Source organism: Erpetoichthys calabaricus, chromosome 13, assembly GCF_900747795.2.
Source record: "Erpetoichthys calabaricus chromosome 13, fErpCal1.3, whole genome shotgun sequence".
Lineage (NCBI taxonomy): Eukaryota > Metazoa > Chordata > Cladistia > Polypteriformes > Polypteridae > Erpetoichthys > Erpetoichthys calabaricus.
This window is the reverse complement of record NC_041406.2, coordinates 51,942,940-52,087,118: the sequence shown is the minus strand read 5'-3', so window position 1 is coordinate 52,087,118 and position 144,179 is coordinate 51,942,940. Positions and strand designations below refer to the sequence as shown.

General features: G+C 37.6%; 2 protein-coding genes across 7 annotated transcripts; one reads left to right on the top strand and one right to left on the bottom strand.

The window, feature by feature from the left end:
- Positions 1–37,215: 37,215 nt before the first annotated feature.
- Positions 37,216–142,258, top strand: LOC114664227 (chromobox protein homolog 3-like). 6 transcript variants are annotated; one of them, XM_028818255.2, is made up of 8 exons: positions 37,216–37,370; positions 41,758–41,915; positions 58,654–58,794; positions 60,539–60,616; positions 136,108–136,250; positions 136,920–137,085; positions 138,335–138,429; positions 140,970–142,258. In XM_028818255.2, the coding sequence occupies exons 2-8, from the start codon at positions 41,844–41,846 to the stop codon at positions 141,094–141,096; spliced, it is 822 nt and encodes a 273-aa protein (XP_028674088.2). In that variant the 5' UTR covers positions 37,216–37,370; positions 41,758–41,843; the 3' UTR covers positions 141,097–142,258. The 6 variants fall into 6 exon arrangements, with proteins under 6 accessions (XP_028674088.2, XP_028674089.1, XP_051791730.1 ...); XM_028818256.2 differs by lacking the exon at positions 58,654–58,794 and having other exon boundaries at positions 37,220–37,370; XM_051935770.1 differs by lacking the exons at positions 58,654–58,794; positions 60,539–60,616 and having other exon boundaries at positions 37,224–37,370.
- Positions 76,656–108,417, bottom strand: LOC114664225 (endoplasmic reticulum membrane sensor NFE2L1-like). Its single transcript, XM_028818254.2, has 4 exons — positions 107,594–108,417; positions 93,211–93,396; positions 90,605–90,706; positions 76,656–78,261 (listed from the first exon to the last, which is right to left on the bottom strand). Exons 1-4 carry the CDS (start codon positions 108,044–108,046, stop codon positions 77,059–77,061), a joined length of 1,944 nt encoding a protein of 647 aa, XP_028674087.2. The 5' UTR covers positions 108,047–108,417; the 3' UTR covers positions 76,656–77,058.
- Positions 142,259–144,179: the final 1,921 nt, after the last annotated feature.

Sequence of the window (144,179 nt, the reverse complement as noted above, 5' to 3'; positions counted from 1 at the left end):
GTGGATTTCTGAATATTATTATTATCCATCATTTTCATCCTTGATGTAGTTCAGGATGCATTATTATTATGTAAAACTTAAGCATTGGTTTTATCTAGTCCGCAAATCATGCAATGGCAGGGAGCACTTAGTAAATATCCACCACATCCTCACAGAAAAATGTTTGACTTTATTGCCCCCAAGTGGAAATTGTTGGTATTGAGCGCGAATCGGATTTGTAATTTTTATTTTTCAAACCTACGGTATCTGTTGGCGTTTGTCTAGTCCCTAAAAATCGGTTGCGTCTGTGATTTAAATTGCCAATCATTTTGCTTTTTTCCACTTTTTAGATAATAAGTTTTCACTAGGTATGAATTTAAAATGACGCATTGTGTTTATAATGATTAAATATAAGCAGCTGGGATTTACGCCGGAGCTGTGCTACAAATTTTTTTAACTGGGGTATACCTTTCATTAAGTATTCATTTGAATTAATCTGGTTTTACACATTTTTATTAGCCTCTATTTTGAGTAGAATTACATTCTTTTAATGAGCATTGTGCATGTAAAAAAAGGCAAATTAGAGGTTGGTTACGAAGACGGAGTTATATTCATTGAGTTTCAAACATTAATTTTAATCATTACCAAATGAAGTGAATGTGCAGCATACACAGCGTGAAATGAAGCCCTTTTAATGTCACAACAATATCACAATGTTTAGTCAATATTGTTTTGTTTACTTTCTGCTATTAATCTTTCGAAAAATGAAAACATCAAGTAAAAGAGAACGGATTTTAAAAGCAACGTGTTGCTCGCATTTTTATAGATCCTAATAAAGGAGTGAAACACACAAGGTCTTTCCCAGTAGGATTTTCCTCTATAATATGTAATATTCACATTAACCACTTTATGGCGCAATAGAGTCCAGCCTGTCAACACAGACAGAAGTGTAGTATTTCATGATTTACATGCACATGCCGATTGGTCAACGTCAGAAAAGCTTTTTTTTCATACAGGACCAATTACATTCTAAAACGTCATCACGCGGGCGCTGATTGGACGCTGAGTAAATGTCAATCAAACCTTTGTTTCACTCTCTGACAGCTGTAGACGCATTTGGCGGCGAAAAAGTTTAGTGGAAGGAGCTGTGGATCCGATAAGCTCCCTGGGTGTGAATTGTTCACCTTCATACACCATAACCTATCACGCAAAGATTAAATGAAGGTCACTTTATAAAAAGAAATTATGCTCGAATTACACCCCTTCCCTACACATGCCGACGACTGTGTTGTTAGATAAAGACAAAAAGCCAATGACTACATTTAAAACTGTCACACTATTTTATACATACAGTGTACTATTTTATATTGCATAGTAATATTTTTTTATTTTAACTTACCGAGTGTATATAAAAGTAAAGTAGTCGTAACTACAGTATATTACTGTTTTCATTTTTATTATTTTATGCAGTTTAAATGATTCATGTGGCTTTCAAAAGATTCACGTTGATCTTATAAAGGCATTTCATTTTTGGTTCCCTTAATTCAAAACAAAAATAAATTTTACAGTAAAGCTACTGAAAATAAAATTGAAATGTGCATAAGATGAGGTAGTTCACGTTTGTAAGTACTAGCTTTGTTTCCTAAAAAAAACAGCAGTCATTGTGTCTGTATAGCTTAAAATATTCCAGTATTCTGCATTATTACAGTAAAACATTTTACAAATGTGTTATTTCCTTTTAAGTATATCCGATTTCAAAAATCGCAATGAAGATTTTTTGTAATTGGTTCCCATTGGGTAATCGGGCAATAAATGACCAACATTTAAATAACAATTAGTAATTCACATGTGAATAAAGATTACAACAGTGATAACGAAATGAAAGCAATCCTAAAACCCAAATATCTTAGCGTAAGAAACAAGAGGTGTCTTTTTTCGGGGGGGGGGGGGGGGGGGGGGGGTCTTAAAAAACTTTCCCAGGACATAAAATATGTGTAATCTTTTACTTATAAAGTAACAAGTACTGAAATGTCATTCTTTCTCCTAATATGTTTAAATTTTAATGCAAGTCCTATTTCAGTCTAAACAGAGGCCAATAATCCCTTTTACAGAAAGAAGACCGCAGCACAGCCTGACTGTGGTCTGGAAGCCAACTGTTAGCCAGTTTGATCGGCGGTTGCGCTTTGGCTTTAATGATGACCCACAATCCATCACTTCAGAGGGACAGAAACTAACGCATGCGCGTTTGAAGTTCGGGCGCGGTCCAAGCCGCTGCCACGCGTCACGCGTTTACTGACCAATAGCTCAAGGAGGGCTTCGTTAGGTTTTGGTAATGATTTAAGAGCTCCACAGCAATAAATCTGTCCCGAATGTCATGAATTTGATTTAAATGGTCTTTGAATCGTTATGAAAATACTTGTGGATTATTGCATGGTTCCTGGCTGCTTTAGATCTGCCTGTAAGGACTATTTGTTAAAGGGATTTCAAAGAACTGCTGGAAATCGACAAAACGAGGACTTTAAACATGATCATGTCTTACACCAGAATTCCAGTGCTTTTATGTGTGTATTTTGAAGGATGATTATGTTAATTATATTTGCCAATTACAAACGACAAAAGCATTTTTGTGGATTTTTTTTTCTTTCCAACAATGGTGACTTTTGGCTGGAATTATTCTTGGGAAATGACAATAATTTAACATTTGTTTAACTACTTATTAAATGTGTGTAATGAAAGGTGCGGATTAGCGTCTGTGGAGACTTCATGGCGTTTTATGAAGTGTATTACTTTATCAAAGATGCAATAAAGTTACAAGTCTGTCACAGCCTACAAGGTTAGGATTTACACAAATAAGATTAAACGTTTGCTATGAAGTATTATTTCATATGGTAATTAACGGTCTGGATTCCACGCTGCCAAAATATATTATTTTCCCTTTAAATCATCGTAAAGCATTCCTAAACAATAATTTAAAAGTGCTACTGTAACCAGAAAATATGTTCAAACACGCAATTCCTGAAATATAAAATGTCACTTTTCATGATTGGAGTCTAAGCAGGTCCTGCTTATTTATATATACCACTACCATGGCACTTACAGTTTAAAATGAGCAGAGTGACCAAAGGATCGAGCAACTGAGTTTTGATTGGCTAATAGATAGATAGATAGATAGATAGATAGATAGATAGATAGATAGATAGATAGATAGATAGATAGATAGATAGATAGATAGATAGATAGATATGCTGCTGTCGTGAACAGTTTAAAATGAGCAGAGTGACCAAAGGATCGAGCAACTGAGTTTTGATTGGCTAATAGATAGATAGATAGATAGATAGATAGATAGATAGATAGATAGATAGATAGATAGATAGATAGATAGATAGATAGATAGATAGATAGATAGATATGCTGCTGTCGTGAACATTGATAATATTTAAGATAAACTAAAGGGAAAACGTTGTAAGGACTTGCATTGTTAACTTGTCATCTAACTAAATAAAATCAACTTTTTTCCCGACTTTTATCTTGTCTTATAAATACAACAGAGCGAATCAGTTAGGCGTTCCCTTAAAAATCGGGACATTTATATACTCTGTTGTAATATAATAAACTGAATTTTTATTTTTTGAAGGATTCATAATGCAGTTATTTTTATGCTTGTGTGTTAATTGTTAACTTAAATGTAATGTTTATGTTATAATGCAGGTAAACATGGGAAATTTGTAATGCGTATCATCAGACATTCCGCCTCAACGAAGCAACGCAAAAAAAAACTTTTACATTTTAAGGCCACTTCTGTATTAAATGTTACATCTATAGAACACGTTTCCGAAGAGTTTTACTTACTGGAAAACCTATTATTATTATATAAAATGATTACACAATTTTTGTCCATAATGTATTTTTAATTCATATACTGCACTATATCAACGTCCATCCTAATTAGCTGTCAGTCTTGATAAATATCCATGAAACATATCCGTTTGTAAACGATAGCTATAACGTGTTTCCTATAAAGCTGGGGTGATAATTATCCTGTAGTCTCGTACAAATCCGATAGCTGAATGTTATTATCCAGGATATAAATCCTGTTACACCACCATAAATCTCCAGAAGCTGGCAATGTTGTTAAGTTATGGGATCATTGTTACTGTTGTTAAAGAAAATCTCTTCATGGTATTAATAACGAAACGGGAGAAATTAAATATAAGACAAATTTCACAAGTATATGGGACATCTAACCCCGGTAACTCATATAAGAAAAGAAATAAATAATGAAAGCTAAATATGTTTTTGATAAAAGTTTAATATTCGTGAAAAGCAAAGCGAGAAATTGTATTTCTCGAGGTGCATTAAACCGTCTAGGAAAATAACGTTAATAATTTAATATGTTTCAAATCTAGTATTACTTTTCTAGGCAAAGTTATGTGAATATTTTTGTAACTTTTTTAACTTTAAACCTGCTCTAGTCCGAAATGTTCTTAATTAAACTGAATCCTGCTTTGCGCCTGATGCTGTCAGAACAGCCCCCAACACCCTGATCTGGATTTAGGAGATTCAAAAAAGGATGGGATGAGTAGATGGCTGGATGGAAAAATCCTTAACTAATGTGCATAATTGTGTGCCTCCATTTCTCGTATCCACTTTTTCCAATTTACCGAAAGCAATGCTTTAAACAGACTTGGACAAGGCGCCAGTTTAAGGTATTTTTACACAATACGACCATTATAATCCCGTGGTCTATTGCTAGTTGGGGATCTTATAAATGTGAAATTATTCAGAGTTAGATATCTCATTTTTAAGTTTCAAGCCAGTTTGCGCTCTTAAATCATGTATGTATAAAATGCTGGAAATCTTACATAGGTTGATTAATAACTTGCTACTTAAAAGATTGTAAATTAATTTACAATGAAATTAGTTTGCAGTACTGTATTAAAGTGCTGACACGTAGCTTTTTTTTCCAGTCAGGCCTCCTCACCTGTGTAATTTACTAATGTCTTAATGCATCATGTTCAGGGTGTGCTGTATCAAAGCCTCACAATTTATCTACCTTTCTTTCCCTAAAGTCTTTGATCTAAGTCATTTATTTCCAGGAGACTGAAAGCGTCAAGTAATTAACTGAAATTTAAAACCAGCTGTTGCCCTGCTGTCTCCGCTACGTTTCAGCATTACAACCGATATATGAATTACAATGTGGCTTGTTTATGTTCCTATGAACTTCTTGACAACCCTATTAAAAAATATAACAAAAAACGGACACATGTGCATTTCGTATTGACGCGTTTTCCGTAGTGGAACTTTATCGCGTCGGAGTTAAGAAATTTTGGACTTATTAATAAAGCAAGTCGCAAAGAACCTCCAATAACAGAAAAATGTACGTTAGCGCGTGTACGTCTTAAACACATTGTTTTCCTTTTAGGTGCTAAAATATTACACGAAAATTGCCATTAACATGCTCTCTCCTTTTTTAATTTGTATTCGTTGACTATAGCATAATATTATAATATAATAAGATGAATGTAATTGTACAAAGAAAAGGCTATTCTCGATTAAAACGTTGAATTGATAACTTATAAAGTCATTTTTATAAAGAATAAAACTATTTTATAAATGATTAGTTATGACAAGCATTGTTTGGGAATCAAAATCATTATTCGTTTTAATAAGAATAGGCGTCGCTTAAATATTTAACTTGTAAATCGATCGTTGGTACAGAGTACATATAAATAAAGAAATGCTAAAAGAATTACATTAACATGAAACATTTTTCTTAACGTCCAATCAAAACAATGTGCAAAATTTATGCCAGCCGAGCATTTCTCGATTGGTGCTTTTCGTCCAACTTTGCATCGTTCCGCCTTTAGCAACGGACACGTGCTAACCCTAAGCCAATAAAAACTCGCAACAATCCACTACGTTAAAAAAATGGGGGCGTGTACGTAAAACCGGCCCCTCTTGCAAATTGAAGTCAGTCACGCGGTTTAAATTAACCAATTGGAGTTAAGAGCGTCATTTTTAAGAAGGTGGGGAAAGTGACGTAAAGGGGCGGCTCTTTAGTTTAATATTCATAACTCTTCCCACTTATTTAAATAAAAATGCCCCTAAATGCAAATACAGGACAGCCAAACGGAAATGGAAATACATTTAGGGGAGGCAAGAGAGGCGTGACTAAATCATGAAATTACTTATGCATACGCACCGTCCCACGCTGTTACCCTGCAATATGTTGTGCCTGTTAATTTTATAAGGTGACCGCAGTTTCGTTAATACACGTTATAAATCCAGTTTTCATTGAATACTAATGATCCTTATCGACTCTGAATGCGTGACAGGAATAAACTGGATTTATGACATAGTTTATTAATCTAAACCGTGGACACCTTACCAATATATTAAGATGAAAAATGCTCTCTTTTAATCCTTTCTATTTGAAATGCCAACTATGCATCATTTAAGGCTACCGTGAAATGCATTTTATGTAATTCAATTTCATGCTTGTATATTTTTGTTTTTTAAATTTATTCCTTAATTTTTCTTAGGAAGTATTAAAGCAATGTATGTCAACAAATTAATGTAAAATGGCTGAAATTTTCAAATGGTATATCATTTTTATTTTATTTCTTTTTTTAACTCAGTTGTGGAAAAGAGCGTATTTAAAGGTGTGTAACCTGAGGGCTAGTGCTTTAACTCTTGCAGTCTGGGGCTCTCGTGTAAGAATTTCGCTGTATTAACGCATTCCAGGACTTGAGCTGATACTCGAGCCTTTCGGTTTTGCTGACACATGTCTATCATCAGCATTCCTCTACCACTGCACCGCAGGGTAAACAACCCTAAAAACAAACATGTCTGAGCTAGGAGATCTCAAAGAAATTCCCTCCATTACTTTTATAAACATTTTCTTAAGTTGTGGTTAAGAAGCGCATAGTCCGTAGCTACAAAAATATATTGACGATTTGCCACTAAAATGATGCCCGCACAGGACTCAGATTTTAAGTACACATAGTCGTACACATTTTTAATTTAAAGTATCACCATCGCTATGTGGTTTGGTATGCGTTTCTTATACTTAATTAGTATAATTGTACGAAGAAAAAAATAGTATAAAAGCTATGGCTTTATAATATAAATTATTTTTATATTAATGATAAAAGGCCAATTACACGTGTTCTATCCATCTACCTATAGCATATTTTCGTATCTATCGGTGTAAACGTTTAAATTACATTAGTAGTATTATAGCTATTTATTTTCCGATTTCTGAACATATTCAAAATAAAGATGTGACACCGTTGTCTTAGAAATAATAAAACTTTTCAAGCCAACGGCATTCGAGTCACCTGGAATTGGTGTACCACCTGTGACTGCACTTAAGGGCATAATCTGCTATTGGCGGGGAGCAAACAAGAATTTAGCTGTTGTAATTTTGTCCGCCCCTCAGAAGTGTTGGATAGTCCAAATGTAATAAAATGTTCATCTTATAGGTCTAGTAGGCACCGGATAACCAAATGAGCGGCATTGACCACTCATTAAAATAAATCCATCCATCCATTTTCCAACCCGCTGAATCCGAACACAGGGTCACGGGGGTCTGCTGGAGCTATTTTAATTAATGAATTATTAAAATAAACCTATTTATTTTTATTATATATATTTTTTAGAATGTTTTAAATCCCTTCAGGGGCAATATTACCTTCGAGCAGGATTATTGTGGTTAGTTCATTTTGATTTGTTTAGTATACAGTGAGCATGAAGTTGGAGAATAATTTCAAACACTCAAGAAGAAACAAGTTTTGATTACAATAAATATTGTGCGTTCACTCTTCTGTTAAATTCTCAGAGGTACTCCAAAGATTTCGAGTACAAGCTCCCCAGCCTATACTGACAGCGGTAAAGTAATTATAGTGGGTGGCTGTTGGGTTCAGAAAAGTTTTGATCAATTGTTGAAGACTGTGAGTATCGTACATAAAGTTAAATTTAAAGTCTTTACCAGATTAAAGAAAGCAAATTCTTGATTTACGTGACTGTATCTCTTCAGCGTAAACACCACTGCATACATATATTTTTAAGGACATATTTAAATATTATTGATAAATATAAAATTCATACAACAGCAAGCAGTGTTTGCACACTCATACATTTTCTGATGATCCCCACAGTCACAGATTCTCTGTCCCGGTCGGCACTACTGGTAGTCCGGATCTCCCCCCATATTTCCTAACACGGGGATGACACGTTGGATTGGTGTCTCTAAACTGTCCCGGCAGGCGTGAGCCTGGGTGTGTGCGGTAAGGGTATCCCATGACGATCTTGCGCCCATCGAATACCCCGGGACATTGAACTAGATGAGCGCGTTAAAAGTTGGATGGAATTGACCTAATAATAATTTTTGACACTGCAGTTATAATTGCATTGCTTGGTCGGTGTTTAAATTTGAACTGTATGTATTATGTTCAGTGTTTTCCTCAAAACCTGACACTTCCTCTTGAAATTCTTCCAGAAAATAATTATTTTCTCACGATTTATTGTAAAATATACATGTATGACACATTAGTCATTCATCACTCCCCAGCCAGCGCCTCGGAGCGTGTTAATTTACAGGGGAAAGCGTCTGCATAATCACTGTCTGCTGTCAGGGAGGTGTTCTTACGCCATTTATTAAAATGAATGTGCCACATTACATTCAGTAATTTTATTTGACGAGGTAAGCATTATGAAGGTTGGCGCCCATGTTCATTTTTCTTTCCTCGCACGAAACAGTGAATAAGAAAGAACAACCACGCTGTGTACTGATTAAAATTAACAAATGTCTTTGAAGATAACGGCGATGTGGTCACAAACGCCCTTAGACTTCATGAAGCTAAATATTTTATCTTCTTAGCAGACTTTTGATCCCTCTGTGAAAGCGGAATAATTTAGCAATTACATAAATGATACTGAAGAGGAAAATAAAGTAAGGGTGTTTGAAAAGACACATGTCGAAAGAAGACACGACTGAAAACACTCCAGGTAAAATCAAACCTCATCCATCGTTCAGTGAGGTTTCTGCAAGATTTATATGTCTCCGCACTGCTCGAGTTCTTTACATGCTGTGCAACTTAATTCGTTAAACAACGCAGGGCTACATTGGATCGTACTATTGTGTGCAGGTTTTATTACCCTGAGTACTTTTAACTGTAATCCTACTAGGATTATTTATTAACCGACAATGAGTTAATGCAGAATGCACAACTCGCACTGGGTATGCGCAACAGCTGGAAGTAATGTTTTCGTTACAGAAGAGCTCATAAATAGTGCAGTTAACGAATTGGCATTCATGCAGAGTTCGCTACCAGGGAAAAGATAGAATAAATGAAAAGCACACTTTCACATTCACAACAATGTGGCCCAATGCGTTTATATTTTAGCGAAAATCCAAACGTTTTCATCTAGAGGTTCCATAAATCTGGTTGTGGAGAGCAGGACCCTTACCAACTGTAAAGGTCAAATAATGAACTGAATGCCCAAGAGATACAATTAATTAGAGTTTAATCGCAATTTTACATTAAAGCTTAAGGAAATAAGCTCTTAGATTGTGTACCATGTGGGAAAAGTGCTTTGTTAACTCGTACACTCCACAAACAAATACATTTTTAACATATGACCTATTTATAACACGAGAATATAAAGTAAAATAAAATAACCTAAACGTACTTTTGCTTAAAATGATACTCTTTAGTAAAACAACATTTTTAGACCCATTTAATAGAATTTGGGCACCCACAACTATGCCAAGTAGCACAAGGCAGAAAAGAACCCTGGATGCGGTGCCAGTCTATTACTGGGCACACTGTGGCACGCACCCACACACTTAGATCAGGTGGGTCAGCCTAACTAGCACATCTTTAGAATGAAATAACATGGAGATGTGAGGACAAGGGGAGAATATGAAAAGTTCACATAGCAAGCAGATATGTGACATGATCCCAGGATACGGAATCTATCAGGAAGTAGCATTATTATAATATTTGTAACATCCATATTAATTCACTACAAAGCATTCTATCATCAGTCATGCACAGTAAAACTTTGTGTTACAACAATTTATACACTTTTATGCATTAATATTAATAAGAATTCATTTATTATTGTTGATTTTGTGGTGTAGTAAAAATGCCTTCTAAATGTTTTAGGTTTTTTAATTTTTGGATTGTCCGGGCTCCTGAAGGGGAATGTTTAGAATGATAGCATAGAAATATTACTTTTATTACATTCAGTTTACAGTATGTAATCTAATTTAAGGGTGATGGCCTTAATGTCTTGCATACAAATCCCAGTCTGGGCACATGCTCTGTCGGTTGGCACATTTTCCAGGATATGGATGAGATTTCTCAAGGTACCCCTGCATTCTGGCTATCCAAAATGGTCTTGTGCCACGTAATCCACATGCATTATGTGCAGAGTTGATGTCTGTCCAGCCTTCAAAAACCACCAACCTGAACATTTGTTCAGCAATTATCAGGTTAACAGGTTTGGAAAATTAACTAACAATGCTTCCATCCTCCTAAGTGAGAAGTGGTTGGAAAATAACGGCTTAAAAGTGAACACATCACTTATACTGTATGATTAAATTACAAGGGTACTCACTTGCAAAGTGCTTTTGCTTTCTGGTGATATTATTCTGTGTTTCAACACCCTATATTATTAGCTTATTGTTACTTATTTTGCTTATTGTGAGACACAATTATATATCATATGTTAATCGTCAGAGCCCGACGCCTCATACTACATAAATAAGTTTTACAATTGCAATTTGTTTCACAGCCTCTGATACCTAGAAATAAATCTCAGGCCATGTCTGCGTAGATTTTGCATGTTCTCCTCACAAATGTGTTTTTCTTCCATTTCCTAGTAGTTTGGTAACTCTGAAATGGCCCTGTGAGTAAGTGCAGGGTGCTGTACTGTGTGAAGAAATGGCACCCCGTACAGAGTTGACCCCTGGCTTCCATATTACTGAGTAGCCTCCAATTTCATCAAAGATTGTGAAACCTGTGGGGTGCCATTTGAATTTTTCATCTTAGTTTGGTATTAGTCATTCCTCTAACTTCATATGTTGTTGATAACATATAAAGAATGTGTTTAACTTCACATCATAAAAACAGTGTATTGTTTATTCATTCTTCCATTGTATTGAACTAAATTCAGCAGAAAAGTGAACTTCATACCAGCCTTTTTGTGGGTAGAGATCTAGAGAATGGAGGGTCTCTTAATTGCATTTTTTAAATCGTGAATATTTAACTACAGGAAAAGGTAGAGCAGGTGACCTTCCATGTTCCTCTATTTACTTTATTTCACCTTCATTAAAAAGCTACATTGATTACAGTATACGTATTCTCTTTTCATTTCAAAGCTTAAATGAAAAATAAATAAAATCTTTTAAGAAAAGCACATTTTCTGAAATAAAAAAGAGACAAAATATCTGCAGCATGTTGATCATCACCTGGAGAAATACAAGCATCTAGAAATAAATATTACATGAGGGGCATAATTTAATTGCCATATACTTTGTATTTAACTCCATTAGTAACTGATGTTTAATGTTATATGGGTTGGAGACGGTGGCACTGACCAGAAAGCAGGAGACAGAGCTGGGGGTGGCAGAGTTAAAGATGCTAAGATTTGCACTGGGTGTGACAAGGATAGATAGGATTAGAAATGTGGACATTAGAGGGTCAGCTCAGGTTGGACGGTTGGGAGACAAAGTCAGAGAGGTGAGATTGCATTGGTTTGGACATGTACAGAGGAGAGATGCTGGGTATATTGGGAGAAGGATGCTATGGATAGAGCTGCCAGGGAAGAGGAAAAGAGGAAGGACTAAGCGAAGGTTTTTGGATGTGGTGAGAGAGGACATGCAGGTGACGGGTGTAACAGAACAAGATGCAGAGGACAGAAAGATATGGAAGAAGATAATCCGCTGTGGCAACCACTAACGGCAGCAGCCAAAAAAGAAGAAGAAGTAACCGAGGTTAATCACTAAATTGATTATATTAAAATACTTGTAGCCACCCACCCATTTAATCTATGCTGTGTTTTTGTTAAAGATCCCCTGTCATCTCTTCTTATATAGCCTATCAATGACTCTTATGTTGTGTACATTGGGGAAGTCATTTCTTGTTCTTTCTATAAGATGATTAGAATACAGATGTAAAGTATTTCAAGCACCCATAACACACTAATAATATTTTATACGAGGGCCAGGAGAACAGCACTTAATTGTTCTAATAAGCTTAAACCTGTGCTGTTTAATACTATTTGTACTTTTAAACTTGTGGGAGACATGACTTCTTTCATCTGGTGAAAACTCTGTAGATTCTCATGCCTGTTTGACAGCTTTAAATTTAGAAAGTTCAGACTTCAGTGTTGCTCAATTCACCAGAAATGCAGCTGTCCGTTTTGATTTAGCCCTTTCTTTGTATTTCATCATCAAGGATTTTCCTAATATGAACCCCTTTTCCACATCCATCTCCTACCAAAATATATATTATTCATTTTATTTTTCAGGCACTGCAAATCATTCTCTTTCATTTCTTCACTTACTCCAAAAGGTTCCTTCAAAGATCTTAACCAAAACTAACACACATCTCACTGTGCATTACTCGAGTTCTTAAGACCCTTCATTGACTGTCAGGTAAGTTTAGGACCAGGTTCCAAAGTCCTGCTTCATGAAGGCTTAGCTCCTTTTGATTTTGCTAAAAATTATTAACAGCTACGTACAAGATGGTAGTCTGTTACAATGAGTCTGACTGTCTGTAATTTCAAAGATAAACAAAGCTACTCTAGGTGGTAGTGTCTCTAATTATGAGACTTTAAACATTTTAATCTGTCAACCATTCTGAGGGAAACCCACAGACCTTAATATGTAAATCAAAACTAAAACACATTATGCATTATGTTAGCAAAGTTTACTCCTGTTAGAGCTGGTTTGGTAAGATGTATAATGTATTGTATATTATATATTTCACATCATTAAAGTTGTGGCTGCTGTATCCCTTAACTTTGAATATATCTATTTTTATTCTCTTTCTGATTTCTTCAACACGTGTTCAAACACTGGCTTAGAGATTTCTCCTAGCTGTTCAGTGTGGCCTCATATCAGCTGGGAAAGCTGATGTCATTGTTGATCTTAGAACTGGACCTTCACTTCACACATCATCACTTGATATGGAAACAGACATGGATTGTTTGTCTGTTTAACGTTGTAATGCGCAGGGACTGTTTAGTCCTCCATATGACTTATGCTTGTTGAATATTATTGTATGCAAGATCAGTAAGCCCACAAAGGTTTAATACTTTACTACAATTCATGTAATGCAGGTGTTTTGTATCCCTTATCTCCATCACCATTGAGCTGTTACAACGGGACATGTACTGTAACGACATGAAGAGGGCTATCTAAAATAGAAATATTGTTATTAAAGTAATCATTGCATCATAAACCATATCAGCAATGACTTAAGGGTTTATATTTTAACTTCTTTTTTAAATGTACTGACTTCAGAAATATACCAGTTTCTCCCAAAAGCCTGTTTATGGTGGACCTTAAACTAGATAGATAGATAGATAGATAGATAGATAGATAGATAGATAGATAGATAGATAGATAGATAGATAGATAGATAGATAGATAGATAGATGCAGACAAAATATGTTTTATCGCCAAAATTAATGTTAAAGGAAAGATGCCATAAATGATTATATTGTATAATTGGTAGATCTACATTGTCTCATTGTGAGTAAGTGTGCCTGAGTGTGTGTGAAATTGCCTTACAAAGGACTGGAAACGTCCAGGATTTATTCCTACCTTTTTCCTAGGACAACAATGATAGGCACTGGCTGCACATGGCCCTAACTTGCATAAACAGGTTAATAACTGGACAGATGGATCTTCTCTCTTGCACCTCAGTTAACTCAGTTTTAATTGTGTTATTATCCACTTTAATACCAACTGCAGCACCTTGATTCTACTGTACACTGGCTGCATATCTACTGCACTGTAATTTACTGTTGTCCTTGACTTACAAATGTAATACGTCATCTAAAGCTGCTGCATTTGCTACTTAGTCTGAAATCTACAATATTCTTGTTTGCTGTGTAAAGTGCCTTGTGAGTGTTTATTCTTTGAACTGGAGGGTATACAAAAAAAACTGTCAAATTCATATATTCATTAATTCATTGAAGAATAAATGGGTACATATGAGGCTGAAAATTACAGGCTTATATTTAAATCTATCACAAACACATTGAGTAAGCAGACATTTAATGTACTATGTACTAATTATACAATTAATTATTTATAACATACAAAATGTATAATTTTTTAATATTTATACAAGAAAAAAACAATATACATCCACTAAGTACAAATATTTAACATCTTACACAAATAATATATCTATATAGCAAATAAAAAAACAATTATAAATACAACATATCATATAACAACAGACATCTAACACCCAATACAGAAAAATCATATGTTTACATAAACCAGGGAAAAAGATGCAAATTCCATACCACTAAACGAAAACATGTTCAAAATCAAGACATATTAAACAAAACAGATGTGATCAAAAGGATCACCATACAAATAACATAAAATAAACATAAGATTAACAATATGAACCACACATATATCTAATAAGTCTATAATAATAAGGAGGTATTGATCCAGCTGACATGCTTTTCGAGGATTCACGTCTTCTTCAGGACCCAGCAACCAAGTAAGAAACCTGAAAAGAGTGATATAACCAACCACTAGCTATGTAACAATTCCATTATAAACCTCCAACCATGTACATTAAGAGGATAACTACCTAGTGTACATGTATTGTACATTTCTTGTATAAATATTAAAAAATTATTCATTCTGTATGTATGTTTATAACATGTGTTTATATGTTATAATTAATTAATTGTATAATTAGTATATAGTACATTAAGTGTCTGCTTACTGGATGTGTTTGTGATATTTATTGTTAGTAAGCAGCCGTATTTGATCCTTTTTTAGTTTATTGTAGTATTTATAGTTGATTTACACTTAAATGTATTCAGAAGCATCACAGTGGGTCAGTCTACATAGGGCCAGCTCTGCCAATTGGGTGAACTAGGCAGTGGCCGAGAGAGGCAAAACCTATGAACACTCAGACTCAATACAACTGTCCATTTATACAAATATACAGTAAATAGGAATTGTGAAGAAAGATTCTTATTTAAAGAAAATCATCATACTTCGATTTCATTCCATTTTAACATTGGTTAACTTTGCTCACGTATTGCATTGTATATGTTATGGAGCTGCCTTGATAAGATTTAATAGTTTAAATAGTAATATGATTATGTGATTTTTTTCTTTTTTCTATAGAAAAATGTTAAATGCCGTAAATTAATTCATTTACCAACTTCTCAAATTGTAAACTCACTGTTTTGTATCCAAACTGTCCATACTTTGCTGTTACCAGTCCTGGCTACAAGTGTCACTTTACTGGCAGTGATGACTCCACTCTAAGCGATGAGGGTGGCAGGGTGCCTACAACTTTGTCTAAGATGGCAAAAATACTAGAGCTGGCACTGAGTTTACAGTAAAACCACTGCTCCCTTCAATTGGGACACATACTGGCACTGCAGGCTTTAATTCTAACCAATTTCATAATAAGAAGAAAATTCTACCTGTTAGGGGAACTTGTTGTTTTTAAGTTAGATTGGCATGATACTCTATTCATTCTGTCATGACAGAAAGTTAGAGCGATATATGTTATGTTATAGACAAAAAAAGAAAATGTTTTTTTTTTAAAAAAAAGGAGATTAGTGCTCCTCGATTCTCATTTTTTTCTCAGATTTCTTTCTAAACTGTACATTAGTGTTGATTTAGTAAGATAAAACTTAAGGATATAACAGTGTAGTGGGGATGCAACTATAGGGTACATTGTCATCCACATCCCTTTGTAAAGTGGTAAACGCTACTAAAAATCCCCCCCCCCCCCCTTCTAAATTTCATAAAAAAATTAAACCCAAACTGTTGGTCGTTTCAGAGATGTATGCTGACCTGTGAGACAACCTGTCCAGTTAACTTCCAGAAATACTTACCACAAAGAACTTCATACATCCATCCATTTTCCAACCCGCTGAATACGAACACAGGGTCACGGGGGTCTGCTGGAGCCAATCTCAGCCAACACAGGGCACAAGGCAGGAACCAGTCCTGGGCAGGGTGCCAACCCACCGCAGGACACACACAAACACACCCACACACCAAGCACACACTAGGGCCAATTTAGAATCACCAATCCACCTAACCTGCATGTCTTTGGACTGTGGGAGGAAACCGGAGTGCCCGGAGGAAACCCACGCAGACACGGGGAGAACATGCAAACTCCACGCAGGGAGGACCCAGGAAGCGAACCCAGGTCCCCAGGTCTCCCAACTGCGAGGCAGCAGCGCTACCCACTGCGCCACCATGCCACCCCACAAAGAACTTGCTTAAAGGAAAACTAAACCTACTTCTGAGCTAAAAAAAAAAGGCATTTTGGGTGATCCGGGGTGACCAGGCTCTGTGCACAAAAGACTGAGTAAAAATCTACAGACTATCCTCCTTAGATCATCCAGGAAAGCATCAGATTGTAGGAGCAGGAAACTGCTGGAAGAAAAAGACTCTTCACTTAATCACTGAATTTTTTTGGAGAAATAAAACTTGAACATTTTTGACAAAAATAACTTAGGAGAATGGAAGCAATTGGCCTAAAGACCTGAGAAGAACACCTTCAGTGCTCACCAGATAGTGTATAACAAGTAACAATCTATGTGAATGATGACAATATCATAGACTTTGCATTTACTTCATGGTGGTCTTGACAGCCTCTATGTATGGGCAATGCCCTCCTAAGCTTGAATACACACCTTGGGGCAAGTCACAAAAAGTAAGGAAGGATAAAATCAGTGATAAGTAGCCAAATTAGAGGAGAATTCCTATAGCTCAATAAGATACAATCACTGCTTCTCAGTGTAAAGTAGTCACATCACTACACCAACCATTACAACCGATCCAATCTCTGTTACATTATAAGCTAAGAAAATCTCACTTAAGCCTTTGGCTTTTACTCAGCTCAATACTTTATTCATCCGTTATAACAAAGCAGAGCCTCTAGCCCCCGGTAACAGATAAAAATTCAAGTCTCATTTATAGATAGATAGATAGATAGATAGATAGATAGATAGATAGATAGATAGATAGATAGATAGATAGATAGATAGATAGATAGATAGATATGAAAAACAATAATTTCCTTGTTATTTTTTAATATATCTTGTTTATTTCAATACATTATGTGCAGTAACCATTCATGCATGGACTAGGGGTCAGTAGAATACTCGGATATGCTAAATAAGACAGAAACAGAGATCAGATGACTATTGAAAAGAAAAACAAAATAAGAGTTTACTAAGGCTAAAATATCTGCAAGCATCTAGACTGTGCTCACCACCACCACAACCGCTTTTATTTCTTAATTAGCTGTTTAAAAAATTTGAGGAATACTTCATCAGTTGTGCAGCAAAGGTTTTAAACAGAAATAAACATTTCTCTACAGATCTTTACAGGCCTCTGAAGCTGGGATAGCTTAATTTCTAAATTAAAGTTGAAGACCTAAGGGAAAACAAAAAAAACAAAAACAATTACATTTTTTGAAAAACAAAAAGGTTTTCATCTGCCCTGTATTCTCGTATTTAATTATTTTATTGTGGTGGATTTCATATAATAAATTTTTACTTCAAAGTTGCTAGTTTCTGAACAGTCAAATGTCAAATACGTTTAGTCTGATGTCTTTTATTAAGGAATAACTGAATCGTAGACCAATTCTAGTAGCAATAAGTAAATTAGACACATGAGGGCGCCTTAGCACAACTTTTCACGACTCAGCCCGCAGAATTTCATTTCAGCGGGTAGTTGAAAAGAGTAACAATTGACTTCTACAATAATTTGTAATCACTATAAAATATCAAAGATATTATGAATAATAATAATAACATATTACTAACAAACAAAGAATAGTACTCGAGTATAATTAATGTAATAATACTTTAACGGAAATTAATTTGATATATATTATTTTTACACACTTCATCCTTCCTTTGGAGGGTCATGAGAAGGCGAACCATATCACAGCAGAATCAAGACAAGTTTAAAAGAGACTTCAAAAGAAAATGTGTTAATGAAATTGTCCAGTAGTTTACCAACTAAAACTTATCTATACTCTTAAAGAAAGGAACATGATGCCATAGAAGACCGGTTTTGGTTTCTAAAATAATCATCCGCATGAAGGTTCCAAAAATTACTTTTATTTATTTAGACCCGTAACGGGTTTTAAAATTAACCATGATTAATGATAACGGATTTGTGAATTACCAACGGATTCATGATTTAAATAAAACTCTTGCGGCGAACAATAATAGGCTAGGTTCAGTTTTTTTGATCTGTTGTATCCTGCTAGGTAGCCCACTATACATTAAAGATCGGCACAGTAATGTGCCAGTTTAGAACATTTATTTATAAGAATGTACAGAGGTATGGGCCACGGTTTCTGTAAATACAGTATAAACGATGCATACGGTAAAATCCCTTTCTTTCTTTCTTTGGCTTAAAATAGAAATTATGTAGCAAATGTCACACTTACGTGGTAAATATTCAGTCTAAATGATACATTAAAACGACATGTCATACAGGGGCATTCCTCTAAAAGCAAAACAAATTCCAAATCTTATTTTATTAAAGTGCGCATAATTTAATTTACGAATTAATGTTCTTCATCCTTCCATCCATCAGTTTTCTTAATGTGCATTTTATTGTACAGGGTCGTAGGGATCCTAGTGGTCCAAAGCTGTGGCCAGCCCGCACAGAATAGTAGTCCACTGAGGGGCTCTTCGCCGTACACACCTGTGCAGTAAAAGCATCATAAATCTTTGGATGGGGTACCAGTGTATGAGCACCCTTTTTAGTATTAAATAAATAAATTAATATGTAGGCCAAATGTTAAGTGAGGAAAATATGCTGTGTGATTGAGATATGCAGCGGAAAAATGCTGTATTATACGTAAAGCTCATTGTATTCGTGCCATTATAAGCTTTATATTCAACGTTTCTTGAATGTAGTCCGTCAGAACCCATTATAAAGAAAGGGAAAGGGAAAGTCGTTATTATCCATTGCTTATACAAAAATATGCACTTGAATGACGTTAAATTACAATCTTCTCACTGTCATTCAAAATCAATATTTATCGTATATAGCATAGAAACATCTACTGCTACCTGATGACAGTGCAACAAAATTCAGAATTTGAAGGTCTTCACTGTTATATCGAATTATTTAAATCAGTTCAAAATTCAGTAATGTTCGTCTCATACCATTTGAAATTTAAGAGGCAAATGTTCTCTGTTCAATGTGGGCGTGTCACTAGGCAGTAACCAACCTATCCGGGGGCACGTTAGGGACCTGTCACTTACTTCCTGTGTTGACGACCAATAAAGAAACACGCTCCTTAGTCCGACCTCCTATGAATATGAAGAAGCGCCGCAGAAGGATGTTGCGTATGATAGACTAACAAGTAAAAAAGAGAACCTTTGTTTTTAAACCGCCTGTATTAAAAAAAGAGTTTTACGAATAAAAATAAAATTGAATATTTAAAAAAATATCTTTTGAGAATAGTTCATACACTTAATTACATGGAGTTTGGAGATATTAATATAAGCCCTACGACAAAGTAAATTCTGGGGGCAGTTATAAGCGACAACTGAGGTATTCTATATTTTATGTATTTATTGAGCCGTCAATGTATGCCGCACATACCATATTGTAAACATGGCGTTCTGGTATCAATTCACTGATTCAAACAGTCGGTGCTGATTCGAGAGACTTCGTTTAAAACGTAATCCAAACCAGAAAAGAACAAGTTAATATTGCGGACAAAATTCCGGACAGCATCGCTTGTTTTATGTATCCATATGAGACTGAAAGTAATGTGTAGTAAAACAATAATAATGACGATTAAATGAATAAATATAATTAACTTGTACATCTGTTTACGTGACGTAATGGCTAAGTGATTAGAATTAAAATTCCAAGGTCGCTGCTTCAGACTCTGTGATTGTCCGTGTGATTCTGAACGAGTCATCTGTGATCCATACATAATTTCAAAATTCTCAGACGTATGTAACTGAATTCAGAGTTGCAGTAGCCCATGGCCTATCCAAACAGTGTATTCGTAAAACTAATGTTTCAGGTCAGAAATTAAATAAATAAGTAAAGCAAGCAACTAGCTTTTTGAGCTATGCGAATTTCTGTCAAAATTAAGTACTGTACATCCAACACATTTCAATGAGTACGATTAATTACCTTTTTCTTTACATTTAAAAGCATTTTTAATTATCATGCACTTAATAATTACAAGTATTAGCAGCAAGTTTTTAATTTGGCCACAAATAAAAGTTCCAAAGTAATTTTTTTCTCAATATGTAAAGGTCTTTGAAGAATTTTCTGTCCTTCTTCTATCCATCCATTTTCAAAGCCCACTTATACAGGGTAGCTTAAGCATATCCCAGGAAGCACAGACACAGGTAGTAAGAAACCCCTGGAAAGGGAGTCAGCCCATCGGAGGTTGAACACACAGGGCCAGTTTAGGAACTTCAGTTCGCCTAACTAGCATATCTTTGGATTGTGGGAAGTAGCCCACAAAGACACAGGGACAACATGCAACAAGCACCTGGGTCTCAGACCCCGGTCTCCTTAGTGTATCATGTTCTTAATGTTCCTACTTACATTTACTAAGTTCTTAGGATGACAACATTTCAACATTTAAATTATTCCCAATAATTTTATCTCATTATTTGTTAGCGTTTGTAAGATAAATTGTAATGTCAACATAAAAACATAATTTGTTATATCACAAACCAAAGCCTGTATATAGACATCGCTTTCATCATGAGAATGAGTTTGTACATAAAGTAATCCTCATGCTAAGCGAGTGTTTCTGCACACCAGACAGTATTGCTCAGCAGACGGGTAACGTGCCATGAGCCTGTGCAGACATGCCAAGTGCATGGGCAGGAACTCAGATGTCCTTTTTCAAATGAAGATGGAGAGAAATAATGTTACCCATTAAGTTACCACAACATAATTTTTGATTCTTATCAGTAAATTAATAGACTGGAGTTGCTTGCAGTAGTAAGTTGAAGTAATTATTATTATTAATGTGTCAGCACAACTTATTAATTAATGCTTGCAATTCAGAAAGTTTAACAAAATCATTACATTTGAATTTTCACCTTGCAATCATGCATTTATTTAAGTATTGGCTAAATGTACCCTGAATTATTTTTTGGAATGTTAATTTGCTCGGGGCAGATATCAGACCTGTTTAGAGAATCTCCATCATAAGGCACACTCACTGGGACAGTACTGCAGTAGCACTAACCTTTACACCAGCATGCTGCTAACTTGGGATTCTATTGCAGACAAGTAATTGTTCTGAGCTATACCCATGAAATGTCTTGAGACAGTGTCCACGGTAGAAGATATTTAGAAACAATAAAATATAATAAAAGGTTACTCCTAAATGAAATATGATGGAGTGCTAGCGCTGTGTCTAAGGATCTGTGCTGATATCTGGAAGGTTGCAGGTTCAAATCCTGTTACTGCCAGAAGGGATCATACTCTGTTGGGGCCTTGAGCAAAGTCCTTAACCTGAAAATTGCTTCAGGGATGCTGTAGAATGGCTGCTCTGACCCCCAAAGGTCATGCAAAACGACAATTTCCCCTCAGGGATTAACAAATTATCAAATCCCAAAAAATAAAGTTTGATCAATCTTTAATGGGTTGAAGGGAAAATCATAATGTTGCAGTGGGTCTGCAGACCAAGCTGTAGAGTAGAGGGCTTGTAAAGAAAATAAGAAACCATTTATAAATGTTCACTACAATAAAAATAAAATAGCTGGCACATAAATTGGTCTTTATCCAGTGTAAACCTGACAACACTGAAAGTCTTTTATTTTGTACAGTTAGTCATTTTTTTTGTTATCAACATTTTAAGTAAAAGACAAATTGATGGGATATATCAGTAAATGGACAGAGCATACAAAGTAACCCAACCCACCCACTTCCACCTAGAAACAGATAAAGGCCAGTTGGTTCCATCGAGGATGAGATCATGAGATATGTAGTAAAGAGAATGGCTGGAGTGTGCTAAAGAAGGATTCAAGAAACAGAATGTGGGAGCTGAGGGGATAACCACAGGATGCACTAAGGCAGCAGTTTTCCAAAGCTGTGCAGAGGATATCCTGATGAGGAACTGAATTATCCTGTAAACAAATAGGTGATAAATGAGTTTCTAACTAAAAAAAAAAGTGTGAACTCCTAACCTCTAACCTGGGTTAAATGCTACATTATGTTTGTAGGTATCGTTAGTAAGAGTTGCAGAAAATATTCTTCAGGCAGTTAAATCAAAGTGTAGCGTCATCCATTTTGTGTCCCTTCATTTACTTGGGCCATTTGTTCAATTCAGAGTTGCATGGAATCAAAGTCTATCCTTAAATTCAGGAATCAACATTGGGCAGGGAACCAATCCATTTCAGAGAACACTTATATGCATATTCTCACAGCATGCCATTTAAAAGTCATCAATTAATTTAAAATGCACCTCTGCAGAATATGAGTAGAAATGTGAAGTTTTTGGATTTAAAATACCCTCAAGAACAGTAGCTCAGACACCAGCAGAACTTCCATTCTCCACCTTGATAGTTACTAGGCCGGAATTTGTACTTGTCACAGGTGCTGTGATGTGACAATGTTAAACAATTGCATAAAAGTGCCTTTATCAATAACATATATGTACAGGAAAAGTTTTGGAAATAACAACCAAATACACTCACTGTACTACTGTGCCTAAAGCCAAAAGGTTAACCAAGCACACATTTATTTTACGGAGCACTTTTTTCCATAGCACTTTACAGGTAGAGATACTGGTTAAATTAGTTTCTTTCCAGTCTGAGCAGGGGCACACCATCTTATGACTTTGAGTCCAGTTCCTCTGCCACCACTCCTCCATAATATATCAGTATATGTATAAGGATATTTTAAAAAGAATGACTCTGCTTTCACATTAGTTCCCTTTGCCTAGGCAACCTACAACCAAAATGACCCCTTTTATGATATCCTCATTACAGAACTCACTGAGCAGTCTTTTCTGAAACCTGCAGTTGTCAAAAGAAAAGAAGAGAAGGTGACAGGGATGAGTTAGCACACTAGGCCTACTAAGTTAATGATACAAGACCACTTCAATTGAAGACGGCCTGTCACCATTCTCACCCATTTCAAACACAGATGAATGCACAGTCCATTTTGCACTTTCAGGACACTGATGAACTGCACAGATTGTAAAAATCACCTGCTGTCTAACGAAATATAATAACCCTGGCCAGTTTTATAAAAGCCAATTTTCAGTTAATATCTTTAAATACCAAAATTCTTTATTACTATGATTTTGTGCAACAGCTTCATTCATTCATTGCATAATAATAAACATCCATGTTGTTTCCTTCATATGTCCACATGGTGGCACCATTTTCTCAATTATGGTAGTTTTGTACTAAAATCTTCCATAGAATAACTGTAGAACTACTGAAACTGGCCCCGTCGTGTTAGCACTATAGATATTTTGACCTAACTGGGTATTATAACCAGTTATGTATGTTTGTGGATTTTTTTTTTAAATCAGGCAGCAATTACAACTACAACCCATACTATTAAAAATAAAAGAGAATTTAAACTGTGTGTAATATGCAGCATAAAGAGTGTAAACTTGCATATTAACAAAACAAAATAACACCCTGGTGTGATGATTGACCTTAATACCTACAACTTTATTAAAATCAATCAGCTGATTTTGCTTCCCATCAGGTAGCAACCAGGACACTGAACTTTAAACCAAATGCAAGTGCTATACATTCCCTACTGACTACACTGAAGGTATCCATAATAATGTTGGCCATTTACTGTTCATCATCATGGATTGCATGGTATCTTCAGTAATGATTCTGTTGTTCCCCTGACTCTCATGAAAATAATTTTTACTTGAACAATGATGAAATCCTGACAAGAATGTAAAATATCAAACAGAGCAGCAAGTATTATGGTGTGGAGCTTGATCATGTTAAACAGCAGGTCCACTCACCCACTTTATATGACCAGTTTAAACATGACACAGAATATCAAGATTTGGTCACTCATTGCAACACCTTTCCTGGTAGGATTAGCTAGTGTCATTTTCCAGCAGGGACGATTTAATCCACAAGTGGGTGCAATTTCACAAGAAAAGTGTGAGATCAGCACCCAGGCTCAAATCCCTGTGAACTTGTTTGCAACATCACGAAAAACCTACACCAGCTTGCTCCAAGCACTGTGCATATCACAATCTCCACTGATGTGCAGTTACATAATAGTAGGTCAATAGTGCCACAGAGCATATTGGGCGCCATTATGTCCATATTCCACATTGTGTATCCACTTGCATCACTGTTAAGAACTATTCAAAGTGATATTAATGAACCACATTTTTTCTGTTCTCCAAAAATAAATTGTTTACTTTCCTTAGTTTAATAATGGTTTTGCATATTTTAATTAAAACAAGAATATTGTTTTCAGATGCAACCTTTGGCACTGTTAGGTATTTTAAGGGACAACAATACAATTTTATCCCATCTTTTCCTTTATTGATACTTTTTAAATGTTTCTATATTTTGTCTCCAAATTTGAAGTTTTGACTGGGAGCACTTCCTTTAATCAAGGTTTCACTCTGACAAAAAATTTTCAAGCTTTATTTTTATGTTGATATAGAAATGAAAATAATAAATATATTGAACATAATTTAACTGCATGGTACATTCTAAAACTTGACTTTAGTACAGCCAAGGCCACCACCCCTACTGAAGTATTAACAAAATTGCAACTAGACTCTCAATATTTTACAGTATACAAAAGTGCAAGTTTATCATGCTTCTCTATTAGATCTTAATTAGGGATGCTAAGATGAAAAGTCACATGCCACAGCAGAACATATTGATGGCTCATTAAATGGAACATAAAGTTAAAGATGGTGGGGGAGGATGCCGGTCAGGCGTGGTAGGCCCAAACGTGTTGTGAGGGTCTGCTGGGAACGTCTGGCAGAGCCCCCTGTCAGAAGTAGCTTCAACTCCCACCTCCGGCAGAACTTCGACCATGTCCCGAGGGAGGTGGGGGACATCGAGTCCGAATGGGCCATGTTCCGTGCCTCTATTGTTGAGGCGGCTGACCGGAGCTGTGGCCGTAAGGTGGTCGGTGCCTGTCGTGGCGGCAATCCCCGAACCCGTTGGTGGACACCGGTGGTGAAGGATGCCGTCAAGCTGAAGAAGGAGTCCTACAGGACCCTTTTGTCCTGTGGGACCCTGGAGGCAGCTGATAGGTACCGGCAGGCCAAGCGGAATGCGGCTTTGGTAGTTGCTGAGGCAAAAACTCGGGCGTGGGAGGAGTTTGGGGAGGCCATGGAGAACGACTTTCGGACGGCTTCGAGGAGATTCTGGTCCACCATCCGGCGTCTCAGGAAGGGGAAGCAGTGCAGTGTCAACACTGTATATGGTGGGGATGGTGCGCTGCTGACCTCGACTCGGGACGTTGTGGGTCGGTGGGGGGAGTACTTCGAAGACCTCCTCAATCCCATTAACATGCCTTCCAATGAGGAAGCAGAGCCTGGGGACTCAGAGGTGGGCTCCCCCATCTCTGGGACTGAGGTCACCGAGGTGGTCAAAAAACTCCTTGGTGGCAGGGCCCCGGGGGTGGATGAGATACGCCCGGAGTTCCTCAAGGCTCTGGATGTTGTAGGACTGTCTTGGTTGACACGCCTCTGCAACATCGCATGGACATCAGGGACAGTGCCTCTGGATTGGCAGACTGGGGTGGTGGTCCCCCTCTTTAAGAAGGGGGACCGGAGGGTGTGTTCCAACTACAGAGGGATCACACTCCTCAGCCTCCCTGGAAAAGTTTATTCAGGGGTCCTGGAGAGGAGGGTCCGTCGGATAGTCGAGCCTCGGATTCAGGAGGAACAGTGTGGTTTTCGTCCTGGTCGCGGAACAGTGGACCAGCTCTATACCCTTAGCAGGGTCCTGGAGGGTGCATGGGAGTTTGCCCAACCAGTCTACATGTGTTTTGTGGACTTGGAAAAGGCATTCGACCGTGTCCCTCGGGGAATCCTGTGGGGGGTACTCCGAGAGTATGGGGTACCGGCCCCCCTGATAAGGGCTGTTCGGTCCCTGTACGATCGGTGCCAGAGCTTGGTCCGCATTGCCGGCAGTAAGTCGAACCCGTTTCCAGTGAGAGTTGGACTCCGCCAGGGCTGCCCTTTGTCACCGATTCTGTTCATAACTTTTATGGACAGAATTTCTAGGCGCAGCCAGGGCGTTGAGGGGGTCCGGTTTGGTGGGCTCAGGATTGGGTCACTGCTTTTTGCAGATGATGTTGTCCTGTTTGCTTCATCAGGCCGTGATCTTCAGCTCTCTCTGGATCGGTTCGCAGCCGAGTGTGAAGCAGCTGGAATGAGAATCAGCACCTCCAAATCCGAGACCATGGTCCTCAGCCGGAATAGGGTGGAGTGCCCTCTCAGGGTTGGTAGCGAGATCCTGCTTCAAGTGGAGGAGTTCAAGTATCTCGGGATCTTGTTCACGAGTGAGGGAAGAATGGAGCGTGAGATCGACAGGCGGATCGGTGCGGCATCCGCAGTAATGCGGGCGCTGCATCGGTCTGTCGTGGTGAAAAAGGAGCTGAGCCGCAAGGCGAAGCTCTCAATTTACCAGTCGATCTATATTCCTACCCTCACCTATGGTCATGAACTATGGGTAGTGACCGAAAGAACGAGATCGCGAATACAAGCGGCTGAAATGAGTTTCCTCCGCAGGGTGTCTGGGCTTTCCCTTAAAGATAGGGTGAGAAGCTCAGTCATCCGGGAGGGGCTCAGAGTAGAGCCGCTGCTCCTCCGCATCGAGAGGAGTCAGATGAGGTGGCTCGGGCATCTGATCAGGATGCCTCCTGGACGCCTCCCTGGTGAGGTGTTCCGGGCACGTCCAACCGGGAGGAGGCCCCGGGGAAGACCCAGGACACGTTGGAGGGACTATGTCTCTCGACTGGCCTGGGAACGCCTTGGGATTCTCCCGGAAGAGCTAGAAGAAGTGGCCGGGGAGAGGGAAGTCTGGGCATCTCTGCTCAAGCTGCTGCCCCCGCGACCTGACCTCGGATAAGCGGGAGACAATGGATGGATGGATGGATAAAGTTAAAGACAAGAAGACAGGGCAAGATCCAACCTGCAAATGCTGCAATCAAGTTCCGGCCTCACTGGACCACATGTTTTGGAGGCGCACCAAATCAACAACATTCTGGACCAAAATCTTTAAAATGTCTTTCAGACAGCCATTGATGTCATAACCCCTCCTAATCCACTAACAGCTGTGTTTGGTGGACTCCCAGATGGGCTTAAAGTGAAGAAGGACAAACAAACTGTAATTGCCTTTACTACACTATTGGCACATAGACTTATCTTGCTCAATTGGAAGAATCCTAACTCTCCTATTCAAGGTCAGTGGGTAACTGATGTTATATACCATTTGAAACTGGAAAAAAACAAATTCTCATTTAGAGGATCTGTGCAGAACTTTTTCAAAACCTGGCAGGAGCAATAACATTTTAGAATAAGCATTTAAATTGAGGAAGTTGGTCCTCTCCCCTCTTTTAATCATTTATTAATTTATCTATTTACTTATTTTTACTAGCTTTAAGTTTTACTCTGCTGGCCTAGTTCTTTTTCTCAGGGCTGGGGGTTGATTTGTTTCAAACCTTTTTTTTTTTTTTTTTATAACTTGAGTTATTTGTATGGAATGCTATTTGATTTTAATAAAATCAATAAAATAAAAAAAAAAAAGACAAAAAGACACCACATCAGTCTTGCTCTGTTCATTGGTGATCTCCACTCAGGAAGGAAGGAAGAAAGGAAGGACATTCCAATAGTTTGCAATAAATGACTCAACTTTAGGAAGCCAGCATCCATTACATTTTCCCAGATGAAGCATGAAAAAGAGTAAAAAGCAAAGTTTACAAGTACTATGGTACTTTTTTCAGTTTATGTATGACACATCATGCCATTCTCATGTTCTCTACATCCTTTTACAGTTTCATTCAAGTAATAGCAGCCTTTTCAAATCCCTTGCTCATGCAACAAGGAAATTGCATCCTTTGCAAAATGTTCTTGAAGTGTGTCATTCCGACGTTCTTGGATCCTGCTCTTTGCTCCTTTAATATTTTTTTTGTTGACTACAACCGACAGGAGACATAGGTATATATTTACATATTTGTGTGTGTGTCTGTGTGTATATGTATAAAATTTGTGCTTTCTACTAATTAAACTTTACATAATTGCCTATAAAAAATCTCTCATGATTGGAGCTAGGTAAACAAGTTTAGAATAATCCGATCTTTATCATTTATAAACAGGTTTTATGAAATTACAATAATAAACATGTAAATAACCAAATTCTTTTGTGGCATTACAATTCCACATTTATAACCCATCTGGGATAAGTACACAGCAGTGCCCTGCCCCCTAAAGCTGCCAGTATAGACGCTGGCTCCAACCAACCCAGAATTGGCTTAAGTGGGAGTGAGAATGTTATCTTACTGTATATTACAATTAGTTGACCTTAATTATTGGAAATAAGCCAACAACATCATCAGCCAACAAAATCATCAATGAGACAACAGTTAAACTTCCTTAACAAATTCAAGCCTCATCATGTTTCTGGTAATGGCTTTACCTAGAATATTTGTAATCTCCTTTTTCTGATGACAGCAGTTGACACAAAGATGTCAAATTCTACATTCTCTTGTGCATTTTGTGGTATGCAGTAGTGTTGGGAGACTGCATGAAAGCAAGATCAAAACAAACAGGATCATAGTCCAAAAACGAACATGCATCCAATGTTCAAACAAACACAAGCACAAAGGAAGAATAGTATTGTTAATGAACAGAGCTAAAGCAACATATTTAACGAGAAGTGAAGTGAACCCATGGAGACACTTATTGAAAATGTCTAACAGAGTAAAAGTTAAATAAATAAAAAAATAAATGAAAAAATCACAAAACAGATTGACATGCATATACATCTGATCTAATTATTTATAGATTGTTTTTTTCTATAATTGAAAACAACTGTGTCAAACTGTACTTAGACAAGACATAAGTGTTCAAGAGAGTACCCCCTGCCTTATTCACACATCCCTACAAAATATCTTTAAGAAGTATACTCTAAGACAATGATTCTCAATCTTTATTCATCCAGGGTCCTCCAGTGTGCCACAAGAATATGCAAGGGGCCCTCCTACACAGGCCATGATATTTATGTTTTGGTACTTTGGCTGCAGTCTTGACTAAGGTTCTTGTTTTCAGACTTACATTTACTAACAAAACCATATTTGCTGATAGTGCTATTACTTTGTCTGTATTTTAAAGCATAATACAAAATTATTAGGCCATTTCAAGAACAGCATTTGTCACTGTGTATATTCTGATAACAGCAAAAGCTGCTCACTTCTCATTCATCTTAAGTACTACTTTTTAAATTAAGCATAAATGGTTACTATTTTCAAAAAAAAAAAAAAGTAATATTTAAAGTGCAAAATTAGTTGCTGCAAACATTCCTTCACAACTTTATTACAGAAGCTACTTCATTATCCTCTGGATTCAGCACCGGCGCTTCTATATCATCAATGGCCACATTTAACATGAGTCGAAATGCAAATGCATTTTCCTTCCAGGTAAAACAATCAAGTGAGCAGAAAATATAAGAGCATCATATAGGGCAGTGGCAGAAGTCGGGTAAGCCACAAGAGAGTGGCCAGTCCTGACACCCATAGAGCTTTAACATGTGAGCACAGTTACAGCAGCAGTTTGTGAAGCTGAGCTACCACTTTCTTCATGAGACTATCATTATCTTTGGCATCATGCTAAAACAATAAAGTTCTTTATGACACTGAAACATGTCACCTTGTTTTCTGTGTTTCTTGTTCTCATTCTAACTACAGGTTAATAGCTGGGGTGCACTGTGCTAGGCAGATAAATATGAGCAACCACTAAACCCTGAATTGCTGTGTGTATATACCGTTGTGCTTGAAAGTTTGTGAACCCTTTAGAATTTTTTATATTTCTGCATAAATATGACCTAAAACATCATCAGATTTTCACTCAAGTCCTAAAAGTAGATAAAGAGAAACCAGTTAAACAAATGAGACAAAAATATTATATTTGGCCATTTATTTATTGAGGAAAATGATCGAATATTACATATTTGTGAGTGGCAAAAGTATGTGAACCTCTAGGATTAGCAGGTAGTTTGAAGGTGACATTAGAGTCATGTGTTTCCAATCAATGGCATGACAATCAGGTTTGAGTGGGCACCCTGTGTTATTTAAAGAACAGGGATCTATCAAAGTCTGCTCTTCACAACACGTTTGTGGAAGTGTATCATGGCATGAACAAAGGAGATTTATGAGGAACTCAGAAAAAGAGTTGTGGATGCTCATCAGGCTGGAAAAGGTTACAAACCCATCTCTAAAGAGTTTGGACTCCACCAATCAACAGTCAGACAGATTGTGTACAAATGGAGGAAATTCAAGACCATTGTTATTCTCCCCAGGAATGGTCGACCAACAAAGATCACTCCAAGAGCAAGGCGTGTAATTGTCGTCGAGGTCACAAAGGACCCCAGGGTAACTTCTAGGCAACTGAAGACCTCTCTCATATTGGTGAATGTTCATGTTCATATTCATATTCATATTCATGAGTCCACCATCAGGAGAACACTGAACAACAATGGTGTGCATGGCAGGGTTGCAAGGAGAAAGCCACTGCTCTCCAAAAAAAACATTGCTGCTCATCTGCAGTTTGCTAAAGATCACGTGGACAAACCAGAAGGCTATTGGAAGAATGTTTTGTGGACAGACAAGACCAAAATAGAACTTTTTGGTTTAAATGAAAAGCGTTATGTTTGGAGAAATGAAAACACTGCATTCCAGCATAAGAACCTTATCCCATCTGTGAAACATGATGGTGGTAGTATCATGGTTTGGACCTGTTTTGCTGTATCTGGGCCAGGTCGGCTTGCCTTCATTGATGGAACAATGAATTCTGAATTATAGCAGAGAATTCTAAAGTAAAATGTCAGGACATCTGTCCATGAACTGAATCTCAAGAGAAGGTGGGTCATGCAGCAAGACAACGACCCTAAGCACACAAGTCGTTCTACCAAAGAATGGTTAAAGGAAGAATAAAGTTAATGTTTTGGAATGGCCAAGTCAAAGTACTGACCTTAATCCAATCGAAATGTTGTGGAAGGACCTGAAGCGAACAGTTAATGTGAGGAAACCCACCAACATCCCAGAGTTGAAGCTGTTCTGTACGGAGGAATGGGCTAAAATTCCTCCAAGCCAGTGTGCAGGACTGATCAACAGTTACCGGAAATGTTTAGTTGCAGTTATTGCTGCAAAAGGGGGGTCATACCAGATACTGAAAGCAAAGGTTCACATACTTTTGCCACTCACAAATATGTAATATTCGATCATTTTCTTTAATAAATAAATGACCCAGTATAATATTTTTGTCTCATTTGTTTAACTGGTTTCTCTTTATCTACTTTGAGGACTTGAGTGAAAATCTGATGATGTTTTAGGTCATATTTATGCAGAAATATAGAAAATTCTAAAGGGTTCACAAACTTTCAAGCACAACTGTAGGGAGCTCATCCAATTTTTTTCCGGATATGATGCAACAATGGAGACACATTTTAATGCCAGGTGTAAATGTAATCCAGCTAACTATATACAGATACAGTCTATACATGAAGCACGCTTTAAAGGAGGGCTCTTTCAGATATATATGCACTGTAAATAATATTTTGAATACTGATGAAGCAGCCAGCTTTAAAAAGATATGTTTGACACTCCTGCTGTAGTTTGATTTTTAAGTATGCTGTTGCTATTTTATAAGTATTATCAGTCATCTTGCAGCCCCCTTGGACTGAAAACTACCACTCTAAGACATGTCACTTGGGTCCCTGAAACATTTATTTGATGATGTTTCATTTGAACTAACTAACTTGGTAATTTTAATTTAAATCAGCAGCAGTTCCACTTTATAAATGATGTGTACTGTAATTATTCAATCAATATAGCAGTATTATTTTAGTTAGAGAGTTAGATACTTAAAGCAATATTAATCTGAATGAAAGTGTAATCTGGCACAATGTTATTTCTGTCCACATAAACAATCTAAAAATGAATAGATTGCCATCTACTTACTGCAATATGCTTTTCGACAATTATTCTATTTACTGGAATTGGCATCATAGAGCTTTTGTCTTGCCATAAACTTTCACAAGAACAACAAGTTTCATTATGACATACTTTACTGATTTTTAATCAGCCAGTAACTAAACTCATCTGTAATATTTTTTACCATTTCAGTACAATAAATAATTAATTATACGGTAGCTGTATTTTTTTTTACATGTACTTCCTCTAATTTTTAGCTAAGTCATATCTGATGTTAATTAAAATGGTCTTCCTGCTCAAAAACAGTCATTCCAAATCTATCTAAAATAAAATAGCAATATTATTCACACTACACACATTTGTCAAAATAGTTAAACTTAGTAATTAATGCATTATTGCTGGGTTTTGACACATTCACTAAAATGCTGAATGTTAATGGATAAACAGTATAACGTACAAACATAAGAACACAGTGAAACAAATATTGCCAATCTGAAAGCTATTTAAGGAAGGGTCACAGTATCATAACTGGAAATCAAATACATCAAATCAGGTACTTTCACAACAGAGACTACCTTCAGATGACAGTCTCAATTTTTTTAATTAAAAAAGATAAAAGGGAATATTAAAATAAGCACAAGTAAAACAACACTGAAGTCTAATCATTATATAGGTGATAAGACAAAAGTTAATATTTTCAGATTATGAAACAGACATTTTTGTTCAAATTAATTTTGGCAAACATTACAAAGATTTAACAAGAAAGTTACACAGAAGAAAAGAAAAAGGAAAATGTGAATGCCAGCTAGGAAAGAACATATGCCATACTGGGCAGTTCCAAAACAATTTTATGAAAGAAATCAATATATGTAGTTAATACTGTTTGTACCTTACAGAATTTTAAGTGAACTTTAAAATTCTTTAAAATTTTAAGAAGCCCAACATCCTAATTGGTAAATGAAGAGTGTTGATATTTTTCCTTTCCTGCAAGTTAACAACATCACTGATTTTTCAGCAGTACAGTAGAGTTAACCACAGTACCTATACGGTGTAAAAAATCCAAATAACAGCAATCCAATATGCCAACGAAATGCCTTCTTTTCCTTCGGTTGCTTGAAACCACTGGACAACATAACAGCAAGTGCACTACACATTCATTTAAAAAAATAAAGATATACACCAAAAGTTTCATTAATTTTAATATGTAGTACGCTATAAATTATCTGTACATTATCTCAGAAGACAATAAGAAAATTTGTGTTCATGCATCTTCCATTTAGTTTTTTTTAAAAATGATACTCTTAACCAATACAGCATCTGAAATATAAATAAACCAATCATTTTCAACTGTAGAAGCTTCCAAAAATAACATTAACACAAAAAACACATTATGTGTGCTTTTTATTTTAAGCAAACAAAAATATCAAATATTCTAATGGTTTTTATTAAAAAAAAAATCAAATACTTTAAAAGTGCTATTGTTTCTTGACTGTGCTACACACAGTGTGCAATATTTCATAATTTATTGTCAGCAATATTTTTTCATTTGCTAATACCCATAAATTATCTTAAATATAAGGATATTACTTGTATTTGACGTTTCCACGATAATATATTACAATATGTGTTATACTATTAAGAGAGATGAGGTACCACAAAAAAAACAAAAACAACCTGATTCAGAGCCAGAGGTTTTCCATTGCTTTAGATTAAACCAACAGCTGAAGGACACCGAGACGGCACAGTGGTTAACATGACTGCATCACAGCTTCATAGTTTTGAGTTGACATCTCAGCCCAGGCACTGTCTGTGTGGAGCATGCAAGTTCTCCCTGTTGCTCTATGCATTTTCCCCAGGTTTTCTGTTTTTACTCCCATATCCAAAAAGATATTAATGTTAGGTCAACTGGTGCCTCTAAATTTTAGTATGAATAGAGTGTAGCTTGCAATATGCTTGCACCCAGTCCAGGGTTTATTCTTGTCTAATGCCAAATGTTCCTGAGGCTGCAGGCCCTGTGACCCTGAACTACAGTGGGTACAAAAAAAGGAATAGATGGACCAACAGCTGCATTTACTTATCTAGGAGATAAAAGTTTAAAACACATTTAAAACAGCTCCAGCAACTCTGGCCACTGTAGACAAAAAAGAATGAACTAGTCCAAAAGAATTCATACCAAAAAGAAAAAACATCAAAGTCAGATGTGTGTGCTGCTGCAATCTCTGAACTAGACCAAGCACCTGTACAAAAAAAAAAAAAGAAAATCACACAGAAAAAAAAAATTAAGAATATGAGTATTAAGTGCATTAAAAGGAAATTACATTTTGAAAACTTCAGTTAATTTATTGAAGGTGTATTGCCCTGTACACACCAAATACTTCTTAAAATCTACTTTGCTTGCCAAACGTTTACGCACACTTCATTACCTGTCTCAGCAATTTAGAAAAGATGACGCATTGTATTCTCATGTTGGAAAGTGATGCTGTATTAATTCAATTTTTCAATTACTTGTAATAAGCATTTAAGAAACAACACACGTTGTAAAGGTAGCCAAGCAAATGATTTAGAAAGTTCATTAAACAGCAATCAAGTATGGCAGTTTATTTTTTTTAAATACACTTAACATTCACATTGGCTGTGCATGTTAATTTATTTCCTCCTGTGCACATTTTATCATCTTGTGCTTTATTCTCTCAAGTAAATACACAAAGGCAGACAGCCATTGTTTCTAAAGGGGAAATGTATCCATAGACTTTCAATTTCAATGGGTACACACAATGTTGATAACAGTAATTTTAATTTACCATTATTGAAAAGAGGAATAATTTACATGTGAACTCTCTAGTGTCTAAATTTTAAAACCATCCTAGCTTATTCTGCAGAATGCAAGACTAACTCTATCTCAAACAAAATACATTTGGTACCAGCTCATTGCTCAATACTACAGCCAATAAAAAGAATGCCATCTACTGTAAGAATAAATTTGACTGAACACTTAAACAAGACAATATATTTAGAGTAACAAATGACAGCTAACCCAGCTAAAATTACAACATGCAATTATACTTCCTGCATTGTCTTTAACGGTCCCATGTACTGGATTACACAGGATCAAAAATAATAAGATAGAATAAAAATACAGATCTTTTGAGCTTTATTTACAATAGTGTAAAAAAGGCTAAATGCTTGTTGATCATCATTAACAAAATCTGTATAGAGGCTAACTTAATTGTGATATGTGCAGAAACAGAGAAAACCCTAAAGCAAGCATCTCAAACTCTGTTCCTGGAGGTTCACAGTGGCATGAGAGCTTGGCAGTAGAATCACTACAATAAAACAGATATTTTTAATAAGGGTTCAGACAAGTTAATGTAGTCAAGACAATCAGACACATTGAGAACAAGTACATAGCTTTTATTTTGTAGTGTGTATTGGCACAGGAATTAATGTTGCTGGGTTCATATTTGCAGTGCACCATTTGTGAGAAAGCAAAATAAGTTATTACATCCTGATTCAAAATTTCTCACTATTAAGTACATACAAATTGTATTGTATTTTGCATTGGTAATGACAAATATGTTCTGATATTTTTCAGGTAAGACAGACAGAAATTTTGAGGTAAGGCAGTTATACTCACTAATTATGGCTCCATTGAGTTGTGATGAGATGCATGTTGACTGGCACATGCAAGTCAGAATTTCACTGTACTCTTTACACATGACAGTAAGGAACTTCCAAACCTACATAAACTACAATACTACTTATATTCTTTTTATGAAATCATTGTCCAAATGATTTGATCTGGCAAGTTCAGTTTGTATCGTTAAATGGCAACTGGTTAAGGAAGAAATAAGCAGTTCAGGTTTATAACATTTTTTAAAAAGTGACTAAAAGCTTTAAAATAGGCTAAACTGTTAGGGGTTACTGACTAGTAATTAAAAAGTAGCTGGAACAAAGAGCTACAGGTACCAATAGCCCTTTGTGAACTAAATATGAGAGCTCAACCCTTAAATTTAATTACTGACAGATTAGCTCTTGACTGAACAAAACAATAGAAGTCGCTCTTAAACTAAGATGTGGAGATTGTACCTGCCATCATTGCCAGCCCCTTAAAATGACCAGGCCACGCACTTCCTTTTGACAAACATTGTGGGAGCCAGTCTTTATTATTTACCAGTTAAATAACAATCTGTAATGTTCACTATATACAAAACATTTCCTAAGGGCCACCGCCCCATTTAACAGATAGTAGCACAAATTCCCTTCTCTCGGGTGCTTCCCAACAAATCCACTGTCTAACCATGGGTAACTGCTGTGCAACTGGCAATCCTGATTCACCCAATACCACGCGTTCAACCCTGCAGCACTTTTGAATCCAGATGCACAAACAATACTCTTGCTGCCTGTTGAACCCAACATCAAACAATTGTTACTACCAAGTATAACAGAATGCTGCAATCTGCTACTTCAGTGAAGAGGAACCTCATCTATCAAGTGACTCCCCAGTAACTAAACCCTCCTGTACATTATTACTGAAAACATTGATGTCAATATCGGAGAGGTGGACCCCATTGCCTTTGCCATGAACATCCATCTCCTCAATCTTTTCATAAATATGAGAGCTCGGCCATCAAAAGTTAAATGCTGACAAAGATTAGATCTTAACTGAACACTGGGTGAGACAGTGAATGGCATTAGGAGGCGCTCTTGGATAATGGTTGGAAAATAAAAGGAAGAGAGTGTAATATTAATTACGTAATGTTGTTTCTGGCAGTGCTGCGACAGGTGACGGTTTGTTCTGGGTGCCACCTAAAAGTTAAAACGGTGATCTGCCTTCTTCTCGCGATTTTTTACCGTAACTCCGATGGCCCGGTTAAGCGCACTGAGTTGATGGACTTCCTTCATGGCGCTGTATGAAGTAACGTTTAACTGAAATACCGACTGAAATTTACCAGAAATTGCTCATTTGTCACAGGTGAGTTGTAGAGAGATTTATTGGCTTATCATATTTCAAGTACGTAGATTCCTTGAAATAGGGATCAATCGTAAATATTGGGAATAAATAAATATTTAAAAGCAATTGTACTCAACGAAGATTTCTTTCTTCCCTCTCTGCCTGTGTATTAGTGGGTAAATACACAAAAACGAGACCCACTGTCATCACACAAGCCTTCCCCAGTCCCTGCAGGTCGATCGAGAAAACGTTCTCAAAATAATCAGACAGTTCAACCGGATTTGAATAAAAGTAATAATAATCACACAGACCACCTTGCCTTTAGACATCCGTCCACTATGTTTGTCCAGCGAAGAAGGCTCTTCCGCGTAGGATTCTGGTCTCTGAAAACAAAGTTCTGTAGTGCACTGACTTCTACAGTACTCAGAGTCGAAGTGTTAACAGAACTTTCCTTTCAAAAACTAGTATTCCCCTTAGCAATGCAACACTTTCTGCTCAGTTCGTGTTAAAGACATTTCCAGTGTCCTGTGTGTAGAGATGACTTTGTAACAGACACATGCAGGTTTCCAATAATGCCAGTTGTATAGTCGGGTAAAACAATCGCGAACAGCGAGTAAAGTGTACAAAAAAAGTGTCCGCAACTTGTCAAACGGAAGCTTGCAGAAGATCCCCACTTTGTCACAGTTCGCCTCTTAACCCTGCGTTTTGTGCCTGGACTCGCCACGAAGCGCTTTCCATTACGTGCGATGCAAAACCTACACACATGTTCCCCTTTAAATTTGAAGCCGGCAAGATTTTTAAAAGTCACTTTCAGGGTGCATTTAAAGAAGGTTAGACCCTGGCAACATGGTCTTATTATTTGTCATTGTTTTCCCGTAGTTTTGCTTTACCTGTTCAGATTAAGGTGTACTAGAACAGTTGCAGTTCTTTCTTCCATGTTGCATTTTTTTCTGCCGACGTGGAAATTTTGGGTCTATAGCCGACCCACTGTTTGATTGGATCTCACATACTGGGGTCGAAGGTCGCGGCGGATTCAGCAACAGTGAGTTGTGCGCAGCGTCTATAGAAACAGGAGCGGCAGGGCCGGGTTGGGTGGAGGACTGAACGGGCAGGTTTTCGTCTGCTTCACTAAAGCTGGATTATCTAACCGGTTAGTAAGTGACCTAAATGAATAGTCAAATTTCCCTGCTGCACATGCAAAAATGAAGAGGTTTTGCCTGAACGTTTAATTGCGCATAAACTTGTTTCTGTTTGAATTTCACAGGTAGTGAACTGAAAAAAATACACGCGCAAACCTTTGTATGCCTGTGAGCACTGCAAATTCACTACTAGCCAAAAGTATGAACTCACCCGGAAATGTTCATTTTTTATTTAAATTGATGCATTTTTTATAAATATGCAATTTAGTGTGTATAAAAATAGGGCCAATACATTACTGCTGTTGCCGGTGGTACCAGCCATACACCCAGAAATGTTTGTGTTTTTGATTGAAATCGACAGCTTTTTTATCAACATACCATTAAACTGATATAACAGTATAGCCAAACACAAACTAGTGTTACTGGTTAAAATGAATCATTTTTAATTAATTATTCGCATGTAACTGCAAAGTGTCATTTTCAACAGCCATTTTCTCAGTGTTGTAATGGTAAAATCCCTAAACACATCCTTAAATAGTCAGTTTAAATGCTAATTGGTTATTAGAGAAACCTTTGTAATTGCACTGGCACAGCTGAAACCTGTTATTCAGTCCACTTTTGTTGCAAGGTTTCTAATGTTCAGTCATGGGTTCAAGAATGGCCAAAATGAAACCATATTCTCAAGAATTTTTTTTTTGGACATTGAATGTGAAAAAGGTGTGTTTTAATGTTTTGAGATTAGAGATTATTTGTGATCCTTACCTATTTTTCAAAACCAAAGAAGGACATTCATTATTGGCAATTTTTCATTAGTACTGAGGACCAAGAAGCCTGCTTTGTTTCAATATTCTGTGTAATTTAGCCAAGCATTTGCCAAAATTACTATGCTAATCATTTCTTACTCTATGTGTAATTTGTCCCTATTTTTCAACACTTAAAAAAACTACGATGATGTCACAATTACTGATTGGCTTCAGCCCTTATCACATGCATAACATGCCTGTTTTTCAAACATTTTGGCATGCACACTAATTTTAAACACTTGCTTTAAAATAACATAATATTTGCAAACCTGCTTGGTTTCAGTGACTGCAGCCTATCTGTTCAGAATGGAACACAAAAGAAGAAAACAGTCTTGGATAAGGAGACACAAGATCGACTCTTGCACACATCCACATTCACACAGGGCCAGTTTGGAATTGCATATTAATTGACCTGGCATGCATGTCTGTGGGGTTTGTGAGGAAAACCAACACTTGTTTTATTTGTTAGTAATTATTTGTTTTGTGCAATTGATATGAACTAGCCTAAATAGAAAGTGTCCATTGTAAGTTGAAAACTTCACACTGTAATTAACTGCAATTTACAGGTGAATATCAAATAAGTAAGAAGGAACAAGCATCCATAAGGTAAAAAATTAAATTAAGCAAAAATAAACTTTAGTGTGACAGTAGTCTATATCTCATATGTTTGTATGTACATCAGTGCTTCAGCTGAAAAAAGAAATTTTGTGGAAATTCATTTCAGTGTAAAAGTGCTTACATAGGATCGTACTGGAAAATATTTCACTGTCTTCTTATATGTATTGTCAAAACCTATAAATGGAAATATGCAGATTGCAGATCCTGCATCAATCATCATTTGCCACTGTCATTTTTCAGTATTTGCTCATGTGCTCCTTTATGAAGTGCAGCAAAGTGGTCACTAGATGCTTCCCTGCACTTTAATCATTAATTGTTCTAATATGTCACCAGCAAAAGCAAGCTAGGGAAATTCACACAAAAAAACTGCATAAAATAGCATTAACTGCTGTTTTTGGGCCTTTCCTTTAAGCATGGGAGGTTTGTGTACACAGAGTTTCAGATTTAGCACCACTCTCTGAAGGTAGGGTGTTGTCTGAAGAGAATCGGAAAGCTGTAGGCTGTTTAATTGTGTTGCTGCAAACAAAAAGAGTCAAGAAATTAAGCCACTCTTGAAGAGACAAGAGGTAAAAACCAATAAAGTACGTCCTAGTGAATTGTAAAATCAAATCCAGAGTGTGTGTGCTGTGTTAATTGGTTAGAAGACTGAGATGGTGCTGGGACTTCTTGCACCCCTGACCAAAGCACAACTAATGAGACATTGTCTTAGATCCAAAATATATAAATATTTATATTGTTACACTGTACCACAATATAGATTATTTAAGTGCACAGGGACCTCTCCCTCATTTTCTATCCCATGATAGCCTTTGTCACTACTTCTCTCCTGACCCCAAATTCACCCAGCTGAGAAGGAGAGGCTTCTGTCAAAGCTGCACCTGGAAGTACTCCAGAAGCACTTCCCGGCCACACAAATGTGGGAAGGGAAGCTGCCTCCTGAGAGCTCCCTCCAGCAGGTTCCACTCCAAATACATTTCACATGTGGCCCTGTAGGATTCTAAACTTGAAAAATGTCAATGGTATGCTGCTAATCGGTGTAATGGGGGAATATATTGCCTTTGTAGACAGTCCTTCACTGCCCATCCCTTATGCTGGTTCACTTTCCAGGTTACTGTACAACGTCCTTCACAAGAAGTCATCTTCCTAAAAACTGCATCTAAATAATATAAATAAGCATTTACATTGTTTAGCGTTTCCCTGTCAGATTAAATCTAACTTGACTGTCCATCTGAAAATGGAGCTTGAGCTGACTTTTGTCTTCTATTCACAGCAAGACTTACAGATTATTCAACTCCTTGTACCGAATCTACATGTAAGTTAGCTTGGCATGCACCAATTTCAAGATGAAATCAACCTTTCACAAACTGTTGAAAGTTTGCGTTAGGGTGCCTACTCAGTTCACACCAGTCAGTTTGTTTTTGTCTGCACATGTTGCAGCCTGAGTACAGGGCTGATTCTTAAGCAGCACAGGCTGTAGATTCAAAAAGAAGGAACTATATGAAAATAGAGGAATGGCTGAAGCAGCAATTGACGAAGCACACCTTGGCCAGCCACCAAGTATTTATCTCAGCTTGGCTTTTGAAATGACACTAGCTCTAGATGTCCACCAATTAGTGCGCCTGGCTCTCCGAGTAATGCAGACCAGTGAATGGCTGCCACTATTCATTAATCAGTGTGCTGACTGTTTTTTCAGTAGAGTTTTACAAAATGAACCTATACAGCGGCCTCTGCTGAGCTTCAGTTTATGCCCTTTACAGTGTGGCCAGGATATTTGCACAAATGCAGTCAGACTTGTCACCTTTGTTTAGGTTTCTCTGTACTTTTAACTGTGGATTTATGCTCTCTTAGGTTCCATTGGTTCCTTATGAGGATTTGGGTTTCCTTCTCCATTGTAAAACCGTGCTGTTAAATCGAGTGTGTCCCAAGAAGATGACATGTCTATGACTGATTCCTGTCTTGACCTTCATGCTTCCAGGAAAGCCACCCTGCAATCATCTACTATACAAGTAAGAACAGGTTTAATAAAGTGATGAACAATTAACTGTTCTCATAATTCTTTGGTCATTTCTATTTTTACAGGTAAGGCAGAGTTTTTTTTACAGCATATTACACAGTGCAGTTGAAAAATACAGCATAGAAGTTGAAGTGAAAGGAACATTAATTATAAATACAAGATGGGAGATAGCAAAGGAGTAAACTTTTACAAAGACTTTGGTGTTATGTTAATACATGGTTGTCATTCTCCAGGTAGTGCTTGGAAGTATTTTAAGATTCTAATTAAATGTTAGGTTTCATAACTTTCTGCAGTCCAACCCGTTTTGTTGCTCTAGGAAAGAATACAGTTTCCCTCCCTAACCTGTCAACACTGCATAAGAAGCCATAATACAGGTTTGAACTTTGTTTAAACTAGGAATCGTTGTTTATAAAAAAGGTGTAAACACTGAAGAGAACTTTTAAAGCTTGAAAATAACTCACAGTTTCAATAAAAACTGTTGAATATAATGAAAAACAGAGATTAGACAAATACTAAACACCAAGTTGGTTTAGTGATTTAAGCCTCTTTCAAGCTGCTAGTCCTCGAGCATGGCATCAGAATTCTTGGTATTCATCTTTAGGTTGAAGTGGACTTACCAATGAAATTTGTAGTCGCAACTATTGCAGATAAAGGTGACCGTGGTTATGGCTTATGAAAATCAGATGTTGAAAATAGATTAATGTCCACCTAGGAAGAGACCTAAACCTAAAGAAAATGTTATAAATCTTGGATTAATATCCGATATTAACTAGAATTTCATTTTTTTTTGCTAGTTGTTTTTTCCAGTATTGTGGTGACCAAAGTACAATTTACCATTTGTTAAAGTTTGATTGTTGGTAATTGTCATAATTAGTTTAAATTGCTATCAAGACACAATAAAACCAGGAACCTAAATATTTATATATTGTGCCATGGTAAGATTCTGAGAAAGTAAAGCATTGCACTTAATATATTTTACAGTCAGTACAATTAGAAAAAAATGTACAAAACAAATTATTATGCAAAGTTAAGCAATATAACAAGGTTAAAACAAAGATTATTGGTGGGTGTTACAAACTAAACACTTAAACCAACTTTCTGTTTAAACAAGACTAAATATGATAAAGCCTCATTGAAGTCAGACAACATTACCTTGTAAGATAATACCTCTATTTCAATACGTAAATTAAAAACCAGATATGTCTTTAGCATGATCTATAAAATGTAAGTTTTAGTGACTGAACTTTGTTCATTAGCTGGACACAACCCATTTTTACTCACTGTCTCTTGAATGGTTTCCTTTTAATGAAAATGTGCTGCTGCTTACATGAAATTTAAGTCTGTGTGTTTCTTACATATCTGTAATTCTAATTTTCAAGCAAAGTGAAGTGTTTTTTTATAAATTTTAAAACTACCATGTCTGGTCTTGCAGCTTATAATCGAGCTGCAGGGTACCAACGTCCTTAGGTGAACGAAAAAAACATATAACTTGTCAAATACATCCATTTTGAAGCAGCATATGTTTAAGTTCAATAAAACATTTTTTCTGTGTTTGAGGCATCCTTGTGATAATGAAAGGAAAGTAGAAATAATTTTCACAGATGTTTGTAGCTATTTTTTTGAGGCAAAATACATTTCCTGTTTGCTTTTCTGCTCACAGTCATCAATGTGGTTGGAGTTATGAGAATCGAACAAGCTCCTGGTACCAAGCTATATTCTGCTTATAATCCTACTTTTGCTTCTGAAGTGCTGTTATTTCAGCGGTTATGTTCTGCCATAACTTGTAATAACAGACAGATGCACACTCAAACATTCATAACATTGAATCTGAAGTTAACTGATTACACTGTATTGTATTTTTAATATAAGCCTTAGATTTTTGAAACAGCCAGGCCACTTGCACATCGCAGATTCTGTGGTATGTTGTGCGCATGCATGAAAAATAAATACTCAAGAGAGCAGAGCAGTTTGAAGCACCACAAAACAATTATCAACTTTCTAAATACATGATGAATCATTCTTGCAGAAGCTGTGGTAATAAAAGGACAATATGTTTAAGAGTCTAAACTCACCAATACTCACTCATACCAATTAATGTGTAAAAACATGTGGAGAACATGTAAAATTTACGCAGACCCTGGTGCTGTGAGGCAGGAATGACAGCTCTCTGTGTTTCTTCTCTGCCTATGCCTGTCTGTACTAAACTTACTTTATTGCATACCACACGCCTGCTTAATGTTCTCTCTCACTAAAGTACACAAGTGCATTATCAGTTCAACAACAGCAGACAGTATCTTTGTGAAAGAAATAAGCTTCTTTAAACTGTAAAGAATATAAGCAATCGTAAGTGTGTCTTTTCCAGTTATTAATGTCAAATTGTCTACTGTACAGAGGGGGGCATCAGCATTCAGTAATGCCAATATCACTGCTTGGCGATGACTTTTTGAGATGAATCCATGCCCATGGGGTTGAAAGGGTGCAGCAAAGAAAGGTGAACAGGGTAGTTGTCAAAGTGAAATGCACAGCAAGTCTCCTTTTAATATGGCTAAATCTCACAACAGTGGTTTGCTTTTTTACCTTATTAAAACATCATGGTTAGTTTTCCTTTGCAATACGTGTGTAATCTCATGATGTGGTTCAATAAATAACATGTTTGACTTGAAAAATAGACATATTCAGTACATTTTATGGTTTTTCTTTGTAATGGAACCCTGGTTTCCATAAGATCTACAATACAAAAATGAAAGTGCAGGCTAGTTATTGTTTAAAATTTATAAAATATGCTTCACTTTAGCAAGCAAATTCATGTGAAAAACTAATATACACCATGATTGTGAAGAACTGTCTTTGACTTGAAAAATGCCAAACTTCTCTTTTAAATTAAACACATTTAGTCAAAATGGTAAATTCCATAACCATTATATTATTCTTTTACTGCCTGCTTACTACTAAGGTAACAATGTACTGTTTAAAAATGTTTTTAAAATAAAAAGGGCTATATTAAAACAGTTAATCTGCCTTACATTTTATAATACACTATAAGACACACAAAATTTTATGTGTATAATCAAAATAAAGAGTATTGAACATTAAATGCTGTTCTACAGTTACGCAGTGTGGTCTTCATTCAAAGTTATTGTACCACCAACTCAAGTTAACAGTGGGCGTTTCAGACTTAGACATTGCTAACTTTAAATGCAGGTTCCATGCTCAGAAGTAAACATTTAATTAGTTTTCAAAGTCAACCCTGTGCACATGACACTCAAAAGGAAGCTGTAATTAGGTGATAATTACTGGTAGATGCGCTGGAGTTACATCTTCACCCTTTCCAGACAACTAGAAAGCATATATGGTTTATTTTTAAATAAATTAGGTGGAAGTTATAAGGCACTAATGCTGTTGCAGAAAAAAGGGTTTGGCACATAATGATGTTTTGAATGTGTACTGAATATGTTTAGTAAAAGAAGAATCGCAGATCTAATACTAAAATATGAGGTTAACCATTTCCATTAAAGTCACCACTCATGGAACTGGTGGTTTTGAATCATCAAGTGATCCCAGGCTACATTAATGATGACGTGTACAAATGCATCAGTAAATACGTGCTTTTGCTTTTTCAGCCTGGCTATGCCACACATCATCCAAGCTACTCTACTAGGAGTGCTTTCTGTGCAATTTATCACCCACTCCTTCCTTAGAGATTTTATCTGTGCCTTTTTGTATCTTTAGGCCATGCAGTTTTTTTGCACACTTGCCACATGCACTCATTGTTAGTAGATTATTTGTGTGGGTGTCTGTTTGTCAGTTTAGCTTCATGGGTGCTTGTCCCCATATCTCTTTTGAAGGCTGCCAACTTCATTCCCAGGCAGAGAAACAGAACATTGATCTACCTAGTAAGGAGAAAGATTCTGGAAGTGACATTGAATGGTGATATGAACAGTTCAAGTCAATGAGTTGCTGTGGAAGGGTTTGATGTTAAAAGGAAGCAAACAACTAGAGCCTTCAATATGATGAACTACAGGACAGAGAAAAAACCGGGGTCCTTGAAGTGCTGGTTCAGGATGGCTAGAGGGGATGAAAGTAATGCCATGCTGTGGCTCTGTATGATAAAATAACACAAGAAGAGTAGGAAAGAATGTGGGCCAGAAATTGAGCTGCATTCATTACAAACTAATTTGGATTTACCTAGGAGTCACCTGAATAAGAGCGGAGTTGTTCTAAAGGGGTGTTTCACCAGCATCTTCACAACACTTTCAATGACACAGTGAGGGAGCAGAGTTTGAGATAGTGTGGAGCATTGATTAACCCACCAGGACAAGTCACAAGTTCAATAGTAAGGAGCTGAGGTGGAAAGGAAAGGAATGGAGTCCAGGATGTTGTCAAGTCTGCAAGGGCAAAATATGTACCTGGACCAGAGGAGCCCCCTGCATGGTGTATAAGAAGTAACCTAAACTGCCAAACTAGCTGTGGAAGAATTTTGAGGATCATTTAGGGAAGAAGGAAGACAAACCATTAGAGGAGATTTGTAAATTTCAAAGAGCATGATTTCAAGTAATATCAAGCAGTTTAGGATCAAAATCTTGCTCCTCAGCATAAAAGGAAAGATATTTTTAGTATTATTTTCTGACATATGACTTTGCATAAATGTCTTCTGACCATTAAGGTATTATAAGTTAAAGTGTTGGTTGGCATGAGTGGATATTCAAGGTATGAGAACAATTCAAAGCCAAAATTGACCCTTTGGGACTTAGATTTATGAAATTCCATTGCCAACTGTTGAAACCCTTAATAATAAATACATGCACAATAGTAAATACCTGTCCTCTGGTTTACCACAAATTCCATGGCGCAACAACAAGATGAAAATCCTAATTAACAGGACAAATGAAGGATTAAGAATGTTACAGCTATATTGGGAGTCCAGTGATCCCAAGGTCTCATAGACTGCCATAAAAGTTAGGTCTGCAAGGATGTTTAGGGAACAGCATGCTATCAAGGGTTGATGAACATTTGCAGAACAGTATGATTATGCAGCCAGTGGCACTAGAACACACTGGTCTTTAGCAGTTTCAAAACAACATGTCAAATTCATGGTAAGGAACTCTTTGAACTGGTTCAAGATGAACTGTGAGCAATTATGGAAGAAGTGTGCATCAGTTGGATGATAGGGGTATGGTAATAGGGGGCATGTAGTAGAAGGAAGCAAGCCATGGGCCATACATTTTAATGATTTAAACTCTTATCAGCTCAACCTTATTACTTTAAATTAATGATTGCATCAATCTATAATGTTCAGCTAAATCTAGCTAATCTTTTCTATGGGGCTAAGGCTGACATACTATTGTGCCACGAAAGGGAAACATCGGAACACAAAAGCATTTGAAGAAGGACACCACAACTGGCAACGTAAGCATGTGCAAGAAATATCAGCAGGCACCATTTGAAGTGTTTTGAATTACAGCAAGCAAGTTCATCCAGAAAGACAGGCAGAGCAGGGGAGAAGCTGCAGCTCCAGTTCAGAGTATCAGAAGGACTGCTTAGGATAAAACTAGCAGCTGAAGGTCCCAGATACTATTACATAGAAGACGGTCAGGAGGCATTATGCTGGTATCACAGACATCATAGAAGATGATTGTGTTATAGATGACTGAACAGAAAGAGGAATATGACAACTAGTGTTACAGACTAGGGTAGTGTGCATGGTATGGCATTGCCGATTGAGGTAAGCTCCAAAGATTTTATATTTCATTCTCTATGCCAAGCATATGTTTGTCTTAACATCACATGAGTCACTGTGGATCAAAGGGAAAGATCCTTGTCAATGCATGTTACTTAGATAAGGGTTTGATGAGGCCTGGTTGGGTCACCTGGGAGAAACAGCTAATAACTTTAGGTAACGTCACTGATGATGTGTCCAAGCCATCAGAAGATGTATGTTTTAATAATCATTTTCACCAGGCTAAGGTAACCTGGATCTAGGGGTGTTGAAGTGGTTAAAGAATTTCACTAAAACCAAGCTCTTAATCTGAGACTCACTGCTGTTTTTAATTGAACCCTTTGTTAAAGTCACTTGGAGTTTTACTGCTTTACACTCAAGTTTGCATATAGATAATATAAAAAATAATGGAACACTTAATCATCACAGTCTAACACCAAGTCAATTAAGTGTCAGGGATAACAATCTGTCCACTTTACCTGCTTAGGTGTAAATGAAAGTGTCAACAGATGCACTGGAGACACAACAGCAAGACACCCCCCAAAAGGGGAATGCTTTTTGGAGGTGGTGGCCACAGACAATTGCTCTCACCTTACTCTTCCTGACTGATTCTTCTGTAGTTTTATGTTTTGCTAGTTTCCTTGTCCTGCGGTGGGTTGGCGCCCTGCCTGGGATTGGTTCCCTGCCTTGCGCCCTGTGTTGGCTGGGATTGGCTCCAGCAGATCCCCGTGACCCTGTGTTCGGATTCAGCGGGTTGGAAAATGGATGGATGGATGGATAGTTTCCTTGTCACTACTGGTAGCATGAGGCAGTACCCTCTCCACCAGGATTGTATATCAATACAGTATATGCCTTTGCAAGATGATTTGCTGTGTCTCCCAGCACAGTCTCAAGAGAAGGAGATAACCAGGGGATGGGCCATTACACAAGACGCAAAGTCAGGGGAGAGGGCGAGACTGGTTTGAGCTGACAGAGAGGCTATGGTAACTCAGATAACCACTCTGTTTAACTGTGGTGAGCAGAAAAACATCTCAGAATGCACAACATGATGAACATTGATGCAGATGGGCCACAGCAGCAGACAATCATGTCTGGTTCCAGCAAAGAACAGAAAACTATGGCTGCAGAGGATACAGACTTGCGGAAAGTGGGCAGTTAAAGACTGGAAAAATGGTAGCCTGGTCTGATAAATCTCAGTTTCTGCTGTACTACACAGATGGTTGAGTAAGAATTTGGCACCAACTGTATGAATCCATGTACCCAACCTGCATTTTGTCAACAGTCTAGGCTGGAGGTGGTGTAACAAATGTTTTCTTGGCACACTTTAGGCCCAATAGTGCCAATTAAATATCACTTGAATAGCACAGTATATTTGAATATTGTTGCTGACCATGTCCATTACATTATGGCCACAATTTACTCCTCTTCCAGCATGACAATACACAATTTCACAAAGCAAAAGTCATGTCAAACTGTTTTCATGACCCTGACAATGAGTTCAGTGTTCTTCTTTGGCCATTCCACTGAATGGATGTGAATCCAACAGAATACTTTTGGGATGTGGTAGAACGAGAGATTTGCAGCATAAATGTGCAACTGACAAATCAGCAGAAATTGTGCGATGCAATCATGTCAACATGGACCACAATCTCAAAGGGATGCTGCCAACATTTTGTGGAATCCATGAAACCGAGGTGTTTTGAGAGCAAAAGAAGTATTTGTACTGTATAATGGTCCTAATAATTTGCTCCATGAGATTATATGAGCACACATACTGTATGTATAAACATTTTTGTATGTATGTATGTGTATATACATAGATATAAAATTGAAATATATAAAAATAATTTCCTTCACAATAACACATTTCTGTATGATATCAGCTTGCATGTATTAACAGCTTTTCTTTAGACTAGGTAAAACTAAAAACTAAGCAACATTATTTTCTTGATAAAAAAAAATATTTTTGCCAAGTTTGGATTATTTTTTGAAAGAAAGGTTAGCTAAACTCTAGCCATTTCAGCAATAAAATCATTTACTGTGTGACTGAGATAAACACCCCGAGCAACAAAAAAGGAATATTGGGGCACCAACCAAGTCACCATTTTAGATAGATACTTTATTAATCCCAGGGGGAAATTCACATACTCCAGCAGGAGCATACTGATAAAGAACAATATTAAATTAAAGAGTGAAAACAATGCAGATAACAATGTAGGTATACAGACAGACAATAACTTTGTATAATTGTAACATTTACCCCCCCCCGGGTGGAATTGAAGAGTCGCATAGTGTGGGGGTGGAACAATCTCCTCAGTCTGTCAGTGGAGCAGGACATTGACAGCAGTCTGTCGCTGAAGCTGCTTCTCTGTCTGGAGATGATACTATTTAGTGGATGCAGTGGATTCTCCATTATTGATAGGAGCCTGCTCAGCACCTGTCGCTCTGCCACAGATGTCAAACTGTCCAGCTCTGTGCCTACAATAGAGCCTGCCATCCTCACCAGTTTGTCCAGGTGTGAGGCGTCCCTCTTCATTATGCTGCTTCCCCAGCACACCACTGCGTATGAAGAGGGCGCTCGCCACAACCGCCTGATAGAACATCTGCAGCATCTTATTGCAGATGTTGAAGGACGCCAGCCTTCTAAGGAAGTATAGTCGGCTCTGTCCTTTCTTACACAGAGCATCAGTATTGGCAGTCCAGTCCAATTTATCATCCAGCTGCACTCCCAAGTATTTATAGGTTTGCACCCTCTGCACACAGTCACCTCTGATGATCACGGGGTCCATGAGGGGCCTGGTCCTCCTAAAATCCACCACCAGCTCCTTGGTTTTGCTGGTGTTCAGTTGTAGTTGGTTTGAGTCGCACCGTTTAACAAAGTCTTTGATTAAGTTCCTATACTCCTCTTCCTGCCCATTCCTGATGCAGCCCACGAGAGCAGTGTCGTCAGCGAACTTTTGCACGTGGCAGGACTCCGAGTTGTATTGGAAGTCCGATGTATATAGGCTGAACAGGACTGGAGAAAGTACAGTCCCCTGCGGCGCTCCTGTGTTGCTGACCACAATGTCAGACCTGCAGTTCCCGAGATGCACATACTGAGGTCTGTCTGTAAGATAGTCCACGATCCATGCCACCAGGTATGAATCTACTCCCATCTCTGTCAGCTTGTCCCTAAGGAGCATAGGTTGGATGGTGTTGAAGACGCTAGAGAAGTCTAGAAACATAATTCTTACAGCACCACTGCCTCTGTCCAAGTGGGAGAGGGATCGGTGTAGCATGTAGATGATGGCATCCTCCGCTCCCACCTTCTCCTGGTATGCGAACTGCAGAGGGTCGAGGGCGTGGCGGACCTGTGACCTTAGGTGGTGAAGCAGCAGCCGCTTCATGGTCTTCATAACATGTGACGTCAGAGCGACAGGCCGGAAGTCGTTCAGCTCACTAGGACGTGATATCTTTGGGACGGGGGTGATGCAAGATGTTTTCCAAAGCCTTGGGACTCTCCCCTGTTCCAGGCTCAGGTTGAAGATGCGCTGTAGAGGACTCCCCAGCTCCAACGCACAGGCCTTCAGCAGTCGTGGCGATACTCCATCAGGACCCGCTGCTTTGCTGGCACAAAGTCTCCTCAGCTCTCTGCTCACCTGCGCTGCTGTAATTGTGGGTTGGGGGAAACTCTCTCCTATGCTGGTATCAGCAGAAGGATGGTTGGAGGGAGCAGTACTCTGAGGTGAGAGTGGGTTAGGGTGGTCAAACCTGTTAAAAAAGTTGTTAATCTGGTTTGCTCTCTCCACATCTCTCTCGATGGTGGCACCCCGCTTCGAGCTGCAGCCAGTGATGATCTTCATCCCATCCCACACTTCCTTCATGCTGTTGTTCTGCAACTTCTGCTCCAGCTTTCTCCTGTACTGCTCCTGAGCTGGACTCAGAGTTCCTTCTGCATGCGCTTGAGCTCATGCTGATCACCGCCTTTAAAAGCCCTTTTCTTCTGGTTCAAAAGGCCCTTGATGTCACTTGTAATCCATGGTTTGTTGTTAGCATAGCATACTGTTCTTACTGGAACTACAATGTCCATACAGAAGTGGATGTAATCAGTAGTGCAGTCAACAACATTTTTACTAAGTGCATAAAAATAAACAAAAATGTGCACAAGAAAAAGGCTGTTTAGCTATTGCTCTCTGCTATAGGTAAACAAGGCTTTGTCAGGAGCTCTGTCCTCAGTAATGTTTGGTCGTATTCTGATGTCATTCTTCAGCTTGTGTCTGTTTTTATGTCGGCTGTGCCAGAAGGGATGTGGCAAGTCTAGGCAGAATATGAGGAGTGCTAGACAACCTCCTCAGACTTTGGATCTGGACATACAGTAGGTAAAAGAGAAGACATCGCTAGCGACAGCACCCTCTCTATGCCTAGAGTGGTAGTGCTTACCGTGCCGGAGCTAGGAAAATGGTCCACAGATGTGCATGCATGACAACTGAATATTAATAATGGCATCAGTGGCAGTTCTTATTCTTATCAACTTATTAGGGAGAATAAGTGCTTAATGTAATTTTTTCTAAATTGTATAAAACCTCTAACTTAGGAAAAACAAGATCGAACACCGGCATCCTTTGGGGAAGCATGCACCTTGATTACCTCCGTCTGTTTAGCACCCAACCTCTTTCTCTATATACAGTATATTAATTATGAAAGTCGTGTTTACTTTATCAGACTGAAAAATTTTAAACTTATTTGTAGATTACATTTAATAAGCATAGATAAATTTGAGTCATTTTTAATGTGAAGAATGTGTATTTTTCCCACATTACTTTCAGGAGTGTTCTTCCATTGACAGCTCATCAGTATAGTAACTCCTTAAAAGTTAATGGTTTATGTTTAAAAAGAATTGAGTAAGGAATCATTCTGGAACTGTTTCTTGGAAAACCAGTTTATTTCAGCATGTTTATTTACAAATAAAATTATTAGGAAGTACCATTAAAGATTAAAAGAATTCTCAGTGCTCTGGGAAACGTGAGCGGTTTGTATGTACAGATAAACAACGTTGTACTGCATTGCCAGTGAAAACATATCATCATCCGGTGTGGTTTATTCTCATTGTTCACTCTGAGAAAGTAAAGCCTTTCCAGGAAAGATAGACTAGATTATTATTAAAGTGAAAATCAATTGCAACATGATCATGCCCAAATTTGTCTAGAAGCATGCATTTGATATATAGCTACAGAAGTGGCATACATGCACATCACTGTCTTTTTGTGGAAATTAGAGCATGATTTTAATATCACAAAGCCAGGTATCCGACCACAGGCAATGTAAGTCAATCTGCACCCATACAGTGAGGTATTTCCCAAACAAAAGATCTGAGTGTCCCTGTTACCAGCCTCCAAACACACTCTTTCAGAATGAAAAAGTCCCATGAAATATTGAATCATTTCAAGGGGATCAAATGTCTCTTTATTTAAGTAGGTACTAGTGATAGGCAGCCCCAAAGAATGATATATGAGATGCACAGAAGAGTCAAATCTAAGTGAGTCACTATTTTCTTTGGCATTCGTTGAACCACATGGACACACTCACAAACTCAATAGGGAGGGAGGAACAAAGGGAGTAACCTGAGCACAATCAGAAAAAGCACAAACCAAATACTGAAGCCATCTCACTCAGATTTCCTAAGACAATGCATGGAGGTGTAGCTCATTTTCTTGTCCACCATAACACTGCCATAGGTTCTCAATTCTAAAAGAATACTCCACCCAAAAATATTTTTTTTAAATGTTATTTATTCCTTGTAGTTCGTAGTGATGGCCGAGGAAAACTTTTATTTTCACGTTTTCATGTAAAATGGAGATAACAAATATTGAAGTAGAATAGGTGTGTCTAAGGCAGGGGTTCTCAACGTCGGTCCTGGGGACCCCCTGTCGCTGCAGGTTTTTGTTCCAACCAGCTTCTGTTTTTAATTGAACTCCTGGGCTAATTAAGTGAACTGATATTTCCCAAGTTATGTGGTTAGGGAACAATATATTAATTAGAAAACTAAGTTTGCTAAAAAAAAAAATATTAAAATGTACCAAGCAGTTATATAGGAATAATGTATTTTTTTTCTTTTTAACAGTATTTTCATCTTGATTTTCATTCTACTTTTCAAGGTGTTCTAATTGTTTAATTAATCCATTATTTACTAATTAGTGGGTGTGACCCTAAAGTAGTTGCAGCCTTTGATTATTCAGTGTGTTGTTTGCCAGCGTGTCTGATCTGCTCATTTTAAGTTGTCATTGTTAAGATACAACGAAGGGGAAAAAACTGCACAGAGAAAGGGCAAAGTATAATGAAATCAACAAAAGAAAGTTAAGCATTTAAATCTATAGCAAAAGCAGACATTTTATAAATGTCTTATAAATGTAAAAAAACATGCTTTTCTGAATGTCGAATAAAAGAAAAAAAAATACCAGCTAATTAAATGAGCTCAGTGTTATCAGGTGTTGTCACTGATTAGGAATCTGGTTGGAACAAAAACCTGAAGCCACAGGGGGTCCCCAGGACCGAGTTTGAGAAACACTGGTCTAAGGTGACAAACGCTGGACAACGTCAAACAATTTCAAAAAGTCCAAGAAAAATCTCACCTTACTCATGTTGCAAAAGCCATAGGTCATGTCATCCAGTTGTATTCTCAAAATGTCCCAAACTCATGAATCTTTACGAAGTAATAAACGAATGCCAGAAAATGCTCAGTTGTGAACACGTTTCCCCTCAGTACATTTATATGTTTGTACATTATACAATACATTTATATTTGTATCCACAACTGGACTACTTTATTTAGCTGTGGTTTGTGAACCTGAATGCGTTGATTGACCTTCTGCTTTTTGAAGCATCTCAGATATGCTTAGACCAGAGACATATTCCCATTCTGATAAAAAATTAAATAAAACCGCCCTAAGCGGTTATATATTGTAAAAGAATGAGTCCACGCACATAAAGGTTTGGGGTTTCCGGCCCCATATACTGTAAAGAAATATAAGTTTTGTACAAATAAAGAATTCAAAACTGGCATTCAATATACAGTCCCATAATGGCGGAGAGGGGAACATTTATATGGAGGGACCGGAAGTAGGTGAACGGACTGCTGGGAAGGAACCGTGATGGATGCTGGGATTGTTGACGTCATCGGGGAGAGACAGAGGGAAGGCGGAAGTGTAGTATTGTTTTGATATGTTCAGGTTGATTCATGGCGGCGGTGCGTCCTTCTTTCTGCAGAGATAGAGAGAGAGAGGTTAGTACCCCGCCATTCCCGTCTGACATATGATTTCGCGTCACATTTTGAGTCATTCCGCGGCTCCGTAATCGCACGTGCATGACATGACCCCCCCCAGGCCCTGACCCATCAGGTCGGGCGGACCGAACCGAGAGGTCGTGAACCTGGGAGAGGGCATCAGCATTGGCTTGAAGGGGACCCCGGTGATAAGTGATGGTAAACTTATAGGGCTGCAGGTCCAAGAACCACCTGGTGACTCGGGGGTTCGACTCCCTGTGCAGGGCCATCTACTGGAGGGCAGCATGGTCCGTCACTAGGGTGAACTCTTGACCCAGCAGATAGTCCCGCAGATGAGTCACCGCCCACTTAATGGCCAAGGCCTCCCTCTCCACCGCTGCGTACCTGGTCTCCTGGTCCAACAGTTTCCGACTCAGGTATATTACGGGGTGTTCTGCACCATCGATGCTTTGGCTCAGCACGGCACCCAGGCCTGTGTCCGAAGCGTCGGTCTGGAGGATAAAGGGCAAAGAGAAGTCAGGAGTGTGTAATATAGGTGCCGATGTCAGGGCCTTCTTTAGGTCACTGAATGCTTGTTCCGCTTTATCGTTCCATACCACATACACAGGAGCCCCTTTCTTTGTGAGATTTGTCAAGGGTGCTGCCCTTTCAGAGAAGCGGGGAACAAACCAGCGGTAGTACCCCGCTAACTCCAAGAAGGCTTGCACCTGTTTCTTGGTACTCGGACAGGGCCATTCAAGGATGTCTTTTATTTTGGAACATTGTGGTTTCACCTGTCCCTGCCCCACTGGGTAGCCTAAATATTTGGCCTCCTTCAAGCCGAAGAAACACTTGCGGGGATTGATGCGGAGACCGGCCTTCGCTAGCGTTGCAAGGACGGCGTACACCTGCAGTATATGTTCCTCCCAGGTGCCGGAATAAATGACCACGTCATCCAAGTAGGCAGCACAGTAGGGCTGGTGGGGCCGGAGCACTCTGTCTACCAGACGTTGGAAGGTCGCGGGGGCCCCGTGCAGTCCAAATGGAAGGACCTTATACTGCCAGTGTCCACTAGGGGTACTAAACTCTGTTTTGTCCTTTGCGGATGCCGTTAAGGGAATTTGCCAGTACCCTTTAGTCATGTCCAATGTAGTCAAGTATTGTGTCTTACCCAAGCGCTCCAGTAGGTCATCCACCCTAGGCATGGGATAGGCATCGAATTTGGAGACCTGGTTCAGACATCTAAAGTCATTGCAGAATCTCCAGGAACCATCTGGTTTAGAAACGAGGACGATAGGACTGGACCAGGGACTATAACTCTCCTCAATGATATCCATGTCCAACATCCGCTGGATTTCAAGCTCCACCTCTGCACGTTTTGCCTCCGAGAGGCGATAGGGTCTCTCCCTGACTACCACCCCCGGCTCAGTAATGATGTCGTGCTCAATCAGTGAAGTACGGCCAGGTGACTCGTTAACCACTTTGGGGACGGCCCAGATCGCTTGTTCCAGCTCCTGCCGTTGGAGTGGTGTTAGGTCTGGACCGAGGTTAAGGGCTGGTTTTTCTGCGAAAAGGGAGAGGGCTGTACTGGAGGGCGGAGCCTCGTCCCGATCTCTCCACGGCTTTAATAAGTTCACATGATACACCTTCTTGCTCGGCAGACGATTCGGCTGTTTCACCAAATAATCCACCAGCCCCTTTCACTCCTTTACCTCATATGGGCCCTGCCAATGAGCCAGTACTTTGGAGTGGGACGTGGGCACGAGCACCATCACACGGTCCCCAGGGTGGAATTCCCTGAGGACAGCATTCCGATTGTAACACCAGGCTTGTGCTGTTTGAGCACGAACCATATGGTCTTTTAGGATGGGCCGAATCTTATTCATCCTATCATGCAGTTGCGCGATGTACTCCAAAACATTAGTGCTGGGCATAGCCTCCATTTCCCAGCCTTCCTTTAGAATATCCAAAAGTCCCCGGGGTTGGCGTCCATATAGGAGCTCAGAAGGGGAAAAACCCGTGGAGGCTTGTGCCACCTCCCGGTAAGCAAAGAGCACGAAAGGCAAAAGCTCGTCCCAGTTTCTACCGTCTGCGCTGACTACCTTGCGTAACATCTGCTTAAGCGTCTGATTAAAACGCTCTACCAATCCGTCGGTTTGCAGGTGGTAGACAGACGTTTTCAGATGTTTAATGCGGAGTAACTTAGCCACCTCCCAAGGCAAGCACGGAATGACCATTAACCAGAACCACTCCCGTATTAGGAATAGCCAGAGGGTTTGACAGAGCACAGTACCTCACAGAAGTGGCGCAAGTGCAGTCCATTGGCTCTTGCTGGTACAGAGGACAGGCAGGCAACAGGTGACCGCGGTCCCCACGGGGCTTCGCCGGAGCTTCTGCCGCGCAATGGGTGGGCTCGGGGTGGCTGGTCCGTCCCTGTCGGGCACCACGAGCCAGCTTTTCCGACCCCCCGGTTCAGTGGGCTGCGAGTTGACTCTCCAGGACTTCCAGGAGTCCTTTCATGTCCTTATAAGGATGTCTACGGACCTGCTGGGCGAGGTATCCCAGCATTGCATTCACTAACCCCTCGCACGCCACCTGCTCCACTACTCAGCAAGCCTGGGGACCTTCTGGCCTTAGCCAGCGACCCATCTTTCCCCAGAAATCAAAAGCCTGGGCTCGGGCAGGTTGTTCGGGGTCAAACTGCCAGGTTCGCCACTCACTCGCCTGCTGGTCCGTGGTGATGCCGTAGCAGCTAAGAATCTCTGGTTTTAGGAAGTCATAATTCGCGGCCTTCTCCTCGGGGAGGTCGTAATAGGCCCGTTGCATGGCACCCTTCAAGTAAGGAGCCAAAATGGACGCCCATTCCGCCCGCGGCCACTGGTTGCGAGAGGCTGTCTTCTCAAATATGCCCAAATATGACTCAATATCATCCGCGTCCGATAGCGGGACCATTGGAGGAGGTGGGGGTCAAGTGGGCTCCGGTCTTACCGATTCTGCTGCGGTTAATCGTGCCTTGGTTTCCTCCAGCTCCCGTTGTGTCGCAGCGTGTGCTAATTGTAAATTCTGGATCTGGGATGCCATCCCTGTCAAAACGTCATTCAGGTCCTGTCTTTCTGACATTTTTCGGACACTTTTCAATCCTGCCGACTACGCCACTGTAAAAGAACGAGTCCACGCACATAAAGGTTTGGGGTTTCCGGCCTCGTATACTGTAAAGAAATATAAGTTTTGTACAAATAAAGAATTCAAAACTGGCATTCAATATACAGCCCCATAATGGTGGAGAGGGGAACATTTATATGGAGGGACCGGAAGTAGGTGAACGGACTGCTGGGAAGGAACTGTGATGGATGCTGGGATTGTTGACATCATCGGGGAGAGACAGAGGGAAGGAGGAAGTGGTTGGTCAGCAAGTCGGCTATGATCTGCTTCTCGCAACTGAAAGAGGGCACCGTAGCGGATGTTACCAACCACAAGCGTTACCTGGTAAGTAACCACCCATACAATCAGATTGTGATTCAGACTACAAATGCCGTGAATGTAATTACCCCGATCTACATGCTGTCAAATGAACGAACCACACGCCATGGCGCAACGTTAGGGGCTTTGCCTCTAGCGCTGACGTCCGAGGTTCGATTCCCAAGAGGAAGTGCAGTGAGTGTGTAGGGCAAAACACGTGTCGCGTACTCTTTGCATTATTTGACAGTAAACTATTTCAACCATATATATATATATATATATATATATAATTTATATATATATATTTTTTTTTTGCAGGCTGTTCTTCATGGAATTTTCTTTGCATTTCTCTACTTGGTATTACAGAAGTGTCAAGCGCTGTCAGAAGGCAAAGGCGAACCTCTCTTATCATTTAGAATTTCAAATTGTTTACTTTTCATATTCGTAGTTTCATTTCTAGTAAGTAACATTCTATTTCAAATAGTTTTAACTAGGTGGAATATTTTCAGTTTTTTTTTTTTTTTTTTGAAAACAGTACACCTTGGTGTTGTAGTTCCATCCATCCATTTTCCAACCCGCTGAATCCGAACACAGGGTCACGGGGGTCTGCTGGAGCCAATCCCAGCCAACACAGGGCACAAGGCAGGAACCAATCCCGGGCAGGGTGCCAACCCACCGCAGGACACACACAAACACACCCACACACCAAGCACACACTAGGGCCAATTTAGAATCGCCAATCCACCTAACCTGCATGTCTTTGGACTGTGGGAGGAAACCGGAGCACCCGGAGGAGACCCACGCAGACACGGGGAGAACATGCAAACTCCACGCAGGGTGTTGTAGTTGCATCTTGTAATTTTAAACTTGTGTGTAGTCATGTGTAGTGTTGAGTTCAGCAACATTTTTATGATGTCAGATTCTGTTACAGTGCTTCTGCAGAGATGACCATCTAATAAGATTTTTCTTTATACTTTCCATCAAATTGACAAAATTGAATTTGCATAGATTTGTAAGTTTTTGTTACTGTACCTCCAAGGTATTTAAACTGTTCTGACACAGAATAAAGCTGATCCAGTTTAAGATAACATGCAAGATTGCTCACTTGGATATAAATATGCTCTTATTCTGGATACTCCTGAACCCAAATCAATCACATAATAAATTACAGACCCATCCTTAATTTGGATTTAAGTAAATGTTGATGAGGCATAGTCATGGACTTCCAGACCCACTGGGAAAAAGTCTGTGCTGCTGGCCAGCCAAGACCACTTTGCCCCATTTTTTGGTGGTAAATAACAGTTAATTAGTAGTTAATCGCTTTATTTTGTAACTACTCATTTAGCCCGTTACAATAACGGGCGCTAGAACAGTAGTGCATAAACATTAGTAGGAACAGTCTATATTAAATGGCAAGGGACTTTGACCTCATTCTTTTTGTTGGTCGTATTTTTCTTTCTTTTGTTGATGTTTACTTGCTGAGCTGACCGTTCTTCGTGGGCTGCCGCCGTGTATTGTGTGTCTTTAATTTTCTGTGACAGTAATACTGTCTTGTACGGCTCTATTCAATAAAGGCGCATAGGTAATTTAGTTCAAATGGCTCTGGAATATGTGAAGAGCAACAGGCGCAGATCTTTATTTACGTGCGCCTTTATTCGCTGTGCCCAATTGAGGTCGTCCTTTTGAGGCTCGCCTTTTTGTGCGCGCCCTTATTGAAGGATGCCTGTGCGCGCCCTTATTGAAGGATACCGTCTTGTACGTCCGCTGGCTTGTACGTCCGTAATATACGTCCGTAATATACCTTTAATTTTCTCTGGCGGTAATACAGGCGTGCGCGTCGGTAATATGTGTTTAATCTCCTCCGACAGTAATACTGGCTTGTATGTGGCTGTAATATGCGTCACTGTATTGTGTACCTTTAATTTCCTCTCGCAGTAATATTGGTTTGTATTTCCGTAAAACGCCTCTAACTTTCTCTGACAGTAATATCGCGCATCGCACCGTGCCCCGCGCATGCGCACTTCACCAGAAGACACCCACACACAGACACCTGGACGCACATAGGGATTTTATATATATAGATTATTTGCTAACACATGATGGATGTATTGCCTTATTTTTTTATATTACTTGCACATTTTTTATTCTTTGATTCATGACAATAAAATGATTCTTTTGATTTTATTCTTTCTCTTTCTTTTAGACCTATTCAATATGGGCAAGCAGCTGTAAAAATAAGACAGAGTGCATTGAACTACATCCTTATGTGTCTGTTGTACAGGTATTTCACATTTTGCTTTTTATATGCAATGGTATGTAATAATAAAAGAAGATTGTTAAAAAAAATACAGTAGTAAAAATGATTCAACTTGCAGCCAAGCTCAGAAGAATTCAGGACAGAGACATGAAAACACAATGTAGCAATGCAAAGATACAGACACATGCATGCATGCATGCATATATATATATATATATATATATATGTATATATATATATATATATATATATATATATACAGTGGAACCTCGAGATACAAGTTTAATTCGTTCCAGCACTGAGCTCGTATAGCGAATTTCTCATTTCTAGAACAAACTTCCCCATTGAAAATAATGGAAATCCAGTTAATCCGTTCCGCACCCCAAAAATATTAACATAAAAATAATTTTCCTAACAAATAACAGTGATAAATAATATATACTGTAGTCTACCTTTAATAAATAACACTGGTAAATAATATAACTGATTATTAAAAGAATCAAAACAGGTGTCCAAAGTGCAGTAGAGCATTCAATAAATCTTTAAATAAATAATCCTTAAAACAGTTGTGAAGTGGAGGTTTAAAATACACAAGAATAATAATCCTTTAACACGTGGTTAAAACGTCAACAGGAAGCAGTCATTAAAAAACAGATGACAATCCCCGGTTTTTCTTCTCTGTTAGCGTCAGCGTCTCACCTGCTTCTCCCATGCGAGCTCTGCAACAGGCGAGACACTCTTAATGCAGCTGACCTTCTCTACACCGTCCTGCTTCAGCTGTTTGGCTTGCCTGTTCAGCTCACTGTTCAGCTACACGCGAGCCTGCACTCGCTCGCTCTCCCGCACCGACTTTCTCCTACTGCTGCTGCCTGTCTGCCTGCTTGCCGCCTCCTCCTCCTCCTCCCTCCGTTCTCTCACCTCTCTTTTCTTTTATTTCTTCTCCCCCTTAACCGGCTCGCGCTTCTCTATATATGCGGGGAGGACATGGCAGCTGCAGCCCATCAGCCACAGGAACAATCATGGATGTGGGCAGTTTCCCACCTGTGCACTTAGGTGATAAACGCCCACACTGCAGATCGCCCTGCGGCTTGCTACAGCTACCACGCCCCCTCACTAAGCCGCGAGCTATACCCACAGCCTGGCTCGTTACGCGAACCAATGCTCGTATTTAGATCTGAATTTTTCGCTCACTTTCCTTGTATCTTGAATTTCTCGTATACAGAGCTGTTCGTATCTCGAGGTTCCACTGTATATATATACATACAGTGCATCCAGAAAGTATTCACAGCGCATCACTTTTTCCACATTTTGTTATGTTACAGCCTTATTCCAAAATGGATTAAATTTGTTTTTTTCCTCAGAATTCTACACACAACACCCCATAATGACAATGTGAAAAAAGTTTACTTGAGGTTTTTGCAAATTTATTAAAAATAAAAAAACTGAGAAAGCACATGTACATAAGTATTCACAGTCTTTGCCATGAAGCACAAAATTGAGCTCAAGTGCATCCTGTTTCCCCTGATCATCCTTGAGATGTTTCTGCAGCTTAATTGGAGTCCACCTGTGGTAAATTCAGTTGACTGGACATGATTTGGAAAGGCGCACACCTGTCTATATAAGGTCCCACAGTTGACAGTTCATGTCAGAGCACAAACCAAGCATGAAGTCAAAAGAATTGTCTGTAGACCTCCGAGACAGGATTGTCTCGTGGCACAAATCTGGGGAAGGTTACAGAAAAATATCTGTTGCTTTGAAGGTCCCAATGAGCACAGTGGCCTCCATCATCCATAAGTGGAAGAAGTTCGAAACCACCAGGACTCTTCCTAGAGCTGGCTAGCCATCTAAACTGAGCGATCGGGGGAGAAGGGCCTTAGTCATGGAGGTGACCAAGAACTTGATGGTCACTCTGTCAGAGCTCCAGAGGTCCTCTGTGGAGAGAGGAGAACCTTCCAGAAGGACAACCATCTCTACAGCAATCCACCAATCAGGCCTGTATGGTAGAGTGGCCAGACGGAAGCCACTCCTTAGTAAAAGGCACATGGCAGCCCGCCTGGAGTTTGCCAAAAGGCACCTGAAGGACTCTCAGACCATGAGAAAGAAAATTCTCTGGTCTGATGAGACAAATATTGAACTCTTTGGTGTGAATGCCAGGTGTCACGTTTGGAGGAAACCAGGCACCGCTCTTCACCAGGCCAGTACCATCCGTGGTGGCAGCATCATGCTGTGGGGATGTTTTTTCAGCGGCAGGGACTGGGAGACTAGTCAGGATAAAGGGAAAGATGACTGCAGCAATGTACAGAGACATCCTGGACGAAAACCTGCTCCAGAGCGCTCTTGACCTCAGACTGGGGCGACAGTTCATCTTTCAGCAGGACAACGACCCTAAGCACACAGTCAAGATATCAAAGGAGTGGCTTCAGGACAACTCTGTGAATGTCCTTGAGTGGTCCAGCCAGAGCCCAGTCTTGAATCCGATTGAACATCTCTGGAGAGATCTTAAAATGGCTGTGCACCGACGCTTCCCATCCAACCTGATTGGAGCTTGAGAGGTGCTGCAAAGAGGAATGGGCGAAACTGGTCAAGGATAGGTGTGCCAAGCTTGTGGCATCATATTCAAAAAGACTTGAGGCTGTAATTGCTGCCAAAGGTGCATCGACAAAGTATTGAGCAAAGGCTGTGAATACTTACGTACATGTGATTTCTCAGTTTTTTTATTTTTAATAAATTTGCAAAAACCTCAAGTAAACTTTTTTCATGTCATTATGGGATATTGTGTGTAGAATTCTGAGGAAAAAAATGAATTTAATCCATTTTGGAATAAGGCTGTAACATAAAAAAATGTGGAAAAAGTGATGCGCTGTGAATACTTTCCGGATGCACTGTACATCTGCTTTGGAATAAGTCCAACTTGGTATACGTCCTGTTTGGACGCAAAAAATTTTGCTTGGCATACGACCTTTGTTTGGAATATGACTTGCGTGCCAGAACACCGCTTGTGGTATAGCATGTCCGTGGCTTCAAAAAAAGAGCCAGGTTTTGACCCCGTATAGCTGTGTAGTTCTCCGTGGGTGCGATTGCACAACTGCGTGGAAGTTAATGAGGTAGTTGGAGCGAGTTGCACCTGCACAGGTGGGCTGTGATCGGAAAAGTGAGACTGCATTTTTAACCTCGGATTTTATCAGATTTATTTATTGTTGTTTTTATCCCCACAGAACACTTGTTTTTATTGGTATGTATTAAATAATTATCTATTGAAACCAGATGCACTGCACTTTTTGTTTGGACACTGATTTTTCTTTTAAATAAAAGCACTTGGCATTCTTGCACTACCCCTGGCTTCATTTGAGAATTGTTCTCATTTGTCAGCTCATCTCGGTGACATTACCGACATTGTCGGGTTCAGGGCTCCCCGTAAGGACGTATGGGAGCGTGGAGCGGACCTGCATTGTCACACTGCGCGCTACCGTATGCTGCCCACGTGCATCAGTACACCAGTTGCTAGCATTCAGTGAACATCCCGCGCTATAACTCTATGTGAATTTTCACATGATTTTGTATTTTTTCGAGTAAATTTGAATTGATTGTTGAAAAGTATGAAGGTGGCATGCATATCCGGGACATGGAGGCTGCATACCGTATGCCGATAACGACGGTATCTACGATTGTGAAAAACAAAGACGTTATTAAAAAGTAAAGTGAGGTTAAATTTTAATTTATTTCATCTAATTGCTTTTGTATTTATGTATTTTAGTATTAAGCAGTGTTTAAATTATTTTGTACAACCCCATCAATGTATAATATGCCAATAACAATAGGATTTTTTTTTCATGGGAATGGATTAATCATTTTCCCTTTATTTCTTATGGGGAAAAATTTGTTTGGTATAAGTCAAAGGATCTGGAACAGATTAAGGATGTATACCGAGGTACCAATGTGTATGTATATACAGTATATATATATATATATATATATATATAATATATATATATATGTATATTTATATATAGTAACCAGTAGGGGGCGCCAATGAGTCACTGGCACAATCACACTCCGATCAGTAATGGGTTAAAATATAGTCCCTCTTATTAATAAACTTTACCTTAACACACACGTTAAGACAATCAAAGTATAAACAGCACAGAAAATTATCCTCTTCCTTCACACTCCCATCAAACCTCATCCACCACCTCCCAGCTCTGACTGCCTGATCAAGGTGGAGTGGCTCTTTTTATCTCTGACCCAGGAGTATTTCTGGGGATAGGGCATGGTCTGTTAGAAGTACTTCTGGGTCAGATGGGAGTTCCATAAAATTGGCACCATATCCCCCTGCAGCACCCCCTGGTGGTACCCATAGAACCCAACAGGGCTGAATGCTGAAACTCCAACTCCCATGATGCCCTGTGGGTATCTGAAGGGGACCTGAATCGTAGGCATGGTGCTCTGTGGCATATTAGGGGATACAGTACCGAGATGCTTTTCTGTCCCATGGTCTTTCCAATCTACCGGCCTTCCCGTTGGATAAGGATTCTTGTTCTCATCTGGTCAGAGAGCCTGTCCTTCGTATCCTGGGACACTCATCCATTGACTGTGGCACTCACAATTACAATTACTAATATATATACACATACACACACACACACACACACACTCACTCACCGGCCACTGTAATAGGTACAGCTATTCAACTGCTTATTAATGCAAATATCTAATCAGCCAATCAAATGGCAGCAGATAGACCTTGTTAAGATGACCTGCTGAAGTTCAAATTGAACATCAGAAGGGGGAAGAAAGGTGATTTAAGTGACTTTGAATGTGGCATGGTTGTTAGTGGCAGACGGGCTGGTCAGAAACTGATGATCTACTGGGATTTTCACACGCAACCATCTCTAGCATTTACAGAGAATGGTCCGAAAAAAGGGAAAATATCCAACAAGCAGCAGTTCTCTGTTGTTGATGCCAGACGTCAGAAGAGAATGGCCAGACTGATTTGAACTGATAGAAAGGCAACAGTATCCCAAGTAACCACCCGTTACAACCCTAGGTATGCAGAAGAGTATTTCTGAACACACAACATGTCGAACTTTGAAGCAAATGAGCTACAGCAGCAGGAGACCAGAGACCACACTGGGTGCCACTCCTGTCAGCAAAGAACAACCAACTGAAGACTGGAAAAACGTTGACTGTTCCGAGGAGTCTTGCTTTCTGCTGTGACATCTGGATGGTAGGATCAGAATTTGGTGCCAGCAACATGAAGACATGGATCCATCCTTCCTTGCATCAACAGTTCAGGCTGGTGGTGGTGGGGTGTAATGGCGTGGGGAATATTTTCTAGGCACACTTTGGGCCCCTCAGTACCAGTTGAGCATTGTTTAAATGTCACAACCTACCTGAGTATTATTGCTGACCATGTCCATCCCTTTTATGACCGCAATGAACTCATCTTCTGATGTCTACATCCAGCAGGAAAATACCCCATCTCGCAAACCTCATATCATCTCAAACTGGTTTATTGATCATGACAATGAGTTCACTGTTCTCAAATGGCCACCACAGTCACCAGATCTCAATCAAATAGAGCAGCTTTGGGATGTCATGGAATTGGAGATTCACATCATGGATGTGCAGCCAACAAATCTGCAGCAACTGCATGATGCTACCACGTCAATATGGACCAAAATCCCTATTGAATGTTTCCAGCACCTTGTTGAATCTCTGCCACAAAGAATTATGGCAGTTCTGAAGGCAAAAGAGGGTCCAACCCAGTATTAGTAAGGTGTACTTATAAAAGTGTCCAGTGAGTGTATACATACACACCCACACACATACAGATATACAGAGAATTCACAAACACATCTGGCCAAGCAACCAATATCTATATTCCATTACATGTCAAGATACATCATAGATAAAGGTGCATTAGACACACTTGTGAGTTCCATATGGGTTGTAAATTTCTTGCAGTTTAAGTATACCATATTAAATCTTTTGAGGCAAAATCCAAATTTACAAATGCAGCTGAAATTGGGCTCCACATGTTACATGACACTTTTAATGCCAATATTTACTGTATAAGGATGCTTCCCCAGATGGCTAAACTGAGTTATTCTGTTCATGTAAATGAATACCAACCACTATGCACATCAGGCTAATGCATTTTTATTCAATTTTGTGAAGTTTTCATACTTTCTAATTATCCTTCATGCAATAAAACTAAATGCAAACAAATAAAATGTATTGTTCTTGTACCTTCATCTATCACACTTTTACCCTTGGGATTCACTTTTTGCTGAGCCCAGAAAGTAGTATCAGACTGAAGAGTATAAAAGGCACCTCCAGCAGGATTAACTTCTTGTCTGATCCAAACTATTTTTGTCAAATGCTAAACTTTAAATTAAATAACTGCATAAAGCTTAAAAACGAACCTAGATATTTTTTATTATAGCCTTTTCACAAAGAAAAAACATTCCTAAACTTTGGTATGAGCAAAATACACATTATTTTTTTAGTTTAATTTTCAGTCCAGGATCTGACTGAATAATTTCCCTCAAATTTTTATACAATAAAAGTGGCCAAATACACTAAAAGAAAACACCAATATGAAGTCACTTAACAGGGATTTGAGCCCCAAAATAACAGTTTGTGTGTTCAGTTATACAATTGACTAGCTTCAATGATTCTACAGTATGAATGTGCAATCCATTTTACATAACAATGTTGGGTAACATAGTAAGAGTAGAAAACTCTTGTCAAGCATTGTTCTGAGGGAAATGATGAAGAATTTAAAGTGTTGCCCTGGCCTCCAACATTCCCAGATTTCAATATAACTGAACATCAGGGAAACTTGTTAAATGGATGATAGGATTATGAGAATGGCACTGCATATGTAAGGTTTGTTATGCTCATCAAACCAGACTCTGTCCTGAACCTGGGTTTGATAAACCAGTTTGTATGTATGGCATCAAAGTATTAAGGATATGGTGAACAGTAGCATCCTCACCCAGGAGGTTTGTCATTTCTCTCAGGATGGATTCCAGGAAAATCACCAACTCTCCTCGACAGAATCACTGAAAAGTGGTTGGTAAGGATGGGATTATGTACATACAAGTCATATTTTTCAAAGTATCCCATATTAAAAATCTGATGAGGAAAAAAGAAATTCAGTTTCCAGACATTTTCCATCACCCATTCCCTAATCCATTTACAGTTAATGTCCTGAAGCATGATTCCTGACTACACTGATGAGCTAAAATAAACTGCTCAAAAGAAATTAAAATTAAGGGAAACATTAATCATCAGTCTAACACCAAGTCAGTGAAGCTTCAGGACATTGGGCCTTCATGCCACCCTCATGGAGTCTGTTTCAATTTGGTCAGAAACATGCACACCAGTAGCCAGTTGGAGGTTATTTTCTAGGGTTCCTCCTCCCACAAAGGAGCGGATACCGGTCCTGCTGCTAAGCTGATGCCCTTCTATGGCCCTGTCCAGCTCTCTTCATGTAAAGACTCATTTCCTAGTATCCACTCCCATGCTTTCATGACCTCCTAGCGATGGCAGATTATGAATGTGCCATCCAGGCGGAGCATGACTACCAGTGCAACCTGCAGTACCACCTTATGCTACCTGTAGTGACAAGGGCACTAATAAAATACAAATCTATGGAAGAATCAGTCAGGAAGGAGAGAGCAATTGTCTGTGGCCGCCCCCTGCAAAACCATTCCCTTTTTGGGGGTTGTCTTGCTGTTGCCTCATCAGTACACCTGTTGTTACTTTCATTTGCACCAAAGCAGGTGAAGTTGATTCAGAATCAGTTATGCTTCCTAACTGGACAGACTGATGTCCCTGAAGCTTAACTGACTTAGTGTTAGACTGTGATGATTAAGTGTTCCCTTAATTTTTTTCAGCAGTATATTATGATCACTTCCACTGAAGGACTCTGGCTATCTCATAACAGCAGCACAAGTCATGGTCAGGGATATGTTAGACAGTATGTTGAGGCTAGGTATGCGTAGGCAATATGTTAAATGCAGAAGATATGCCAGGTGTATAGACCTAAATGACTTAGATAAGGGCCAAATTGTTACGGAGATGACTGGGTCCAACTGTTTCCAAAATGGTAAGGTTTGTGCGGTGCTCATGATCAGCCATGGTGAGTACCTACCAACAGTGGTCCAAAGAGCGAAGAACCACTAACCAGCAACAAGGGGTTGAGTAGCCAAGTCTCATTGATGCAAGAGGTACAAACCAACTGATGGCAATCATTACAAGAACCAGAAAGAATGATGACATAATTTCTGTTCTCAAGTTGTTACACTGGCTTCCATCTAAGCTTAGGGTGGATTTCAAAATTCACTTTCACAAATCATTTATATATATATAAAGCCTTGAATGGCCAAGGGACTACCTATCTGAACTGTCATTAACCATAGCACACATTAAAATCACAATACCACCCTACTAAAGATTCCAAGGATTAACAAAATAACAGGTCAAGCTTTTAACTACAGTATACTAGACGAGTGGAAGAACCTGTCTACTTTTATGAAAGATGCCCCTTCAATCTAACATTTAAATCTAGACGGAAGACTCGATACTTTAGTCTAGCATACCCGGATTACAGCAGTTTAGCTGAACATACTACACCCATTTGTTAGTAGGTAAGATTATAAGTAATACAATAATTATGAACCATTACTAACCCTCCATTTTTATTAGTTTGTTCTAAGTGTCCTGCTGTTGGATATTTCTGAAAAATGTAATGTATTGAGATCAATTTAAGCACTCCATAAATTAAAAAAAAGTAGGTAAGCAACAGAAGAAACTCAAATCCAAAAGCCCCAGTGATGTTCATTTCAACTTAGAATGTCCCACTGGAGGATGATAAACTTTGAGTCCAAGGTGAACTGGTTGCTATGTGTGTGGCAAAAATTGCTGTTGTTACTCTTTTTTAGATTGAGAGCCCTTTATGTTGTTAACATCACAAAACTGAGTTTTGTAGAAATGTAGCCTTTTAGGTTTGAAATTCAAGCAGCATCAGTCATAAAACAAACCTGGATGGCATGCCAGTCCTAAACTGCACATACTAATAATTCACATGACAACATTTTATGAAGCATCACTTTTGTAAATATCATTACTGGAGATTAATGCAATGGACTATGGCAGACATATCCAGTATTCCAATACATGAACTCAAAAATACACGCCAATGCCAGGTCAGTTTAGACACTAATTAAATGGTTATATTTCTCCTGGAAATGTGGGGGGCCACCAGAATACTTCTAGAAAAACCCATGCAGCAACCAGGGCTTGGAAGCTGTGAGGCTGCACACCACAGCGTCACCTGCACAAAGTTTTATCATTATAATCATTCTAAGTAGTTGGTATGGAGCTCTCAGCACATAATTTTATTTATTGACAGCACATCTACTGTCAAGGATATTGGTTAGTCTATGAAGTAAAAGGCAGATGTCTGGGCATTGGGGTAAATAAAGCTTTAGCCTTATAAAAAAAAAAACTGTTGAATTGTATATAGGTGAAAGGCTCATACTGGGCCCTTAATTATTTATCACTTAAGGAGCAGAAAGCCTGAGTCAACAGTCACACTGTCACATTTGAAAAGCCCTCAATGGTTACATAGGACAGGACATTACTAGGGCTTCACTCCACAAGATGTAATGCAACTGTGTGCTGCAAGGGAAGTACATTGTGCATGTTGTATGAGCATGTAATAAAGGAAAATTCCCTTGAAAAATTAAATGTCCTGAAGAATTTTCTCCCTCGCCCCCAGGACTTATGGCTACTTTAATGGAATACTATATTAAACCACTAAAACGTGTTGTTCTTATGTCATAAGAAAGGGTTCTTAACTTCAAAGGAGAACAGTCACATGTTATCAGCACATTTTGGCATATTTGGTGGTAAAGTACAACACTACTAATATAAATTAGAATATAAAAGATCTTAGGATGGTGAATATGTTTAAAACAAAGATTATTGCATTATTCTACATTGCCCATAACTCACATGTCAGCAGGAATGCTGTGAAAATAACCATCAAGTTTATGGTTTTTAGCTACCATATGTGATATGAAAAAGTTAAGGGTTTCCCTTAACACTGAAGATGCCCTGTATTGCCTCCCTTTCCTCTGTTATAATTGCACCATAATACTCCAGTCTGCGTAGAGTACCATAACACAGCCTCCCTATGGTAAGAAGAGCTGTTCTTCGCCACAACTCAATCTTCTGTCACACATTCTTTTACATATGACCACTGGAGCATTTACTGTTCTTAACATCTAGTATTTGTGTATCCTCATCAACCACTGTTTTTGCAGTGGCCCAGATCTTATTATCACAGAATACTCAATTCTACTATTAGACACTGTCATATTACACAGCATCCTACCTTAATAAAAGGAATAGTATCTGTGTGTCTATTCAGTTGCCATGTCTGTCATTCCAACAGATGGCACATCACAAACATTAATACTCCTTTTACAAATTCCATACCAAATTGCATATAACAGAGATATATGCATTGTATTAATCATTCCAACAAATGCTGCATCAAAGCATTTACAGTAATGCATTTTGATACTATATACATTACAAAATACATTCCCGTAGATGGTGCTCTGCAAATGTTATAAAAGTGGCACTATGGATTCTCTACCTACTAAATTTTATGGGAAAATGTATATAAAGATGTTTGTTGCCATAACTTTATTTTGACAGTTAAAATCAAGCTGAACATTGAAAAGTGACTGTTAAATCACCATACACATTTTCAATAAAAATAAGAATACATATTTGTGGAAATTAGCTCTGAGTATACATAGGGCATGTATGAAAGTTTCATGTAATCAGTTTTTATAAACAGTAACTACTATAAAAGGTAGAAAAACAAACAGTCAATGTAATTTGTATTCAGAAATGCAATGTTTATCAAGGCATGTGATTAACAATGCATACACTAAAAGAAAGATTCTAACTGCAGAACAGAATCCCAAACAAAAGTATCATTAACATACACAAACCAATATTTGAAGAACAAAATGACAACTTAAATCAGCTTTGGAATTATGTGATAAATTACAACGAAGTATACTACTATAATTATGGAACGAAACTTCAAGTTGAACTGAAAAAGAAAAAATAGATTTTTTAAATCACCATTTTGCTTGAGATATTTAACACATTTAAAAATAACACATGCACTCAACAAAGCAAAAAAAAAAAAAAAATGACCAGTAATTTATTTCACATACGATAAAACCTCCTAGAGAAACTAAACCACAAATATTATTAGGGTAAATATGAATATTTAAGAGATAACACTTGTCTTGTTTATGCACTGGAGTGGTATAAAGAATGACATGTTGAAATATAAAAAAGCAACATTAAAAAAAAAATAGTTTAAGAGCAAAATTACATAAATATAGTTCAAATCATACCTTAAAACAAAAACACTATTTCACACTCTAAAAAAAGTACAGTATTTGCCCATTTCTTAGGTAATACAAATCTCATTACAGTGCAAGGGCATTCTGACTTTTCAGATTTTACAACCATTAGTGGTAAAGTGGTCCCACTGTAAAGCACTAAAACTTAATGGCTAAAATGACTTTCACAAAAAAGATGTTTGAACAGAAACAAGCTAATTTTTTCAGTTTAGTTCACAACGTTTATATGTTTTTCCAGTTGAAATCCAAACAAGGAACTGAATTTTTGGCATAAGAGGAAAATGGTGGCACAACATTTATAGAATCAAAACATTATTACAAACAAAATTTTTTTCTTGTTCAGAGCACACAGAAAAATACCAAACATTTTCATTCATTCTCAGAACCAATAATTCCAAACCAAAATACACAGAGGCCTGTTAATACTCCAAAAAGTGTATATAGCTTTTTCCATTTTTTTTTAAAGAAATTGCAAGCTCTTAGTTATTTCTTATTGAAAAATACAAGGAGGTATCCAAACATTATTGCCACAACACACGGCAGAAAGCAGTTTGTGATTCCACCAGTATAATAAGCAGTATAATAAGGAAACAATGTCTAAAAGAGTTAAGAAGTAATTTGATTATTAAGGCAGAAATTGTATTTCTCCCTATGTAGCTAGTGTGGAATACCAATACAGTGGTGCCTCACACAACGAACTTAATTCGTTCCAGGAGCAAGTTTGTTATGCGAAAAGTTCGTTATGTGAAACGCGTTTTCCCATAACAATACATGTTAAAAAAAATAATTCGTTCTGTAGCATAAAATATGCTAAGATGACATAAAAAAAGATAAATTTTTTGTTATTATTTTTATTTAGATACATCTAAAAACATAATTTTTTTTAAAAAAAACACATTTTTTTAATTTTAAGACAGACTAAGTAGAGTCTACCGAATCTTGCACATCTTCATCCATTTTCTGCTTTTTGGCCGATGGTTTCATGAAAAACCTGTCCAAAGTCGTTTGTTTTTCTCTTTTCTTCAACATCTGCCGGAAATAACGGACAAGAGTATCGGAGTAAAGATCGTTGATCCTGTTTGCTTCAGCTGAATCCGGTTAGTGGGCATTGGTAAACTCCTGAACTGCTTTCCATTTGACCAGGATGTTCTTGATGTCAGCAGTTGGGATTGGTTGATTGTTTGATTGTTGCTCCTCGTTATCAGATGACGCTTCCCTTTGAGCATTGTCCTGTTGCTGGACCAGAAGTGCTTGGAGCTCTTCAGTTGTCAGCTCTTCTTCGTGTTCCTCAATAAGCTCCTCTACATCCTCTTCCTCTACCTCTAATTCCAACCTTTGGGCCACTGTGATGATGTCCTTCACCACTTCTGTGTCATCAACTACTGCTTCTTCCTGGGTCCACGAAGGCACAAGCATCTTCCAAGCAGAAATGAGGGTCCTTTGTGACACTTCTTCCCAGGCCTTCTGTATAAGTCGTATTGCCATAAGGACATCAAATTTCTCCTTCCAAAACTTTCGGACAGTCATATTGTCTCCACCAAACTCGCATTCTTCAAACACCTTATTAAAGAGGGCTCTAGTGTAGAGTTTTTTAAAGTTCGCAATAACTTGCTAATCCATTGGCTGAAGAATGGATGTGGTGTTTGGTGGCAAATACTGCACCTTGATAAAAGGATAATTTTCCTGCAATATTTCCTCTAGGTCTTTTGAGTGAGAAGGGGCATTGTCAAGTATCAGAAGGGCTTTGAGCGGCAGTTCTTTTTCCAGCAAGAATTTCTTCACGGCAGGAGCAAAGGTTTCCAGAATCCATTCGTTGAAGATAACTTGGGTCACCCAGGCTTTTTGATTGGACTTCCAATGGACGGGCAGTTTGGACTTAATAACGTTATTTTTCTTGAAAATTCTGCGATTTTCAGAGTGATAAACCAATAGAGGTTTGATCTTGAGGTCTCCGCTGGCATTAGACGAAAACATAAGGGTAAGTCTGTCCTTCATGGCTTTGTGTCCTGGCAATTTCTTCTCCTCTTTTGTAATGAAGGTTCTGCTCGGCATTCTTTTCCAGAAAAGACCCGTTTCATCGGCATTGAACACTTGTTGTGGGCAGTATCCTTCATCCTTAATACATTTTTGAAAGTTAATAGAGAACTTTTCTGCTTCTTTCTTGTCAGCACTGCCAGCCTCACCATGCATAGTAACGCTGTGGATTCCACACCTTTTCTTAAATCTAAAAAACCACCCCCTGCTGGCTTTGAATTCTTCTTCATTATCTTGATTGCTGCTACTTCCAGGGACGTTTTTCTTTAGATCGTCATAAATTCTCTTGGCTTTGTGACAGATAATATCTTGGGTTGTTACGTCACCTTTCACCTGCCTGTCCTTAATCCAAATCGCTAATAGCCTCTCCATTTCCTCGTGGATTGAAAACCTATGTTTTTCATGAAATAGTTTTGATACTCCTTTGGCTACTTTGGCTGATTTGATTGCATCCTTATTTGTCAAAATGGTGAAAATGGTGGTCTTGCTGAGGCCAAACTCTTTGACGAGGTCACACTGTTTTACCCCACATTCACTCCTTCTAATTATTTCCTGTTTCATTTCAACAGAAATCACCTTCCTGCTTTTTTTAGAAGCCATGATATAAAAAAAATATTGAGTTTAACTTAAAAGGACGACTGCCGTGATACGTACGTGATTTAATTCGTAATGAAGAAAGATTGCCGCGATACGTGCTTAAGTTAAGCGCAGTGACTAACGACTGCCTGCAGTGCCTGCGCGGAAGGATGCAATACATCGGCAGCGATCGTGGAAGCTCGGGCAAAGCAGTCGTGGAAGCTCGGGCAAAGCGGTCATGGAAGCTCGGGCAAAGCGGTCATGGAAGCTCGGGCGACTTCGTTGTGTGAAACGAAGTTCGTTGTATGAATCATGAAATGAAGTTCGTTGTGTGCAGCGTTCGCTGTGCGAGGCGTTCTTTATGCGAGGCACCACTGTACATAATATTCAATGGTAAAAATGAAAGTATCAAGTCGAAAATAAATACAAATGCAGAAACACAACATTAAAGTTGCTATTAAGCTGATAAAACAGTACTTTGGCTGTTCAGACAAAACTTTTTTTTGTCAATGTGGGTTGTGGAATGAACTTTGATTAGTTATTTTCCTTATACTCTTAGCCAAAACATTAAGGCTGCCTTAAACTCATCAAAATGGTTCTGTCTAAGTAGGCAACTCACCACATTATTTGTAAATGGAATTCGTTTTGTTGTTCTGGTAAAAGCTTCTTTTTGAACTTACACAATTTACTTGTGCCAAGGCAAGCTGAATGCCTTCACATAGCAAATAAAGCAGAATCAAGATGCCCTACGCACACCTCCTCTCCATCTCCACCCCAGCAGGAAATTCAATACCAAGAAAAACAAATAGGGAAAAGCCTTGAAGGCCGTATGGTTAATAACCTATACCTATAACATTTTGGTCCTACTCAACAAACATTAAAGCTGCCCAAACTAATGCACCCATTTGGCCGAAATCAAAAATTAGACACAAAGTTTGTTGGTCTCTTATTTGTTCATATACAATGCACATGTCTGCTGTGTGTCTCAAACAATTTAGGACATTTTTGTACAATCTTTTACTTTGTACAATCAAGGATGCAGAAGTAAATATTTCTCTGAAATATAATAAACATTATCAATAAAGAAAAATATGATGAGCAGCTAGAGTGTAAAAGCTAATATTAGTATTATTTGGAAATATTTATTGCTAACAGTAACAGTGTTGTGGGAAACTACAGTGTGTGTTATACCTGAGCTTAAATAGAATGCTGCTATTAAAATATACGTGAATAAAAATCCAAGTCTTCTATTTACCCTGTTCAGCTGACAAAAACATAAACACGCTTGTCTGAAAATTAAGATTACTTAGAATGCTCAGGTGAAATTAACACTGGTTTTGTATGTTTAGCAAAATATGACCAAAAAACACACTCTCTTTGATTAAAGAGGTTTCCACTATTCTTTAAGCAAAATTACACATTTCATTGTATATATAGTATAAAAATAATCAGTAGTGCAGAAACAGACTCCCATAGAGACTTCCCTTTAAAATTGCCCGCTGTATTGTTTATACCCTAAAACTAAAGGCCACATAAAAAGCAGGCAAATATCATTAACATAATACATTCATTTTAATACTTCACCAATCTTATTGCATGAATTTGGCATCATTTGCCATCTACAAGGAGCAAATGATCACAAGGATTATCGAAAAAAAAAAAGTCTGTAATAATTTTCACATTACTGAGACCTAAATTCATTCAAAGAGAACTCAAGTAAAATTATGTTAAAAAAAGTTAGTCTTGTTTTAAAATGAAACGTTATTCTTCTATGCAAACTCCACTGAACTTGACTAACACTAACGTGTTATAATCAAAACCAAGTTGGCTGCATACAGCCAAACTTAAGCAACACTTTTGATCTGTTTTAACTGGTCACATCTAGCATAGGGCAATGGACAGTCTTATTCTTGTCAGGAAGATGATGACTGAAGATTTTGATGTGTACTTCGGACAAGGTGATTCAAATAAATAAATAAATAAATAAATAACTTTTTAAGCAACCGTTTGTTATTTTTATTAACAGTCATCCAGTGATTAGCAGCTTTTTTTCATAAGAAAATTATCAGACATTGATGCAGATTAGAAATTATTGCTTTAGGTGTATACTTTTCAGGATGTGCTCAGCAACAGCTGTCCTAAATGTCTCCTGGGTATTTTACTTTATAGGAGTGGACTGCAAAGTCTCAACACAGTAAGAGATTTTGTTTTCAATAAAAATTAACATGTTAATAAAAGTTGCAATATTTTAAAATCTTTAAAACATACAACCCCCCCCCCTTTAGCAATAACTTGACACCTCACCTCAGAGCTTTCAAAACAGACATAGGCAAACAAACAACTAAATCTCTCTTTTCAAGTGAAAAGTGGGGCGAATAAATAACTGCATTTTCAACGTTTCTTTTCCTTTTTTCTTTTGTCCGATTTCTGTTTCATTGCCAACAGTTTGTGAGGCATAACTATGACACTTCCATCACTATTACATTGAAGAGCATACTGGCTTGGGTTAACAGGCCTGCCCTCATCATCTCGCAGTCGACTAAATACATCTTTGTATAGGGCATTCAGCTTTTCCTTCATGGTACTGATAGATCTGCTCTGTTGACACCGTTCTTTCATAAGTTTGTCTTTCTGCATCCTAAGTTTTTCCACATCACTTTCCAGGTTTGTAATAATATCTATTTTTCGCTTACGGCAGTTTTGTGCGGCAACCTTGTTTTTCCCCCGACGTCTTATATCCCGTATTAGAGTAACTTGGGCATCTGTAAGATCATATTTAGAAACCAGATCCAAAAAGGCTTCAACAGGCATGTTGACTATTTCAGAGACTGAAAATGGAATTCTTAGAGCTCGTACTCGTCTTTCATCTTGAGTAAGATCAATATCCTCACTCCAATTAGTTTTAATATCCTCCTCTTCCCATTTGACATCTGATGGAGGAAAGGTGGAAATATTTTGATTTGAAGGAAGGTTGTAAGTGTGGTCATGATGCACACTATAGGCACAAACAGGGGAACGTTCATTGTATTGGGAGCAACAAACTTTTGAGCCTCCTGTAGCTCCCTCCACACCATCCCATGAAACATGTTCAGCTTTAATGCTGTATCCGACAGCTCCTTCATCTTCACAGAATGATCTACATGAAGACATATCTGAACTAATGGGAGATTCTGGACTATTAGAACTAGAATTTATTGACAGTCCAGAATCTGAATCATGTTCTTCAAGCATCTTATCAAGTCCTTCCATACAAAGGCCCATTAAATTAATTTGTTCAAACACAGCTTCATCAAGGAAACCAGATAACTGGTTATGATTTGATACATTCCTGGTACAATTTTCGATAAGTGGAAAAAACTCAGCTGTCAGATTAGAAACACTGAGAAGCATTTCAGAGTTGGACAAGTTGGAAGACTGTGATTGCAGAAGTTCTGAACTTTGCTCACTTCCCATTAGATCAAAATCTCTTCTTAGATCATGGTGGTTTCTGGAAGCCATTGCATCTTGTAAGCTCACATTATGACTAACAGCTTGTGAAATATTCATACCAGTGCTGGAATCACCATTTGCCTGAACAGAATTTATGCCCATGTCCTAAAAATAAAAAAAGAAAATATTACACATAGTTCAATAGACTCGTTAAGACTAAGGTGAAAAACATCTTTAAACTCTTTATTGTTCATGCATTTGTTTTAAATGATGGAAACATGTATACTAGTATACTGCTAAATTACTTTGTTTCAGTATTCAAATAATTACAAACAATGCCTACAATTTCTGATCAATCAACACCTATTTACAATATTTATTTAAAAATATATACTATGACCTAAAAACCTAATTACTGACCTCAAACAGAAAACATGAGTAAAGAAAAAAAAAAGCAATCTGTGTTGTATAAGTTCATTGAAAAAGAATTAGACATATTAGTCAGTACTGTCGATAACAAAACAAACATTCTGCAACCAAACAAATCCAATTTAGTGTCCAAGGAAACCTGAGTCTATATCAGCACCTTTTAGGGGCAAGGCAGGAACCCATCAACTCAATATGCATGTCTTTAGGAATGTAGCAGAAAATTGGAATATTTGAAGGGAAATGGGCATGAATGCAGTAAGAAGTTTCAAACTTCACTTGGAGAAAATAAAAGCACACAGTTCAAACCCAGAATGCTAGGACCATGAAGTAGCCCTTTGTGTCAAACTTATTCCACTTTAAAAATGCAAATATATACAGTGCATCCGGAAAGTATTCACAGCGCATCACTTTTTCCACATTTTGTTATGTTACAGCCTTATTCCAAAATGGATTAAATTCATTTTTTTCCTCAGAATTCTACACACAGCACCCCATAATAACAACATGAAAAAAGTTTGAGATTTTTGCAAATTTATTAAAAATAAAAAAATCGAGAAAGCACATGTACATAAGTATTCACAGCCTTTGCTGTGAAGCTCAAAATTGAGCCCAGGTGCATCCTGTTTCCCCTGATCATCCATGAGATATTCCTGCAGCTTCATTGGAGTCCACCTGTGGTAAATTCAGTTGACTGGACATGATTTGGAAAGGCACACACCTGTCTATATAAGATCAGTTGACAGTTCATGTCAGAGCACAAACCAAGCATGAAGTCAAAGGAATTGTCTGTAGACCTCCGAGACAGGATTGTCTCGAGGCACAAATCTGGGGAAGGTTACAGAAAAATGTCTGCTGCTTTGAAGGTCCCAATGAGCACAGTGGCCTCCATCGTCCATAAGTGGAAGAAGTTCGAAACCACCAGGGCTCTTCCTAGAGCTGGTCGGCCATCTAAACTGAGCGATTGGGGGAGAAAGGCCTTAGTCAGGGAGGTGACCAAGAACCTGATGGTCACTATGTCAGAGCTCCAGAGGTCCTCTGTGGAGAGAGGAGAACCTTCCAGAAGGTCAACCATCTCTGCTGCAATCCACCAATGAGGCCTGTATGGTAGAGTGGCCAGACGGAAGCCACTCCTTAGTAAAAGGCACATGGCAGCCCGCCTGGAGTTTGCCAAAAGGCACCTGAAGGACTCTCAGACCATGAGAAAGAAAATTCTCTGGTCTGATGAGACAAAGATTGAACTCTTTGGTGTGAATGCCAGGCGTCACGTTTGGAGGAAACCTGGCACCATCCCTACAGTGAAGCATGGTGGTGGCAGCATCATGCTGTGGGGATGTTTTTCAGCGGCAGGAACTGGGAGACTAGTCAGGATAAAGGGAAAGATGACTGCAGCAATGTACAGAGACATCCTGGATGAAAACCTGTTCCAGAGCACTCTTGACCTCAGACTGGGGCGACAGTTCATCTTACAGCAGGACAACGACCCTAAGCACACAGCCAAGATATCAAAGGAGTAGCTTCAGGACAACTCTGTGAATGTCCTTGAGTGGCCCAGCCAGAGCCCAGACTTGAATCCAATTGAACATCTCTGGAGAGATCTTAAAATGGCTGTGCACCGACGCTTCCCATCCAACCTGATGGAGCTTGAGAGGTGCTGCAAAGAGGAATGGGCGAAACTGGCCAAGGATAGGTGTGCCAAGATTGTGGCATCATATTCAAAAAGACTTGAGGCTGCAATTGCTGCCAAAGGTGCATCGACAAAGTATTGAGCAAAGGCTATGAATACCTATGTACATGTGATTTCTCAGTTTTTTTTATTTTTAATAAATTTGCAAAAACCTCAAGTAAACTTTTTTCACGTTGTCATTATGGGGTGTTATGTATAGAATTCTGTGGAAAAAAATGAATTTACAGTAATCCCTCCTCGATCCCGGAGGTTGCGTTCCAGAACCCCCCGCGAAAGGTGAAAATCCGCGAAGTAGAAACCATATGTTTATATGGTTATTTTTATATTGTCATGCTTGGGTCACAGATTTGCACAAACACAGAAAGTTGTAGAGAGACAGGAACTTTATTCAAACACTGCAAACAAACATTTGTCTCTTTTTCAAAAGTTTAAACTGTGCTCCATGACAAGACAGAGATGACAGTTCCATCTCACAATTAAAAGAATGCAAACATATATTCCTCTTCAAAGGAGTGTGCATCAGGAGCAGAGAATGTCAGAGAGAGAGAGAAAAGCAAACACATCAATAGTGCTGTTTGGCTTTTAAGTATGCAAAGCACCGCGGCACAAAGCAGTTGCAATGAAGGCAGCAGCTCACACCCCCTCCGTCAGGACAGAGAATGTCAGAGAGAGAGACAGATAAAAACAAACAATCAAAAATCAATACGTGCTTCGAGCCTTTAAGTATGTGAAGCACCGTGCAGCATGTCGCTTCACGAAGCAGCTGCACAGAAGGGAACAACGTGAAGGTAATCTTTCACCATTTTTAGATGAGTGTCCGTATGGTCTAGGTGTGCGAACAGCCCCCCTGCTCACACCCCCTCCGTCAGGAGCAGAGAATGTCAGAGCAAGAGAGAGAGAAAAGTAAGTTGGGTAGCTTCTCAGCCATCTGCCAATAGCGTCCCTTGTATGAAATCAACTGGGCAAACCAACTGAGGAAGCATGTACCAGAAATTAAAAGACCCATTGTCCGCAGAAATCCACGAACCAGCAAAAAATCCACGATATATATTTAAATATGCTTACATATAAAATCCGCGATAGAGTGAAGCCGCGAAAGTCGAAGTGCGATATAGCGAGGGATTACTGTAATCCATTTTGGAATAAGGCTGTAACATAACAAAAGGTGGAAAAAGTGATGCGCTGTGAATGCTTTCTGGATGCACTGTATATTGTTGTTTAGACAGTTCTGTAGTTCACACCTTATTTACTTGAAAATACCTTTATATTTGCTTTCCAAAGATATGATGAGGTGCCCATATGGCAAGAGATTGCCTGAGCAAGGATAGGGTTAAGGGATAAGGGTTATTCTTTGGGTAGGTTCAGGGTATGGGTAGGTCTTAGATCAAGCCTTCTAAAGACAAAGACTATGGCACATTTCTACAGGACATTTCCTGCAGCCAATCACCGAGGAAATGTAGGAGCAGCTGGGGATACTATGTCCTGCATGTATGCCCCAGAAAAGGCAAAGGCCTCTAGAACAGATCAGATAGAAATCACAAAGAAGCTAAGTACATATTATGCAAAAATTCACTCTAGGAAGATGGGTCTTTCGAGGAGGCTTGAATGTTAATGTTGATATGTTTTCACAGGGCCTATGAAATGTGGTATAGAATAGTAAGGAGGGCTACAACAGAACTCTCAAAAATGACAAGCATTCTTGGATGATTGATACATAGTTATAAATTCTGTTTTGACTATATCTCAGATCACTCATAAAGGTGAATGATGTCCTGCTATACTCTACAATTTATTCCATCCCACTATTTTTTTCCTGATATTTGTTTTTCTTTGAAGACAGTGCAGGACTGTGTGTAATGCCATAAAAGGTTTCTTTTTGGTCTTTACAGTTACATTCAATATGGAAACATCCATACATTCTCATCCACCACTTACTGAAAAAAGAAATAAACTTTCCCATCTTAAAAACCATGGACGCTGAAAATCAGGAAGGTAAACTGAAAGCAAGGTTTTAATTTGAACTCAGTTTGAATTTGGTCATCATTTGTACCTCACAGTTTGCAAATGTTATGTAATAGGGCCAGATTTTATTTAATTATTTTTATTTAAAATTGGTTGGTACTGTTCTCTTGTACTTATTGATTTTACTTAAAAAAAATCTTATCACAAAAAAAGCTTTCTAAGTCAGCAAATGAGTACTGAAAATAATACTGTATAGGGTAGTAGGCCAGTGTATTCAAACTATGGTTCTGGTCCAAATCAAAAGTGAAAGCATATGTAATAGTTAGCTTTTAAATTTTTATGAGGGATGACCATTTAAAAATAGTTTCTGTTTTCAAACAGATTCAATAAAGGTATAGCTGAGAATTTCTAGATCACAAAATGTTACTTTGGCTCAGACATAAGCAAAATATTGAAGGGTTTTAAAAAAAATATTGGAGTAAGCATTAAATGGATAGAATGATGAGAGAAGACTGCCAATTTAAGAGTACATGCAAAACCTCCCCCAGACTGTGATTGGAATCCAGTCTTCCAAGGCTGCAACACTGTAGTACAAACTATAGTGCTACCATACTTCTCACTGTTGTTTTACAGCCAGGGCTTCCTTCCCTGGCTTGTATTTTCTGTTTTGTTGTTTTAGTTATGTTGGAGTTACTTCTGTTAGATTTGCTCATTTATTATTCGTAAGATGTAAGTTTAATCTCCTGATCGTTAATCTCCCTTTCTAAAAATTGGCTTTTTATTTAAACATTTTGAAGAATCCAAACAGGTGCAAGCAAGACAAAATTAGCAAGCCACTGTTAGCTTTTTTTTTTAAGTAAGGAAAAAATGAAGCAATCAAAGTCTTAAAATTTTAAGCATGCACCTAAAAACATTTTTAAAAAACCTAGCTGCAAAAAGTATTACAGCACTCAAAGAGAAGTAAATGCTGCCCTATATGCAATTTCTAAGATTATGACATACAAGCCAAGGCAAACCATCTCTAACTTTACCAAATGTTCCCTAAGCAGCAGGGATTGACATCTTATTAATAAATTACTGGTCAGAAGGGGAGAGGAAAAAAATACTAGCCACTGCACCTCAACAAGAGCAGAATTTAGGAGAAGTTTGGCTTTTTGAAGTCAAAGTTACATTTTCATAATTTTGACATTTGTTTTGTCCTGTGTTTGTAAGTAAAGTGTTATTTACTCATATATTATACAGTATATACACACACACACACACACACACACACACACACACACACACACAGGGGCTCTGCCCCCTGCTTGCTTTGCTCGCCAACCCCCGTGCGGGCCCTACGCACTACTCATTTCCCGGATTTGCCGCTTGCGACAAATCGTGCTGTGCTTTTGGATAAACATGAACATCAACTCTGTCTTTGATATGTAGAATTTGTAATACGTCCGATCATTTAACTCTTTCAATTATATGTTGCATCACTTCTCCGTGATCATAAATATAAACCTGACCGAATTGTGGTTTCTTTGAAATTAAACTTGTAGTAGCTCTGTCATATCACCTATGTCCATATATTTGATCTCTTTTTGCTGTTCTGTTATTTCACTGAGTAATAATTTCCATTTATTAGCGCTAATGCAATCTTTACTATCAGTTTTTTGAGACTTTCGAATTTTAGTACTTTCATAATCTCTAACCTACTCTGCATGTGTATCACGCCAACGTTTATGACGTTATACTTCTAAATTCTACTGTCTTTTCTTCTTCTACTGTTTGTCTTTTATTTCCACCCCCGCTTGGACCTTTTAGGTTTTCAATTAATCTCTTGGCACAAAGTCTCATCTCACAGAATAGGAAATCATCTCTCTGAAAAAGTCTCGTCTCAAGATTATATATAATATAAGATTAGGTAAATCAAGCAACATTTTCATGCAACACTCATTTTCTTCCAAACCATATGTCACATAGTACACATCAATGTAGAATTTTTTCATCTTCATTAGGATAATACAACAATGATATTCTCCCTGTGTGAAGTATTGTTTAAAAGGTTTTTTTTTTTTTTTTTGCATTTAACAAAAAATTCCATCATGCTCAGATACTAAGCAAAGCGAGCTATTAACGGTGGGTTGGGCCACCAGGGAGGAACACCCCAAGTTTAAAATAAAAAAAAAATCTCCCCCAGTGTCAGTCTATGGGTGCCACAGTAAATATAAATTGTAAGCCTAAAACTTACAAAATACATTTTTGTTAAAGTGGTAAAAGGTTCCGTTTTCAGAAAGCAAGTGTTATGTATTTCAAAAATATGTTTATAACAACAAAATGTAGTACTAGGGTGTTGTACCTAACAACAAAATGAAATTGGAAATACAGTTGGAGTAATTCTGGAGCCTCACAAACTAAGTTATATTTTACAAAAACATTCTTTGCACACACATTTGAAAGATATGTATTATCTCGAGTTATTCAATACTTGTAAACATTCTTGGCTTTGAAGTTGATGCATTCAACCTTTCTCCTTGAGAAAGCTATTTTTACCCTAACTGAAACCCATCCAATTGAGGGTTTATTGGTCAAATATGAAACTGCAACTAATCACTACACATCCTGCAATGAACTATATTTTTCACTGTTTCACTGCACTAGAATACTGCATATACAGTCATATACTCAATCATTTCAGCTTTTTTAGTATTACTGCTTCTTTTTGGTATAAATGGTGAATTCTGCTGTGTCTTCCTTAAAACCTTGATTTTATCCTCATACTCTTTTTCCAAGTTTACAAAATTTTATTTATATTAATGTCTTTTGGCAAAAATATGATCACTAAAAAGCTACAATAAAGCCTTGTTTCCACAATGTACATTGCTATTTTCATGCAGTTGTAGATCAAAGTTTAAGCTTATAGATTGATTTAATTAAACCACAGCAAAATTGCCATTAAAGAATGTGGTAGCTGTAATTTACTTGGAGAAACAGCAAAACAGTATTTTCCTCATACTGCAAAAAAATAAATCACTATATAGTCCAACTGAATAAAGCCACATTTTGTTTTTGGTACATTATGTCATACAGGGAAGACATTTAATTATTGTTTACCTCTTTTAAATTAACTTTTTTTCTAAGTAATTTTTTCTCAGCATTGGAGTTATTCTTTAATTTTTATATATCCTACCATAACTTGCACTAAATATATTTCTGAACAATTAAGCAGTCTATAGTTTCTTCTAATTTTTGTTTCAAGATAAAAAAACAAATTAAGTGCTTTATTTCTATAATAAAAGAGTTTTCAATAGAAAATACAAGTCTGAGAAAACATGTGCTTTTCTGGTTGAAATGACAAATGTTTTATGTGAACTGTCTATGGCTCAGTGCCAAAATAAATTGTTTTAAGAAAGTAAACATGGCAGAAATAATCCTCAGATTACCTTCTTAAAGCAATACAGTTTAACACAGTAAAGTTTAGTTTTGGGTAGGTGTAACCTGCAGCTCTATGCACAATTGTAATTGATAATCAATTTTAATAATAAAAAAAACAAGCTTTAAATAAGGCAGATAGATGAACAAAACTGCATGCATAAATATGCCTCTTTTTAAGCACAGTTTAGAAAACAGACTATACAGTATATCATATAGTTAAAACAAATTTTTTTATTAAATGTGTAGCTATATGACTGGCAGTAAGTAGACCTTATGGATTACCAAAATATATTAATACTACCCTAAGCTGACACCTATTTTAATAAAAATAGCAGTTATTGGCAGTAATAGGATGTTTAATTCATTGATCCATTTATTTTAAGGCAGAATACCTTGACTTTTATGACTAATGATCTTTGTACACCAAAGGAACAACATAAATAATACTCAATTCAATCTCATAACATTCATTATTGAATTTAACAGATACAGTTATCTTGTTATAGTGTTGCACAGATCTGGTGCTTATCCCAGCAGTATCAAACATAACCTCAGGAGCCAACCACAGACAGGGTGCCACTCCACTGCAGGGCATACTCATGCACTGAGTGCCAATTTAAAGTGTCAAATGTATCTAACACTTGCATGTTTGTAATGTGGATGAAAAACTGAGTACCAGCAGGAAAGCCATACATACAGAAGAATGTTCAAACTCCATTAACAGAGTGATCAGGTTAGGATTCAAACCCAGGAGCAGCGATGCTAACACTAGGTTACTATACTGCCCAACTGATTGCATAATTTTAGAAATATCATTGAGAAAAATGGTTAATGATCTCCAGGATAAGGCATTAAAAATGTTAACTTGCAAAGTGTACAGTATAAAAATAGAGTACTTTTGTCTTGTTGCCCTTGGAAAGACAAATATTATATATGCCATAACTAACTGCTAATTCCTCACTCATGCTTAAATTGGATAATGGTGACAAATCTAACGACCTATTTGTCACTTTTGGTCGCACCATAGGTTTTCAGCTCAAAACACTTTGGCATGTTATTATTTTGTACATAAAAGAAGTAAGAACAGTTTTAAGTATGCAACAATCAATTTTATATTACATTTATAAGGGGGAAGGAGAGTGGTGGCACATCTGATGACCTACATCACTTTTGCTTCCCGTTTTATATTTTCAGTTGAAATGACAGTATATTTTCCTTTCTAATGAGAGAGAACAACAGTATTGTACACGTACCAGCAGATTGCATATTCTTCAGCTACTTAAATTACATAGGAACCCAAATCTGATAACATATTCAACCAAATGTAGTCCCCTGTTTATTGGATTTTTTTCATCTTGTATCCACTATCCTGCTTGCAAAAAACAATTTTCGATTCCACACTGCTACAAGAAATGACAGGAAGATCTTAATCTGATAATCCATACATCAGTGTTGGACCCAGTTATGTTTTTAACCAATCCTTGTAGGTGAGTGTATTTATTATTTGTGTTACCCTCAACAGGTCATTTCATTTGATACTACATTGATAATAGAATGTTCAACATTCATATTTGAGAAAAAAAATTGTTGGAATAAGTACTGAGATATAATTATTGTGAAACTAGCACAGCAAACAAACAATACAAGGGAATTTTTAAATAAAAATGAAAAGACTGCATGCCATACACCTGAAGTTGTAAAATGCATATACATGCAAACACACAAACCAATCATCCATAACAATAAAACCACTGACAGGAGAAGTGAGTAGCATTCCTCATTACAATAGCACCTGTCAAGGGGTGGGAAATATTAAAGTTAACAATAAGTTCTTGAATGCAATATGCTGGAAGCTGGAGAAATGGGAAAGCATAAGCATCTTAAAAATGTTGACAACTGCCAAATTGTAATGGTTAGATGAATGGGTAGACCATCTCCAAAACAGAAGCTCTTCCACAGTGTTCCCGATATGCAGTGGTTAGTACCTACCAAAAGTGGTTCAAAGAAAACTATCTGTGAACAGGCAACAGAATCGTGGAAGCTCAAAGCTCATTGATACGCATGAGGAGCAAAGACAAGCCTGTCTTATACAATCTCAATGATGGCCAAGAGAGAAAGTTGTCTAGCTATGCAGCAAGCAGCAATGCACTGTGTTCTCAGACCAGTCCCTCTCCAATGCTGAAAGCACATACAATGGTGATGTAAACATCACAACTGGAACATGGAGCAATGGAAGAGGGTGGCCTGACCTGATAAATCAAGTTATCTTTAAGATCATGTAGATAGCCAGGTGTGTTTGCGTCATTTAGTCTGGGAAGAGATGGCAGCAGGATGCACCATTGGAAGAAGGCAAGCTGGTGAAGGGAGTGTGATGCTCAGGGCAGTGTTCTGCTGGAATAACCCGGGTCCAGGTATTCATATGGATGTTATTTTGACAGATGTACTACCTAACTAAAGATTGCTGTAGACCATGTGAACCCCTTCACTGTAAACCCCTTCATACAGTAATTGTATTCCCTGATGGCAGTGGTTTGTTTTGGCAGAATGTGTGCTGCCAGGCTGAAAAAAAAAAAATCTTCAAGAATGTTGTTGACTTAGCCTCCAAATTCCCCAGATCTCAATCTGATTGAGCATCTGTGGGATGTGCTGGAAAAACAAGTCTGATCCATGGAGGCCACACCTCACAAATTATAGGACTTAAAGGATCTGCTGCCAACGGTCTTGTGCCAGGTAAATATCATAGGACACCTTCAAAGGTCTTGTGGAGTCCATGCCTTGACTAATCAGAGCTGTTTTGAAGGCACGAGTGGGAAATACAAAATATTAGGCACATGGCTTTGATGTTGCAGCTGACTGGTGTTTATATATACACATATATTATACATACACCTGCACATGCTTGCACTTTAGGTGTAAACGCACTCAATTTAAAACTGAACTCTTATATTCATTGCCGAGCATTTCTAAATAAAAGAAAAATCCTAAACACAAGCTGATTCTGAAGTGTGACCAGCCTCTGAATTGACTAACCTGTGTGGATAGGTTCTTGGGCAGGTATGCCGAATCAGTTACAGAATCTGTCATATTTCCAATTATTTGTAAATTTTCCCCAGCAGTGACAAGGTTGTACATCACATTGGAAATAATTTTGTCCTAGGTCTTTAATACTAAACTTCCTCAACTACACTGACCACCCAACTGTTATTTGTAAGGCTCTTTGTAAAACAGCCAGTTTATCACATGAAGGCCAATTAATTATTTTTGGCTTCTGCTAAGCTATAGCACAAGCCTGAAAGGCTTTGATTCACATAATAAAAGTAGCGTGTCATGTATAGCTACAATTGATGTTTCTTTATCTGGCTCATCTTAAGCTATCAAAGAAAGAAAGCAACAGAAGCCACTGACAATTTCCAAGCAAATGGAACACTTTCCCTATAATTTCCACTTCTGCTTTCTCTCTTCTTCCCACAAGATGGCTGTGGGTTTATTTCAGTGGGGATTGGAGGGGAGACCAGGCAATTGTTTCTGGTGCCAGTGCAACTAAACATGGGGGGTTGTGATATGACTGTGGTTCAGATCAGACCTTTTTTACCCCCACCTTTTTCACTGTCACTTAGCTTAATATATCCTATTTTATGTCAGTAGCTAACTTATTAGTCTGTTCATGGAACAAGCAAATTCTTGGGCTAAACAAGACAGATTGAGTGCCATTGGCCCTCTGTGATGTAAAGTAGTTGACATTTTTCCACACAGTATACCAGATTATTGGCCAACGACGTGCACCAATCTGGCAGTAAGAGTTACTTTATAGTTGTTCTGGTATCTTCCAGTTCCAAACAGCGTCGTTTGGCTATTTTCCTGCCATGCAATTTCCAGATGTGAAACACAAGGTAAAGAGTAGTTGTACTACTTGCTAGTGGAGATATGCAGTAAAAAGTCTGTTCTGTTTATTCACCAACCTTGTAACAGTCTTGTTTCCCATCCTAGAAACATCATCAGATTTTAAATGTGAAATGCTACAATATTTCTGTGTATGAATATGCAAATTACATAGTTTGTTACATAAACCACAACACCCCAACCTTGTTCCTCTTCTCCAGTATACCCCAAACTCTAGTCTCTCTCTCATTCTCTTTGTTAAAATTATTTAGGATTTAAAATTACTTCACTCTTTTCTGCTGCTTAATCCCTCTGGTAGAGACTTCTAATTTTTCTATCCTTGTCATCATTCTCATTCCAGACTCAATTATATTTTCATTTCCCTGTGGCTTGCTTTGCTTCTTCTCTAAAAATGATTTGTTCAACACACCTTCTCTCATGGACTAAATTTTTTTTACTTTGCTTGTTGCTCACTGGAATTTTAACTGTTCTTTGCTCTAGAACAATGATTTTTGGACAGCTTTCCTCTAATGTTCAAAAATGTATTCTTATTAATTCTGGCTTGGTAGATGTCCCCATACATGTGGTTGGCTATCAAAAGCTCCATTTGTGATTTCAACATTGACTGTGCTAGTGACTTGGCTCATTCTCACTGGCCATCCTTGAGTTACATTTCTTTTATCTTTTTGGGGATGTAATGGAACCAGAATAAGAGTTACTAATTGCTCCTATGAGATCTGAATGCAACTCATTTCTTCTGCAAAGGGATAAACTTGAGATCCATCCCACACAGTGTGATGTTATGTATCTGCAGCGAAGTCTAGTAAGTTGTTAGTACTGTGTGCATCTATTCCAACTATTAAAAATAAATTGAGGCTCCTTGCCAATAATTCCATGGAGATCAATAAGTGTTTTTTATTGGAAATTTTTAACTTCTTCCTCAGAACTGAAGTCCTTATTAAAAATGTGTTCCTCTCTATGCTTAACAAAGAGAGAGGTTTCTTATTTGACTTCCCAGTCATCCTCACTAAGGAAGGCTCTGAAATCTATGTATTCTAGATTACCCCCCAGGCTTCACTATTGAAAAAAAACATTTGCTTAAACATTTGCTTAACAATTAAATACTTTTCATACCTGCAACTCAGTTAAAGACAGAAAATCTCGCCATCTTTGCTCCAGATCATCTCTTAATAAAGCCCGTGGCTCCGGAGGTATTGACTGTACTTGCGGTACATTCTGAACAGGGATTTAAAACAATACATAACTATAAGTGAATGTTCAATGATTGATGTAAAGTCAATTAAAAAAAAAAGATACCATTAACTGATATTTTAGTCTAAGTGCAAAGACAAAAAAGTGTAGCCATGCACAAGTTTTGCAAGAGAAAAATAAAAAAATTGTTAAAAACTAAATATTTTTCAGAGATGGATAAATTTTATCTTTACTCAGATAAAACTGTCCAACAGCAGTTAGATTAATAAGCCAAATTAAGTAAAAGTAAAGTAACAAATAAAAGTATTTGCAAATAAACAAGATAAAAAGCAGAGTAATGTAGGCTCTATTCTTCCCAGAAGCACAGGTCTAGCTAGACACCACTATTATAACTAAGAATAATATTGTTATAAAAAAAGGACAGCAAAAGCCATTCTTTTACAATTACAACCCATCCTATTTGTATCTAACCTCTGATTTCAAACATGAAAGAAAGATAATAATATATAATAAGAAGAAGATCCTAGACAACTTGTGTTAATGATGCCAAAATTTTACAACAATTCTACCTTTAGACAAAGTAATACACATCTTATCACATACACTTTACCTTCCATTAATAAAATGTACATTTGCATAAATATAACAAAACATCTGATAGGTACTGTTATCATACTACTTTAAAAATACTGTAATAAAATAAAATAAACTGGACTCTCTGGTCCCTTGTAACTTAGCAAAAAAGGCATCTATTTGGTTCAAACCCGGTCTGAAAGTAATCACATATGGTATACTGGTTTTAGCACATACGGTAGATAATCAGCCAACAAAAATTGGAAAAACATACATATTGTTATTTATTAAAAAGACATTAGTTTTAGATCCTTATCACTGTAAACTTTACTTCAGTTACAGTTTCAAAACCTCAATACAAATATGTGAAACTTATCAGGCATAGACCAAGAGCAGGGACTTTCCATTCAAGCGTCCATTTTCTAACCTGCTCATCCAGTTTAGGATCATGAAGAGCTTATATTCTTATTCCATTGACAGTCAGTACAGACTAACAAACACCCCAATACAATTAAGAATATAGCACAACTCCCGTGTCTTCATAACAAATATTATTTAAAACATTTTTAATTAATTAATTAAAAAGTAATTTTGTTTAACAATTTAACAATGGAACAATTCAAATAAAATGACAGTTTTTTTTTTTTTTTTAAATGTTTGTTGGTATTTGTCATTCCAGAGATAACTACTGGCAGATTATACCCCCCACCACCCCCGTTTTAAGTTTAGGGTGAATAATTCAGAAATGTCTTATTTTTCTACACAATGTACTCTCTTGCTTATCAATATGTTTATACATTTCAGGCAGGTATGGCTTATATCAAAAGGTTTTTTGTACTGCTTCATTGATCATTAAATCTCTAGAGTAGAAGCATTCTGCAAATAAAATTAAGCTGTGACAATAAAACTAGTAATGCTCGCATTCTGACAAAAGGACAAAAAATAATTTGTATTTATTTGCAACAGTTACACATTCCAGCCCTAAGCCAGAAAAGAGACTGAAATATATCAAGTAGCAAATTGCAATTAGTTTATTTAATATAGGGCAGCACTGTGGCTCAACAATTAGCACTGCTGTCTTATGGATGACGTTTTCAGTCGTCTTCTGTGCGAAGTTTACACATCATGTATAGCAGTTTTTACCCACATCCCTAAAGACATGTACTGGGTTTAATTGGGGACTGTTTTTTTTTTCAATTGTAGGAATATAACATTCAATACAATCAAGTCAAGCTTAATAAAAAAAGAATTCAGCCCCCATAACTGGCGACTCTTAATTTGCTCCAGATGTTGCTGGATAGAATAGGACAAGACAGGACAGGCTAGACTAGGCTGAACTGACTAGTAACTCCAAATTGGTTCTTCAATGGACTGATGTCCTGTCCAGGGTTGGTTTACATTATTCATGAAGCTATCACGATAGGCCCCACCAGCCAATGATTCCATAGTGGAATGGGCAGTCATGGAATTAAAAAATGGTTTTAGTAATGTTCATTAATAATTATGTCCTCCCTGTACATGAGGTTAGATACAGTAGGTTTAACTGACAACTTGTACAAATCATCACAAAATTGTGTAAAGTGATGGTACATGAAGGTATGATTATACTATATGCAAATACAGAATTCTCTATCAAATCTGTAGGCAAAGAACAAAATAATGAGGAAATAATCGTTATTCTAAGGATCCTTCAAAGTATTCACAAACACTGTACATGTTAAAAAAGCATCACAATTCTGTACTTTTTACACTATTGAGAAGATTGGGTAACACTAAAAATTAGTCATCAAGGCTGTGTTCTCAGAAATAAATCTATAACCACAGGAATCTGTATGGTATGGTAAGTTACGTGGTATCTTTATTTATACAAGACTCATATTTAACAAACTCTAAGCCTCTGGCCACTTACTGATGTGGCTAATATAATGTCATATTAAACTATGTAAACATTTTACCTCATCAGAAGAGTGGAAACTCTGACCAAGCTGTTCTTGCAACTCATAAGTTTCATTTGACTCTGATTCCTTAACCTTTTTATCGTCTATGTGATTATCCTTCTCCAGTGAAATATTCTCCAATTCTCCAGACCCATCAGATATGCTTAAATCTTGCCTCCAAAGTTTTTCAATCAATTCTATATCCTAAATTATAATAAAAAAAAACACATATTAAAGAAGAATAAGTAACTATGACATTTACACCATTTAATCATTTGCTAAACAATAATTTAAAAGTAGCTTTTAACCTATAGTGTCACAAACATATTTCCCTTCCCAGTTACAAAACAAATGAATATTAACACAAACAAAGGTGATAATATAAACAATTTTATATTTACAAAAATATTTAGACATGCAAATGCAGAAGCAAAGCTATATACCTATTTTTTAAAGGAGGAGGAACAATGTGAAGAAAATAACAGGACATGAAATCATTAAGAAAATAAAAACAGAATTTGAGATATCAATTTCTTGGCTTCTCATACTCTGAACTCCTTCTCGTTTCTTACATCACACATCTTCTTTTGAAATATGAAAGATGTTGACAGTAAACTGAGTGTAACTTTAAATCTTCACAGGTCACTAGAATAATGTACATATCTATATCTATCTGTCTATACAGTATATAATTCTAAGTCTGTTTATCTGTCACATTATTATGGCCAGATGTGCTCTTGAATTTCACTGGCCAGAAAAGGTTATTGTAATAAAACCATGGTCACTGCAAGGCCATCTATTGATAATCCCTCAGAACATGGTAAATACATGTTCAGAATTCATTTAAGTATTTTGTTTATTGATCATCAAATTTTATTAAATGTCAATAAAGGACCACAAAGTGACCTGTGGTATGTTTACAGAAAGATGCTGCACTACAATGACAAACAAGAAATAATCCTGAATATAGACCAATTGAGTAGCGGACAAGCATAATGACTCCTAAGCATGCAAGACAAATATGAGGTTATATTGTTAATTACTCAAAACTTTCAGCTATATAAAGGTAATGTTTTTACATCCTTACATCAAGGTTTCTTTGGTGTATTTTTTCACATTGAAAACAAAAGAATCTGTTGACCAAGTATAAAAGTTACTTTTGCTCTAGATGAGCCACAGAAGTAATTAAAGGCATTATCACTTCTAGAGGAACCAATAGAAGTAACTAGAAAACATTAGAAGTTTCAACAGCACTTTATCTTTATTTATATTTTATTTTAGGAACATATGTCTTCAAGCTTCCACTAGTTACAACATAAACTAGGGTTGAGAAGAACAAGCATTTGAACTACTACAGTATCCAAATACAATTTTTACACCCAAATTAAAAAAAGATCTAGCTAACAGAATTACTCAAAAGAATTGCAAACGTAAAATATTAAATAAAACTATTGTCATTATACACATTAAGTGAGTTGTACAAGTTCTCAAATCTCACATATAAGCAGCTTACCTACTGTTTTTACTAAACAGTCATCTAGTGAAAATGATGCTTTTCTTTTGCATTCTCAATATTTCTGTTTGATTTATCCCCCAATTACGTTTCCATCATTAAACCCTAACCCTAAAATGATACCCAAAATTTGGTAAACAAAATATCTAATGAGTGTTGCAGTGCCACGTGTTTTGTCATTTTTTCAGATCATACACTATTTTTCATTTATTAACTTCTGTTAGCTCCATTTTATTATGTATTAGGCAGACTGGAATTTCACTTCATGTCTGAAGATGCCAAGCTATTCACTCCAGTCACTTTAAGTCAGTATTACTTTGTCAACATGTTGACTATCAAAGAAGGATTTGTGTCAGAGAGAGAAGCATGCTAATAAAATGAAATGATGTGTAAACATTTAACTGCTTTCTGCATGAATCAATGATGTCAAATACAGTCCTAACTTAGCCTCTCCAGCATTTGTGGCTTATACATCTTTGTTCTGTGTACAAACCACAAAGAAAAGCTGCCAGATCTAAATTTTGAGGATTTTTCAAAAGATGAGCATTAAAGGGAAAAAATGACCATATTATATGTGATATAGCAACTTATATGGGTATATGTTTATAAACCAGACTTCAAACATGCTAAGTATACTGAAGTCAATAATAGCCTAAGGACTGGTACCATCTGTGCTTTTGTGTGCAAAATCTTTTTGTTCATTTTTGTTAAATTATTAAAAAAAATCTTTCAAAAGTACTTTCAAAGTTCAGTTCAGTTACGTTGTTTAACATTAAAAATAAAAACCATTCCTGCCTTGGGACCTACGCTTGCTGGGATAGGCTCAGCCCTCCTCGACCCTTCTCAGGATTAATTGGTCTTAGAAAATGGTATGGTATGGGATCATACAATATGGTAGATAATGCCTGCAGGTTAAAGTGTGACAGGAGTTTATTTTACTAGCTACATCTGGTTTTTTTTTAAGGAACATGACAGTCCCATTGTGCCAGCTGTGAACAGGGAAGGTCTATAGGAGTGAATTCCAACAGAAGATTGTTAAATGCAAAAAAGCAGCTGTGAAAGGATTATAAACATAGAATAATTTCACTTTGATTACTTCTTAAGGCAATCAATCGCTTTTGTTATCCAATGTTTCTGTTTTAGTTCACTACAGTATAGGAAAAACTATGCTTGAACAAAGAACTACTCTTTACAAAATGATACTTAAAAATACCATTATTTTTTAACTCTCATGTTCATTACAGTGATCCCTTGTAGTAAGGGCTGTTTTAATTCACCTATGCATATGAATTAAGTTCATTTTTTTAAAGAAATATTTCTATCAACCATACCTGCTTGAAACATCTATCCATACTGGCATTACGTGTTGCACTCAAGTACATTCTTCATGCCTGCAAGGGTAACCAGCACTTCAATTTGTGCACTCAGAAACTTAAAGGTTTTAGTTAATGTGGTGATGGACTACTGCTGTCTGAAGTTCTAGAAATTATGAATAGGAGATCTCTTAGATGTAAGAAAGGTTGTGAAAGGTAAAGATGAGTGAGATTCCAGACCAAACAATCAATAGTAATACAGTCCATCTACCTTTTTTTAATCCAGTTAATCCACGTCAGAATCTAACAGCCAAAAAATACTCTTCCAGTATCAAATACCTGTACTAGGTATGAACCAGTCCTGGATGGCAGTCTGTCATGGGACATTCATTAATACATTCTAACTAATTCATTCTGGACCAAGTTCAAGTGATAAATTAGCCAAACATGCATGTCTTTGGGATTTGGAAGGAAAACTGACATTGTGGGCATGTGGAAAATGTGCAAACTACACACATGAACTTTAGATCTAGCTTCACAGAGCTGCAACAGACAGCACTAAGCGCTGTGCCAATGTAATGGTCTGCATTTTGAAAAGTTCTCTTAAACAGTAAGTTTTTAAAAGTAACATTTAAGAACATAGTACTCAACAAGGATGCCCCATATCACCTTTGCTCTTCGCAATCTCCATTGAACCTTTGGCTGTATACTTCTGAAATGCATCAGAGATAAAGGGGATTTTCAGAGAAGGACTTGAACAGAAAATATCACTATATGCAGATGATATGGTACTGTGTATATCGGACTCACAAAATTCTGTACCAACAGTCCTAAAAGCATTAGCAGATTTTCAAAAGATATCTGGACTTAAAATCCATTTGAATAAAAGCATGCTTTTCCAATTAATTCTCAGGCATGTAATATCAGACTGGACACCTTCCCATTATCTTAGCATATCAGTGTAAACATCTAGGGGTAAATATTACAAGTAAATATAAAGCTCTTTTTCAACAAAATTTTGCTGCATGGAAAAAATTAAACAAGTTGTGACTAGATGGTCTACCCTCCACCTTACATTAGATGGAAGAATCAATATTGTTAAGATGACCATCCTTCCTAAGCTATTTTTCCTATTTCTAAGCATCTCCATATGAGAGGTTCAGAGCATGCGCTGATACAGCACATTGCTGCACCCACCACATGACAAATCAACTCAGGATCCCAGATTAGGGCCAGAGTGCAGCCATGCAATGGGTGACACCTCAGCACCACACTAGTTCAGATGGAATGGAATAGTGTGAGTTTTTTTTTTTTATGGTGGCTGGAGTGCCAATTCTGCCACCAACCCCCAGGTTTTTACCTGCAAGTTGTAGGACCTACATGCAGGGCTGGATGCAGATTAACGTCATACTCAGGACGGAGCAATTGCAGGTTAAGGGCCTTCCTCAAGGGCCCAACAAAGTAGTCAGTTTTGGCGTTTACAAGATTTGAACCGGCAAGCTGCCGATTACCAGTGCAGAACCCTACCTCAGAGCCACCACTCCGCCTGTTAATTCCCATAGACATTTACAAATAATTTTTAAAATAAATTGCTCAATGATAACTTCATTTATTTGAAATTTGAAACATCCACGCCTCCAAAGAACAACACTACAATGACCTAAAGCAGAAGGGGGCATTACACTACCCAACTTTCAATTTTATTACTAGGTTGCATATATACAAGCTATAAAGACCTGAGGCCTCATGTATAAAAGGTGCGTACGCACAAAAATGTTGTGTAAACCCGTTTCCATGCTCAAATCATGATGTATAAAACCTAAACTTGGCGTAAAGTCACGCACATTTTCACGCTAGCTAAAACCCTGGCGTATGCAAGTTCTCCACTCGGTTTTCCAAACTGGCGGCACCCATTGTCAAAGCAGTGCTTTTGTTCCAGTGTGGTTTCCCTTTCTTTTTTAGATGCACATCCCCGACGCTGCTTTATAAATACACTGAAGTTAACCGCATATTGTTTATTAGTTTAAGGCATCTGATTGTAATTAACTTGTAACAATATAATGGTCCACGGAATGGCCAAACTATTCCAAATACCATAGCTGCTTTAGCATTGTTACTCTCACTGCACCTTCTTCTTCTTCTTTAAGCTGCTCCCGTTAGGGGTTGCCACAGCGGATCATCTTTTTGCATATTACTCTCACTGCACCACTCGGGAGTATTTATATCACTCACTGTATCTGAGTGTGGAATCACAACTCTACAGCAGCTGATTGGAAAAAGAATTATCGGTATACAGCATCAAGCACACGCTGCCTCAGCCATGCTGTCTATTGAACTGCTCTCATACGGTAAACGCTTCAGAGCCTTTCCTGTAGGGACATTGCGGTTCAGATACAGTCTCACCCCAAGAACTGTAAACGCACTCAATCAGTCCATCAAGTGCTCCTTGTAGAACGCTTTGTACTTATAAGTACAATTACCTCACTGTAAACTTGCGATAGATACAGTTGTGATATTGCACAACCTGCGCCTCTTTATAAAGCACTTATTTACATATGATGACAATATCACTTTTAAGATGAAATGCAGCAAAATATGTTTATTACATTATACAGATATAATGTTAACATCATTTAAATAATCTATTTTGTTAATAATTAAACATGTGAGGACACGGTGGCGCAGCGCTAGCTAGTTCAGGGATTGTTCCTGCCTCGCACTGTATTCTTGCTGGTGCTGGCGCGACACTGGAAGGATAGATGGATGGAATAATTAAACATGTACTATGAAGATATTTCAGTGTTCCTTACAAGTTTTGAAGGATCGGCGTTTTAAGCTTACAGATGGCTTAACATCTATTACAGAGCTGATTGAATGGCGATTGGTTACTTGGAGAAATAAAAGGAAGGACAGGAATTGGAGGTTAGTACGTTTGAAAGAGATAGTACTGCTGCAATAAGTTATTTCATCGAAGGTTGCGCACAGCGCAGCAAGCATCTTGCGGGAGGCATGAACAATCTATGGACAGGGCGCCAGCTCGTCACTATCACTGCGCTACTGTGTTCCCATGTTTAATAACATGCTTTAACTCCTATCATCATGAAAATTATATCACGTATACATCTCAGCATTTTAATTATTCAGAGAGCTGTAATATTACGAATGTAATGGATTCTGTGTCCTGTCGGAGGAAGAGAAAGCCCATTTAAGAAGCACATAGTGATTCACACACATAGAGCACATAGAAGAACACATACAAAACAAAACATTTAACGTGCTACTTTAGTTAGGATGGGATTTGAGAAACTAGTAAATTAAATGATTTAAAGATGAAGTTTATGATGTTCTACTTTAATGACAATATAAACTATGTGATTAAAGTGGAAATTTCAAGATTGAAGTTGACATTTCGAGTTTTTTCTCATTGTGTTCCTATTTTTTTCTTTTCTCTGTGCCCTAATAAGTTTTCATATGACACTCAGACGGTGGGCTACGAGTCGCCTTTTTACGGCGACTTTGATATCTGACAACTTTTTTATTTCGGGCACTTGTGCGACTTTGTGAACTTGAGCTTTCGAGTTTCTCCGACACTCTATGTCACTCGATCACCTTCCTTTTGTTGTTTATACCACTGTTTAAACCAACAAATAGTAAGTTACTCCTTGCCTCCACTTGGTATTTGCTGAAATTCTTCTATCCCCCCCATGCTTTTGCCATTCCCTTTTCACAGAACACTGAACTTAAGGGTTATTTATATTGAGTTTGCATATTCAAAGAGGTGTAATTCTGGGAGGAGTTTGGGTGGGGCAGCAGGCACATGCATATGCATTACTTTTCATGCTAACCAGGATTTATGGAGCAGAAGAATGTGGAAGTTGGCGAACGCACAGAATTATGCATCTGGATTTTTTTTGTGCGTACGCACATTTCCGCTTTTGTCCTTACACCATGTTTTAGTGTGAATTCTATGTACAGCGTTATGCATGAGGCCCCTGGACATCAACACAAATTAATGAATTTCTACAAGCCTGGTCTGCAATGGAAATAAAATCTTGCAGTACTTCTTTATATTCCTTGCTCTGTGCCCCAGTTAATACAAACTACCATCACTACTAAAAATGTAATTATCCTTAATTCTTTCAGAATATAGAACCAATGAAGGAAGTACTTTAGACAGAAAAGCTTTTATCTGTTGCTCCTCTACATAACAACCACATTTTTCCACCCTCTAGAACATATACACTATTCAATGTCTGGAAAATGTCCAGGATTAAAACACTTAAGAGACTTGTACATAGTTAATGTCTTTGCATCCTACAAACAATTACACTTCAAATACAACTTTTCATCAATACAATTCCTCCACTACTTTCAAGCTAGAAGCTTTGCTAAACAGAACCTGCCCAATTTTCCTCACCTTCCACCTTGTTCTATTCCAGAAGAATTATTGATCAGTCTTGAAGACTCATATAGCATTTCTACAATTTATAAAAATATTTTAAAGTCTCTTCCTTTCAAAGACCCCAGAGTACATTGGGGAAAGGATCTGTCACTCAATATTTCAGAAAAGGAGTGGAAGGCAGCCATGCAGAGATACACTCTAGCTCCATATGTTCAAAGCATTCAGTCACTCAACTTAAAATATTTTATCGAGTGCATTTATCTCATTTAAAATTGTTTCCAGGGCAACATTCAACCTGTACACGTTGCAGTCTAGCTCCAGCCTCACTGGGCCACATGTTCTGGGCCCAGTGAACAAAATTATCAACATTTTGGACAAATATCTTTGCATGTCTATCAAACAGCCTTGGTGTCACAATCACTCCTAACCCATTAACAGCTGTGTTTGGTGTACTCCCAGATGGCCTTAAAATGGAGAAGGTCAAACAAATTGTAATTTCCTTTACTACACTATTAGCACGTAGACTTATTTTGCTCAACTCGAAGAATCCCACTCCACCACTCTTAAGTCAGTGGGTAACCGATGTTCTATACTACTTGAAATTGCTGTTCCTGTTAACATTATTGTCAGAGTGTGGACTTAACTGAACTGAGTTTGAAAAATTAAGTTCAGCAATTGCTATTGATGCAGGCAACATGACACAAATTTTCAGCAATTGAAACAACATTGGAAACATTTGATTAAGCATCAAATCCTTGGATATATCTAGGACTGCTTGGGCACTATTATTTGGGCAAATGTAACCAGAATTAAGCACCTTAAGTTATTAGTCCCAACCCAAATAACCTTAAATTGTACCTCGCTTTTCTAGTCAGAGCAAGCGGTTGGTTACACATGCAGATATGGAGATGTACTGTCACAAATGTCCACGATTTTTCAGTGCTTTGTTTAACTCCAATACACTTGAGCTGATATGTAGGTAAAAAATGTAGAGTATTATGTAAAATGATTTTATGAATCTCTAGTAATTTTTAAAAGTGGGTATTGTCTGATAGACATAATAAGACAGCTAGAATATAAGAAAAGTATATATGTTTAGCATGTGCACAGACATTGCAACCAACTTTAGTGTAATACCAAACAACACTACCAGAACACAAATGTTATACAATTGGTAGTGAAATTAATAGTAGTTATCATAGACCAATTTACATTATTTCCACAGGCAATAGTAATCAGTAGCCTTTTACAGTCATGTAAATTATCACTACTTTCTCCCAAAATTCTAAGATATTCTTTTCAACCTTTGATCATCTATAAAATCCAGTATAGCCCTCACAGTGCATTATCCAGGCACTGGTAAACCACGACTGAAGCTTCTGAAAAGATGTTTGCACAGGGAATTCAATATATAACCAAGTATATTGCTGACCTAATGGAATCTGTTGTACAAATGTTCAGATCAGACTATCCACGTGCATCCTTTACCCAATCGCAAATGCATTCCTTAAACAAAGTCTGTCAATACTTAAATGACAGTGTATTGTCTGCCAAGTGTAAATGCTTATTAATCATTATAAAAGTTCCATTAAAAAAATCTTGACTGCTCAGTTTTAGAAAATATCAGACCTACTTCCAACCTACATCTTTAAGCCAAATTCTACAAAGAAGTTTTACTTTTTAAGCAATTAAATGGTTATTTGAATGAAAATTATATTCTAGAAAAGTTCCAGTCTGGTTGAAGAGCACTAATATTGCTTTATTTAAAGTGATAAACATCTGCTGCTTGTTACTGTATTCTTTTAGATCTAGGTAATGCTTCTTAAAGCAGAGAACATCACAGTATTCTTATTATTTCTCTGTAATACTGGTGTGGCTCCTCTGGCACTACTTTAAACTGGTTTCATACGCATACTGTATGTCCACATAAAACTTCTGTAAATTTAGGTGACTGTCATTCAGAAATAGAAGATACAGATTATGAATAGAATCATAACCAGTCATTTAAGAATATTTGGTGAGTTTTTAAAATTCTTCAATGCACAAATTCATTTTATTTTTCATTTTACTCAGTGTCCACTGTGAAAATATACAAACACGACTTTTGAAAATAATTTAGATTTTAATACAACTATTTTGTTAATACTTATGTTAATCTTCAAATGCATGGGACCCAGTCAAGACTGCTTGCCATTTTTTACGTTTTGCATAAGTGCATGAATGAATAAATTACTAAAAAATGCATTCTGTTGTATAAAAACATTTCAAACACCTCTTTAAGTTAATACCTGTTCTCCAAACCCAATATATATATATATATATATATATATATATATATACATACACTGTATATAAGTAAGTATTTATAAACTGGATTTATCTTCTATTGTTATTCACATAAAAGTCTTTTATAAACTTAACAATAGGAAAAAAGAAAGATACTGTTCACAACATACATGGCACTGCTTTGTTAAACACTGCTGACAATCCAATTCCTAAAATACCATATGAAAACAAAGAGAAGAGCAATATCCACTCAAAAGCAAAAGGGCTATATAGACTATGAATGCACAAGTAAAGTATGCTGTTTGGGATTTTCTTCTTTTACATCAGCTGTAACACTTTTTTAAAATGCAAATTTCACACTTTCAGTTGACTAAATTCTGCATGTCCATTCATTGTGAGGTACAGTAGACAAAAAGATACAATACAAATTCTCCTATATATTTTATATAAAGCCCAAGGTACTCGTACACCACAACACTAATCCCGTTTTCTTTATTCTCTCCACTTTTCTTGACCAAGGTCCTTGAGAGCCTATTATGCAGGCAGTAACAGATGCAGAACTGAAATAAGGTGTAGACAAAAAGCCAGTCTACAGATAAAAAAAATATTCACAAATAGGAGTGAAGACTCCATTCTCCTGGTACCATTATGTCAACTCCATTGTTTTGAAATATGGAAAGAAATATTTCCTGACACTTTCTAAGCATGTGATGTGACACTGTGACCAGCTGCACTACACCAACACTGGAGGTCAGACCAAATCCAACAAATCTGGTTTACTACCAAGACCTACTTAGATTAAGCATAAACAGCATGGCAGCAATATGATAGTTATTTTCCAAGTGATCAATGCTTGAGCTAGACATGAAATTCATTAATTTCTCCATCTAACCATCCATTATCAAATCCATCAACTCTAGCAGAACAAAGCACCAGCCTATGCCATTGTTCACATACACATATCGCCACCATTAATCACACTGGGTTAATTCATAGTCAGCAATGAACAGAACGTATCTTTTGGATGTGAAAAGAAAACCAGCATACTTGAAGAAAAACCTCACACAAACAAAGGGAGAGCATACAAACTCCACACAGATGGTGGCCAAGCCAGAATTTGAACCACTTGTTTGGGAAGTGAATGTGCCACCAATCCCTTACATTTTCTTTACTACAGTATACACACTCTTACATTTTAATGGCTTTTTCTTAATATAATAATACATTGTAAGTATTAAATTTGTGAGCTGGTCAATACATGTGTTAATAGTCCAACAAACCAGAAATGCACTGTTCATATCAGTCACATCCTAGTTGGTATATGAAAAATGTACAGTACTGTTTGTTAAGAATAAAGGTTTTTTTGTAAAATGCCTTTTTCCTGTTTTCTTCATTTAATCCATCAACTGCAAATGACAGCCAGGTCAAGTGACAACCTATTGCAGCTGGGGGATGTGTTAAAAAGAGCAAGTTAAAACTAGTCAAATGCTTTTACAACCAATCAATATGAGCTGTAAATGGCTAATTCATTATTCATTACTACACCATATTTCCTGCTGTATAGGTAGAATAAAAGTTAAATAAAATGTCCGATTCTCAGACAGAATTTGGTAATTGTTTTTGACAGTGCAAAGGAAAAAAGGGCATTGAATCTGACATAATTTAAGCCACAGATACGTGTAATACTTTATTTAAACAAACATTATGCAAAATGTAAACTAATTGAAATAACAGGGGTTAGATCATTTTAATTAAAATAGTGAAAATTGGACACATTTGCAAAAAACTTTGCATTTACAAATTTTAGATGCATAAATTCAGCAATAAATAACAAAACTCCAACTCAAATTTCAAAGTTTGAAAAAGTACATTAATAAATTAGTAATAAATACTGAATTAAGGATTATAAAAGTATTTGCAACTTTAACTGGACAATTGCAAGGATCTATGGGTAAATTATTTTGAATATTGTAAATTCATATCTTAGGCTGAAAGTTACAAGAGAAGGAGGAGTATCAATTACATACATGGTCTTTCTCTAGTAGAGGGTTGTAGAGAATTAATCCCTGAATTTGCCTGTCCATCATGGGCGCACTCAAACACCCATACTCAAACATTTGTCTCCAAAACATTTTGAAACTCACTGAATTCAATTATGAGGTTGATGCACACGGAACAAGACAAAGTGAAACCATGAATAAGGTGCTACTCTATCACACCAACGTACAATCAATTCAGGGCATAATTTGAGTGGCCAGTCAACCTAACCTATACATCTTGATTGTATGGAAGGAAACTGGAACAACAGCTGAAAAGCCCATGTTATCTAGAGGAAAAGGTGCAAATCCACACAAACAGCGGAATAGTTAGTATTTGAATACAAACTCCTATAACTTTAAGGAAGTAGTGCTGAACTATTTCCAAGAAAAAAATCATAAATGTGTAAGGCTAATGATGACCACATAGTTTGATCCGCATTTGCTACTTTAAGTTACAAATACAACAGAGGAGCAAACAGCCATATATTCAGGCTATGAAAAAGAGCATTTATACATTTGATTGATTTGAAGATCCTACAAGAATGGCAAAACTATTATGTCTAAGCACATAATTACACAACAGCACTGTGTTTAGATAATAAATATACCAGTACCCAATTGTATCACTTAACTAAGAGCATCAAAATTGCCAAAAACTAAAAAAATTATTTTCAGGACAATGGCAGCAAAGGTTTTAAGGATAAAAACCAGTATGTAGCACTACATTTATTCCTTTTCCCTAGCTTTCATTTATTTATTTTGAGATGTTATAAACCATTGACACAAGTTATTTCATAGGATATAAGATGTAGATGAACACTTTACTATATATATATTCCACCAATTATATTTTGATTAATAACTTCAAGGCCAATTGGATTGTGCCGGATCATTCTGCCATGTGAAAAAGCATCCTGTATAGGGTGTATATGTGTACCACAGCTGGCATCTTTGTTTATATAATGGTCCCAAGCCTGTACCTGTCCAAAGACCCTGTGTCATTACAATTATTTGCTTAATTGTAACCTAAAGTGCATTATGAAAATGGTTGAAGACATGCCCATTATGGAACGTTCCATAACAGGCATGTCAATGTACTGTACTATCTCTGTTATGCCAAAAGTCTAATTCTTCCTAGGACATTAGATTTGCTTTTGTTAACCTTAGTTAATGTGATTTCTGGATGAAAAATATTCCCACATATTTTCTGTACACACTTCCTCTAATTTTATTATTGCAGGAAGTCAAAGTTCATCCAGGCAACAGTTTGGCCAGGATTCATACCCACTCTCCTGCAGTAGTGGAAAGAGCACTTACCAATGATTCATCCATCTTCAAATCATGCATCATAAAAAAAAAAAAAAAATTAAGACATTATCAGATAAAACTTGGCAAACACCACTGCCTGCCTGCTATGGGCAACACTGCAATATTGTCAGTTATTAAAAGATTTATATCATCACCCAGAAAAAAAAAAAGTGTTAAAGAAACAAACTGTGCTATCTTCAAGAATGTTATGTTAAACACCTTGAGTAACTGCTTCTAGGTCACTGAGTCACCAAACTCAAAAAACTCGCCAGGCCCTATGGCAAAAAAATGTTTGGTTTGGTTTTTTTCTACTTTCAATGTATGCACGTGTCTTATGTAAGATACTCCTTATAAGTCAAAAATTTGCATTCCATTAATGCAGAACTTTAATCATACTGTGCATTGTTTGTTCAGTGCCTCAACAGTAGAATAAAATGATATGGCATCCCTGTTTTGGATAAGCAAGTCAGAAGATGGGTGGATGGAAGAATATATACATATGTGCATACCAGAACAAAGGTTAATTTGCCTTCCCACACAGCAACTAAGTAAACTATGCATTTTCTCTTTGTCCACATGGCTTCAGGGCCATCTTAACATATTGGCACAATGGGCATTGGGCCCACGATGTTTCTGATGCCTATGTAGGTTTCTGTTTTGCTATCAAAACAGGGGCCCAAGCATGTTACTTTCCCCGGGGGGGGGGGGGGGGGGCATATGGAGTTGTTAAGACGGCCATACAGGCTTGTCTCTGGGTACGCCAGTTTTACTGTAATTTTACTGGCAAGTATAAACTGGTCTAGTCTTGAAAGACTGCATCCTATATTTGACCAATATCAAGTTCGGAAATAGTCCCTGCCTTGCACCAATTGTTGCCACAATAGGGCTACCTGTGTCCCTATAACAGAAAATTAAGGTTCTGAAAATTGACAAAAGACTTCCCCAGCTGAATGTCATCTTTCAAGTTTGGCAACAGAATTTTGTGACACAGCTTTTATCATGCCTCTGTCTCATTGATACAAGAAATAAATAGAAATTTGATAGGATTGTAAAAAGTAAAGCATACAAGTAACTATACATACGTATAGAAGACACGCCTAAAACTAAATCGTTTAATTACACCACTCACAGCAAGAGCTTGCAACGCTTTCAAGACGCCCAAATCTTGCCAACAACGAGATTTAACACGTTTAATTATTCGGCCAAGCGTCGACTCGAGGGCACAGTGGTTAGCGAGGTAACATAGTAGCATTAGTCCGGTTGTTGTCTGTGCAGAACTTGGCAGTTTACTCAAATGTTTTATCTGCCACATTTGGAAAAGATATAATCTTAAAATTCGTTCAGTGTGAGCGTGTGCCCGAGTTGGCCTTGCAACGCACTCGTTTACGCCTTGCTCCCGATCATCCTCGGCTGGGATAAACTCCGGCCTCAAGTGACTCTGAATTGCATTAAGCGGGTTGGAAAATACTGTATTGTTTAGCCAACCCTAAGACATTATTAGAAAGTGAAAATGCTACTATAAATGAAGAAACGTTGTTACCTCTTTGCTAAGTTCATTTTCAGCTGAACCTCTGTCGTCTCCAGATTCAAGCGGACTCTCCTCCCCTTGGATGACCAAAGCTCCATGGCCAGTCTGCTGTCCCTGGGTCGCTGTACCCGAGCTGTCAGGCTCTCCGGATACCGCATGTAGCAGCCATGCGTTCACCTCCGTGATGGGGAAATGTGGTGTCCCTAATGCTTTCACCTCGTTCAGCAACCTCCTGCTTGTAAAGTAATAGTCCAAATCGGGACATTTAGGATGCAAATTGTAGCCCTCTAATGTGTCCCCGAAGTTATGAAATGGTGTTTGAACATAAGCTGAACTTGAACCCAGACTTGACTCTAAAAGTGGCGAAAAGTAATACGAGTCCAAATCAACGCGAAACCCCACTAAACTCCAAAGTACGACAAACCTTATCAACCTTTCTGTAATAAATTTCTTGGCGTATCGCATATTTCAAACGAAAATGTTAACCTTTTCGTTCAGATGTATAATCAATTAGTACAATTCGTGTTTTTTAAACAAAGAAAATGAAACTTCACACAAAAGAGCACGCGTCCCTTGAGCGGCGCTGTACAAACAAAGACACAATACCGGTAAACTGTTCCCTAAGTTGCCGGCTTCGTCCACTTGTAAAGAAACAGGTTATAGCCACATTGATATGTAGATAAATTCAATCGGACGATTCCAACACATAGGTATATCGTTAAATGAGCCGATTATTAACATCTGAATATTACAGTTTTTGTTCACAATCCTTTTCCATTATTGAAATAAAGAAAACCAAACCCAAAAACACAGAAACAAAAACATAATCCCCTCTCACAGAAACATGAGGAGGAGACTGAGCAGGAGGATTTGCATTATGTACATGGGAGTAACCAACCGGCCTCTTTCAATTCTTTCGGGCGTAACCTTTCGGCTTTATTAGTCTCTTTTTTAGGGATATCATGGGAATTGTAGTTTCTTCATTGACGAGCGACCTTTAAAACATAGTGTTAGCAGCATCGCGTAAAACTACAATGTCTATTGTACATTGCGTTTTTTCAGTTGCAGATACTTGCACCCTCTCTTCGCGTTAAAATTAACGTGGTTGTAGTTTACAACAAAGACAATTTTTTGTGACCTATAACTGTGATATTTTTCTTCTTTTTCGAAGTTCTTTTGACTGGTATATTTTTCGACACTTTAATGAACAATGACGTTGGTGTCTCACTTTCTCTTGACCCAAAAAGTGAACAAAAGGAAAGTAAAAGTGTGATTTTAATATGTTATGTCTCGTGTGTACAAATGGCAGAGGAAAATCAAAACTTAATACATTTATTCAGTTTTCTTCAGTCCAGCTGTCGTAACATTAAACATGATCCTGTTCTCATTAGAAAACCAAACGGGGACTTTTTTTTCTACTGTGAGTTTAAAAAGTTAACATTTTTACTTTTCAAATGTAGCAACAAAAACACAAGTTAATCTTCTCTACGTGTGATACTGTAAGCATAGTTAAACATGAACAAATACACAGTCACGTGAAAAAGTAAGTACTCCCGATGCAATGTTTTTTCTTTAACGTGAATATGTCAAGGTTGGACTTTTAGTTAAAGGGCCTCTCCCGATAAAGGTGATGTAATTGAAAAAACGATATTCCATTTCTGTTGGTGGAAAAAATAAGTGCACTCTTCGTTGTAATTGCCCGTGTTATACCTTTTTATCAGAAACAATCTAAAGTAGACATTTCTTATAATTTTCCACCAGTCTCTGACATCAACTGGGAATTATTTCAGCCGTGTGATATTTGCATTTTGTCTTTTGTGAATAATCCGTTTCAAATCCGCCCCACACCATCTCGATGGTATTGCGATTCAGGCTTTGACTCGGCCATTCCATAACCAAACTTTTTTTTTTTTTTTTACTTTTTAGCGATTACTTGACTAATTTACTGGTATGTTTACTGTCATTGTCAAGTTACAAGGTTCACTTTTGGTTGACTATTAATTTTCTGACAGCTGGCTTCATATTATTCTTAAGCACCCTCTGGTACAGTGAGGTATTTACAGTATAGTGGATTCTGTGTTAGCAAGCTGCTGAGACTGATGCAGCAAAGCAGACCCAAACCATAACATTTCCGCTACCACGCTTTACTGTTGGCATCAGGTTCTTCTGGTCAAATACTGTCATTGATTTTCACCAGACATGTCTTTTGGTACTGTAGTCAAATAATTCTGTCTTTGCCTCTTCCGTCTAGAGCAGTGATTTTCAAAACTTGGTCCCAGGGGCCCACTGTGGCTTCAGGTTTTTGTTTCAACCAATTTCATAACCAGTGACAACATCTCATAACGCTGATGTCATTAATTAGCCGTTTCTTTTTTTCTGTCTTTTCTTAATCTACTTTCAGAAAAGCACAGCATAATGATTTTTACACTTTTGAGGCATTTAGAAATATTTATATTTTTGCTATTGCTTTAAATGCTTAACTCTCTTTTTTGTTGATTTCATAATATTTTGCTCTTTATCTGTTCCGTTTTGCACCCTTCCTTCTGTCTTAATAATGATACTTAAAAACGAGCAGAACAGACAGCCAGACAAACAACACAGAATCATGAAAGTATGCAACTACTTTAGCATCAGACCCACTAATTAGTAAATAATGGATTAAACAATTAGAAGACCTGGAAAAGTAGAATGAAAATCAATATGTTAAAATGAATACATTATTCCTACATAACTGCTTAGTACATTTTAATCTTTTTTTTTTTTACCAAATTTAGTTTTCTAATTTTTATATTGTTATCAAAACACAGAATCTGGGAAATAACAGTTCACTCAATTAGCCCAGGAGCCCAAATAAAAACAGAAGCTGGTTGGAACAAAAGCCTGCAACCACAGGGTCCCCAGGACCGAGTTTGAGAACACCCTGGTCTAGAGCACATTGTTCCAGAAGTCAGGCACTTTGCGTAGGTGTTCGTTTGCAAACATTAGTCTTGCCATGATGTTATTTCTGGATAACAAATGTTTCCTCCTGACACATCTCCTATTGGATCTAATTTTTACAGCCTTTTTCTAATGGTAGATTTGTTCACTTTGACATCAGCAATGGCAAGAGCTACCTGTAGGTCAAGTGATGAAATTCTGAGGTTCTTAGAGACTTCTGTCAGCATCTTATCTTCTGCTCGCAGGCTGAACTTGCTGGAATGGCCTGACTTTGACAAGTTGGCAGTTGTTTGGAATCTTGTCCATTTATAGATGTTCTTCCAGACAGAGGAATTGTTGATTCCCAATAGTTTGGAGATCTTTTTAAATACATTCCCAGACTCACAGGTATCTATAACCTTCTTTCTGAAGCCCCTAATGATGTTCTAATCATTTGCACCTGATCTGGTGCACCTAATTCTTATTTTAGGTATTTGTGGTAGTAATAAATGTAGGGGTGTATTTACTTTGTGCACATGTAAAATCTGTATTCATTTATTTAAATTATACAATGAACTACAAAATGTAATTGTGTCATATTTGTTATCTCACTTTTATTTATAGATACTGTTTAAATGAAGATTGAAGCTTGATATGTTCACAAAAAAAATGGTAAAAAAGAAAAAAAAAATACGTACACATACTATCAGTGCATGCTCCCAACCTTTCTCCTCTCCCTCTCCTGTGTACAGTATACATAGTATACACATAATAATGAAAACAAGAATTACTGCCTCATTGTTTGACCAAAATTTCAACATTCATTGCAGAAATAACAATAAAGAAATTAGAATAATAACAAAACAAAATAACACAACAACAAAAAAGATAAGAACAGTAACAACTGTAAACATTGAAACAGCCATCTTGTAGTGTCAGTATCTTGTGCGACCACCTCTTGCAGCCACCACCGTTTGATACCTCTAGTGCATAGATCCATTGAGCCACTGAATTCCACAGTTGTGGAATTATATTGCAGGCCTGTGGAAGTACCTAATACTTTTCTTGAAGTTGCACCTGAGAGCATCTCGATGATGCTCTGTGTTGTTAAAGGCACAAGAGAAGGCAGGCCAAGGTAATGTCAGCACATTAAATGATGTGTGGCTTGTCATTGTCCTGATGTACAGGTAGAAGGTGTGAGCAGAAGGCTTTTGACAAGTCACCCTTCTTTAAGACAAGCAGCATGGGGCCTGTCCCTTACTGTCCTGTCACTGATGTGGACCTTGTTCAGGCCTATAATTATAGCAATTGATGTGAAAAGATCCCTCAAATAGATCATTCTAATGTGCAAATCCTGCTCTGATGTTTCCAGTGTTTGCAGAATTTGTTAAACAAATGGCAGGTTATTGTTGTGGTTTATATCATTCCCTCAAATTAATAACACATCTGTCATTTCTGTTTTCAAAAACAGCTATCATACATTGACTCATTTAACTCACTGACATAAATAATTAAGGAAGCGGTTAAAGAAATGTCATTTTGTCTCAAAGAAAAGCATAGATGAGTATAATCTGCATACAGATAAAGTGAACATTGTCTTTTAAAGGAACTAGGGGGCTTTGCCACCTGCTCATTTCGTTCACCAACCCCCGGGCCTGCACTATGCGCTGCCTCTTTGCGGTTCTGCTGCTTGCATATGGGGATGCAGATATACAATTTAAACAGATTGTTATTTTCATGGGAATTGTTACATATGCATAATAAAACTAACTATTTTACATTACAGTGAGCAATCAACCATATTAAAAAATAGTAAAATGTAATAATTTGAAAGTAAATTATGTTTCATGTTGCATTACAGTTATTCGTTGCATAATATGATTTCATTCTGTTTGGCTTTGAAATTAACATGCAAATACTTTTTAAACTTACACTTTTACTGTAAAACTTCAGTAAAAACATCCATCCATCCATCCATTGTCTCCCGCTTATCCGAGGTCGGGTCGCGGGGGCAGCAGCTTGAGCAGAGATGCCCAGACTTCCCTCTCCCCGGCCACTTCTTCTAGCTCTTCCGGGAGAATCCCAAGGCGTTCCCAGGCCAGTCGAGAGACATAGTCCCTCCAGCGTGTCCTGGGTCTTCCCCGGGGCCTCCTCCCAGTTGGACGTGCCCGGAACACCTCACCAGGGAGGCGTCCAGGAGGCATCCTGATCAGATGCCCGAGCCACCTCATCTGACTCCTCTCGATGCGGAGGAGCAGCGGCTCTACTCTGAGCCCCTCCCGGATGACTGAGCTTCTCACCCTATCTTTAAGGGAAAGCCCAGACACCCTGCGGAGGAAACTCATTTCAGCCGCTTGTATTCGCGATCTCGTTCTTTCGGTCACTACCCATAGCTCATGACCATAGGTGAGGGTAGGAACATAGATCGACTGGTAAATTGAGAGCTTCGCCTTGCGGCTCAGCTCCTTTTTCACCACGACAGACCGATGCAATGCCCGCTTTACTGCGGATGCCGCACCGATCCGCCTGCCGATCTCACGCTCCATTCTTCCCTCACTCGTGAACAAGACCCCGAGATACTTGAACTCCTCCACTTGGGGCAGGATCTCGCTACCAACCCTGAGAGGGCACTCCACCCTTTTCCGGCTGAGGACCATGGTCTCGGATTTGGAGGTGCTGATTCTCATCCCAGCCGCTTCACACTCGGTTGCGAACCGATCCAGAGAGAGCTGAAGATCACGGCCTGATGAAGCAAACAGGACAACATCATCTGCAAAAAGCAGTGACCCAATCCTGAGCCCACCAAACTGGACCCCCTCAACACCCTGGCTGCGCCTAGAAATTCTGTCCATAAAAGATATGAACAGAATCGGTGACAAAGGGCAGCCCTGGCGGAGTCCAACTCTCACTGGAAACGGGTTCGACTTACTGCCGGCAATGCGGACCAAGCTCTGGCACCGATCGTACAGGGACTGAACAGCCCTTATCAGGGGGGCCGGTACCCCATACTCTCGGAGTACCCCCCACAGGATTCCCCGAGGGACACGGTCGAATGCCTTTTCTAAGTCCACAAAACACATGTAGACTGGTTGGGCAAACTCCCATGCACCCTCCAGGACCCTACTAAGGGTATAGAGCTGGTCCACTGTTCCGCGACCAGGACGAAAACCACACTGTTCCTCCTGAATCCGAGGCTCGACTATCCGACGGACCCTCCTCTCCAGGACCCCTGAATAGACTTTTCCAGGGAGGCTGAGGAGTGTGATCCCTCTGTAGTTGGAACACACCCTCCGATCCCCCTTCTTAAAGAGGGGGACCACCACCCCGGTCTGCCAATCCAGAGGCACTGTCCCTGATGTCCATGCGATGTTGCAGAGGCGTGTCAGCCAAGACAGTCCTACAACATCCAGAGCCTTGAGGAACTCCGGGCGTATCTCATCCACCCCCAGGGCCCTACCACCAAGGAGTTTTTTGACCACCTCGGTGACCTCAGTCCCAGAGATGGGGGAGTCCACCTCTGAGTCCCTAGGCTCTGCTTCCTCATTGGAAGGCATGTTAATGGGATTGAGGAGGTCTTCAAAGTATTCCCCCCACCGACCCACAACATCCCAAGTCGAGGTCAGCAGCGCACCATCCCCACCATATACACTGCTTCCCCTTCCTGAGACGCCGGATGGTGGACCAGAATCTCCTCGAAGCCGTCCAAGAGTCATTCTCCATGGCCTCCCCAAACTCCTCCCACGCCCGAGTTTTTGCCTCAGCAACCACCAAAGCCGCATTCCGCTTGGCCTGCCGGTACCTATCAGCTGCCTCCGGGGTCCCACAGGACAAAAGGGTCCTGTAGGACTCCTTCTTCAGCTTGACGGCATCCTTCACCGCCGGTGTCCACCAGCGGGTTCGGGGATTGCCGCCACGACAGGCACCGACCACCTTACGGCCACAGCTCCGGTCAGCTGCCTCAACAATAGAGGCACGGAACATGGCCCATTCGGACTCAATGTCCCCCACCTCCCTCGGGATGTGGTCGAAGTTCTGCCGGAGGTGGGAGTTGAAGCTACTTCTGACAGGGGGCTCTGCCAGACGTTCCCAGCAGACCCTCACAACACGTTTGGGCCTACCACGCCTGACCGGCATCCTCCCCCACCATCGAAGCCAACTCACCACCAGGTGGTGATCAGTTGACAGCTCCGCCCCTCTCTTCACCCGAGTGTCCAAGACATGTGGCCGCAAGTCCGACGACACGACCACAAAGTCGATCATCAAACTGAGGCCTAGGGTGTCCTGGTGCCAAGTGCACATATGAACACCCCTATGCTTGAACATGGTGTTCGTTATGGACAATCCGTGACGAGCACAGAAGTCCAATAACAAAACACTGCTCGGGTTCAGATCAGGGGGGCCCATTCCTCCCAATCACGCCCTTCCAGGTCTCACTGTCATTGCCCACGTGAGCATTGAAGTCTCCCAGCAGAACGAGGGAGTCCCCAGAAGGTATGCCCTCTAGCACCCCCTCCAGGGACTCCAAAAAGGGTGGGTACTCCGAACTGCTGTTCGGTGCATACGCACAAACAACAGTTAGGACCCGTCCCCCCACCCGAAGGCGAAGGGAGGCTACCCTCTCGTCCACCGGGGTAAACCCCAATGTACAGGCTCCAAGTTGGGGGGCAATAAGTATACCCACACCTGCTCGGCGCCTCTCACCGGGGGCAACTCCAGAGTGGTAGAGAGTCCAGCCCCTCTCAAGGAGATTGGTTCCAGAGTCCAAGCTGTGCGTCGAGGTGAGTCCGACTATATCTAGCCGGAACCTCTCAACTTCGCGCACTAGCTCAGGCTCCTTCCCCCTTCAGAGAGGTGACATTCCACGTCCCAAGAGCCAGTTTCTGTAGCCGAGGATCGGACCGCCAAGGGCCCCGCCTTCGGCCACCACCCAACTCACACTGCACCCGACCTCCTTGGCCCCTCCCATAGGTGGTGAGCCCATGGGAAGGGGGACCCACGTTGCCTCTTCGGGCTGTGCCCGGCCGAGCCCCATGGGTGCAGGCCCGGCCACCAGGCGCTCGCCATCGAGCCCCACCTCCAGGCCTGGCTCCAGAGTGGGGCCCCGGTGACCCGCGTCCGGGCAAGGGAAAAACGCCGTCCAAAATTGTTTTTTCTTCATAGGAGGTTTGTTTAACCGCTCTTTGTCTCATCCCTCACCTAGGACCAGTTTGCCTTGGGTGGCCCTACCAGGGGCATAAAGCCCCGGACAACAGAGCTCCTAGGATCATTGGGACACGTAAACCCCTCCACCACGATAAGGTGACGGTTAAAGGAGGGGTCAGTAAAAACAATTTTTGGAATTAAATTTTTGTCAATATCACATTGAATTTTGATTATGTGTTTGGCTTTCATCGTGACAACACAACATATAACTGCCCGTGATTGAATTTCGCTTCTTTCTCTCTTTTAAATAAAATTACTTTTTCGAATGTTTGGCTCTGACATTTGTTGTCTTTGCAAAAGCTATTCTAATGGGAAACTGTTAATGTTTTAATACAAATGACATATCAAGATCTTCTTTGTTGTCTAATCTCCGCAGAAGATGTACTACATTACCTTTCTTGGATACATTCTTCTTTCTACAGTAGTTCGTGCGGTGGAAGACCGGACTGTGTTAACGGTTGTAGATATTCTTCAGGATATTGTAAGATAATGTTTTCATCTTCCACACGATCACCACCAGCTGTTTCAGCATAGTCTATTGATACGCATTTAACCAATTTGCCATGTAAATGATTTGTAATTGACTTCATCATTTCTCAGTGCTAGGATTGCCCATGTACTCATTTTTTCTGTTGATAACTGTATCGTGTGCATGGTTGAAAATGGTTGAGAGGAGGGCATGACTTGAAAAAATCTCATGGCCAAAGTGTTGTATCGCGGGACTTGAGAAAATCTCTTGAAAAAAAGTTTCATTCTTGTCCCAGGATTTTTTATATAATAGAGAGAAATAATTATGCATTTTCAGCATAATAAATTCTTAAAAATACATATTTAAACAAAACAAAAATAGTTTTAGTAAATACTTTTTAATTAAGACTTTTATTATTACCTTTTTAACTTGATGTCTCCTATCCCAGCTCTTGATCTTCTTGTATTAAACTTTATTAAACTTTGTCCCCAAACAAACAACACCACAAGAGTGTGAGCCATGGTATTTAGTAAGTGTGAATAATGATCTGCAACAATAGGAGGGAATGCTCTTCACTGAAGACTATGAATTTAATGAGTGTAACAGTGTTCTACATGTGAGCTTATTTTAGTGCAATGAGTACATCGTTACAAAATTACCATCTAGTTTTTAGTGCTGCTAATTAGGATGTTTGTGTGTCTGTTACGTTGCTTAGCTGTGAATTTATGGGTTCTTCTTTAGTTCAATATGCTAGATCAGACACTTTTCACTTCTTTGTGAGAGTCTGGAGGGATGGAATTAAAGGTTTCAGTTATGAAAGAGCCTACAAAAAGTAGGTGTTACTACATGTAGAGCATTTATTTATAAGTATATAGTACTGGCCAGAGGATAACCTACTGTATATAATCTACTAACAATTCTGTTATAACAATAATAATAATAATAAATAATTCTTTGGCATTTATATAACGCTTTTCTCACTACTCAAAGTGCTCAGCAATTGCAGGTTAAGGGCCTTGCTCAAGGGCCCAACAGAGCAGAGTCCCTATTGGCATTTACAGGATTCGAACTGGCAACCTTCCGATTGCCAGTGCACTTCCCTTATGGCATCTCTTTATACTTGCAATGATGGCAAGCTTTCCAAATATATCAAAAATGGAAGTGTTCAATAAACAATAAATGCAGACTAGGAATGAAAAAAATAATTTAAAATGCCATTTGGCTTATACAGTAGCTCTATTTGTCAGGCAGTGTAGCTTCCCATCCTCCCATGTCCTGCACAGTAAAGCAATCCTTCCTCATCTCCCATTTCTCAATTTCAATCCTGGCATCACTTCCTCTTGTCAGTTGCCCCTGGCCCAGGTGTCCTACTTAGTACAAATTCAGTTTCTGACAGTTTTTTACACCGCTAGTAATGTCAATGTCAGGATTGTCCTTCCTCAATGGCAATGGATACTGCTACTTGAATGCTTATATGAAAAGGACAAGCAAACCTTCCAGTGACATCAAACTTGGGAAACATTGATCAGCACAGTCATGGGAGGAGGTGATTGAGTTGCTAGAGCATATTCTTGGAGGTATATCCTTTTCACCTCTTGTCAATAAATATTAATGAAGTGTAATATTTATTACTAGGCCTATGAACGGTGGGGTGATTAACAGCTTAATGAGGAAAACCCAGCTAAATCAATCAAATGTGTATTTAATGCAAAAAAGACTAAATGTCTTATTTATGTGATTTGTGTAGTATCAACAAAACACAAGACACTAAGAGAACAGAAATAAGGCATTGGGTGGTTCTCATTAATAATAAAGATATTAAAACATTATTGGAAATAACAGTTAGGATATAAAACATTTTGAGGGTCTGACTTGTGGTTCAAAATAGTGTAAGGTAAATGTAAACAAATGTTGACTGAGTATTCACCAGTACAACGCAGGTTGTCAGTTACGGCCAAGTGCTTGAGTCTCTGGACTCTTTTAGAGGAATCTGTTCTATACTAAAAATCTACTATAATACAGGTATTTCTGATACAGAACAATGTAACCTGAAGAATCAGGTCAAGGACAAATGCTATGCTATATGCCAGCTCACATTCTTGGATTTTTTGCCACTCTTCACCCCCTGTACTGTATTTATATTACAAAATGGAGTCACATAACTGAAAAGTTGGGGGGGCCTTTTCTGACTCTGTATACAATACTGTGTTGTATTACAAAACGAGTTTTATTCAACAATACTGTATGCATGAAAATGGAAGGATATTGCCAACTATCTTAGGTGCTAAAGAGACCAGGATTAATGTTATATAATGTTATATAATTTGTGACATTTACCAGGTAATACCAGTGAGAATTAGAAGTAAAGGGGAATGTAGTTCAAAGAATCCATAAAAAAGCTAAGTTGAGTTTAGTAACAGCTGCACTCGTCATAACCCGAAGAACAGCTGTACTTATGTATCTTGTGTTTTTATGAGCTCAAAGGATTGAGCAACAAAATGCAATACATGACAATTAAGTTTGGGTGTGCTTTGCTGAAGTTGAAGGATGTGTGTGCTGGTATCCACATCCACAATTCTGAAATGCAATAATCATAGTTGAAAAAAGGCGTTGTTCTGACATACGGTACTAAGAATTCCAGCGTCATTTTCATGCCATCACTTTTGTTTTGCTTGCAGTTTCTGTCAGATCCAAGTCCATATATCTCTAGCTCATTAGTTGCATTTTTGTTGACCAGTTATAATAATTCTTCAGTAAAAGGCTTATTTATCTATTTCTTTAATTCTTACTTTTATTTTGTATGTACATGTCAAAGCTATTCCATAAATCTGAGGAGTGCCGAAAGCTATAACGGAATTGGTTGAAAGAGGCCAGCCATATGTGAGTTAAAAAAGCATGAGGTTTGTTCCTAGTATAAATTAATATTTTACATACTGTGGCTACTAGAGGGAATGCCACTAACCAGTATGTAAATTCTATGACTAATATTTTCATTGGTAAAATGTAGAAATCCTTTTATTTTAAAACTGCATGATAAATTATAATTCAAAATATGAACAAAACAGTAGCTCTCATAGGTTTCTCAGTATCTTTTAATCAGTCCATCTAAAATCTTGTCTTTTTTATAGATTTTATTTGAAGAAGATAACATTCCATACAATCAAGACTTACATTTACATAAAGAAAATAACATTACATACAATCAAGTCAAACTTAACAACCCTGAATTCAACACCCACCAGAGAGAGAAAGGACAGCCAACAGCAAGAGCAAATCTTTAAAAACAACAAAGAAGGGAGACTATCCTTTCACCCAATATAAAAGCTTATTCTAAAATTTTATTAATTAGATTTTGCTATATTTAAAAAAAGTTTTGAACAGATCATATAATTAAGAAATATTTAATTTTCCAATTTCAAATAGTATACAATATGATTTACCCACTGACTTATAACGGGTGGGCTGTGATTATTCCAGTTAAGCAAAATAAGTCTGTATCCTAGTAGTGTGGTATAGGCAATTACAATCAATTTGTCCTTTTCCACTTTAAGCCTATCTGAGAGTACACCAAACACAGTTATTAATGAGTTATGAGTAATTATGACACCAAGGCTATCTGATAGGCATTCAAAGATTTTTTTCCAGAATTATATTAATTTTTTGCACACTCAAAGCATGTGGCCCAGTGAGGCTGGAGCTAGATTGCAAACATTCACTGGTTGAATCTTGGCCTGGATAGATTTTGGACAATTTTAACCAAGATAAATGTATTTGATAACAGATTTTAAGTTGAATAATTGAATGCTTTGCCTATTTGGAGCTAAAGTGTATTCTATGCATGGCTGCCTTCCACTCCTTTTCTGAGATGTTAAGTGAAAGATTCTTTCCCCACAGTACCCAGAAATCTTTGAAAGGAAGGGACTTTATATATTACTGAGATGTTGCCTAAGTCTTCAAGACTAATCAATATTTCCTCTGGAATAGAATTAGGTGGGAGGTGAGGAAAATTAGGCAGGTTTCTTTTAGCAAAGTTTCTGATTTGAAAATAGTGGAACATTGTGTTTGATGGGAAGTTAAATTTGAAGCATAATTGTTCATAAGATGGAAAGACATGATATATATACATATCTCTAAGTATTTTAATCCTGGACGTTTTTCCAATGTTAAATACTGTGTAGGTTTTAGAGGGCAGAAAAAGATGATTGTCTTGTAGAGTTGCGACCGATAAAAGCTTCTCTGGCTTAAAGTGCTTTCTGTTTTGTTTCCATATTCTGAGTGAATGCAGGTCAATTGGATTATTAGTATATTGATGATAATTTGTCATTACTGGGGGGCACAGAGAAAGACATATAAAGAGGTACAGCAGGATTTTATTTCTATTGCAAACCAGGCCTGTGTATATTCTTCAATTTCTGTCAATTCCATGGCTTTATAGCTTGTTATATTTGTCACCTAATAATACAATTGAAAGTTAGATAGTGCCATGCCTCCTGATAATATTGTCTTGAAAATGAAAACAAGTAACAAGTAAACTCCTGGGCTTTCCTTTTGCCTACTCTTGTCTTTTCCAAGTTATCAGGGTTAGAGACCCCTTTAAGGTACACTCTTGGGCATTTCAAAGTTGAGTACACATCCCTTCAAGCTCTGGAAGTGAACTGTTTAGCTATGAAGACAGTCTTCTATAAACATCTGGGGCTAACTGACCAGACAAGGCAATCAGTTTTCTATTAATAAACAAATTGGGCCAGGTAACCTTCTGGGCACATTCAGTAACTTTTATGGATTATGTTCTCACCTGGATGTTTCCAATCCTACAATGAAAAGATAGAAGAGTATAATTTGAGATTGCATGAGTCCTTTGTCCTTTAACTTTAGGAATTTTCACTTTTTATGTTCCCTCCACATCCTCCTCTTAAGATACGAGAATGGATGTATCCATCCATCCATCCATTCTCAAATCTTAATTAGTCTCAGAATCTACCCTAGCAACACTGGACAACATTTAGCACAATGCAGGAACCAACCCTAAACAAGATATTAGTCCATCACTGAAATTGTTCACATACATTACTTTCAAATAAATCAACACAGACATGGAGAGAATGTGAAAGTTTCACATACAGAATCACCAGGGTCAAGAATTACTGGCACTCAGATTCCTGGAGCTGTGGGACAGTTATGCTAATTGGAGAACATTTCAAAAAATAAATGATGGAATGGAAAACATTTTTTCATCACATACAGTTTGTAGCTATAATAATAACTCTATAACTTTAAGTTTTAAATTACCTAATACATTTAGTCAGTATTATATAGTATATAGGTAACTATGCAATTGATCATTTACTGAGTAATAATTAATTGGCAGTACAATCATAGGGTGGGTTAGTGTTTACTGCTTAATAGTTCCCAGAGCCCAAGGTACAGGTCCCAGCTTGAACAATGTCTGTGTGGAGTTTATAAATTCTTCTCATGTCTCTGTGGGTTTTTCCTCCTGCATCCCAAAGAGCTGCACATGATGACTGACTTGGTGTGAGAAAGTAGGACTATGTGCATGAACGTACCCTGTGATGGACCAGCTTCCTGTTCAGAGTTGGTTCTTGCCTTGTGCTCCAAGCTTTTACTATAGTTTGAAAAGGCAGAAATTTCCTCCTTTTTTCTGCTGTTTCAAACAATGGCTTAAATGAAGAGACACCCAAGCAGTTTCTTATACTGCTCATCCAATTCAGTTTACCTGTCATTAATGCTAACATTTGTCTTCAAACAATGCCGGTCTGTACCAGAAGTTAAAAAAAAAAAACAAAAAAACACAAATATATAATTGATATTTTACCCAAATATCTGGGTACTGAATTAACATAATACTCATGATTTATATTGGTGGTGTAAGGATGTCACACACATTTCAACTGGAGTCAAGTCAGAGTGCCATAACAGCAGATAAGCAATGAGAACAAAATGGTGGTGCCCATGAAGATCCAAAATGCATGAAACTATAAATATTAATTATAATATTAAATAAACAATAAGTAGTATAATAAAATTAATAAAACTAACTCACAGAAGTATGACAGAGCTCCTCTTTTAAGAGATAGGTTCCAAACATGTCTGTCCTGTTTTCATGGGAATCTTTGATGAGCCCCCTTCAGTTTCAGGTGTGAGTTGAGTGTGAACATCTCATAATCTATCCTCAGGACCAAAACCATCCAATGATACCATGATTTTCACATGTCAAGAAAAAAGGATTTCCTGCACTTTATGTTCTAAATTGTTATCAGCTAAACAGGAAGGAGAGGAAAATTAGCTGAATACAATGGACTACTGGAAACTGGTGTGAAACATAAAAAGTTGGATACATCCTGAAATGACATGGAATAGCCAGTTCATAAGAAACTGAAACAACATTTTCTTCAGAATAGTGTAAGCATCCAATATGTCATATTTAGTTTTCTGGACTGAGTACTCAGATGGATGTCTTCCTTCAGCTGCCACATTTTCTTCCAGACCTATGAGTCAATTGGAAGTCTGTGTCTATGATTGTCAAACCTTTCTGGGAGAAGTTCCTGCTGTCATAAGGCTTTACTATATCAGTTCCCTCTTCCTTTTGAAGTCCCTAAGATAATCAGTAGGACTGGATAAAGATGTGATTGTGGAAGAAACTTCAAATGTTTGTGGTTTAAAATGGAAGTTAAGAATAAAGTATTTATTGATAATTCAGATCGATTGTATTGGAATGGAAAAATTGTATGTCCGAATCCAGGTACTGTATCACACTGAATATTACTTTTAGGATACTATCCAAAAGTTAAATTTAAATTAATTCACAACATTTTACAAAAGTATTTCCAAAGATTAGATATTAATTGCAGAGCCCTGCCCAGTACAACAGACTTTTGAAAACCATGTAGACCAATGACCACCAACCCCAGTTTAACAATCTTTCACACATCGCTGTTGGTATTGATCAGGTTGCTTTTTAACAAGAGCAACAGACCTTAGTACAAAAAAAGAAAGAGGAAATCGAAGGAATTACTGTAGCTCTAAAAATAAAACACACAAAATAGGTGCTAAAACGATAAAAATTGTATAAATGAATACACCTTTCATTTAAAAAAATGAGCCTGCTTTAGTTCAGAAAACCACTGCAGTGTGCTAGATTCCCATAAAAACACTCAGAATGGGGAATCTGTACACCTTTATAAGAAGCCTCTGGATCAAGACTTTTTGGAAAAAGTTAAATTCAGCTCTGATCTGTTGTACAGTACAGTATAGCAGCAGAATCTTATTGTTATCACAGAGCTGTTAAGTAACTGGGCTGCTAACAAGTAGTGAGACAAATAAGTAAACTTCTTGAAATAGATATTATCTAAAATGTTTAGGGGCTTCATAAATTAAAAAGAATTTTGACCTATTACACATAAAAAAAACACTTTGTGCATTCCCTGGAAAATGTGTTGTGCATGACAGCAGAAAATAAAATGATATTGATACCTAACTTGAAATGGAAAGCCAGAAATGTCTGTATTACACAATCATATAATGATTGACCCATCATTAGGTTCTGTGACTCTCACTCAATACTTTTAATTTGTGCTGTGATGTTTAGATTTTAAATGACTTGTAAAATAATCTAACTAATCTAATTTCTGGCTGATAATTGTTTTTTGTACATTCAATTTGTAATGAGTTTGCTCAGTTTTATTCCTCTGATACCAATATAGAAGGATGTGATTAGCTCTTATTTAAATTTGTATATTATTTGAGCAATATATCTGTTAAAGAGAACTTCACGTCATTCACTTAAGCGGCTGGCAATAGGTTTATGTCATTTAAGAATTATTTTAATTATCTTTATTACATTGCAGATCACAAGCTTGAGATACTGGTGCCTTCAGTTAGTGATGCTGTAGAAACCTCAGCACTCCACTTCCTATGCCAAAGGTTTTCAGTTTCTGATGATGAGTCAAGGACCATTGGAGTGTTGAGGTTTGAAGTCCTAGAGCAGTTCTATGAAAGATATTACTGCTCAATGTTTGGTGGAGATTTGGGATTGAATCTTTCACACCCTTGTTTGCTGACAGTTTTTCAGAAATCATCCTCTGCTACCTGACAGGACTGTCACCTTTAAACTTTTCTTCAGCTGAACGTTTTATTGATATAAAGCTTCTATCCATGCTTATCCTCCAAACCCTACAATCAGTTTCTGCTCCCTCAAGCTACTCAAATTATGCAGTCTAATCAATTGTATTTTTGTAAATATTTTAAAATTACTTTTGAAGAGAGGAAAAGGGGGAAACAACAAAGATAAAAAACATGCCACATCAAAAAGTAATAAATTCCCCCATCCCACCATTTACCACCATAAACAAATTCAGAGATGACTGGAAAAAAGCAGCTTGCCCTACACGTTCCAATTAAAACAAAATAAGCATTTTTTAATAAGTGAAATTCCATTTTCTAAAGATGATATTGTGGGATGGAGGAGAGAAATTAATAAGAGCATCTGGAAGTTCTGAAAGAATGAAGTTATAAAATAAGTTCCTCCAAGAATCAATCTAATTAATTTAAGCAAAGTTAATCTCTTTTGTACTGTTTTTTCCTTTGTTAATACAAACTAAATGACAGAAATTGTCCCATGCAGTATGGATACCACTCAGTTGTATTCCTTTGCCTAACACAAAAATACAAATTAAATTTTTTCTAAGTACAGTATACAAAAATCACAGTGCAGGAGAAGAACACAAAATAATCTTAGTTTGGAATTATCTTTTGTCCTCCAGTTTTTTATCTTGGAGTGGTATCGCTGAATCTCCTTTATTCTAACAGTTTATAAAAGTAACAACAGATATCTGAATATTATTTAATGTCTTTAGCACACCCAAACAGTGGATCACCTCATACTTCCCTGTCATTTTTGCCTAAGCATTACCCTATGTTTAATGTATTTAATTTTAGTCTATCCTACTGTATATGTCTGCCCTTTACAAATTTTGAACATTATAAAGCCTGAAGCAAGAGAGACAAGGAAGTAATGTTTCCCTCTGTATTATTGGGTGTTAGTAAAATGTGCATACTTAAATTAGCACAAATCTGGTTGATACCTTCAACAATATCAACAATCAAATTATTTTTGTAAATATTTTTTTATTATTTTTAAAGAGAGAAAAATAGATGGGCCACTTATGAAATCATGTGAATGTCAGTACATATTGTACTACACATCACAATCAGAATGCTCCACAACTCTTTATATGATGTTTTAATTACAGTTTCCATAAACATTTAGAATGCAAGGAAAGCTAAAAAATCAGATGGTAACCAAAACATTACAATTTGTCTAGGACTAAACATGGTGCCTTATTGTTTCCCTTTCTGTATAAATGCACTAAAAAGATTTATGATTCCCTCGCCCTTTAACTTTTTTTAAAAATGCCTTATCAATAAGAGTTTCACATACTCTTCACACAGTTATAAAAGAAATGTTCATTTTTAAGACGCACTTTGATTGGGTATTTAATTAGGAGTTTACATATTTTAAAACCATTTTCTTACTCCTCTTATACTTCCATCCATCCAGTAATTATCAAACCAGCTTAATCCCAGTGTATTTATTTATATTAATATTTTACAGATGTCATTCATCCTTTTTCTTAATCACTATTTATCTGTGATTACTGAACAGCTTATGAGAAATATAAAATTACAGCCCTTATTTGGAAATAATTATAATGTGTAGGACAGATTTATAAATATTAATTTATATCTCTCTATTATATAAAAAAATCCTACGATGAGACGAGACTTTTTAGCCTGGGCCGAGATTTCAGAGAGATAATTTCATGTCCTGCGAGACGAGACTTTGTGCCAAGAGATTTAACCACGCCTGGAGCCAGAAATAAAAGACAAAGAGTAGGTGACAAAGTAGAACGTCGTAAAGAGGTTCAAAAACGTTTGCGTGATACACATGCAGAGCAGGTTAGAGATAATGAAAGTACTAAAATTCAAAAGTCTCAAAAAAATTATATTAAAGATTACATTAGCGCAAACAAATGGAAATTATTACTCAGTGAAATATCGGAACAGCGAAAAGAGATCAAATACTGTATATGGCCATAGGTGATATGACAGAAGTATGTACATATTGTTCGGATTTAAACTTTAAGTCGGAGACTTGTAGATCGGCTAATTCGTCTTGCCATCAGGGAAAAGTAGTGCTTCTTCCAAATGAAGAGACGTATGCGCGAGAATTAAAAGATGTGTTGTTTGGTGAAAGTGAAATCCACATATCAAGTGGCAGAGATGCAAAGTGGCTGGCGTGTAGAGCAGGCTGGGGGGTTGGCAAGCGAAGTGAGCAGGGTGTGAAGCCCCCTAGATGAGAAATAAAATTACATTGTTCTAAGAATAACTAAAAGATTATATGAAATAATGTAACATAGCTATAAAATTTACTATAAATACATTTATTGTTAGGTAAACATACCTAATAACTTCATAAAACGGGTGGCACGGTGGTGCAGTGGTAGCGTTGCTGCCTCACAGTTAGGAGACCTGGGTTCGCTTCCCGGGTCCTCCCTGCGTGGAGTTTGCATGTTCTCCCCGTGTCTGCATGGGTTTCCTCCGGGTGCTCCGGTTTCCTCCCACAGTCCAAAGACATGCAGGTTAGGTGCATTCGTGATCCTAAATTGTCCCTAGTGTGTGCTTGGTGTGTGTGAGTGCCCTGCGGTGGGCTGGTGCCCTACCCGGGTTTGTTCCTGCCTTGCTCCCTGTGTTGGCTGGGATTGGCTCCAGCAGACCCCCGTGACCCTGTGTTAGGATATAGTGGGTTTGAAAATGACTGACTGACTTCATAAAGCCTGGTAATTATTTTAAAATAATAATCCAGAATGGTGGAAACAAAATTGTAATTATTGTATCTATTTTAAAAACCAAGACAGTCCTATTAAGTACATTCAAAAACACTAGTCTGAAAATAATTAATTTCAAAAGTAAATCTCTTTGGATTTTTTTGGACAGAGGTAATCAGTATAAAAATGGAGAAAACATGTGGCAGCAAGGTGACATATTGAATAATCCTATTCACTCTCAAATAATGTCCCAAATTCATATCTTGCAGCTATATAAAATTTGCATGTTCTCCCTGTTTGCAAATGTCTTTACCTTACATAGTTGACATTTGTAAATTGGCTCTGTGGATATGTGTGACTGGTGCCCCTCCCATTGTTGGTTTCCTGCATTGTTCTTCATCTATCAATTCATTTTTGTCCTGTTTAAAGCCAACTTAGGGTCACAAGCAGGTAGACAGCCCTTGGAATAATAATTTAGTGGCAGCAAAAAAAGTAGCAACTAGGTTTCCCCAGATTGAAAATGAGTACCACAGTGACTTATTCTAATTCTCCTGATTCTAAAGATGTGAAACAGGTCTTAGTCTTTAATATACTGGGAAGCAAGTTAACTATATATATATATATATATATATATATATATATATATATATATATATTCATCATGAAAATTTGTCTTTCAAGACCTGATTGCTGTATTACAAAAAACAACAAAAGCATGCATTAAAAAAACGATGTTTGAAAGCAATTTGAGTGAAACATTGAGTGAAATGAAATTTGATTTCTTAATTGAACAAATTACACAATTGATGACCAATTAATAACTGCCCTGACCCCCCCCCCCCCTTTTTTTTTTTAAAGAGAGAAATAATGATTTAAGGTTATTCAGGGTGTGCTCTGCTGTGGCTGGTGTCTCTCTACAATCAGGGTTGGAGGAGCTGGATTCAAATCATGGTATGTTTATTGTAAGGGGGAGGTAAAAGAAAAAAGTTAAAACTAAAATAAATAGTTAAAGTAATACCTAGTTGTAGAAATTAAAATCCTTCTTTAGAGATTATAAGCAGGTAAGCAAACTTGTTTCTTTATTTTTATTAAAAGCTGTTGGAAATAATCGCTGTGCTTCTATTGTCTTTGTATGATACATGTGTTAAAAAAAAAAAAAAAAAGCTTTTAAGTGCTTTGGCTTTTTTTTTTTTTTTTTTCCTCAAGCTAACATTTTGTTAAACTTTACTTGATGTATCTTTTAATTAACCCCTAAACTGGAAAGGCTGCAGTTTATGGAGTAAGTACTTTACTAGTAACTTTGCAGGAAAAATGTAATGACTGTGGAATTAATTGATATTTCTCAAGACTGTGACAATAATTCCTAAATTTGTTACTCTAATTATATTTAAGACATGGCGATATAAAGGGAAAAGGAAGTAAGCAGAAATTGACTGGAAGATTCCAAATAGTACCCATTTTGTTTGTGATTTACCCCTTTCCTTGGGTGGTATTTGTAAAACAATGACAGGTCTTGGGTGATGATATAGGCAGAAATGTTTGAGGTGCTATATAGAAATTGTACTTTTTTTTTTTTTTTTTTTTAATCTAGTGTTTGTGACTAAATGCATTTAACAATAGAAAGGGGACATATTACAAAACTATCAAATACCAAATAATTAGTCTTAGAAAACAGTTGATTCCCACTTTCCCGTGGATATTTATCACGTAAAGTAAATAACTTAAAATATTTTAAAGTGTAAGTGAAATACCTTGTTTTAAAAGACCATTTTGGTCTGGTCTTATGTGCAGGGTGACAATTCGGTTCCCAGTTTCCCCATTTACTCTTAATCACTGCCTTATTAGTTAATAAACGCTGGCATGTGCTCAACTGTTTCCATCACAGACTATATCTCTTTTATACACCGTAGATAAACTACGAAACCGCATTATTATTGTCCTCGTTTAATGGAGGCCTAATCTTATATAGAAAGAGAAAAATATTATATGAAATTAAGAGTAATGTTTGATAAAACAGGCAATAAATGGTTACCACTAGGCTTAGCTGTATGGATCTCAATGTTAGCCTTCAGAAGATCCCAGTAGGTTCTCCTTCTCACCTTTTTTTGCCCTTTTTCATTGTACTAGAATTACAAGCAGAAATTGGTCTGTTTTAATTTCTCACTAGAATTTCAAACGTAAATGTATTTGTTGAACGGTATCTGCATTCGCTATTATTGTACATTTTAACCTCTGAAAGAGCAGGTACGCGCAAAAACTATTTATAAGGGTAGTCGTAGTTCGTGTGCGTGTGTGTTTTTGTTTTTTTTTTTCCCCCCTTTAAACCCAACCTTATGTATGCTTCCGAAGTTTTTATAAAGCTCATGTTGTACCGAACTGGATACAAAACTGTAATGATTTCATAAAACTCTGTGTTAAAGCCAAGGATACTCCTATGATTAGTGGAATGTTTTGTAGTTCTGAAAATCCGTTGCTATGGGGTGTCCCGTACGACTCCAGATAAACGCTAACCAACCTCTCCATGAAAGGTGGGGGAATTTTTCTCGTCTTATAGTTTCACACCCTGAAACGTAAATTTTAAATGTGTCGGACTACTTCGTCCTTGTCATAACGCAAGTTTTGGTTTTTCATGTTCTATTTGTTGTGCAATCGTTTGTTGCCTTATTTATTTACGGTTTAAAGTACTCTGTTAATTGCAAGGTACAATTCGATATGCATTACCGTAAAGCCGTTATTTAAACATGAATACTCTTATCAAAGAAAGTAAAATACATGTTCTCAAGAATAATATAGATTACCTTAACTAATAGTTCGACATTTTACATTTTTTTAACCGTTAGCTCATTTTCAAATGTCTGCTAATACGCGCGATGTTCTGCCCTTCGGAGCATACCATTCTTCAGATATAAGCAAAGTCTTTAAAGAGTGTGATAAAGATGCTGGAGCAGTTCCAACAGAGCGTTTAACATTAGATTTTAAGTTCAAGACACGAACGTTTAAAATAAATCTTACGATTAATTAGTTTTATTCGTGCGTGTGTAGAACCATAATATTGGGAATATTCTTTTAGTGTGTTTATCGCGATACTTCATTGTGTCCCGCCCCTTTTGTCTTCGGAACAAGTGTGTAGGCTGTGTAATGTAAGGGAAGGAGGTGGTTGGTTTTGGCGCCAGCGGAATAGAAAAGGGTGAGCTCGGCTCTTGGTATTGTTTAAGAAAAACGCCTCGACTTTTCGTAAAAGGTAATTAAGTATTCCAGAATAAGTAATCGAGTTTTTCATTTTATTTTCAGTAGAAGAGAATAGTCAGTGTAGGGTAACTGGGTAATTTTAATGGTAATCTCGAGGCCGCAAAAAAAGTATGTATTCGCTCGTTGCAGCTTAGTCTTAAAGGCCGCTGTCCGCATGTAGAACTGGGCCATAACTAACTATAAGTTAAATTCGAGAAATTACTTATGAACCGTAAGAAGCCTTTCGGTACTCACCGTGTTGTAAGGATTACCTAGGTGGGCCGCCTCTTGTGTGTAGTGTTTTTTTTTTTTATACTATAATATATATCTCCGCACTCCCGGGTGCATTCCGTAGTAGCGTTTTACAGGCCTGTTCTGCGTGTTCAAAATGCAGGCTGCTCAAGAAACCGTATCCAAATTTCAGAATTGGAATTCACTTTATTGGCCATGTACAATTTGTCTTGGTCGTATTGGTTAACATACAAGGAGAATGTAATATAAAATATTATGCAGCATACAAAGGCAATTCAAATTAATAGATAATAGAAAAAAAATAATGTCCAGGCAGTCTAGTGCGAAGTTCTACGTAGATACTGAGTAGAAGCTCAGACCTGATTAGTAAGAATACCTGCATATGGAGAAAATCTGTGTAGATGACGTGTTTAGCTTTCACTGCACCAAGACGTTTGCCGGAGGGAAGTGTGTGTGTGTGGTTGGATCAGCAATGATCTTTGCAGCCCTCTTCCTTACTCTGGATTCGTATATGACTTAAGTGTGCGCTAAGTTACAGCCTATGATCCTTTCACATACTTTTTATGCGCTGTAGATTAGTCTTGCCTTAACAGAGGGCAACACCAAATCAGATATAAAGAGGAGGTCAGAGTGGACACCGTGAATGGCTATGTAGAATTTGACCGGTATAGCTTAAGGAAGACTGCAATCTCCCTCAGCTGATGCAAAAAACATTCTCTGATGGCTTTCATATTAATGCATGTGATGTTATTGTTTCACTAAAGGTTTTGTGACCGCTCAGTGCCCAGAAACCTAATGATTTCTGTCATCCCAACAGTTGAGTCATTTATAGCAAATGATAGGTGAGCAGTGGAACTGTTTCCTGAAATGTATGGTCATCTTCTGAATCTTTTGGATAAGGTCCCAAATTATTATGGCTGCACCACAATGTCAGATTTTCCACCTCTTGTCCTGTATTGGGCCTGTTAATGTTATGTCATCTGCAAATTTAAGAAGGTGTGACAGACTAATTGGCAGTGGTACAATCATTTGTGTAAATTGAGAAGAGTAGTGTGAAAAAGGGACACATCAGCGGTGCACTAGTACTAAGGGTTAATGGGTCAGATGTGTAAGCCCAACCGCACATATTATCTGTAACAAATTCAGTGGCAGATTGAACTAGGTAGGTTGAACCTACAGTACCTAGTCTCTTATCTGGGAGCTCAGGGATGACTTTATTGAAAGCAGAGCTAAGGGTCCTATAAACCTACTGGTAACTAAAGCTCATACCTAATTTCCGTCATCATCCACAGACTGGTTGGCTCTGTATACAAACTGAAATGGGTCTAGGAAATGTTCTGCAGCATTCTTGATGTAATTCAGGAATATGGTGTTCATTATTACAGAGGGTAAAGCTACAGGTCTGAAGTCCTTTAGGCTTGTGACTTTTTAATTGTTTTTTTTTTTTTTTTTGCTACTGGAATGATGGTGGAGGCCTTGAAGAAGGCAGGAAAGTTCACACTATCCAGAGATTGGTTGAAAATTATCTGCAAATACTGTAGAAAACTGGTCTGCACAATGACGGAGTATGGAGGAAGGGGAAATAAGGTATGGGCCTGCAGCTTTAATATTTATATTCATATTGTGCTTGTTGTTTAAGCTGCAGGTGTTTTTTGCAGTGATGACTGGATGGGGATGCCGAGGAGTGTATGAGTAGTGACAGTGGGACTATCTGATACGATTTCTGTCCAATTCTTTAATGCGACTGATTTAACTGATAGCAAGACTGGGATCAGTGGAACTTTTTTTTTTGTTTCTTGTAGTTCATAACCCGTTTAAGGCCTCTCCAGACTGATGTGCTGTCCAGTCTGCAGGCAATTGTTCCTGCAGCTTCTCTTGTACTTTTCTTTTTGCACCTTTTGGTTCCTTTTTCCAAGGTATACTTGGCTTTCCTGTATTCCTGATGATTGCCACATCTGAAGGTACACCCAATTTGGGTGAAATGTTATTTCACATTCAATTAGCCTGAACCTTCTGATAATTGAGCTAGCAAGATCCCCCACCTTTACTGATACAAACTAGGGTGTTCCATATTCGTACTGCACAGGTGGCTCTACAGTAATTGTAATGGATCAAATGCACAGTGCACTAATTGAGAACAATCTGTCTGGCATGGTTATAACCCCATCTCTTCTTGAACAGTGTCGTCAAGAGAATTGGCTTGGCAAACAAGTTGTGGACGGTGTACAAATTATACTGGTATTTTCTATTCTGTATAAACTTGCATTTATCTTTTTTTTTTTTTTCAGTAAGTCCAAGAAAATTTTCTTGCTGTTTTTTGTTTGGGCTCGTCTTATGGTAGCCAAAATAAATGTGAAAAGATTTTAATCTGTTTATTAGAAAAACCCATAATGAGTTCAACACTCCAAAACATGCCACACGTATGAATGTTAAATTTATTTAATTGGGCATTAGTCAGATATAGGTTGCAACACAGAGCTGTCCTCCTTACAATGAAGACTTCTTTAAATAAAGATGCACCCTCTAATTTATGGTATCGAGTGAGTAAAAGGGTCGTTTTTTATAAAGTGAAAATTTAGTTAGAATAGCAATGCCTGTTAAAATAGTTACGAAACATTTCAAGTTAACCCCAAGTCTTCATTGAAGACTGGAAAACCTAGGCTTGGACTACTCTGGTAAATTTGGTTATTGTGCCATCAAATCATTTTATTTGCCGACAGGTTCGTCCACGTTTGTCAGCGTGGAGTCGGTATGCAGTCCAGTTTGAGTCCACCACCAAAGATCCTACATAAAGAACTTGACTGCACACTACTGGTCTTGCTTAAGCTTTGAGGGTTTTAAGTCAAGTGTGTGTGCTAATTGTGTTTAAATGGACTATGTTCAAGCATTTTTACCATTAATGTTTACTTTGTCATATGGGGTTATAGTTTACCCCGTGTTGACACAAAAAAAACTGTAGCCCTTGGTCTGGGGCAAGGATGCCATAGAGGCATTGTTTTCACTCCGGCTAGGTATTTTGATTTGAAGGCAACATTTGCTGTTCAGTTTCCCAATATGTTACAGTATAAGAGCAAATTAACTAAATTTTTAAGATTTACAAGCTCTTATCTAATTGTTAAACGGCACCATTCTTTTATTTTGTTTGTTGAGTCAGGCATAAATAGCAATTAAATCCACTTGCCTGATACTGTTGGTACCATTTCTGTTCATAAGGTAAAATTCACTAAACATTTGTAAAGGAGATCAGTCCAGTGACAAAACAAATACTTATCAGTTGAGGGTCACAAAGTATGAATGATGTGTTTTTTTGTTTTTTTTTTTTAAATCCAAGAACATTAGAAATATCTGAAAAGGCACATTTGAATTATATGTTTCATTGTGTCCTGTAATTTTAAAATCGGACTCTTGTTGTTGAAGTGTATGTTGTGAAAGAGGCTTATATTTACTACAGCAGTTCACTTTGTTTTTAAAAAAATAAATAAATAAATTTTATTAAAGGTGAAGCAAGCCAATGTACAGAGGGAGAACAACACTACAAATTACATAATCAAATATTGAAGCAAGGGGGATTATCTTTCTGTTATCAAAAACATTAAGTGGAAAGTCAAAACATAGAACCATGAACCTTAAAATAAAGAGAACTCCTCAACAGTAACGCACAGTAGAAACACAAACTCAGTTTTAATTGGGGGGCAAAAAACATAAAGAAGCATTTGCCGTTCCGTCCTTGGTAAACAATAGGCTTGATTTCTTAAGAGCAAACTGTCAACTTTACATCTAAACTTGTTACGTATGTTAGCCTTGTATCTTCTTGATGAACATGAACATTTCTTATTTGAATTGTGGCTTGAAAGAAAATTCTTTTATGGCATGTTTATTATAGGTAATTCTTGTATAGGTTTTATTACTTGTCACTGAACAAAGCCTACAGAATTTTTTTTTTTTTTTTTTTTTTTAATTTTTTTTTTGATTGCTATTAGCTGTGGTCTGCAGTTTAATTATAAATTTGAATATAGAACATCAATGAGAGAATCTCTAAATTGGGGGGGGGGGGAGATAAACATTTAAAAGTGAGAATAGTAGACACAACTATTTAAAAGTTTATCTACTCAATCTTTAAACTGCCCCATGCCGAGACATTTTCATCCCCCATGTGTTTAATTTTTGAAACTGGGGATACCCTTTAAATTTTATTTAAAGACTGGTAACATGTTTTTTATAAACATTTGGCAGCATTGTGTTTTCTGTTGGAGGCAATTTAATTGCTTTGTGGATCAAAGATTATCCTATGAAAGAAAAACCAAATGGTCAAAGTAGAGCTGCCACAATACCAGAATATTTGCATTCAGCACCAATGAAATTTTATATATACTTATTCAATAAAATGGTAAAAACAGAAATTCCATTCAACTACTCTTTATTAAAAGTTCCTCCACTATTCAAGTGAACATTATTGTGCCCTTTTCTGTGTTGGTTATAACAGTAACCATATCTTTAAAACTCCTGATGCACTCATTAAGTAGTTTATCTATACTTAAACTGTTAGTTAAGTAAACTAGTATTGTCATTCATAAATAGCAATTTAAAAATGCAGGGTATGAAATATATGTGCGATAGACATTAAGGATTCCCCCAGTGCAAGGGGTGTGGTGGTGGGGCATTTATAATCTTCAGGGATTTTGGGTATAGATTTTATAAAGCACTAGCTGTCCCCTGCGGCTCCACCCGCGTAGGTAGTGAAACAGAACAAACTTGAAAAATTGATAAACTTTTATCGCTAGCAAAGCAGAGGGAAGGAATGCTCCGACACATGGCCAGAGGTAGACTGACTCGAATGGAGGCTGGCATGTGAGTGAGGAAGGCCCCGCCCAGCTCCCCACTCCTGAGGTCACACCTGCCCCGCCCCCAGCCTGTCTCAGATTAGCGCAAATAAATCACGCCTGCAAGTAAACTATGATAGTGCAAAATCAACAATGTTCAGGCAAATTTATAGGGCTGGGGGGACAGATCTAAATCCATTAAGTAGTTCTTTCATGAAAAACGGATGGACATTGGATATTATAGATACTAGTTTGCTTCGCTCACCAACCCCCTTGGCTTGCACTTCGTGTGTCTGCCGCTCGCGTATGTGGATTTCACTTTCACCAAAGAACAAATCTTTTAATTCTCGCAGATATGCCGCTTCATTGGGAAGAAACACTACTTTTCCCTGATGGCAACACGAATTAGACTATGTACAAGTCTCTCTAACTTAAAAGTTTAAATCTCTTTTCGCTGTTCGTTATTTCACTGAGTAATTTACATTTGTTTTCGCTAATGCAATCTTTACTATCTCTCTTTTTGAGACTTCTGGTACTTTCATTATCTCTCTAACCTGCTCTGCAAATGTATTGCGCCAAAGTTTTTCAATTCTTTATGACGTTCTACTTTGTCATTTACTCTTTTATTTCCATGTGTCTTGTGACAACATAGGTGATTGTCAAAAATAAGAATGTCAGTGTTTGTCTTTGCCAATAGCCAATTATCTCTTATAAACAAACACTTTGCTTCTGCAGTCATCTGTTGAGTGTGTGGTCCTTTTACATATTTATTAATTTTAAGAAGTTTATTTACAGAACACAATGGGAAAGAAGCAGAATGGCAAGAGCAAAAAGGCAGAGGAAGCTGAGCCTGAAGAATTTGTTGTTGAAAAAGTTATTGACAGAAGAGTTGTGAATGGCAAAGTTGAATACTATCTGAAGTGGAAGGGCTTTACAGAGTAAGTATTTATTAAACTACAGTTCAAAGACATGATGGTTTTGTGAATTGGCATTTATAAATTGGCCCATCTGTGTGCAAACCCTGTGACGGGACTTGGCATCCTGTCCACCTTCTCCATGCTGACATAGCTTCCTGCAGCACTTCTCTGGGTAAGCAGGTTGACAAAATTGATACATACTATTGGAAACTTTTAAGCTGGATAGCCAGGGGACCTTGTGTTAAATCACAGGCTGCATGCTAATTTTTAAGGTGATAGGGACAGGGAATATTGGCATTGTCAATTTTATACTGTGCTGTGATTTTAAGGTAACTATTGCAAAACGGTTTAAAGTTATTTTCCTAGTTTATGAATTTTATTTAAAGCTGATTGTTCGAATGAGCACTATGAAAGTTGTAGAGGATATATCCATGTTCTCTTAAGCAAGTAGCTAGTTTTCCCTGTACCTCCAGCTAGGTTCAGTAACTTGAAAAGAAATGAGGACTGCAGCATAGTGTCCCCTGCCAAGGCTATCTAACTACACTATTGAGCTTAAATTGTCTAACTGTACATTTTAAATTTTATCTTTAGGGTACATTTATTTTAGAGCCTCCACTAATAACTTGTTGGATTTATCAGTTTGCAAGAGTGCTGTCTAGATTGTTGATAGATCTTCTACCTTCTCTGCAGTGCTGACAATACATGGGAACCAGAAGAAAACTTGGACTGTCCTGACTTAATAGAAACTTTTCTTAACTCTCAAAAAACTACAGTTGAAAAACCAGATTCAAACAAAAGGAAACTACAGTCGGAAAGTGAATCTGATGATGGCAAGGCAAAGAAGAAAAAAGAATCTGTAAGTGCCATTAAAGGCTCACTTGGCGCTTTTTTTTTTTTTTTTTTTTTTTTTTAAATAACCACTTAAGTGTTAAATTGAACACTTTTTCACTTGTGCTCATTCAAGTATGGTTTGTAGCAGTGGAAATCTGTAATTTGCCCTGTGTATTCCCATAATGCATTGAACTTTTAACCCATCCAGAGTGTTCTTGCCTTACACTTGTATAGCTATGGTACCTCTGACCACCCAGTTTGTGGTGGTTTTTCTTCTAAGCCCATTTTACTTTTATAATGTAAGGTGCTGTCACTTTTCAGTGCTCAACTACATTAAGTTCCAGCTGTACTCCACAGTGTGTATTTTGTATGTCAGGGCTTATTTGCAGCCCAACAAAAGCACACAGCAGTCTCATGTAACAATATGTTGACTTGCTAGTCTGTCTTGCTAAAAATTTGGAAGTTACAAAGACATACTAGTTTATTTACATAAAGTAACATATACTGTTTGTATTTATACAAACCCCATAAGTCTTTTTCTTTAATGAAAAAATAAACAAACATGTTTGAATATTTTTGAATCTGGTTTACAAAAGGTTGCAATAATTTAATCAAGTAACATTTAATGACATTTGTAATATTTAATTGTACTATGTTTGGTTTTTACCAGTGTAGTAATGTTCACCAGATTTAAGCTTCTTTACTTTTTATTTTCAGAACTTTAGTCTTTTGCAAAAGTTTACACTACATGAAATAGTTAGAATTTTCAACCATTAAAATGTATTTTCATCAATGTTAAGATTTTAATGCATACAGAATTGCAATTTATACATAACTGCATTATATACTGTATTGGGTATTTAAATGGAATTTTAAATTTCTATAATTTCAAGCTTCAATACTATACTTTGGTATTGTGACAATCCTAGTTTGAACTATGTTTATAATTGCCTGAGAACTGATTTATAGCTGCTTCTACTCACTAGATATTACAAGTAACTGATTTGTGCTCTCATTAATTGAATATGAGGCATAGGCCTTTATAAAGGTACTGGCAGCTACAAAGTATTTATTAAACAACATAGTGCAGCTTGCAGATTTATGAAGTGGAGGCTTAACCTTTTTGAGGTACAGGGTTTGAGTCTGCCACACTGAAATGAAATTTTGCTGTCACTCTGTGGCAGTTGTCAAGTTGATTAGCTGCTTTATAAACTGATGTGAGAAGATCTGTATTCTTAATCTGGCAGTTTTAAATTAATACATTGTCGTTGCAGGTTGATAAACCCCGTGGTTTTGCTCGAAACCTTGAACCAGAACGCATCATTGGTGCAACGGATAGCAGTGGGGAGCTAATGTTTTTGATGAAGTGGTGAGCTTTGTGCATGTTTTCATTACTTAGTAGTAATATTCAAAGTTTGTTTGAATATGGTGACATGCTGAATATTTATTTTTACAAAACATTGTACTTTTTCATTTAAACATTTTCAGTTTACAATGTTTTCATAATTAACTATAAAAAAACCTAGTATAAAACCTTTTGTAGCAAAGGTTGCTTGCTTGCAACCTCTTGGCTTACAATTGGTAAGGATGGGCAGATTGCTTCCACAGTAATCGATACTTCAATACTCAAACTGTACTCATTTTGGTATAGAGTACCATTAAAAAAAAATCTTGTTCCTGTAAGATACAGTGGCAATGTCTTTGAAGGGGCATAGAATGCATTAACACACTTTCCGCTCTCACGTACTGACTTGAGCAGGGTGACACGTTGTGAAATAAGAGTCTCGTAAACTTGCATCCTTTGCACAAGCAGACTGCAACAATGGCACCCGAAAGCATAGTGTTGTATGCTGCTACTTTCTTACAGAAGGAAAAGATTACAACTGCCTGATGCAGAATCTGTGAGAATGAAGAGTACAGTGGCAAAACAAGCAGCCCATTTAAACATTTTATAAAGCACATGTGGTGACCAACAGAAGTTAAACTCCCCTGCAACGTCCCTTACCTGACACTAATTGTAGCTAAATTGCCACAAAGAGGCACGAGACGACATCCAGGTAAGTGCTGCTAGCAGGATTATGTAGATGGGGGTTTACTAAAGTCTTTTTAGTTGAGTTTAACATTTTACTTCTCATTAATACTTAAACATAAAGCCCATTATTAGCATAATGGAAGACACAATAGTGTAAACCATAATTGTCGGAGCATTTTGTCCTAGGTTCTTCGTTTTATTTTTTCTTCTAAATAAAATGGATACAGTATAACCAATATACATAATGTTAAATCATCTTAACACTATGCAGAATACTTAATAGCTGCCCCTAATCTGAAGATAATCTTTCACTGAAATTAGTTGTTTCCAAAAAAGCGCCCGAGTAAATTTTTAATAAACCTATTTTGCAAGTTTAGTGGATTTAAAACATACTTTTATTGCATTAGTAACAGTATCTAGTATAATTCTACTTTTAATTATATATTGTTAAAATTGTATTGTGTTCCTGTCATTGTCAATCCACCTAACTTGCATGACTTTGGATTATGTTAAATTGGCCTTTTGTTTCTGCCTTGCACCTACAGAGGCAAAATAGCTTTAAGGGTAAAAACATCAACACTACATTTAATTAAGCTTCAGATTTGTATTTAGAAAAAAAAATAAAGCGAATATGACAATTTTTTCTTGATAAAACAGAAGGGCAGAATATAATAGAAAATGCAAATGTGGAAATATTTTCATTGTAAATGTTGGGGTGTTTAAGTTTTAAGTACTTTCTTGAAGTGATTGCCTGTTTTACATGTATTAAATAACCAAATCATTATGAAAATAGTTCATAGTATCTTTGTATGTTCATTCTGGGCAGCATGGTGGTGCAGTGGTAATGCTGCTGTCTCACAGTAAAGATACTGAAGTGAGGCTCCCAGATACTCCCTGCGTGAAGTTTGCATGTTCTCCCTGTGCCCAAGTTTCCTCCCACTGTCCAAAGACATGCAGGTTAGGTGAACTGGCAAAGCTAAATTGGCTGTAGTGTGTGTTTGGTGTCTTTAACTTGCATTGGATGGGCACCTTGTCCAGGGTTTGCTTTAGCCTTCTGCCCTGTGGCATCTTGGATAGCCTCTGGCACCGCTCTGATCTGGAGTAAGCGGGTCACAAAATGATGACATGTTCATTCAATTTTATATTTTGTAATTTGTTATGGTGGTCTTAATACTCTGTTGGGATATTTTAATTTAAATACAGATTGACCCATTAACTATTACCCATTCTAAAACACTCATTTCAAAACAAAATTCCTGTATTCGTTAAAATACTTCGTATTGGTATCAAACCATAAAACACTTGTTTCAGTATCCAAATTTAAAAAGTTATTGTATTGCCCATTCCTAACAATTGGAAGAATTTTTATTCTAGTTCCTAATTTGTGAGTGTTTTTAATTCCACCATGCTTGGCCCTATTGAAATGCTTAGTATTTTATCTAGTTCCATCTTTCATGTGCACCTAAATGAAAAACGTTGCCTTCCTTCCAAGGTACATGTTCATAGGGGTTTTGAATTTTCTTGTTTAGGAAGAATCCCAACCTCCCAAAACCTATGCATTATTATAGTACCCACAGGAGGCATGGTCATGTCCCTGCTATCAGTGTTGTATGATGGGTAAAGCCCTGTAAACCCTCAAACAAAAATATCACTTGATTTCTCGGAGTGTGTTCTGCTTAAATGCCTCTACTGAAAATGACAGAGGGCTGGATGGAAAGCATCATATAAGAGTTGATGTGTGATAATCTGTAATTGCGGCAGAAAAATGAGTAGTCGTCAATTAGTCGGGTTGTTTTGCTTATCACTGACTTTTTTTTTTTTTTTTTTTTTTTTTCTCTCTCTCTCCACCCCACCCCTTGTTCAAATCTGTAATGCAGGAAAGAATCTGATGAAGCTGATTTGGTGCCAGCAAAAGAAGCAAATGTGAAGTGCCCTCAAATTGTAATTGCTTTTTATGAAGAGAGACTTACTTGGCATTCCTGTCCAGAGGATGAACAGCAGTAAATGTTTTATTAAATGGAAATCTTAAGGGAATATTTTTAAACCCCTAATTCAAGCTTTTTAATAGACAGTATTACTTGAAATTGCATAGCACTGGAAACAGCCAGTTTGGTCTGCAGTTTGCTCTGATTTAAAGTCTCAGGGTTTTCTTACTAGAGCAGACCGTGACTAAGGTATACCATTAGTGAGTGATGGACATGACCAGTTTTACTATATGGTATCTTTTTTCCTTTTTGGCTCTTCCCCTTCCTAAGATCTGATTTCTAGTAATTTCATGTTAGTTAGTCCTTACAAAAGCTCGGACGTTTTATGGTCTGCATTCATAAAGCAGAGTTTAGACCTGTGGTTTTGATTGATGTTTTGCCTTAAAGCTCATGTTTAATTTTTCTCAACACGCCCTGAAGTCCTTTTAATCATTTTTGTGTTTTTGTAAATATTTTTGAACAGTTAAATTTCTGTGCTTGTTTAATTCCATCATTTCCATTTGGTGGGGAGAATTGCAATGTTCATCAAATGCCTGCATAACAGAGGCATTAAAATTAGTAACTGTTCTTGTTTGTATCTTAATGATCCAAGTTGAGGGGTGGAGGTTTTGACTAGAAGCAAATTCTGTTTAGAATCCAGGCAGTCATTTAAGGCTTTGTTTTAGTTAAGCTTCAGGTAGCCAAAGCTGAGGAAACGGTGTATATCAGCTATAAAATGTACTACTGAATTCCATATGCATACTACAGCAGCTCCTGTAACTAAAGTGCTTGTTAGTTAATTGGCTTACTTCCTTCATTTTTTTGAAGACTATATATACCTACTGTGCAAACTGAAAATCTAAATAATGCATATAATGAGCTGGTGGGTGTGACTACATTTCCCTGGCTCAAAATTGAATACATTTTTCTCTCCTCACCTGACAACTTTTTACATAAAAACATTTCTTTGGTAATGAAAGCTACTGTTGCTACTACACTTCAGTTCATTCAAACTAATGTAACGTCCTGGTTACCTATTAAGTATGTTTACAATAAACTAAAAAGAACTGCCTTTTGTTACAAGCAGAATATCTTGATGCTGAAACATGTTTTGTATGCATTTGTGCAAAGAACTAAACACGTTGGGAAGTGACTGTACCTAATAAATACCAAAATTATGACATGCTGTCATCTACCCCAGATATCCGAAGCTGTATTTGGTTATTTTTTTATGTAAAAATGCATTTCCTTAAGTCTCTAATAATAACTACATCAAGATGAAAGCCTGGCTTAACAAATGAAATTCTGCCTCAGTTAATGTTTCACCATCCAGCTCTGCAGTTCTGAGGCAAATATGAGATTTATTGAAACTTAACCAGATGTTTTCAGAATTGTTAAAGAATGGAAATATTTAACTTAATACAGTATTAGTTTAAAAAACGAAACATGTTCAAGCAGTGGAAAAATTATGTACTTTTAACACTATATTGTCAACATCTGCCTTCCTTCTATTTAGCATTTTCAGCCTAGCTGTTGAAATCTTTGAAAAGCTGAAGCACTGGGGTTTTGTTTTTAATAGTGTAATATTTGGACACAAACTTTATCTTGGTTTTGGGACAGAGGGTTTGGGTGTTTTTAAAAGTACAGTAGCTGCTAAAAAGCACAGTTAACTACTGTTCAGCTGTTTCTCCACTCAGTTTAGTAAGATTTTACTGTTGATGCAGAGATATCTCTACCTGTTATGCTGACCAATAACTTTTGATGGGAATGCCTTTTAATGTTAGATTAACCACTTAATGGACTAGATTACACCTCACTGGTATGTACTGCTTGTTGTGGGGGAGCAAGTTCATAACAATTGAAAGAAACTAATAGTTCCGGAACAGTGAGGAAAAATTCTTGGTTTTCCATTTAATGCCAAATCTGTGGTGTAGCAGTATAACAATATATAACACCATATTAATGTATAACAGAAGAATAAAACATTCCAGCGTACCATCCCTACTGTATAGAACTGTCTAAAATTTGAAAGAATGTCACATATTAGAAAGTTGTGGGAAAGAAAACAATTACTCCGTGTAATTTATACATTTATATGTATCCATTTCAGAATTGCTACATTTATGACATAACAGCAACCAAATGCTTACATTTACTTTTAAAGTCTTCCTGTATTCATTCAAGTAAATTTTGGTTAACCTGCAAATTTTAAATCCAAATATTTGGCTCTGGGGATGATTTTCAACGTCAGATGTGTTGCTGCATTTTTATGACGGTCTCGCTGTCCATGCAAAATCCTGTTTGTGTAAGTAATCTGTTTAAATCTGTATATAATTTCCTATCCCTTTCAGATCTCCCATTAGCTAGCTAGGTATTCTATTTTTAATGTGCATGGTCTTGGTTAAATTTTGAACTTTTATTGGCAGCTCTAGTATGCATAACATTCCACATGTAGCTTTTGCAAAACCTATATGAATAAAAAAGTGCTGCAGAATACAATTGGAGGAGGCCAGGAGGTTCTTTCATTTTCTGGCACAGAAGTATCTAGTTCAGAACTATTCCGCAGTGTGACCTAGAGGTTCTGGAATTTTGACTAGGCTAATGGGAACCAGGGGTGAAGGGGGGGTGTGTGCCGTTTTTTTGTTTATATATAAATTGAAAGAACATCCAGAAGTCCAGTTCATTGTATAGGTTTGCTGCATCATTTGGCCTTGTTTAAATGTATTGTTCATAACTTAATAAATTGTGTGTGCATTGAAACCAGAGTGGGAACATGGCCTAGGACTGCTTTTTAACCCACATACTCTAGATTGATAAATTACTATAAAAGTACATTGAGTGTTTAATAGATGGTAAAAAGTAGTCATTGAATATAAAGTTTTGCTATGTGTTTTACAATTTTCAGCTAATACTGTATCTCTACAAAAGCCCTTTTGACCCTTTTTAAGTTGTCTGTCCACGGATTCATAGTAATGTTATGACAATTTTGAAAAACAATAAGTATGTTGAATGACCGGTTCAATTAAAATTACCTTCACCCAAAAAATGTACATATAGATGGTTGTCAAGTGTGCAAATGTCTGGTCCCAGTCTGTGTCTGGGAACAAGACTTCATTCATGGAG

Bases quoted from the DNA above. Each gene is read 5' to 3' on its own strand.
- LOC114664227 (XM_028818255.2), top strand. From the start codon at position 41,844: ATGTCTATGACTGATTCCTGTCTTGACCTTCATGCTTCCAGGAAAGCC. The intron at 58,795-60,538 runs GTAAGTAACATT...TCTTTCTTTTAG, and splicing joins TATTCGTAGTTTCATTTCTA to ACCTATTCAATATGGGCAAG. The intron at 138,430-140,969 runs GTGAGCTTTGTG...TCTGTAATGCAG, and splicing joins CTAATGTTTTTGATGAAGTG to GAAAGAATCTGATGAAGCTG.
- LOC114664225 (XM_028818254.2), bottom strand. From the start codon at position 108,046: ATGCGATACGCCAAGAAATTTATTACAGAAAGGTTGATAAGGTTTGTC. The intron at 93,397-107,593 runs GTAACAACGTTT...ATTATAATTTAG, and splicing joins AAAATGAACTTAGCAAAGAG to GATATAGAATTGATTGAAAA. The intron at 90,707-93,210 runs GTAAAATGTTTA...ATCCCTGTTCAG, and splicing joins GTTTCCACTCTTCTGATGAG to AATGTACCGCAAGTACAGTC.